Source organism: Mustela putorius, unplaced genomic scaffold (assembly GCF_011764305.1).
Source record: "Mustela putorius furo isolate JIRA1106 unplaced genomic scaffold, ASM1176430v1.1 tig00003863_pilon_pilon_pilon, whole genome shotgun sequence".
Taxonomy (NCBI): domain Eukaryota; kingdom Metazoa; phylum Chordata; class Mammalia; order Carnivora; family Mustelidae; genus Mustela; species Mustela putorius.
Genome location: NW_025422015.1, coordinates 3,829,843 through 3,974,021, shown reverse-complemented (window position 1 = coordinate 3,974,021; position 144,179 = coordinate 3,829,843). Strand labels below are relative to the sequence as shown.

The following is a 144,179-nucleotide window of genomic DNA, read 5'->3' as shown; positions in this document are numbered from 1 at the left end:
CGGAAGTGATAGATGAGAGGGTAAAGAAGATGTGGTCTGTATATAACGGAATATTACTCACTCATGAAAAGAAGGAAGTCTTGCCATGTGCAACAACCTGGATGGACCAGATGATATAATGCTAAGAGAAATAAGCGGTCAGAGAGAGACAGATACTGTATGGTTTCATTCATATGTGGAATTTAAGAGAAAAAAATCAATAAACAAAGAAAAAAGAGACAAAAAAAACCAGACTCTCAAATACAGAGAACAAACTGGTGGTTGCCAGAGGGGAAGTGGGTGAGGGGATGGGTGAAGGTGCAGGGAATTTCGAGTGCACTTACTTTGATGAGCACTGGAAATTGAGTAGAATTGGTGTATCGTCATATAATACACCTGAAACTATTATACCACTATTTACCAATTATATTTGAATAAAAAATAATATAAAATGACATTTTGTTTTACCTGTTTTTGAACTTCACATAAATGAAATCATATTGTAAGTACTCTTTTGTCACTTGCATCTTTCATTTTATATTATATTTTTGACATTAACCCTGTGGGTTAGTTACAGTTTATTTTTACTGTAGTACAGCATTCTTATGTATTATAAAAGTATCACAATATATTTGTCAATTTTGCTGTTGATAAGCTAGTTTTGGGCCATGATGGACAAAGCTATTTTACACACTTATATGCTTGTTTCCCAGTACACATTTGGAAGTGTTTCCCTAATTTCTAGGTGAAATGTAGGATATTCACATTCTCAGATTTTCTAGGGGATGCCAAACTGTTTTCCAACATGTTTGTTCCAATTTATTCATCCACAAGCAGTGGATGTGTTTTCTTTTAATCCATAAATTGGCCAACATACATGACATGATCTCATTTTTTTTAATAGCTGCCAGTCTGATGTATATTATTGTCTTTGTCAGCTCAGGCTGCCATAACAAAATACCAGAATAGATTGGATAGCTTTAACACAGAAATTTATTCTCTCACAGTTTTGGAGGCTCAAAGTTTGAGATCGGGTGCTGACATTGTCAAGTTCTGGTGAGAGCTCTATCCCTAGCTTGCAGCCAGCTACCTTCTTAGTATGACCTCACTTGGTAAGAGAAGGATCTCTCTCTCCTCTTATTCTTCTAAGACCACTCACTAATTCTATCATGAGGTCCTCACCCTCATAAATTAAGGAAACCTTAATTACCTTCCAAAGGCCTCATCTCCAAAGAGCATCCTATTAGTGTTCAGAGGTACAACATGTGAATTGTTGGGGGGCAAAAATTCAGTCCATTGTAACTGAGGTTTAATTATCAAATTACCTAACTATTACATAGGTTGAACATCTCTTTTAAGTGACTAAGGGCCTTTATTTGCCTTTGCTATAAAATCATATTTTTTGCTCATTTTTCTATTTGAGTGTTTTATTTTTCTTATTAATTGGTAAGTATTATACTGAATATATATATATATATATATTCTGAATTTATTCCTTTATTGGCTATCTGTGTTATAAATATTTTTTAGTTTGTGGCTTATATTTCACTCTCTTTATGACAATTTGATCAATAGAATATGTTAATTTTAATAATAGTTAAATAATAACTTTAATGACTTTTAAAATTTTGTGTGACTTCTTAAAGAGTTTCTTGTTCCCTAGGAAAATGTCATAAAAGTATTAGCCTCCATTATTTTTCACAAAGTTTATAAATTGCACTGAATCAATTGGGAATTAGAGATTTTTGTTTTTATTTATTTTTTTAAAGATGTTATTTACTTGTCAGAGATTGAGAGAGCACAACGGCAGGCAGAGGGAGAAGCAGGCTCCCTGGTGAGCAAGGAGGGACTTGCTCTGGACTGCATCCAGGACCCAAAGATCATGACCTGACCTGAAGGCAGATGCTTAACCAACTGAGCCACCCATGAGTCCCAGATTTTTGTTTTTTAAATTAATAACTGGTCAACATGCTCTCCGACAAACCATTATGATCATGGACACAGTAAATGTTGGGTGGTCTATTGGAAAAATGACAAGGTCCTTAACCCTTGATGATGTCATTGAATCTGTAAACAAACCCTGACACCGTCTAGTTCTAGTCTCCTTACTATGTAAGGTAGTAATGTTCTTACTGTCTGAGTCACTCCTGTCTGAATATTTTGTTACTTGAAGTTAAACTCTCACTATTTGATAAAAGGTGCCACAATTAATCATCTGGTCACTTATTCCTAAGTGTGACCTGGAAACAATAGAAAAGTCAGGACAAACTAGCACAACCCTGGTCCAACTGATTTTTTATCTTGTTCCTGGAGTTTGCATGATGCACTCATTATTACCTCATTGGCCCAGTTACCTTCTCTCTGCTGAGGACCTTTCTCTGGTTATCATTATGCCATCAGTGTCCAAAAGAGAAAAGAAAGCTGTAGGTGTTTATTGTAAAAGAAGACAGTTTCAGTACTGAATGCAGCCTTTACCCTTGGCTCCTTGTTATCAATATCGAGCATCAGCAATCTCTTCAAACAGCTCCCCTGGAACAGCCTTGATCCTGGGGGTCGGGAGGATCTGAGAGAGATTTAACACACTATTAGTAGTACACATGATGCCATTCTGAGCACTGCACTTGGCAGAACATGACTGCAGCCGAAGGGCTATATTAATGTCTTATGGAGCTGTAAACTTGTTGAAAATGCACCTGAATTCTCAGAGGTACGGAAATGAAGATGTAAGCAAGCCTGGGGTGAGTGTTTAGCTTTGCAGTTTATTTTCTGCTTAACAATAATGGGAGAAGAAGTAACAAACTACTATTACTTGTGATTCATGCAGCAGTCCTCTAATACCGCAGGTGAACAACTTTGGGAAGGTGAAGCTGTTTGCATCTTTACACCCAAGAGAGTGATCCTCCAGATCTGGACTGTGAAGATTTGACAGCGTGAGGCATCAGACCATTTAGAAAAGGCCATTATGTGCAATTTGTTCCAATTAATATGAAGGCCTAGCATTTCTCCAGAAGTACCTCCTAGTGTAAGCAGTGAATGGACTGATATTTTGCAGATTCTGTTGATTAGGTTAACCAGAGCATAAGGCATTATGACTATCAGTCGCCAATTATTATGCTTAATGGGTATAACAAAGTCTTTCATTTCTCCAGGAAAATAGCCTTTTTGGCTTGACCTTTAAAACCCCAAATCACTTTATTTCTGTTCAATTCCTTCTGTAGGATATGACCTCCAAATAGAGCTTACCAGTTAGCAATGATTGGTGATATAATAAGCCCGACGCAAAAAGAGAGGCAGAGCAGAGCACACACCAAAATATTGGGGGACCAGGGATGTAGGCCTGATGCTGCCTCAACGTACTATGGGAACTTAGGTAGATTATCTGTGCCTTTTTGTCCTCAACTGTTCCCTAATTGCAGAAGTTGAACTAAATTTCATCTGTGAAACCACATGTGCTCATTTCCTTCATTCTGAACTCCACAAACCCATAATATTATGCTGCCTTTGTCAGTGTTCATCCCCTTTAACAAATTCCATTCAACAACTAATAAAATCCCATCTGTCTTAGAAAAACTTCCTTGGCTTTTGAAGATACGTTGGAACTCAGAATCTTGTTACATCTGAAAGCCTCTCTAAATGTGTGATTTTGCTAGAAAACCAGGAAAAAGCCAGAGTATGAACTGACATTGAAAGTGAGCAAATTACTCATGAAGCATATGTGTATAATATTTCATAGCCATGGGTATAATATTGCATTGGAAGTTAACAGGGTAGGAAAGAAGTGTGAGGAAGGGTTCTGTGAAAATTCCACAGTAATCGAAGCAAAGGGCTATGGTCACTTTGTATGGCAGCCCACAAGAGAGCCACTCATGACCCCTGCCAGAGACAGCCAGTTGGGAGGAGTGAGCACACCTGGGGCACCAAACTGGGCCATTCATGCCCAACATTGGACTTCTTTAATGGAAAATCTTTGCTCTGGGACTTCCTACAGGCCTGCCAGAGACTGAGTTATACTGCAGTATGAAGTTCTTCCTACTCAATTCCTTCCTTTCTCAGATGACAGATCTGCATCAATCATAGTCTGAAAGTTTTCCCTATCAACTCCTAATCACCTTTCTTCTTCATGGACACCCCCCAGTTAAGCTTTTGCACAACTAATTCCGTCTTGATGTTTGCTTCTTAAAGGACCCAGCATAACACATATGACTACTTGGAATAATAAATATTCTAGACTCTCTGGCATCCAAGTGTGACCACTTCACTATGTGGCTTTAAGGACATATGTTGTGTGATAACCTTAACGTGACCTACCAGGAGGTAGGTCTCTTCTTCAGGGCCTCCGTTCTGCTAGCTAAAATGTGGGCATAGAGTTTAGGTTCACAGCAGCTAACTCAGATTATGATGTGGAAGCGATATATTTAGGATTAGGGCTATAGATCACTGATGGTAGAGAAACTGTCATATCAACCTAGATAATCCAAGTTTACACAAGAGAGAAAAATAGTCACTGATATTTTCACTTTTCTATCAAACAGCACAATGTAATTCTAACTTACATAGGTCCCTGCACTTCAGGGAGGTGGGGAAGAAGCAAATAAAACACTCATTGAACAGGAACCAATGCACGATGGCAGAGAATAGTTTGTCTCACACACACACACACACAAACACACACACTAAAACTCTCAGAAAAGGGGACATCGTTGCCATCTAGAATATTTGGGAAGGTCATAACCCGGATTTTGAAAGATAATTAGATATAGAAAGGAGGATAGTAGACTGGGAAAAGAAACCCGAGTATACCACTCTTTTAGGGTTAGAAAGAGACTACTCTCCATGCCATAGAGGTGGTTTGGTGACAAAAAGTTCAAATTAAAATTCGGTGGGGGAACCCTTGACAACTCTGCTTAGACAATATATCCTAAAGAAACCTGGCTGGTTAGCCTTTTGGCTGTGGTCTATCCCCTGCCCTTCTCTATTCTGCTGTGTATTTCAAGGGCCTGATTCCTGAATCCACACTTAACAGAAGTCTCTGACTAATATTTTCTCAGCTGGGTTTGGCCAATGGGAAGAATTGGGTGGACTCTGGAGGACAGAAAGATAGACAAAACTGGGGTATATCTTTATCTGACTCTTTTTCAATAAACATTTCCAGTGGTTGTTTTGTCTTTTCAGTGATTCAGTCTTCAGCCCTGGCTCCTGGCCCAAACACATTCTTTCCTCCCTCTGTTCCTCTTGCCCTAGGGGTCATATTGGCTTCCTGCAGTTGCTAATCTTGATATCACCTCACTTTTCCCCCTTTGTTCTTGTAGCACTTTTGACAACTTCTCAACCAATTTCCTGTGTTAAATTCCCTCCATGAAATCACCTGGTTTAGCAGATTGTGTTGCTACCTTGTGCATATGTCTACATTCATTTATATACATACAAGCCTGCTTAATGTAAATATCTGTGCTTATTGGTCTTAAGGTTTTATTTAGCCTCAAGAACACATAAGGTCATGCATAAGGAAAACTAAAAGTGACAAAGAGTTGGTGTCTGCAGAAGTAGACAATGATGGACAGGGAGCTGGTGAATAAAAACCAGATTCTTCAACCTGGAGCAGAGGATGGTAGATAACTACTGTGGTATACAACTATTTCTATTTCCCTAGAGGGATAGAGTTCCAGTTGTCCATGGTGGTAACTGGTTTGATCATGTACACTTTATTTTGGCATCTTTCTCCTCCCTGTTTTATTTCCCCACTTCTCTACCAGTTTACCAAATAAACGACTTGCATTTGAATCCTTGTCTCAGGGTCAACTTCTAGAGAACTCTAAACCAAGACAACTGGCTTGAGTTGTTATCTCAGGCAAGATGCTAAATCATGCAAAACCCTTTCTTGACCCTCCATGCTCATCCATCTTCCAGAGCTTACTGTATAAAACCTTTACCAAACTAGCACTTCCTTCTTAAAGTTGAAATTGTCCATTTACATTTCTCATGTTTTGAAGAAATTGTAAACTGTTATCTTCCATTTAGTGCTTTTCCTGGTACAAAATAGCAGTCTATTAAATATTTGTTGAATAAAAGAATGAATGAATAAACAAGATGAAAGAAAGACTGGGATGGGGAAAATTCTCACCATTGTTCTCAACACAGTGCTTAGCTTAGCCAGAAGATACTCGATAAATATCTATCAATGGAATTAATGACAGTGGATTTGGTGATAACTAACTTGAAGTTTAGAGTTGGAGATTTGGGGCTAGATGAATTCTTTGAAGAACTGCATAAACAGAGGAGAGGATATTGGTATTGGATATGGTAATCTTGTAGCAAGAGGACTATAATTGACAAGTTTGGGAAAATATGAAATATAAATTCTAATGATATAATTTGTATGATAGCCTTGAAAATTACATGACTCAAAACTCAATGAGACAGCCAACAAGTAATAATGAGAATTTCAAAATCAGACCAAAACAGAACATTTAGACAAAGGTGACTAGGTTCAGATACAATGTTTGAAAAATTAACTACAAATACCTTCATGAATGATACACTGAACTTAAAATTTATGTAAAAATTCATTTTCAAGTTAGCTTCACCATCAATGTGACTTACTAATCATTTTTTTTTTTCCTCAGAAAGTTGCTGGAAGTTTTTGAGAGGTCGTATTTTAGCAGTCTTAAACTCTTTGCTTAGTCTTTTAAAAAAGGATTTAGAAGAATTATCCCCCCACTCCCTTCATATTTAGCCCAAAATATAATACATGAAAAAACATTTGATTTCTAAAAGTTTCTACTGGAAATCCAAATATAAATCAGGTCCTTCAAAAACTTATACTCCAGATAAATAATTATGGACAGATACAACAAAATCCTGGTGCTACATTATAGACATCCTATAATACAAATACACTAAATACTGTCTGTTTTTTAAGATTTTATTTATTCATTTAGAGAGAGGGAGGGTGCACACAGGTGTATTCAGAGTTCAACATGGGCAAAGAGCAGGTGTTCAAGTGGAGGAAGGATAGAGGGGGAGGAAGGAGAGGGCCAGACTGGGTGCTGAGCGGGTTCCATGACCCTGAGATCACAACCTGAGCCAAAATCAAAAGTCTGATGCTTAACCGACTGAGACATTCAGGTGCCCTGTCTGTTTGTTTTTAACAAACAGATAAAAATTTTATGTCATGAATCCTGGAGAAAGCCAGACATCATTGACAGTGACTCTTGATGAAAGGGGGTAACAAAGTCAATCTGAAAAGATTGCTTATTGTTTAAAGCTACTTGTCTGTCTGTTTCAGGCTGCGTGGTAAATCTTTGTTTTTGTCCAAGAATTCTCATTTCTGATGAAAGACCCAGATAATTGTATATTTGGATAAATAGCCATGGCAACCTGTCCCAAGGCCATCCTCAATAATGTGATCTGTGTGTTATAGCATTTTACCTAAATGTTAACTCTCAAGAGGATTTGGCACAGAAAGTACATATCACTGATATTCATTTTATTGTATCAAATATTTGTTTTTTTAATTTATACAAATCTATGAGAAACTATTACGTTTTAAATACAAATAATAGATCTACTAAGACATATTACTATTAAAAATAATAAGAGATTTTATGCCTATGAAGCATGTGAAATTCTATGAGAAATTTTCCAGAAAAGAAAATTCATCTTCCTGGATCAGTCTACATCAATTCAACCTTCTTACTGCTATTCACCACTTAAATTCAAATACACTGTAAAAGACAGATAAAAATGCATCATCTTATTTTGTTCCCTACTTACTCATCCCCTAGCTAACTATTTTATTTTATATTCTGATAAAGCTTTATCTGCTAGAAAGAGTTTTTCCTTTAAGTTGATACTGTTGTTTCTATGATATTTGCCTACCCATCACCATTGTCATCGCTGTCTGAGACATTAATAAATTTAGAATATGAGAAAATGACGAGCAACTGATGGAAATAGTCTACAGAGCCAGTCAACTTAGGTTATATGTGACTCCCATCAGGGTGTTCGCTTCGGCAGCACATATACTAAAATGAGAACCATACAGAGAAGAGTAGCATGGCCCATGAGCGAGGATGACACAAAAATACATAACGCCCATCAGGTATCATTCCTTTTAAACAACCACATGGATTTAATACTGATGTACAAGAGAACGTAGAAATCTCTTTCAACATCTTCAATTCACAGATAAGAAAAGGGAGGTGCACAAAATTTAAAATGACCAGACAAAAGTCCTATTATTGCAAGTTAATGACAAAGCACCCAGAGCCCACATTCGCTGCCTCCCATTTCAGGAAATTCTTTCATTATAGAATCATCTTGAGGTTTTCAGCTTCTTTCACATTATGTGTTGCATGTTTTAGCTATCCTGGCTAATATTATCTTTCAAAACATAATTTTAAATAATATTTCATTGATAAAACTTTCATTTGATTCTAATATAAGGTTATTTATTCAACTGACTTGCTCAACAAATTTTTATTGAGAAAGTACTGTCCTGAGTTCTGAGACGATGGAAGAAAACCAGCCAAACAAAACTTCTTGCCTTTGTTGGAACACATCATCTAAATTACACATTACAATTTGTAATTGTCATATTCCAATAACAACTGTATTTTGGTTATGATTGTTTTAGACCAGGAGCTGATGCCATTTCTGAGGGGAAAAATCTAAGTGACGAGAGCAGAAGTAGTTAGTCCAGTTTCAAAACCAGAATTACAGTGTACAGATAAGGGAATAAGGCAAATAAAATATAGGAGAAAGATAGGGACAGCTTTCACAGTGTCAGGCTTGTGGGAAGTCAAGAGTCTGAATGATAAATACCACTGAATGCAACAAGCATTTATTCAGCTCCCATGTGACTGTTAGCCCCCTTATCTTGTTTGTTATTTAATTATAAGCACCTAGAACTGTGTGTGCCACATTATAGATGTTCAATAAATATCCTGGAAATGAAAGAATGGATAATGTAAACCAGATATTGTACTAGATTACAGAGATACAAAGATGAATAAAATATGGTCTCATCTTGTAAGAAGCTCATAATCTCATAAGGGATCATAAATATATTTATTAAATGTCTTCCATTAATAAAACACTATGCTAGCCACTGCATTAAGGAAAAATAAAAACAAATAAAACACAATCCTTCTTGGGCATCTGTGTGGCTTAGTCAGTTAAATGTCTGCCTTCAGTTCAGGTCATGGTCCCAGAGTCCTAAGATAGAGCCCAGCTTAGAGGGGACCCTGCATCTCCCCCTCCTTCATGCTCATGTTCTCTCTGTCTCTCTCTGTCTTGCAAATAAAATAATCTTAAAACTCTCTCTCTCTCTCTCTCTCACACACACACACAATCCTCTCAAGGATCTTACTTTAGAATACACATTTTGAAAAAATAAGACCATGGACAGATTCCATTTTTCACAGGTTGGAATCAGAACAGTTTTCTTGGAGCAGCAATGTTTGAGTCAGATCCATGACTTCAGTTGGACTATTACTACCTTTCTGTGCTCATTCTCAGTAAGAACCTTTGAAGAAGACTTGGTCAAATAAGAATTGAACTAACAGAAGCCCTTAAAAAGGGAAATAACCAAATATCTAGATAATGTTTAAGGTTCTCTTTGGCTCCTTGTGTAATTGTCCTCCCCATCTTAGCAGAATCATTCAAAATGAGGTTCAGTTCCCAAAATAGAATGTGTTTCCTTTTTTACAAGTGGTCCTTGTCTCTGACCACTATTGTTTTCTCTGCCAAAGTTGACCTTCCAAGAAATGTATCCTGTACTGTGTCTCTCCAAGACTACCCTGAGGCTGATTTGCTAGGAGGATTCATAGAAATAATCATACATCATATAGTTGTAATTTATTACAACTAAAGGATATAAATACATAGGAGCAAGGGAGAAGGTGGAGGACTAACATCTGGAGGAAACCAGGCACAAGTTTCCAGGATCCTCTTCCAGTGGAGTCACATAGGATGCATTGAATTCTCCCAGCAATAAGTTGTAACAACAAATGTGAAATGTCTAGCAGGGAAGCTCCTTAGAAACCAAGTGCCCAGAATTTTTAATGGGGCTTGGCTATGTAGGCACCCTCTGCCTAGCTCCCTAGCACATACCAAATTTCCAGACTCCCAGAAGGAAACCAAGTATGCAGCAACAGCTGTATTATTTATATAGATAGTTTAGATGTAATGAATCATTCTTATCAGAGCATGGCAGAAACACTCAAAATTTAAGTTTCCAGACCCCAGGCAAGGGACAAATTTGCAAGCAGGACCTTAGTCTTGCAAGCAAGTCTGTCTTGCTCTGTTGATTATTTCCTGTGCAATTTGTATTCCCAATTCTGAAATATGATACTCATGATCCTAGTCTCAACATAAACATCTTGTAGTAAATACTTCCTTAAAGACATTCATATAAAATTGATCACTCTCTTCCTTCTACCACTACTCTAATGGGTATATAACTCAAAGATAACTATGTGACATGATTGATGCATTAATTAACATGATTATAGTAATCATTTCACAAAGTACATGTGAAACTTCTTGAAACTTAAGCCATTAATCTTACCTGATTTTTTAAAGTTTGTGAGAATCTTACAAAGGTTATGGATAGTATTCTGATTACATTTTTAAAGATTATATTTATTTATTTTAGAAAGAGATAGAGAGTGTATGAGCAGGGGAAAGGGCAGAGGTGGAGGGAGAGAGAGAATTTCAAGAAGACTCCATGCTGAGCACAGAGCCTGATGAAGGGCCAAATCTCAGGACCCTGAGACCACGACCTGAGCTGAAATCAAGAGTCAGATGCTTAACTCACTAAGCCACCCATGCACCCTATTATTATTATTATTTTTATATCAATATAACAACCAAAAATCTTTAAATGACAGCAATAATTGAAAGGCAAATTTAAGACAAGTGACATAATTATTGAAAATTAAATTGTAATCTTTGTTGTCCTGACCAGTCTCAACAAAAAAATATGAATTTTCATGTTTTTTTTTTTAAGATTTTATTTATTTATTTGACAGAGAGAGATCACAAGTAGGCAAAGAGGCAGGTAGAGAGAGAGGAGGAAGCAGTCTCCCTGCTGAGCAGAGAGCCCAATGGGGGACTCAATCCCAGGACCCTGAGATCATGACCTGAGCTGAAGGCAGTGGCTTAACCCACTGAGCCACCCAGGCGCCCCTGAATTTTCATGTTTTTAAATAGTATAAGTATAGAAAACTGAATATTATACTTTTTCCTTTACACTATCTGAAATAAGAGAGCAAATAATCACAAAACCACTTACTGAATGTATTAAATTTATCTAAAATAGATCCCAAAATTTATAAAATACTGAAGAATGAAATATATAAACTTTGTGACTATTCATTTCCTGCCTAGAAATACAACTTAATATGTTACTTAGCCCTGGAGGAATTGAATAAAAGTTATGAAATCAATCTTAAATCAACCAATTGTGTTAACAACTTCTCCTTAATACTTGCTTTGCATAAGAATGTGGAAAAGTCTGGAAAAACTATAAGTGAACACTGCTGCTCTATAAAATCTTAGTCTCGTGAGGTTCGTATAAGTAAATTATAATTTCTTCAGAGCCTTCCTTAGAATGAAAAATACGAAGAACAGAATCAGAGCTTGAACTGAGACTGATCCTAGGCCCAGAATATGAGTAAAGGATGGCCATTCTCTTCTCACCTTGATTTTTCTCACATTTTTCATCCATACTTGGGAGATAAATCAACCCCAACAATGATGGACCACTTAAATTGTTTATTAAGTATGCTTTGCTTGTGCCTGACATGAGCCATGAAGATGTTTGAGAAATGAAGCCTCATTTTCTATGAGTACATAGAAAAGTTCACTTTGTTACAAGTAAGTGATTGTCAGTCTAAACTTGAAACAACCTTTAGAAAAGGGGCGGTGTCTCCTGAATTTTGGAATTTTATATATGGTTTAGACCTATGTTTGTTTTCAGCTGCATCTGAGAATAAAAACTCGAACTATATTCATAAGTCATATAGTTTAAATTTTTGGATAGCAAGGGGAAGTGCTGCCAAGCATGAATTTGTCTACAAGATACTAATCCCATAGTTGCTTCCTCAAGCAGGGGTGACTTCAAGATGATAAAAATTATCGGAAGTTTGGGAGAAACTTTTCTCATTTTACACATTTACTTTGTTTTTGTTTTTAAATATGATAGATGTCTATTTGATCAGAACTATTTAAATCCCATTTTATCTAGGAGCAAATTAAATAAGAGACATTCTTCTTTTTAGGATATTAGAATTTTAGAGTTCCAGAGATTGACAGAAATTATATGATCCAGGTCTCTCCTGGGAAAAATGAGGTCCCTCAAAGCTAAGTGTCTTGCTCAAGTCAAATAGTTGGTGGTAGTAGATTCAGACTAAAATATTTTGATCACATACAAGCTATTTATTTATCATATCAGCAACTTTCTTCTTTTTAAAATGTCACTAAGAATTAGGAGTATATGCTCAAGGTAATTACTTAGCTTCTCCCTCATTAAATATGCATATATGAAATAAAATCATTTTCAATTTTTAAATGATCTTATATTCAAATTTGATGTGTGTCAGAGTAACCACTAAAATTTGTGGACTTAGAACTATGTTACTTATAAAAATAATTATGCTAAGTGAAAAAGTCAGTCAGAGAAAGACAATTATTTTACGATCTCATTGATAGGATGAATTTGAGAAACAAGACAGAAGATCATAGGGGAAGGGAGGGAAAAAGAAACAAAACGAGAGGGAGATGAACCATAGAGACTATTAATCTCAGGAAACAAACTGGGGGCTGCTGGAGGGGAAGGAGGTGAGAGAGATGGGGTGGCTGGGTGATGGACATTGAGGAGGGTATGTGCTATGGGGAGTGCTGTAAATTGTGTAAGACTGAGGAATCACAGACCTGTACTCCTGAAACAAATAATACATTATATGCTAATAAAAAAATTAACCTCTGTAAAATGCCTCTTAAAATTTTGTATGGATAGCACATATGACACAAATATTTGGTTTTGTTTCTGAAGTCCCATGAAAATGCTGTTAAAATTTAATTATAAAATATTTCTAATTATTCTTCACACATAATGCAAAATAAAACAGGTTTGTGAGGGTAAATTAAGAAAAATGTTTTGTTATTTTAATTTTGTGGCTTATCTAGACTTTGTCTAGACTCGTAGAAGGGAGTCCCATAGAAAATCCCATGGTCTGGGAGGCTGAGGTTTGGATTATTAGATCTGCCCATTCTCTTCTCATTGTGATAGTCTCTACCAGTTTAAGGAGTGCTTTGGTATGTATGCGTGAGAGCTACCTAGACATATATGGCCTTGTAGAACAATGGGTTTCAACCTCAGAAAAAGAAAGAGAATGTTTATTTTAAAAATAGAACATGAAATTTTAAGACAGGCTAGCATGCAGCTGTAAGCAGCCAATGGTGTCTGTAAGTTCCATTTACTCAGCCTGCGGAAGAGAGATACAAGGCCTTAATCATTACATTATACAACTAGCCTGACACATTGACTTCCTACATGATTTTGTGTTCCTTTGTTTCCACCATCTTCCAGGGAATTCCTATTATTCTTCCAGATTACATGTGCAGAAGTGTTAACATTGGGTCTGGCAATTTGTAGGTGTCTAGGAAAATGAGAAATTCCTCTCATCACATTATAGAAGACATAGAGATAAGGATTATGTAACTTTTACCTAAACAGTACAAGAAACGATAAAAATACTCTCTTGGACTGTAAAACTAGAAGACATAATTCATATAATCTTGAAAGTGTCAGTTTTCAGGAAGCTCATATAACGTGCCTAACGTTCATTTCCATTACCGGAGTCCCAGTAATCAATGGAAAAGGTGAAATCCTTGTTTGACTCCATCTTACAAGTGTCCTGAATGAAATGGAAATTAGATCCTGTGGGAATTTCACTTTCATTCTTGTTTCTGAGCTGATCAATCTTGCTTTCTCTGACAATTCCCATCCATTCTACGAGGAGGTCTAGGTTTTCCCTCTCATCCTTTTTCTTTTTCTACTCTCTTCTCAACCCGTTTTGCAATCACCTGCTCCTTCTGAGCAGATGTGAAATGAACATTTCTGGTGCAGTGTGAAATGAATCTAGTGGCCACTGGTGACTTTCACTAGCCCTTCCCTGTTCGACCCCCCAGGACTCTTCAATCTTCCTTTGAGAACAGCCTCTTTCCCACACTTAGTCTATATTGCTTAGGTTGGTCTGATCCTATGTCCCATTCTTTCCTCAGTCCCCACTCCAGGAATGAACATGTGGCCCAGATTGAACAATCATCATATTCTATCTTTCCAGAAACAATGAATGGGTCAGAGATACATGTTTGACATGACTCTTCTGAAATTATTGAGAAAAGGAGGCTCTTACTTTGTCAGTGGGGTGAAGTTATGAGAATTTTGTCATGGAGTGGCTAGTAGACATGTCATTATAAGAGAAGAACTTTGCCAAGAGTGAAGTCACATGAAGGAAATCAAATTTAGGAGAGCAAGAGGAGACATGGCAACATGATTTGAACACCTGGAACCCTGGAAATCTTCAGTTATGTCAGCAAATTTCGGTTTTGCTTTAACTTGAGTTGGGTCTCTGTTATTTGCAAAAGAATACATTCTGAGAAATACATTTTCTTTCTCTGGACTCCACTGTAAGTGCAATTCAGTTCTAATAGTAAGAAATTCAGAAACATGTCACAGTTCCCCCTCCAACAAGAATGAGTTAGGGTTAAGTGCTTCTAGCTTGAAACATCTTTTAATATAAACAGCTTTTGAAGTCTACAGTCTAATGTGTCTATTCTGTGCCAATATATTCTTGAAAAGAATGTGTCTATTACTGAGTAGTTAATAACACATCGTTAATTATCATTATTAATATAATATTAATATTACTAATACTAAGTTATTACATTTCTTTAGTCACTGAACTTTGTTATTCATTATTTGGTCCATATGTGGATACCATTTGAAAGTGAAGCTACCAACATCAATTACTTAATAAAATTCCAGTTTAAATTCACAAAGACTTGAAATGAGAGTTGGTGTACAAAACATGTAAAATCTAGTTAAATATACTATGGCATGCAGGCTTTTTAATACAGGATTCCAGAATTTGTTGGAAGTAAAGAGCTTGAAGGGTATTATAAATCAGATATTGTATTATTTATTCATTGCCATATTTTGTACTAAGAGAAGATGTTGTGACTTGAAAATAACTGAGCAAAATTTCTACTCAAGACTATTGTGCTTAAGAAAATAAAGGACAAAAAGAGAATTTTGAACATGCTCAGAATGTAAATATACAGTTATTTTATGTTTGCTTTGAAGAAAGTCAAAACCAAAATCTTACTTATGCAAAAGAAATTAAATTTTTAATTTACAAGTTTTCCTTCTCTGAAAGCAGAAACAATTTTCTTATGATTTCTTTACACAAGAAATTTTATAGGAGATATATTTAAGAGTAATTTGATATATAGTACACCTTTTTTTTTTTTTTTTGTATGAGATGCTTGGTACTAGCTTTTTTGCTGTCTGTAATAGAGGCTGTATAATTCAGTATTCTCCATCAGTTTAAAAGAGGTTTTTAATTTTTCTTGGTAAAGCCAACAGGAGGGTTTGTTCATTGAATTTGTACTCTGGAATGAAAATTAAACATGCTCTGTATATATGGAAACTTATACAAACCAAATTATAAAAGATAGAGCTCTTTTATAATCTTTATCCCTCATGAATTAGGAAATGAATTGGGAAATTGTATCAATTGTATTTTTGTCTCTGTTGTACTATGTGATAGTTATTGATAACCGTAAGTCAAGTAGTTTCGATTTAATAACACATTCAGTTATTCGTGTAACAAGTATTTATAGAGTAACTAGTATGCATTCAGAGCAGTAAACAGACTAAGTTCTTATCCTAAAGGAGTTTACATGTTAGTAGAGGAAGATAGCAATAAACAAATAACAACTATATAAAATCAGATAATGATAAGTGCTATGGAGAAACATAAAGCAGAATAAGAAGTATGATGGTTAAACTTTATGGGTCAAGTTGGCTAGGCCATTGTTCCTGGTTTTTGGACAAACACCAGCCTAGATGTTTCTGTGCAGGTATTTTTTTAGATGTGATTAACATTTAAACAATAGACTGAGTAAAACAGAGTACCCTCCATAATGTGTATGGTCCTCATCTAATCAGTTGAAGGTCTTTAGAGAAAGAGCAAGGTTCCGTGAAGAAAAAGAGATTCTGCCTCTGGACTGCCTTTGAACTCAACATTGCAACAACTCTTCCCCAGGTTTCCAGCCTAATGGCCTGGCCTATAGATTTTGGACTTGCCTACCCCAACCATCACATGAGCCAGTTTTTAAAAATTAATCCTTCTCTCGCTTTCTCTATCTGTATATGCACACGCAAGCCAAACACCATATTGCAAGAGGAATGGGAAGGGCCATGGTGAGAAAGTGATTGCTATTTTATACAAGGTAATGAAGAAAGGTAGATGAGGTGATATAAAGGCCTAAAGGAAATAAAGAAGTTAGGCATGTCATCATCTGAAGGAGGAGTCTAAGAAGTGAGAATCCTGAGACAGGAATAGGATCAGCATGATCAAGGAACAGCAGAGTAGCCATCTGGTTAAAGAGGAATGAATTAAGTAGAGCAATCCTGGAGGCTTCTGAATACCCCTGAATTTTTAATAATTCTTAAATGTCTTCTAGAGTCAATTCCAATAAGGTTAACAATTTGTTTTCTGATATTTTCTGAATATCAGATGAGTTCAGAGAGTTGAAGAAAGAGGCTGATATCACAGATATTTCAAAAATACTGGTTTACTCTGAGGAAAATGGTAAGCTGCTTGAGAGTTTTGTCAGCATAGGAGTAAATATGATCTGATTCCTGTGATTAAAGAGTAAACCTGGGGCACCTGGGTGGCTCAGTGGGTTAAAGCCTCTGCCTTCGGCTCAGGTCATGATCCCAGGCTCCTGGGATCAAGCCCCGCATCAGGCTCTCTGCTCAGCAGGGAGCCTGCTTCCCCCTCTCTCTGCCTGCCTCTCTGACTATTTGTGATCTCTGTCAAATAAATAAATACAAATAAAGAGTAAACCTGAGTGCCACATTGAGAGTAGAATCAAAAGGATATGCAATAATCTGGATGAGTGATGATTGTGGATTGGACTAGATTGTATTACTTGGATACTGATAGACATCACTCTCTCAGTTTTTTTTAAAACATATATACAATGGAGTACTATTCAACATTATAAAGGAAAAAATCCAAAATATGCTACAACATAGATGAACCTTGAGGACATTATGCTAGGTAAAATGTCAGTCACAAAAGCCAAACATGGTATGATTATATTTATATGAGATACTTAAAATAGTCAAAATTATAGAGACAAGAAGTAGAATGGTAGTTTCTAGGTGCTGAGAGTAGGTGAGAATGGGGAGTCGGGCTTTTTGTTTTGTTTTATTTTATTTTATTTTTTTATTAAATAATTTATATGCCCAATGTGGGGCTCAGACTCACAACTCCAAGATCAAGAGCTGCATGCTCCACTGGCTGAACCAGTCAGGTGCCCTGGAAGTTATTGTTTAATGGGAATAGAGTTTCAGTCTTACAAGAGGAAAACAAGACTGAGAGTTGTCCATCTCCACAGTTCCATCTCCATAGCATGTGATGGTTGCACAATATTATAACTGTATTTAATACCACTGAACTGTGCACTTAAAAATGGTTAGTATTGGGGGCGCCTGGGTGGCTCAGTGGGTTAAAGCCTCTGCCTTCGGCTCGGGTCATGATCTGGTCCTGGGATCCAGCCCCGCATCGGGCTCTCTGCTCAGCAGGGAGTCTGCTTCTCCCTCTCTCTGCCTGTTGCTCTGCCTACTTGTGAACTCTGTCAAATAAATAAATAAAATCTTTAAAAAAATGGTTAGTATGGGTAAATTTTATATTTAGTCTATTTTACCATAATACAAAATTGAAAAATATTTATGTGTATGTTTGTGTGTGTAGAAAGAAAAAAATTGATAATGAAAAACTAAGAAAACATTAAAAATGAGCGAGTTTAAGTAAATGGTATACAAAATGCTATTTTTTCTTTTCTTTTCTTTCTTTCTTTTTTTTTTTTTTAAAGATTTGATTATTTATTGAGAGGGGGTGGGAGAGGGGCAGAAGGAGAGGGAGAGAGAATCCCAAGCTGACTCCTGACTGAGCACGGAGCCTCAGGCAAGGTTTGATCTGGGGTCTTGAAGGGTTACTTTCTTGATTATTTCTGGTCAGAGCAGAGAGTATCAGATTAGACGTGGAGTATGAGAGGAAAGAGTCAATATTTTTGACCTGAGCAACGTTAGAATAATGGAGTTGCTATTGATAAAGATGGGTCATGTTGAAGGAAAGAAAATAGGGATAGGTGGAGAGATCCACTGTTTTCTGCTTATGCTTAGATTTAAGTTGCTGGTGATTCATCCAAGTGGCAGTGTGGAGTTGGCAGCTGGAGGCAAGCCTGGCTCAGGATAGTAGTTTGTGAGTCATTTGCTTCAAGACCTTAGTTATTAACCTGGGTTTCACTACCTCTCATGGGGCATACTGGAAAACTATTGGGCTTTTCAGTTGTCCTAATGACTAGCGAGAGTAAACGGACATTGAGAGGGCAGTGGGCAAAGATTCTAGGATTTTCACAATGCATAGAGAGCAATCCTGGAGGCTTCTGAATACCCCTGAATTTTTAATAATTCTTAAATGTCTTCTAGAGTCAATTCCAATAAGGTTAACAATTTGTTTTCTGATATTTTCTGAATTTTTCCAGAATCTGACAGCTATGCAAATCAATAGAATATTGCACATTGTTTAGTTTTCGTATTCTCAAGAGTGTTTCATATCAGAATATGATGTGAACAGCAGTATCATCATTACTGATATTTGAGATAATAACAGATCTGTCCCTAAATACCAGTCTGCCTTTATAGCTGTCTGCCATATGCAAATGTATGGTGGCAGAGTTTTGAGACTCTTTTTAAAATATACTTAGAATCAAATACTATTAAATTAATGAAGATACATGAAATGGAAGGATCTTATAAAATATTATAAATAAATGTTATAAAATATTTAATATCACTGGTATTATTTCTGTATTAAAAATTTTATGGCACTATAATAAGATCTGTGCTGTGAAATTACTTATTGAAATTTTTACTGAGGAAGTGCTTCTTTTTCCAGTTCATCTTCTATTCCTTGTTGCTTATCAAAGAACACAGTCTTCATGATCTTGTTAAGAACTAGAAGCAATGAGTGGACTTCTAAGTAAAAAATCTATTTTATGTGATAACATTTATATACCATATAGAGTACTTTTGACACAATACTTAAATAAATATGGCTCAGTTTATTTATGAGAGTATCAGAGTATCATTTTTTTCTCATTTCTGTCATTTTAAAAGTCTATAGTTTGACCAAGAATGTCGTTCTTACTTTAAAGTTATTTACCTTTTATCGTAAAGCAACCTCAAGGGGTTTTTTTGTTTGTTTTTCTTTTTTTTCTGACTATAGTTTTTACTTTAGCATCTACCTAAAACCTTTGATTCCTCACTTACTGCTGCTTCTGGTACAGAATAGTTTCTGGTCTGTTTATTCATCTTTCAGTCCAACTTATTTATTACAAATAATTGCAAGCACTTGTCTACTTCATTATAGGTCTTTCAAGGTAGTCAAGCCTATGCATTTGTGTGATGAAATATATACCATTCTATTATAAGTGTATTTTATTATAGTTATTTTAATTTTGTATTACACTTATAGGTAGCATTATATTGACTACAATTAATCATTTGTTTTGGTAGGTTATATTTATTCACAAGTTAAGTTTTTGGATGGAAATATAGAGGTATTGTAAATAGCTATTATAAAACACATCATAGCATTTGATAGAGATTAAAACACCCATCCTAGGGAATAAGTTGCTGTATTAGTCAGAATTCTCTGGAAAAACAGAGGCGGTCAATCTTTTGTTCTATTCAGGTTTTCAACTGATTGAAGGAGGCCCACCCACATTATGGAGGGTAATCTGCTTTACACAGGCCCACTGATTTAAATATCAATCCTGTACAAAAATATACTCACAGAAACATCTAGAATGTTTACCCTGTTTTCCGCCATTACATCAATCATTAGACTTTATCTTAATATCTGTTTCTTCAGTAGACTGCACATTCCATGAGAAACAAGGATTATATCTGACTTTTTCTTCACCCTGCTCTTAGCATGTCACACAGTGCCTGGTATGGAGTGAGCACTCTATATGCCACTCTGAATTGCCATATTCCATAAAGCCCAAATCCTCTGATGCTGGTGTTTTCTTGAAGCTTTTTACATACCCAGGTAATGACTGCTAATTAGCTGAACATGATCATAAAATACCAGAATTATAAGATGAATCCCCATTTGAAAATGCTTAAACATTTTCAAATAGGCATCCTGGAATTGATAAAATGTGATAATTAATCACTCAAGCTCACAGATTCCAACTGTGTTAACTGTGTTATCTGATGTGGGGTATAGACCACAAAGATGTTAACTAATAATTATTTGAATATTTACTATTTTACCTTCTGACTTTTGAAATATTTGAAATTATAGCCTTACAACAAGGATTACATGTTACCTTCTTCAATTTCTCCTAAAAAGCAGAATGCCTTATTGTGAATTGCTCTTCGTCTTGTTGACTCCCCAAAAGGCAGCCCAGAGAGGGAAGTGCTCAGAAAAAGGAGGAAATAAGAGCAAGCACTAGAGGTTAAAGAGTGGCAGGGGGGCGGTGGGAGGTTGGGGTACCAGGTGGTGGGTATTATAGAGGGCACGGATTGCATGGAGCACTGGGAGTGGTGAAAAAATAATGAATACTGTTATGCTGGAAAAAAAAAAAAAAAAAACAAATTAAAAAGAAGAAGAAGAAGAAGAAGACAACAGACACTGTGGACTGGCCCGCTGTCACTTGGAACTTTCCTCACAACTTTGGACTCTGAATACTCAATCTTTCACCTGTATCCTATTGGGCAAACAGTTTATATTTCCTTTACAATTGTGGTAGCCTCATATTTGGAAAGAAGAGTGGAGTATATTCCAAATAATGTTTTGACGTTAAATATTGAGAAGAATATCAGAAGTCATCGCATCTTCATTTTTAAAAATCTCTTCAAGTTTAGCATGAGAAATATGGATAAAACCACTTTGAGTTGTGGAAGCTTTTATTCCCTTCTCATGCTAATCCTCCATAGCAAATTCTAATCCCCTTCCCACTTTTCTTCTCCCCATCTCAAAAGGATTCATAGGGATTCATAGACAGTGGGAGGTCATTACTCAGAAATGCAAAAAATGTTAAACTGTAGCATTGATTACACACACACACAAACACACATGCAAATTGGGATATTGTCTAGTGGAATAACTTGCCCCTGGGGTGGCCTCAGCCAGGGTCTATTTCCTCTTCCATCTCTATCTTCAGGCTTCATCCCTGCCACCTCATGCCAGAAGCTCTATTTAACATGAGGTAAAGTCAGTCACATGTTTTTTCATCCTCTTTTCATGGCTATAAGAATATTACCCAACTCTTTTGTTCAGGAAGCGAGACTGGCCTAAGTATTAGGATTTGCACAGCGAATTTTTTTGTTATTTAAATTTAGGTATAATATATAGTATGAAGTACACATAGGTAGACACCGTATTACTACCATCCAGATTAAAAAGCAGGTCACTTCCAGCCCCTAAAAGTTTCCTCAGTGCCTCTTCCCCCACAAAGGTGAGTATTATTCTCATTTTTGCAATGATAGATTAATTTTATATGAAGCTATTATTCATGTGGGTGAAATTCTATACAGTATGTATTCTTTGACTTCTTTAAATCAATGTTGTCTTAAATCTATTCATGCTGTTGCATTGTAATTGTGTTACATTACATTGTATGCATATACCACAATTTATCTATCTATTTGAATGTTGATAGGCATTTTGGTTGTTTCCAGTTTTGGACTAGGAACTCTTTTTGTGGCAAAATATACATAACATAAAATGTATCATTTTGACCATTTCAGTATATAATTCAGTGGCATTAAGTATACCCACATTGCAGTTCAATCATCCCCACCATCCATCACAGAAATTCTTCATCTTCCCAGACTAAAACTCTCTGCCTATTCAACAATAACTCCCTATTCCTCCATCCCCCCAGTCACTGGAAACCTCTATTCTATTTTCTGTCCTTTCAAATTTGATTACTCTAGGGACATCATATAAGTAGAATCATACAATATTTACCTGTTAGCAACTGTCTTATTTCACTTGGCATAATGTCTTCCAAATTCATTGAGGTTGTAGCATATGTAGTATTTCCTTCCTTTGTAAGCCTAATTAATATTCCATTGTATGTATATACCACATATCCATTCATCTGTTGATAGACCCTTGGTCTTCTTCCACCTTTAGATTATTGGAATAATGTTAATGAACACGAAAGTACTATTGTCTGATCAAGTCTCTGTTTTCAATTTTTGGGGGTATGTACTCACAAGAGAAATTGCTGGATCATATAGTAATTTTGTGTTTAATTTTCTTAGGGAACTTCCAAACTATTTTCCACAATGACCATACCATTTTGTGTTCTCTTCAGTAATGCACAAGTGTTCTAATTTCTCTACATCCTCGCCAACAGTTGTTCTTTTCTATTTTTATTTTTATAATAACCATCCTAATGGGTGTGAGATAGTATCTCATTACAATTTTAATTTGCACTTCCCCAATGATTAGTGATGATAAGTATCTTTTCATGTGCTTATTGGCCATTCATTGATCTTTGGAGAAATGTCTATTCAAGTCCTTTGCTCATTTTTTTCATACTTTTTTTTGTTTTCGTTTTTGTTTTTCTTGTTGGAGTTGAAGACTTTTAGATCCCTTTCTTTCTGCAAGGGTAGAATTTTTTCTTCACCTCTGCTATTTCTGTACTCATAAAAAGGTAACCCACTTACATTGGTATGTTTCCTTTCATTGCTAGTCTATGAAAGTATTAATCTTATTTAAACACAGTAATGCAAAAAAAATAAAAAAAATAAACACAATAATGCATTTTTTTTAAAGATTTTATTTATTTGTCAGAGAGAGAGAGGGAGAGAGAACGAGCACAGGCAGACAGAATGGCAGGCAGAGACAGAGGGAGAAGCAGGCTCCCTGCCGAGCAAGGAGCCTGATGTGGGACTCCATCCCAGGACGCTGGGATAATGACCTGAGCCGAAGGCAGCTGCCCAACCAACTGAGCCACCCAGGCGTCCCCAGTAATGCATTTTTAATGTTCTTTTTTTTTCAAAGTGTTATCCATTATTGTTATATGTTTGAATCAGAGGAAGAACTGTAGATTATAAACTGCAAAAAGTTAAATTGGAATTTTTTTCCCGCGTATAGTTTTTGAGGGGTTTCAAAAACATATTTATTATGGTCACTTTAAAAAATGTTTGTATAAATAAATACTAAATAAATAAACTTTCAATACATGAATATGAACACTTCTAAGTGAACATCATCTTATTGTTCCAGCGAGATCAGTATATGAGGAAAGATCAGTACATCTGGCAGTGATGTCCAGATCCAGGGAGTGGGGAGTAATAAGAGAGAAAGCACACCAGCTCCAGAAGTACTGAAAGTGTTGTTCTGTTTTACCAAAGTTCTAAAAGCTTCAGGGCAAAATTTCTCAATCTCAATCTTATTGATAGTTTAGATCAGATAATTCTTTATTAGAAGAATGTCCAGTGCCTTGCAGGATATTTAGCAACATCCCTGGTTTCTACCCACTAGACTGCAACAGTATCTTCCCAGACATGACAATCAAAAATGACTAAGGATGTTGCCAAATGTGCCCTGAGGATACATTTTCCCTGGTTGAGAACCACTGCTTTAGGGCTATCTGTGAGTGTTACTTTAGGGTGTGAAATATACTTAGAGTGATCCCTCAATAGAGAGAAACTGGGTTCCCATGGCTAACATCACATGTAAGGTATTTAAGCCACACAGATCTTTGCCTGAATGGTAGAGTCCACTACAAATGCACTCAATCATGTTGCCTTCCAGGTTTTTATCTTTAATTAATGCAAACAGGGATAGTGATGCTGTGTAACCACTCTATATACACATGCTGAAGTACACATCGAAAGATCTAAAGAAAATGTAGTGGAAATATCTAGAGAAAACATCTGGGCAAACTAAGTAGAATTTTCTAAACTAAAGGACATGCAAGGAAGTCAATATGGTGCCAATACCTGAGAGATAAACAAGGAAATAGGGAGATGCTTCTCCCTAAAGGTAGGTTGGGAGACAATGTGGTGGTGATGGAAATGGCAGGAAGATGCATATTTGGAGTTAATAATACAGAAAGGGAATGAAGTAACATCAGAACTTCAGAAGACTTCAGTGCTTTCTTATAGATGTAGCCTTACATATATAAGATTTACATATATAAGATTTAGCTTGCCTAAAAATACACTGGAAACTTTACCTGAGCCAGATACTTCTCATCAATCCCAGAATTATTTTATGCATGATATACAGTCAGGATTAAAAGAACTTCTCATTGTTTAATACCAGCCCCCCAAGCTAGCAGACCCTGGTCTATGTAGATTCAAGAATTCTGAGGTATGGAACTAGAATGATGACAATTTATCCAGAAGTCTATGGGAGTCATGCTAAAGGGTCTTTGACCTATAACTGAATCTCAGAGAGGTTTGCTTTGAGAATTAAATAGAATTAAATGAAAGTATAAGGAAAGTTTCCGGGTTCGTGAAAAGTGGCTCCATTATTATCATCATTACTGTTACAGTATTATTATTGTCTTTAAAGTAGTACAGTACAAATACTTGGCATTGAGATTACTGGTGGAAATGGGGCCCCAGCATTGACTTCTTCTGGCTTGTCTTTAGCAGTGGTCTTGTAGAAGATCAGAATGTAGGTCTTTGGTTGCCTCTAGAAGAGTACATTTAAAGGATTATTTCTGCTTAACAGTCTTTTAGCATGTATCCAGCAAAAAAGTAATTGGAGTATAAGAAAATCTGATAGATTTAAGGAACAGAGCAAGATTATAAAACTAAAAGAAATAGAAATATCATTCAGGTCTTTGCAAAAAATGGTTAGGAATGTGTCTACTCTGATAAAGTTTGTGATTTCTCTTTCAATGTATTCCTATGGTCATTAAATCTTTTAATGCAGATTTTTAAAAATCTTTTAAGTGGAACTAGTTTAAGAAAATGGGGGAAGATGATTCAAGATTTCTTTATTCAGAATTTTAGTTCAGCAGTTTGGGAAATTCAAAGGTTGAGAGGCTGTGTGGTCACACTTCATTTTAAACTATCACAGCTATAGTTAAAAGTACTATTTGTTTACTTCGTGTAAACCAGCTAATTAACAGGACATGATTTGTTCTATGGTTTAAAATACTATATGTTTACTTTGGGCTAATTAGCAGTAAATGATTTTTAAGGATTTCTCCAGAAGTTTCTGATAAATGTCAAGGCAAATTATTTAATTTAATCATCATGCATCACTTGCAAATTTTAAGATTATCTTTAGCACCTTCTTTCTCAACTGATCACAAACTAAAAATAATGAATTTTTTATACAACCAGGGGAAAACTAAGAAATTATGATGTTTCTGCATTTAATGTTAATGAGCTATCAGAATCATAAACTAATTTTGTTAAAGTATAGATATGATTGACCTGTCTTGGCAATCATAGTCCAAGAACATGGAAAAGGAGAAAATTAAGATTGCCATGTGGGAATTAATTATGAACCACCCAAAATGGAGTAAAGCAGAGGTGTGCAAAGTCACTCAGTGTCACATAGTGGGTCCCAGGCCTAAGTAAGTCTAAAAGAAAAAATGTGTCATCTGGAAAGAGGGCGAACCAACTAGGAGATATGAAAAAGTGGTGAGTGGAGAGCCTACCCTGGGTGTGCACATATATCATTGCTTCCCAAAGTTGGGGTGACCTGGTCCAATTCTTCTGGCTTCTCTGTCCTTATGGTAAGCACATACTTACTGTGAAGGCACCTATATATTCTATGTCATCCCTATATCTAATCTCTTTGCTCTAATTTCATGTTCATCAAGCCCTATTTGATTGTAATCTGCTATTATAAGCATGCCAGTGTGAACACATCTATTCTGGTGATAATTATAAATAACACATTGTGATGCTGTCTTACACATTATAGCTTGTGACCTTGAGAGGCATAGGTTTGCTCCTAGAAGAATTATGACCTCCAGAGGCTGGCAGATCCGAGTTCTGATACTGCATTGCAGCACCTTAGCCTCCAATCTGTGGTGGATTCACTAAGATTAAGGTCCCTTGGTAACGTCCCTTGACCCCTTCTGGATGGCTTCCCTGGGTGACAGCCACCTTTTCAACTTCCTGAAAATACCTACACAGTATGTTAGCAGTTTTCATCAGAGCGATTAAATAAACGGGCATATTGATATTACTCTGAATTCATGACTGCTAATTGCAGTCATGACTGCCTGAGAGTCTTCCATGCTTCTCTTTTCAGCTCAGTCTTCCAGTCTCTCAGGAAAATATTTCCCATCTTCTCCACTTCCCCCACAGACATCCCTTATCAGTCACTTCCCGTGGATGACCTGCCTTCACACTCTCCAACAAAAACAGAAGGCATCAGAAATGTACTCGTCTTCCCATCACGTCATCCACCAGTTCATCTTAACCTGCAGCTATTTCAGAGGAAGGGGTCTTCTCTTCAATCTCAGAGGTGCAAGTCTTTCTACCAAGGGTCACATTTATCATATGTTCTTGGATTTCATCCCAATCAGCATTCTTAGGATTTTTGTTTCATCAAGTAGCCTGCTTCCTGTATATCAATCTCTGATAGGCCCTTCCTATCAATATTCAAATATGCTTTCTTTTGAATTAAAAACCATAGAAAGAAAGAAATTAACACATCAAACAACAAATTTATTTTTGCAACCCATGTGTCCTACCAAGCCATCATCTGGTCTCTGTTCTTGCTTTCATAGCCAAGCTTCTCCAAACAATTGACCTTGGAATCCATCCCTCTCCATTTCTTGCCTTCCTTTTCTGCCTTGACCCATTATATCATAACATCTCCATTAAAAGCTCACCCTCTGTCATTGACACTGACTTCAGTGTTGTTCCATTTAGAGAAATGTTATGTTTCTCATAGCAAGGGATGTTGAATCATTTAAAAAAGTGAATAAATCTCTTCTTAAGACATTTTTCCCTTCACTCCTATGACTCTCCACTCTGCTACTTTTCTGGCCCTTGTTTTTAGGTTCCTCGGGTTGATTTTTTTTTTCCTTCCCCTACCAAGATTTAGAAAAAAACTAGAGGAAATGGAGTTGAAATCTGAACTAATGGGGATCTATTCTTAAAACCAGCAACTACATAGAAGTTAGGGCCATTCCTGAAATGGGAAACACTAATGGAAAAAAAAAAATCTTAGGAATGGAAGGTAGAGCCCCTTACAATGAATTTTGAACAGTGCTCATTTTGAGAAGCTTGTGAGACACCAAATGGAGATTTTTTTCAGGCATATGGAAAAAGGGATTGAAATTCAGAAAACAGAGTGGAGATGGATACCGTGTAAGAACTTTCTGCTGGGAGATAATGTTTGAAAGTCTGAGATTAATAGCATTATCCAGGGAATGAGTACATCATAGTAGGTAGTAAGATAGCCGGATACCCAGGCCCAAGATATCCCAAAATACAAAGTTTAAAAATGGTATTTAGAACCTGGAAATGGACAAGACCACCTAGGGAAAATGTAAGGATTCTAAAGACAAGATGCTGAGGATCAAGTCCTAGGCCCAGCAAATTTTAAAGGCAGAGCAAAAAAAAAAAAAAAAAAGACTCCTGCAAGAGAGTGAGCATGAGTAGCTAATGAGGTTTAAGTACATCTTGGAGACTGAAGCTTCAAGGCCAAGAGAAAGAATGTTTCATTTGTGGAAGGAAGGAGGGAAAGAGGGAGATGGGAAGGAGGAAAGAGAGGGAGGAAAAGAAGGAAAAAAAGGCAAAAGGGAAAGAGGGACAATACAGTTTGATTTGAGTCCCCAGAAAAGGTATGTTGAAGTCATAATCCCTGGGACCCAGGAATGTGACCTGTTTGAAAACAGAGTCTTTGCAGATGTACCAAGTCAAGATGAGGGTATACTGAATTAGAGTGGGTAGATTAGAAGGAGAAATTTTGGACACAGACACAGAGGGAAGAAAGCCATGTGAGGAAAGAGGCAGGAATTGCAGTGCTGATGCCACAAGCCTAAGATCTCCAAGGATTACTACAAAGATTGCTGACGACCACCAAAAACCAGGGAGAGGCAAGGAAGGATCCTTCTCACGAGCCTTAAGAAGGAGAGGAGAAGTGAGTTGGGGGAAATTGGAGTGGGGGACAAACCAGGAGAGACTGTGAACACTGAGAAACGAACTGAGGGTTTTGGAGGGGAGGGGGGTAGGAGTTGGGTGAACCGGGTGATGGGTATTAAGGAGGGCAAGTATTGCATGGAGCACTGGGTGTGATGCATAAACAGTGAATCTTGGAACACTGAAAGAAAAATAATAAAATAAAATAAAATTAATTAATTATAAGTGGGCGGGAGAGTGTGACCCTGCCTAGAACTTGATTTCAAATTCTCAGCCTCCGAACTGTGAGAGAATAAGTCTCTGTTGTTTTAAGCGACTAAGTATGTACTAATTTGTTAAGAAACTGAATAAGGGACAGGCAGAGCTGGGTAGGGAGAGACAGGTAAGGGGGAGAGTGAGTAGGATTTTGCAGAGGGCTGCATAATCAGGCTCACAGAAATCCCAGATGTGGAGAAAGGCTATACGCAAGATATTAGCCAGAGAGAAGGGAACATAACACATCCACCTTGTCTGTTCTAAATATAGATGAGATATTTTCATTATATTTACAAATCCACGTTGTTTGTCTTAAATATTATAGATAAGATATTTACCAAGTTTCCTGATCAGTTTTCTATAAACGACCAACCGTAAAAACACTCAATGGCAACCTCTATAGTACCCCATCACTCCAGAAAGCTGCTTTCCTTTCCTTTCTGTTCTTACCTTCCTTTAATAAACTTTCACTTCACTTCACCCCATTGTCCATGAGATTCATTCTGGACTCTGTGAGACAAGAGCCCAGCAACTCTGCAAAAGAACTAATACAGCAAAGGAGGAATGTCAGGTTGACATTCACAATGCAACATCATTGATATAAAATTTCTCTCTGTGTGCAGAGAGGAATACAAGCTTTTACTTAATTTCTTGCATATAATTATGTATTGTGTTTTGTAGTTATTGATTTTCTTCTAAAAATTTCAAAATTTCCTATATTTTATGTGAATCTTAAAATAGAAATTCCTGCCTTATGCCCTTGAAACAAAACTCGTATTGCATAGTAAACTATGTAAGTAACTCAGGGGAAGGAGAGCATGAACCCCATACTCTGTAGATAATGAAACACGTTTTGTTTTCCTTTTGTGCATCATTCATGCCATGTTTCAGACTTTACGAAGACCCACGCTTTTTGAAAGTGTTCAAGAAGCATTAAAGGATGAAATGATCTTATAGAAAATAACAATAATTATGACTTTCTTTGCTTTTGCCTCTCATTTTCTGCATTGAGGAGGAACTGAAATTATGTGTAGTTACAGGAATGGCTGGTCCTGAATATGAATACTAGCAAAGAAAAACTCTGATTCAGTTTTTGAAAGTTTAAATAAAGAGCAATGGCTATTTCTAAAGAGTAGTACATGTTTCTGATTATAAATAAAATGCATGCCAGTTAGATGCAATTTGGAAATCCAGATAAGTAGAGACAAAAATGATGAACATTCACAATTCCTACCACTTTAAACAAACTCTATTAACAATGGAGTGTTAATAGTGTTTATAATATTTTATCTATTGGTTTAGGTCATGCTGTACATATTTACTTTGAAGCTCTGGTTTTCACTGATAATAGTGAATTCTAAGAATTTTTCTATATCACAAAAAGATTTTAAAATCATTTTTCATGGTGGAATAATATTCTATGGCTTAAGGCTCTTATAACTTATTTAGCCATTCTATATTGTAACACATTTAGGGTTTTGTTTTTTTTTTTTACATTATTAACATGTTGTGATGAGCATACATAGACATTTCATTGCCCACATATTTTACTGTGTCTTTCAATGTGGAATTACTGCCTTGATAGTAATAATATGCTGACTGACAAGTATATTAACATCAAAAATGAAAATAAAAATTATTTTAGGATCGTTTTTGTTTTGAGAAACAAAAGAAACAGTTATGTCGTAACATTTTCTAAGAATCAATGCCAATTATTAGCTCTGAGTAAAGAAGAGTTTCTGTACAACAAGCTAAGATACGCCCCCACCCCCATCTCAGAATGACAAAAGAATACTCTGGAATCCACAGGTACTAACTGATGAAATATTGTCCTCTTCTATTAATTTAGGAAGTGCCATTACACATGGAATTTCTCCAGAACATGCCATTACAATTGAAACTGGCTCTCATTTCTCTTGCTACCAGAGTAAGCCACTCTGCTGAGATGACTAAATTATTTGTGGAAAAGGAATTGTGGATATGTGTATATAATTAAACTATGAACTTCCATAACTGTTGAAGAGTGTTTTTAATTATAATCTCTGGTGATTGCTTTGCAAACCACATAAATTATTCAACTTGAAAATGCATGAATGACCCTAGACAAATCATTTGACGCTTTAGTTTCCTGCATGTAAAACAAGTAAGACAATAATTTGTGGGGGGCAAAGGGAAAGCATGTGAAACAATGGACTCATTTTTAAAGTTATCATCATTACCATTATAAACAAGTAACTAATGATCATAATTTGAATATTTAGAATTACCAGTTCTTGCAAATATTATTGACTGTAACACTATTTCCAAACTGCGTTTTCGGCTCTTCCCCCATCCCCCACATTTTTACATTAGAATGAGAAAGTGCCAATAAAATATCAGTTTTACTTCAAAGTTCATAAAATCTTTATGTGAAAAAAAATCACTGAAGCAATACTACAGGGATATTACATTCTGGGCTGCTGTTAATAACTTGTGTGGAATATTGGAATATTCAACAAATATAGCATATCAAATCCATAATCATTGCCAGAGGGGTTGTCAGAGTGTTTTTTTCCCCCTATCAATCCAATAAAGTTGACCAAAAAAAGCTAAATTCATAAAGCACCACAGAATAAACTTTCCCGTCCCCTGTAAACATATTTTTTTAAACAATTGAGTAGTTTCCTTCCAATCTGAAATGATAGAATGTTTATCTGATTTTTGGAGATTTTATTTAAGATGACAAGATTTAACATAAATGGGAGTCCACAAATTGAGAAATATATCTTGAGGAAAACTCTGATAACTTCTGTGATTTGATTGACTTAAAGATAGAACCTGTTATATTGGCAAACAAGCAGCTATAATGTCTCTTTTTTTCAAAGAGAAGTACTCATGAACAAAGTTATTGTGTCTTAATGGTAACTATTTTGTTGACAGAAATATCTAAGACTGCTACATTCCTTGGGTGTTGTGCTGTTATGAAAAGGTCTTTAGTAGTAAATTTGGTTAAGAGTAATCTCAAACTCCTCTGATTTAGAATATTCTGATTTCAAGTGTGACATAGTTTCAAAGTTTTCCCCACTACCTTTGTCTTTTTTCCCTTTAATTTCTGTTGGTTTTGCCATCTCTACTATTTTTTTTTTCCCATTCTGTAATCTGGATGCTTACTTTGTGACAGCTAGTCTTCTAAACTAAAAGTTTTAAATAAAATCTTTTAAACCAAAACTTGTGATTTTCTCATCTGATTTACTTTAATCACAAGTGTACATGGCCCACATTAATTTTACCATTATAAGTCTGATTTCTTTCAGTTATCATGTGGAAAAACTTGCATGTTGTGTGTCTGACTGTCCCTAAATGGGGGGAAAAAAATTCTACTCAGTTCCTCTTCTCATCTTTCCCATCCATTATTGTTACTGCCTTCAAGCAAGCAAATCAGTGGAAAGCTTTGATCATTTTTCTTTCATCTTACTTAGCTAAATTTACTTTTCCCTTCAGGAAACTTCTGAAATTTATCCCTTTCTCCATAAAGCTATTGCTGGAAAAAACTCACATATATTTTAATGTTACCATTTTGGTTCTTGCAAATTTCTCCTTCGTGATATATATTCTATCAAACTTCAGGGTGGATAAAATACCTATGTAAAAGTAATTTTTTTCCATTAAAGTAATCATTTAATTCATTCTCTCAGTCTTTCAGACTGCATAACTATTGTATTTTTTCATTCTTAAATTGTTGGATTGTACTCTTGCCATTTGTTTTGTTCTAATCAATTTCTTTCTTGGTTTTGTTTTTCACTCAGTACTTATCTCATTACTTTCTTCATACCTAATTATTCCTGCTGTTAAAAAAAAAAATGAAGACAATTTGAGTGGTACAAACAAACTTTATTTAGCATTTCATGAAGTAGGACAGTCTTCCTTCAGAAAACTGCCAGATGGGGCCAAGGCAAGAAGCTTTTACAAGATGAAAAATAATGAATAAGGAAGAAGCAAGCAGAAAATATCTGATTGACTAGAGCCACAGTGTTAACCTTATTTGGGGTGAGAAGGAACAAGGACAAAAGTATAGATCCCAGAGTTGGCTTGAGGATTGGGGATTGGCTGACTGAGTAGGATACATTTCTGATCAGATAAAGACTTTACAGAAGTATAAAAGTTATCTAAGTGGCTAAAATGGCGCCCTGGGCAGCTCAATCTCAGGCCCCGAAATTTGTTTCAACACTACTGAGATACATTCTAAATTAAAGAAACCTGATAAAAATTTCCTCACTAATTTTTGTCACCAAATAATCAGTAATTCATCAGAATGTGATCAGTAACAGTCTAGAAGAAATTTCTTGAAGTCCAAGTATTTTAGCTGCTTTTATGAAAATTTGAATTTTTTTAGCTTAATGTTTGATTTTAGATCTCTGATGCCACACTTTATTCTCTGCTGTCTTTGTCCTAACACCCACCTATGAAAGCTCTCTTAATCTTTTATTTGCTTGTATATTCTAAATTTGCTTTTTTTTTTCAGTTTAGTCTTTTTGAACACAAGAATGTTCTCCCCCACAGAAATGTTTTTTTAAAAAAGATTTTATTATTTATCTGACAGGGAGAGAGCAAGCACAAGCAGGGGGAGTGGCAGAAGCAGGCTCACTGCTTAGGAAGCCTGATGCAGGGCTCCATCCCAGGACCCCAGGATCATGACCTGAGCTGAAGGCAGGCACTTAGCCAACTGAGCCATCCATGTGTCCCTCCACAGAAATGATATTTAGAAAGAATCCCTATAATCCCATCCTAAAATGGACCCCCCAGATTCTTATTTCATACACATTATAGCTAAGCAAGGTACCAGTACTACTGCTGTACCAAATGTTTTGACATTGATTTTCAGAGAAAGTGTATTTATTTTGTTTCAATTTATTTACATGCAAGAATCTGTCTTCACTTCCTGTGATTTTGGTGATGAGACCACACTTGTTTCATTACTCACTGGGTAATCTTGAACAAGTACTTCACTGCACAATGGCAATAAGAATAGTACCATTCTCATAAAATATTACCAAACCAATTCCAATAATATGTTAAAAAATCATTCACTGTGATTAGGTGGGACTTATTCCTGGGATGCAAAGGTGATTCAATATTCACAAGTCAATCAACATAATATATCACATCAACAGAAGAAAGGAGAAAAACCATATGATATTTGAAAAGATGCACAAAAAACATTTAACAAAGTACAATATCCATTTATGATAAAAACCCTCAACAAGTTGGTTTTGAGGAAACATACCTGAACATAATAAGGGCCATATATGAAAACCCCACAGCTAACATCTTACTCAATGATAAAAATTGAGAACCTGTCCCCTAAGATCAGGAACAATATAAAGATTTATACTCTCATTACCTGTATTCAACATAGGACTGGAAGTCCTAGTCACAGCAATAAAACAAGAAAAAAAAATATCCACATTGGTAAGGAAGAAGTATAACTTTCACTACTTGCAGATGACATGATAATATATGTAGAAAATCCTAAAGATGCCACCAAAAATTACAACTGATACATGAATTCACTATTTACAGGGTACAAACTCAATATATAGAAATTTGTTGCATTTCTATACACTAATAATGAAGATAAATTAAGAAAATAATCCCATTTACAATTACACACAAAAAATAGAATACCTAGGAATAAACTTAGCCGAGGCGATGAAAGACACGTACTCTGAAAACTATAGAACATGATGAAAGAAATTGAAGATGATAAAACCAAATATAAAGACATTCCATGTTCATGCATTAGATGAACAAATGTTAAAATGTCCATATTACCCAAATCAACATACAGATTCAATGCAACCCCTATCCAGATATCAACAGCATTTTCCTTTGATTTAGAAAAAATAATCCTAAACTTGTATGGAACCATGAAAGACCCTGAATAGCCAAAGCAACCCTGAAAAAGAACAAAGTTGGAGGCATCACAATCCCAGATTTAAAGTTATACTACAAAGCAGTAGTAATCAAAATAGTATGATACTGACACAAAAAATAGACATAGATCAACAGAACAGAACAGAGAGCCCAGAAATAAACCCATGAATATATGATCAGTTGACCGTCAATTAAGGAGGCAAGAATATACAGTGGGAAAAGGACAGTCTCTTCAACAAATGGTGCTGGGAAAGCTGGATAGCAACATGCAAAAAAAATAAAACTGGACAACTTTCTTACACCAAACATAAAAGAAACTCAAAATGGATTAAGAACATAATATGAGACCAGATACCATAAAAATACTAGTTTCTTCACTTCATTTCTCTGACATCAACCACAGCAACATTTTCTAGATATGTCTCTTGATGCAAGGGAAACAAGCAAAACTGAACTATTGGGACTACATCAAAATAAAAAGCTTCTGCACAGCAAAGAAAATAATCAACAAAATTAAAAGAGAATTTACTGAATGGAAGAAGGTATTTGCCAATGACATATCTGTTAAAGGGTTAGTATCCAAAATATGTAAAGAACTTACACAACACCCAAAAAACAAATAACATAATGAAAAATGGGCAGAAGATGTAAACAGACATTCCAAAGAACTGATACATGAATTCTAAAGAAGACATATAGATAGCCAACAGACAAATGTAAAGATGCTTAATGTCACTCATTATCATGGAAATAAATCAAAACCACAACAATGTATCACCTCATATCTATTAGAATGGCTAAAATCAACAATACAAGAAACAAATGTTGACAAGGTTGTGTATAAAAAGGAAACCTCATGTATTGATGGTGGGAATGCAAACTGGTATAGCCACTGTGGAAGACAGTATGGAGATTCCTCACATAATTAAAAATTATGTATATTAAAAAGATTCCTCACATAATTAAAAATAGAATTACCATATGATCCAGTAATTTCACTACTGGGTCTTTACCAAAAGAATATGAACACTAATTCAAAACGTATATGCACCTTTATGTTTGTTGCAGCATTATTTACAATAGTCAAATTATGGAAGCAGCCCTAGTTTCCATCAATATATGAATGAATAAAAAAGAAGTGGTATACATACACAATGGAATATTATTCAGTCATAAAAAAGAAGAAATCTTGGCATTTGCAACAATATGAATGGACTCAGAAGGCATAATGCTAAGTGATATAAGTCAGTTAGAGAAGGACAAATACCGTAGAATTTCACTCATATGTGGAATTTAAGAAACCAACAAAGAAAATAGAAAATAAACCTAAAAACAGACTCTTAACTAGAGTGAACAAACTGATGGTTATCTGAGAGGAGGTTGATAAGGGATGGGTGAAATAATAGTAAGAGATTAACAGTACACTTACTGAGGTGAGCATTGGGTAATCTATAGAATTGTTGAATCACTATATTGTACACTTGAAACTAATATAACATTGTATTTTAACTATATTGGATTTAAAATTTTAAAAAAGAAAAAAAAGAATAGTATCTATTTAATAAGACTGTGAAAATTAAATGAGAGAATTTATGCACAGAATTAACTGCAGGTGCCAGAAGAGGTTTCTGAAGGCATCTGGGAAAGTTCTTCCTTAATCTTACATGAAAAGAAGTCAACTTCTTCCTAGTCAGTCTTGAACAAGAAACTATGAAGCCCCAATTGTTTATGGGGCTGATAACCAGTTACTCTGGCTGAAGCTGACACTAGGGAGAGGTGAATGAAGAGATGGAAAGAATCTGGTTCCCTCAAGACATTCATTGCTCAGCTGCTGCATCAAACATTTCTAAAATCTATTCTAGTTATGAACCTCCTGTTAAGTGATTTGTTCTTATTTTTTTTTTAAGACAGTTTGAGTGGAGGTTGCTGTTTTTGTCAAATGAACACATTTTTAACTAAGCAAATTTGGTGAGTTAGAAAACTGGTGAGGAATAGAAGTGCCCCAGGCTTCAGGGTCATAGGTCAGAGAAAGTCCAAGTCAAAAGTGAGCCTCACAGATACCTGGATTACCCAAGTCTGGTGACCACTGGAGGTCCAGCTCTTGGAGCTAGCCCAGTGAGTCTCAGGAGGCATATTGAAGTGCTTCAAAAAATAAAATCAGAAAAACAGTAACAAGAATGTATTATTTTAGTAAAGTATTCTAAGCCTAACATATTCTATGGTTTTTAAGAGTTATTGGTGGGGACTAGGGAAGAATGGTGTGGGGGCTGGTTTTCCTTATTCTTATCATGAGAAATTTTTATTGCTAGGAGTTAGTAATGGACAAAAGAAATAAAGAGTTGAGGATTGGGGCACATATAACAGAAGGAAATTATTGTTATAAGTTTAGTGCATGAAGCTCTGTATTTATACGTCTATCAATAAGACAGGGGAATGAACATTAACTTCAAAGAATAAATGTTCCTTCATGTTAAAATAATTAGATATTGGTCTTTATGCTAGTGAGTGACAAGGTTATACTCTCTTTAATACATTTTTTGCACTGTCTTTATTAGCAAAATAAAATTTTGAAAATACACAGGGCTTAAAATCAATAGACCTTTAGAAAGGTATTAAATATTTATTAAGTAACATACTTTTTTGGAATATACACAGGGAAGAGTCATAATTGTATCATTGCTGGTGGCTTGAAGGTTTGTACCTCTTGAGCTTTGTAGCTTTTTAGAGTCTTTTCACCTCAAAACGTATTAGTTTGAATATTGGTGGCATGATTAAATAAGGTGGATTATCCTGAATAATGCCTAGAAATCTAAGCCATTACTGCACCATTTAAAAATTGATAGATTGGGCGCCTGGGTGACTCAGTGGGTTACGCCGCTGCCTTCGGCTCAGGTCATGATCTCAGGGTCCTGGGATCGAGTCCTGCATTGGGCTCTGCTCAGCAGGGAGCCTGCTTCCCTCTCTCTCTCTCTCTGCCTGCCTCTCGGCCTACTTGTGATCTCTGTCTGTCAAATAAATAAATAAAATCTTTAAAAAAAAATCCATAGATTTTTTTACATGTTGTGACAGGAAATACATGATTGTATAATTTTCTGTAAGATCATCCCTTTTATTACTGATGTCATTAATAGGGCCAGTATTCTCTTATCCTGAAGCTGTGGACCAAAAATATTCACCCTAGTGGTTTACCTTTAGGACAACCTATATCCCTTCTTAATGTCCATTCAAAACAAGAATTTTATGATTATGAACCCTGTTTATATCATACATTCAGACTATTAGAGGGTCCACAAGGGAGAGCATTAGTTATAATCAGCCGAGGGCAAAAATCTATACCTATCCTTCATTATTTAGCATAATTATTTCCAAAGTTTGGTTAAAAGCCTAAGTTCCTATAATGATTTTAATTCCTATTATCATTAATTTTGAAACAGCAGTTTTTTTTTTAATTGAGGGAAAATAAGCTTAAGCAATAGACTGGTAACAGATTAATAAGTGTGTATGATTATGTGCTATATACGGCTAAGAACTTGGTAGATATATTAATTATATGTCAAAACTCCAAAGAAATATACATTGGGTTGTATAGTTTGCCATTCTGCTGGTAGTCCCGAGATTGTAAGTAAGGAGTACTGATTGCTTTTGAGAGATTTTTTCCTTCACTAAATTAGGGTACCGTTAGGAGAAATCAATGAATTTCGATGCACTGACATGGTGTCTGAAAATACAGGGTAGAGTTACACATCAGATTAGTGCTAGGACTAGAAGAAACATGCGCTAGAGTTTGGTATTATACACCTGGAACCTTATTAGTTTGACTTGATTTATCTAAAGCAAAGTCAGATTAAAGGTTTGAGGTATTCAGAAATGAACTCTTTAAAGAAATGCACATTTTTTTCCTTCACTTTCTGTATCTAGCATAGATATGTTAAGCATATAGCTATTTGTTGAGGTAGTGAATAAAGAGAATTATGAAGTGAGGATCAAAAGAGCAAAATGACTTGTGAGGCAATAGAACTGGCAAAAACCAAAATACAAGCAACCAAGCAAGCCTTGTTTTCAGAGTTCAATTTAGCGTCATGTCTGTTAGAACACTATGAGCTGCTTACACCCAGGAGTGTCTTTGGTAAAAAGATAGTAGACATATGTGCTGATGTTATAAAAAATCGAATATATTTCTATTGTAAGGAGACAGTTAACACTTGCCACGAGAAAAATCATATGACCTAATTCAAAATTTTAATGTATTTCTTTTCACTTTCAAGTTTCTCTTTTCTGCTCCTGCTCAAAAGTAGTCAGACTCCCTACAAAGTATGTAGCATTTTTGGTAACTATATTCAAAGACTTTGCTAGATTGAGCAGATTTGATTCTCCTTCATTTTTCCTGGAGCTGAGCTAGTCATAATACTCTGAAAAGAAGAAAATAAATTAAAAAAATTGGATAAAATCATTATCCAAGCCATTTATTATTAAAAATTCAGGAACATTAAATTATCACAGCGATTTTGTTTATTTCTCCAAGAAAACACCTTCTAAGATTAATACTCTCCAAATGATTTTTCCCTTGTATCCTGGGCTTTTTTTTCTAAATGATATGAATCACTTTGTGTGAGTCTTTTCACTCTTACTGTAACAAGCTGCCAAATAGCCAAATAGAATCGATTCAAACAGAAATGCATTCTTTTGCTTACATTCCTATTTTGAAGAGAGAATATTGTGTGAAGAAAGTGCATTTTCTATAAAGCTTTTATTTATTTATTTATTTGGTGAGATTTCTTTTGATAAGCTAGTATGAACATATGTTGGGAATGGAAACTTATATAAAAAAGCAGCCTATCTGCTGCTTGTTTGTTAAATTTATTAGAATTTGTAACATGCTTATAACAATGCCTGATCACAGAACATGTGCTCTGTATGGATTTGAAAACAAACAATATAGACACAATAACAGAGTCATGGATGTAATGGTAATGAGAGACCTAAATTTTAGGAAAGAACCATACATTTTTAAATTTTTGATATACTAAATACATGAGTAAATGATTTTTTTTTTTTACTTTTGATTTGATGATTTGATTCTGGAGGGAATAAATGACAGTTTACTATATAATATTATTTATTTTTACCTCCTTTTATACTGGTATTTTTTTATTGATTATTTAATCTTTTAATTTCTAGCAAACATTTTGTCTCTGAAGCCTGTTCCATAAGAAAAGGATGCCTTGGCTCCCCTCACTAATGCTACCAGGAACTCCTTTTCTCAATCAGTCATTAATAGGGACTCTAAGGACTAGTGGTTCTCGAAGGTTAGTGTATGAAGGTTAGTTTGCCTAAGAACCACATGGGGCGGGAGCACTTCTTAAAATGTACATTCCCAGGTCCAGCCTCTGAGATTTTGATTCAGGAGGCCAAAGATGGGCCCTGGGATGTGCTTGTTCAACAAAGTCTGTCAGGTGTTCCCAATTCAGGGGGTTTTCAACAGCATAGAACATGATTGCCATTTTCCCTTTACAGAAGAAGCCAGACAGAAACCTGGTGAAGTTAAATTACATGACTGAAAGTAACACAGATAATTTTTTTTAAAAGCTAAAATAATGCATGCTCAGTGCAGCCGAATTTCTTTGCAAAATTAGAAATTGATTTAGAAGTTCATTGCTCTTGACAAGACTGGGGTTAATATGGATCTGGTTTTAAAACTTCCCCAAACAACCTCTCACCCTTAAATAAGACACCATCTTTACTCTTAACTATTCTTCAATCATCTCTAGTAATTGTGAACCTCATTCTGTGTATTTCAGTTTAGTTTAGCAAATATTTACTGTCTATAATGTATAAGACACTACCCTAAAGCATATTTATTTTTTCTTCTCTACACTATAATAGAAGTATTTTTCTTTTACTATTTACATTTTGTCTTAATTTATAGCTCAAAGCAAGTGAAAGAATTATAGCTTATCAAATTTGATGTTAAAACATGACTATTTGATCATATTTCATATATAACAATCTGTACTTTTAGATTGAGTCAGTAAATTAATTAACTACTTAGCCAATATAAAACCTTAATGTGTTATGAATTTTTAATATAGCAATTTTTCTGTTCATAGTTACAATATGCTTCTGGCAATAATTCTTGAAGTACAAAACACTTGTACCTAATTTTCTCTTCTGTTGTTCTATCCTAAATTTAGAAATAGTATTTCAAATCCAAAATTCCAAAATAAGTTAAGCTTATGGACATGGTAAACAAAAATCTCAATCCAATGTATTGCCCAGAAAAGTAAAGCTGAATATAGAATAATAGATGGTCTAAAATTAAGATAATACTATCTACTTTTCCCAATAATATGCATACATTCACCCTGACATTTTCATATACTACTGATGGCTTTAATAGACAAGTACCACAATCACTCTGTAGGAGTCTTGAGTGTAGTAGGAATATGAATATGTCTTATTTATCTGTTAATGGTAGTTAACATATTAGGCATTTTCTGTGTGCCAGACTCTTTGCTATATGCTTCAAGTGAATTATTGTTATAACTTTCACAATAACCCTATTAGCACTTCATTTTATAAATAGGAAAGGCCTTGGAGAGGTTAAGTTTTCCAGGATGGCATAGCCAGTGAGTGGCAAAGCTGGCATTTGTGTTGAAGCTGTCTGACTCTAGAATTTGCAGGAATACTACAATGCTGAAGGCTTCAGTACCTTTGAAACTTTTAATTCAGTTTGGGGTGGGCAATGAGAAATTAATTGGGTAGAAGATATATGTGCCTTGAGCTTAAAGCAGGATTGGATTTCAAAAAGGGCTTTCCATACTTCCCTTAATACTCTTACAAAGCATGTCTGTCTTATTATTCATACTCTAAAGACATCTGGACAAGATTTAACATAATTAACAAAATAGCTCTTAATATCACAGCTTACTAGCCTCTTCAGTCTCCACTGCTATTTCTTATTATTGTTTGTACAAAACCTGAGTGACTTTTACTTTTTATCAGGACTCACTACATTTACTTCATCAAAATATTTCAAATGGAAATTTGATGTTTTAAAAGAAAAGAACACTTATTTGGAGCAATAAATTAAAATATTAATACTTACACAGATTTGACTTTAAAAGTAATTCCAGAATATTCTTACTCCTCAAGTCTAAAACCCATGCATAAATATTTCAATGAACATTTTCCTGTTTCTTATTCCTCTCTTCTATAGAGGTGCTGAAGTAAAGCTGTGCACAGGGCTCACAGCCAAGGTCAGTACACCATGCCACTCAAAACTGGAAAAGATCATTGTGGATGTCAGAGCCTTCTTTTAATAATGCACGGAGACTTAGTAACTCTATGGAGCGTGAGGACAGGAACAATTTGTAAATGAAGTTTTAGCTCTTTCAAATACGTTTTCACATTGTTGCTGCATCTGTTCCATTAATATGCCCTATCAAACCGAAAAACAAACAAAAGGAGAGGATTTGCTTGAGGATGGATTTAAAAGCAAGAACAAGAAAAGGATGAAGACAATAAGCTCCTGATGAGTTTACCATGAAGGCAAACACTCACCTCCAGCTGGGATTTTAAAACTTGTTTATCTGGATGAGGCATTAGATAGCATAAAAAGCAATCCTCCATAGGGTAGCATTTCTAAAAGATAATCAAATAGTGAAATCATTGAGGACAAAGAGCTTTAGTTATCTCAAGATATAATATCATACCTGCAGTTTTAACTCTTAAAATGAATTATTATTTGTGAACAAAAGCTACTGATTTTCAGCCTAAGGAGAGCATCTTGAAAGGACAGGTAAGAATTAGAATAAATAAGAATACTATAATTTCTGATGAACATACAAGTGGCCAAAGATCTTTTCACAATAAATAATTGGAGACAACTTTTCTAGTAGGGAACTAGCTAGTAGGTTAGAAAATGATCCTTCAGGTATTATTAATCTACAAGTGTAGCTCAGTTTATTTGAATAACGTACATTAGGACTATGAATTGGGAAGTGCTGGGGCTTTTTGTATCAAAGAGAGGGCAATTTAAAATTACTGGTAAATACACTTTGACACAAAACCAGGTATACCAGACCCTGTGAGGCCTAGGATCTGGGACTGGGTACTTTCTCCCACTTTCTTTCCTATTTGTCTTCCCTTGGTATAACCTGTCTTACCAGAATTCATTTTTAACATTGTCACTTCTAAAAAGCCACTAAAAACTCCCTCCTTCCAAATGAGACTGGTATCCATTCCCATGCTTCCCACAGCACCTAGTGTTGGCCCCACTAAACACATGCTACACTGCGATGCTTGTTAACTGTGTTCACTAAGAGATTGTGAGTTCCTCAATGGCAATTCCTTCATTGTTTGTCCAGTGTTTTGCATGGCACCTCATAGGTGTTCAGTATTCCAGTATGGGTCATCAAGAACTGAATACAGGGTTTTCAGTCTCTCTGAGACCCCAAGGCACAAAATACCAGAGCACTTCAAGATCAGTAATAAATTAATTCTCAAAATCTATTCACATTTTACATTATCAATTTTTCTTATAATAAGGTCATATGTGACTAATTTTTTTAAAACAGAGAATGTGGAATTTTTTTTCCTAGAAAAATAGTGGAAAATGTAGAGGCTATGCAGAAGGATAAAGAGACAACTTCAGAAATTTGAAGCAGATTGAAAATTAGTACTAGGGTCTGAGGTGCAATTAAAATTTCAGGGCAGAGGGAAATTTCTGAGGTCATCTTACCCAAATCCTTCATTTTACAGATAGGTAAAATGATTTTCCCTGGGTCACAGTGAAATAAATGGCAAAATATAGATTGAATCCTGGTGCTCTGACTCTAAATCCAATGTCTTTTCCTGGATATCACAAACTCCACAGTGAAAATAGAAACTGCATGTTTCTGGCTCCAAGTTAGCAACCAGAGCAACATATGTTTATTGCTTTGTATAATGTAAATGAAGAAAACATCTGTTGCCATTTGTGATGCAAATTCCTTCCACTATAATAAAGCAATACCACTAGAATCAAATGAATAAGTCTTCACGTAAGATCATTTAGAAGAGGGTATATAAATAAATGTGGTCCAACTACTAGAATATATAGTTTTAGGGTATAGTTAGTTTCAAAAGTCACTAATCTCAGGGTATGAATGTGTGTGTGTGTGTTGAGGGTGGGTGAGGTCAGGGCGTTTGCTATCTCTGGAAGAAATAAACCGGAAGCCAGAAATTATCTACTCAGAGAAGTAAAAGGGTGTCAGAAATGGGTTGGACCCTTAGTTTTGTTACTTAAGAAGCCTAGATGACTTTGGGTATGTTACTTAAATTCTGTGATTTGTTAATGGAAGGCAAATAAAATAAGAATACCTATTTTATAGAGTTATTGAGAAGAGTTATGTGAGGTCCTTAGCACAGAGTAAGGCATCAATAAACAATAGTTATTGTTGTTACTTGTGATTATATTCATATTTCAAATTTGCAGCTTAAACAGCCTTGGTTGAAGTTTGTACCCAAATAAATACTTAACAAACAATGAAGCAGAAAATAATATGTATAATTTGTCTTCAACACATCATAACTATGTAGATTCTTTTCTTCCTCTTCTCTTGGGCTATATGTCATATAAAAAACTTGATACTGTTTGTTATCCAAACTTCTCTCTGAATAAAAATTGGATTTTGATAATCTTAACAGAGCTCTTTAAAATTTATATTCTGCGGACATAAGGATGAAGGTTATTTGGGGTGGTTGTAATATTTTTTCAATTTCTACTGTACCTTTCTATAATAAACCTTATTTGGAAGTGCTCAAAGGTAGCAGTTTTCTATGTGACTCTGAAAGCACAATGGATAGGCAAATAGTTGGGAAAAGTTTACTGGAAAAATTGTGTTTGGGAGATCCAAATTTACTTATGAATTCTTGTTACTAAAGATAAGAGGAATTGAGGATTTTCTTATGGATAGCAGTTATCTGCAGTCATTTGCTAATTAGCAGAGAAAACGTTGCAATATGAATTAAAGTCATCTATTTTTATATTCGGAGCTGCTAAAATAATCACCATGCAAGGAAAGTAGAAATTGAAATGATAATAATAGCTAATATTTATATAAAACAGTGTGTGCTAGTATGCTAGAAACTGAGATGCTGTGTATGAATTATATCATTTAATATAAGTATAATTATCATCATCTTCACTTTATAGATTAAGAAACTGATATCTTAAAAGCCAATCAAATTTACTCTGGGTGACTTGCTACTAAAAGACAAACTAATAAACCAAACTAGGCAGTCTCAGTTCAGAGCACCCATGCTCATAATCATTACATTGGACGCCTTCTATCAGTATTAAAAAAAAAAAAAAGACAAATTAATCTCAACTGAGGATAAAACAGATGTATTGCTTTATAAAACAATATAAGATATGGGCTTTTTCTCAATGGTTTTAATACCTATCTTCCTGAGTCCTTAGTTTATATATCTTACTGTAGCATCTATGTAGTCAGCTCTAATTCCTCTAGATTTGCCACTACATTGTCCCCACTCCCACCCCAGCGTATAAGTTTTTCTTTTCTTCAAATAATCTTAATGTTCCTTTCTTTAACACTTTATCTGAACTGTTTTATATAGATTAATATTTGTATTATTAAATAAAACCAAAATAGTGTCACTTTAAATTTTTCCCATTATTAAATCACTTGTGCATTTTTAATGGTTGGACGTACCAGCATTTATGTTTGAACGTTTCTGTCTAATTCTTATATTTTGTTTATTTAAAATTAAAGCTTTAAATGTGTATTTTTTCCATAGCACCTATTTTGCCTTAACTTTTTTTGCTAGTGTGTGTCATCCAGTCTTTCAGTAAGTCACAGTAAATCCAATGGTAACAGAGCAGTCTGCACTTCTGAAAACTTCTCTTTCATCTCCACAGAAGGCTTTCTTAGATGTGCCTCTAAAGCCCCTTTTCCAAATTGGTAACATGCCTCAGTGATTTCCAGGATTAGCCCAAGCTTCTTTCTTACCTCATATTTTCATAAAGTATAATTTTTTCCCTAATAGACTTAAAATACTTTCTGTGGTGTTTATAATTCTTGTAGATTAGTCTAATTTGTTCCTTATATCTTTCACCAATTCAGATGGTAAAACTGTGAACACTTTAGTTAAAAAAAACAACTCTGAAATTCACTAAAGTACTGCTCTGAGAAAACAAAAAAGCTAAAAACCGAGTTTATAATCACATAAATTAGGAATCAATATTCATATAAAAAAGAATTATTCATTTTACACATAGATTTTTGGGGGACATATTTCTTCTAAAAGCCTAACATTCTCTATAAATTCCAAACGTAAATTTCCTATAAAATACTTTTTAAAGTTCTTCTTGAATGCAAGTATTTAAGTAAAGTAACATATTTTAATTTGGGGGAATAATTATTTTTACCGTATGTGACTTTAGGTGTGTTAAAGAGATGTAATTCATAGGTGTAAAATTTCTTTCCTCAGCTGTATTTGTAATCTTTCCATTTTTCTATAATTTTAGACTATAAAATACAAAATCGAGTGCTTTAAAAACATACACCGCTTATTTTTTTTCAGGAATTTGATCTAGGTTAATGGTCTTAAACATTTGGAAACTTTTATGGATTATGCTCTTCCTTGAAGCAGATACCAACCATTCTGATAAAGGCTGGGAAATGTTATAAGATGTTATCTGTACTATGCTAATAATTATATAAATGACAGTATAAATTATTTTTTGTGTTAACAGTATTTGAATTATTGACGATAATGATAGGAAGGATTTTGTAGTATAATGTTAATTCTAATGACCATGAGATCAAAATCTGATGAAAATTATGTTAGGGTATTAGATGAATTTGAGAAAAATATAGGACATAGAATATTGAGTTGTAACAGCTATGGAAATGAAATTAAAGCAGTTGTTAAAGTTATCAGCTAGAAGTCTAACCAAGAGACGTGGCTCCAAAAAGTCTGATGAATGGTTAAACGACATGAAAGATTTGTAGAATTAGCTGTCCCAGATACCGCTAAGAATGTTAAGACATTAGTGGACAGAATGCTCTGACCAAGGACTAGAATTAAAGGCACCTGCTAAAGAGGGATCTGGCTGGCTTCCCAGTTGTGCTAGAGTGGAAGGATTAAGTTTACTCACTTTGGAGTAAGATGTGTAGGAGTCCTAGCTACTCATGCACAAGCCAAATGTCCTTGGATGAATAACCAATTTAAATTTCAGTTTTCTCATTTAAAATAAGGATTAAAAACAGTACGTGGCCTATATGGATTTTGTGAGGATTAATTCAGAGATAGCCCATGATTACCTGGCATAGCAGGGATGTTCACTTTGCTCTTTATATTGTCTTAGTGGTAAGATTCGGTTCCCTTACCACACAGCAAGATCATTGGGGAAAAGGGCTTTTTTATACTTTGTACCTAACATAAATGTTTCTTGAATTACTGAATTGAAACGCAGAGGTAATAATTTTCTCCTGTGTAACTAAATGGGTGTTGGCCTAGGGATTATTGATGTTTCTGTTTCTTAATAGAAAAGCTTACTACCATTTCCATAATTTTATATTAAAAAATAATGTAAATTACTTTAACAATAACATTTTCTAACAAAAAGCTTTTTAAAGATATACTTTACATTCTTATTTGAAATTTTTAGATATTCTGCTCTTTATGGTTAAGGTAGCTGTTTAAAATTAATATTTTCTTTGATTACATTTTTTAAAGATTTATTCATTTATTTTAGACAGAGAAAGAGATAGAGAGTATGAGCATGATGGGAGTGGCAGAGGGAGAGGGAGAGACACTTGAGCAGTATTCTGCATTGAGTGGGAGCCTGATGTGGGGCTTGATCTCAGGACCCTGAGATCACTACCTAAGCTGAAACCAAGGGTCCATAGCTCAACTGACTATGTCACCCAGGCACCCCTCTTGATTACATTGTTTGCTTTTACTTCATCCATTTTACTTATTTTAGGTTGATGTTGAATTAGCTAATAATAACTTAGTATTCTCCATCTAAGGTTTTATATTTTGCACAGAGGTAAACAATTTCCTTTTATGTTTTTATATGGATCCTAAACATTTCTACATAGTTACCATAGTACTTCCTCTGCTATATATGGATTGGCATTTAATGAATTTACTTTACTGAAAAAAAAAAAAAAACAAACAACCTGTTATGTGAGACTAACATAATTTTTTAAGATATTCTGTTCTGCCTGTTTACTCAAGCCTCCTTCAAATATTCTGCATTTACATGCAGTGAACAAAAGGAAGAGAAAAGAGAGCTTAGGTGTGTCTTTGCACATTTTCATCTTACTACCCTTCTTTATAAACTCTTTTAGAAAAGTTGTTTGGGCCATGGCACACATAGCTGAATCACAACATTTTTAGAAAAGTAGTTCCAAAAGGCACAAATTAAATGTTTTAAGATATTGGGAACCCATTAATTTTTTCATTCAACAAACATGTACTGATTATTTATTACATATTCCCACTAGGAATGAGTAATACAAAAACTAGCATGAAAACTTGTACAATTTTCACGAAAGTTATTTTCCATTATACACTTTTGTAAAATCTGTAACCATTCCATCTTCAGAAGATCAAAGAAAATTGTAAATATACTCAGGTTAATAAGTATCTATGTACAGGTTAATGAGAAAGGATACACTTTTGTTAAAACTGACTGCAGTTTTCATAGGATTTCAGTGATTGCCCTATATTTTGATGGTTTGTTTACCCATTTGTTTTAATTACCAGACTACACTTGTAAAGGGCAATCATCATGCCTCACTCAGTGTCTGGCACAAGATAGGAGTTCAGTCCAATTTGCGTAATGAGTGAATGAGTGAAATTGCAGAGCATTTCACATATGCGATACATAAGGCAACTTTGCAACATTTCCCCTATTTGACTCTTGATTATCTCTGTGATAGATGAACTATGACTGGATTTTACATTTCTCTAATAGGAACTGCAAATACAGTAAACCATTAAACTAGTGTTCATTAATTTGGAGTTCAAGATAATTCCGTCTGGGCTTACCTGAAATTTACCTCTGCAGGATTAATGAAGACTGACACCTTAAACAAATTACCGTAGACTCAAAATCACTGACTCTAAGGGGCAGATGGTTAGAACAGTGATGCTCTAAAGAAATGTACAATAACTGACTGCATGCAAATGGGTGTCTTAATCAAGAAAGTTCATCCATTTAGTAAAATAAACTGAGCAGACCTCCGCGTAGAAATGATCGATAATTGATTCTATAAATACATGTTGAAACTTCTACCTAATGGCAACCACGCACCGTGTGTAATACTAAAGAACACCCCAAGGCATGTATCCTCAGGCTGCTTAGAAGCCAGCTGGGAATGTAAAATGCCAACGAATTTTGGAACGAGGCAAGGTATACATGATTTAAGAACAGAGATTAAAACTACAACGTGAAAGGTAAAAAACACTGAGCAAATCCACTCTATAATAATCATAATTTCTTGTAAGACACCGAAATTTAATTTCCCCTCTGGACAAAGAACAATTGTTTTGGAGCCCCGCGTTTCCTCAGTTCTCCGAGTTCTCCCCTCCCCCACGGGAATCACGGCCTCTCTCTCTCTCTCCATGACGAGTCCTGGCGAGCATTCCTTCCTCAAGGCCTCCGTTTCTCTTTCCGGCTGGCCAACCCGAGGGGGCGCACTTCTTCGGAAAGCGTCGACGGCGCGTTTCCTTCCCTTGGCAAAGCCGTCCTGAAGAACTCGGCGACGCCAGGCCGAGCCCGCTCGGCGGCGTGAGTGCTCACCCACCCCCTCCGGGGGGTCCAGAGCCGCCTCTTGGGAACAAGCGGCTCACGGGGCGACGGAGCGACGGGCCGAGCGGGCCGCGGGGCCTTCTGGGGCTTGTGGTCTCTCGCCCCGCCCCTGCCCACTTGCCCCGAGGGTAGAAGGCAGGGCGAACCGGGCAGCGTTCCACGCTACCAGTCGGACGCCTGGCCGCGTGGGCAGGCACTCGGGCTTCCCGGGCTTCAGCCCTTGCGCTTCCTTGCCGGCCTGCACTGGCTCCTCACGGAGGGCGCCCTCCTTCCTCTGCAGGAGCCCCGAAGGTAGGTAGGTGAGGAAACACCCTGCTCGCTTGCCCTTGTCCAGCCACGAGGGGCTCACCCTACGCATAGGGTCTCCCGGCACCGCCCTGCCTTTGAATGGCCCGGCGGTCGGACCTAGGTTCATGCGACTCGCAGCGCGCTGTCCAGTCCCGCACACTGTTAGGGTTTCCCTTCACCTACTTAGGCGGATCGGGCCTGCCATGGAGCTTCCGGGGTCACCGGAGCACTGGCGCCGAAAGTGAAGGGTGTCTGTGGTGTGTTCCACGCCTCTGAGCGTGTTTAAGCCTAGCTTGACCACCAGAGTGGTTCCTCAGGTTCTGAGGAGGAGAAGGCAGACCTGTGTTTTTGAAACCCTTGCTGGGGTTGGCAAATCCATTCCCTGAGTAGATCTTTAAACGATCACCTGCTATATTGGAGGGACTGCATGAAGTGCTGTAGGTGTCAGAGATGGGACATACATGACTTCCTCATTCAAGGACCTCACGGACTTGTGCTAGGGATGGATATGTACGTGCCCAAGAAACATTCAAGAAAAGGGTGAACCTGCATTAGAAGGATCAGACAAAATGCTGTGGGACAGAGAAGCTTCATGGAGGTGGGATAAGTATCAGATATTTGGAGAATAGGGGAAGAAGTTGGGAATTCATTGCAGATGAAGGGGCTAGTAAGAGTAGAGGCAAGAAGCCAGGCATGCATGGAGAAAACAGAATGTTTCAGAGTGGTTAGAGTGTTTGAAGTGGCAGGAAATAAGACGGGAGAAGTAGCTGGGACTGAATTATGAAAGGCTTCAAGTAGCTTGGTAGTCTGGAACCGAGGAAACATGTTTTTGCACTTGAATTCCATCAGGATCCGTATATTATAAAGAAATGTACTGTTGCTTAATATTCATAAAATGCTTATGTTGAAAAAAATACATAATAACATGGACTCTGTTCATGAGCTGGACGTATTTTTCAATAGCGGAGTTTTTGTCAAATTAATTACACACACACGGATCACTTTCTTGGGTTTGTTCGTGTTGCCTTTTTCCTATTTAAAATCTAGAGAATTTACAGCGTATCATGAGGCTGCAATGAGATTCAGTTCCTTGGCAGAGATTTGTGATTTGTTATCCACTATTCTACTTGTTTTTATTTTGGAAGACTTACTGCTTTAGAAGGGTTTTAGATCAAGGGCGGTAAAAAGCATGTATAATTTGGAACATGTATAATCTGGATGACGTTTTTTCATGAATGATGGAGGGAATACCAGTATTTGGAACCAGCTTTCCCAAACCAGTATTTTGGAGGCTTTGTTAAAACTTAGAAAATGCTATCTTAAATATGTTTTAGTGTCTCTAAAGATGTTAGTAGTCTACTGGATATTGTGGTGAAGTTCAGAGAGAATATTCTAGTTATTTCATGGGACATGTTTATGTCACATATGCATTAAACTACTTGAAAAAGATCCTTGAAGTTGAACGTCATGAGTCACACTTTAATAGAGCCAGTTAAATTAGGCCTGGTCATTTTGGAGATTTACTGAGGGAAATGTATGACTGCACTGTGAGAAGTGTTGGAAGGAGTGAAGAGATCAGTCAGAAGGTTGATGCGGTAATAAAGATAAGAGGTATTAATGGTTTGAGGAAAACATAGACACATCTTTAGATTCGGTTATAGAATTGACAGCGAATTATATTGAAGGATAATTGGGAGAGTCGTGCCTTTAAGTCAGAGAGCAAAGTGTTTTAGGAATAGAGGAGTGGCCATTAGGGTCATATTAGTGATCTGATGCTGCAGAGAAATAGAATGAGGATTTGCAAATAATAAGGTTTGGCAATTATGATGTCATTTGTGACCTTGGTAAGAATAGCTAAGGTGAGTGGGGTGATTAGAGAAGGTTTTTTCTTTTCTTTTCTTTTTTTAAAGCTGGGAGCAACTTGAGTGTGGTTGTATGTTAAGAGATAAAAGTCAGTACAGAAGAAGAGATTGTAAGAGCAGAGAAATGGTTGGTACAGAAGATTAGGTGTTGGTATGCAATTAGTGCATATTCTTAGAATATTGAGTATGGTATATAAGCACAAGAAGATGTTGGCTTTTATTTATTTATTTATATATATATTTATTTTGAGGAACATAGCACAGAATAACCAGAGCTTTCTTGTATGCTTCCAGAGTACCTAGGATCCAGCTTGCTTACCTATCCATTCATTCGTTAGATCAGTCATCTAATATTTTTCAGCACTTACCATGTGTTAGCTATAGGGATTCCTGCTCTGAGCAGACAGATAATGAGCTCAGTGGAGCTTGTTTGTCATTGAGGGACACGGAAAGCAAACAACTAATTAAAGAAGGAATTATCCAGTTGCAGTTGTGGTAACTGATGTGAAACAAGAGTATGGCATGTTAAAAGCATATGTATTCATATTAGTAAATATTAGTAAATATTTAGTAAATATTTACAAATATTAGTAAATATTTGGCTAAGCTGGTATTAAGAGATCTCTTTGGTTTCTGAGTCAGCCTTCCTTTCCCCATGCTGCCTCTCTGTTACCATCTCATTCTTGGTGCTCTGTTCACTAGGTTGGGCTCAGTCTCCCCTCTCATGAACACTTGATGTGTATTTCATCAGTGGGTCGGTGGGGTGGCAAAGCTTTCAGGAACCAAGACTTTGCGAGGTTCTTTCTCAATCCAGTTACTGCTGCATTGTAGTGACGAAATATGCCCCAAATGTCCATTTAATTTTTTTTATGCTATGTTGATCACCATCAGAGAAAGGAAAGGGTTTTGGGAATGGCAAATCGATGGTCAGCCACAGCCACCACGGACTTAGCCTCTTAACATCCTTTGGAGGAACCAGAGCCAGCACAGATCCTGTCACTTCTTATTAGGAATTTTTGGTAACAGCCAATGAAAGTTGGGTTTTGTTTTCTTTCATTTAAAATTTTAATGTTCTCTGGGACAAGTGATGAGGGAAAAGCATCCACTCATGTTTCTGTCTGTAGGGAAGTGAAAGTACTGTTGCTGCTCTGATTTTGCATTTATATAGCATTTGAACGTTAGCTAAGTGCTTTTACCATCAATTTTTTTGTTCAATTTACAAGAAAGCCTAAAGTCACCCCTGTCAAAATTTGTTCAGTGTTATTCAGAGAAAAGGATTGTTTGTAAAAATGGGCCTTCTTGTGATGTGGAAAAACTCTGATCCATCAAAAGACTAGATATAATGTAAGGCAATGTGTCGGTAGAAGACATTAGCCACTTGTTACCTTTCTTCACAATGAAAGATGAAAAATAAACAACAAAAACAAAACATAGAAATACAGCCCTGCAGGGAGCGAACGCTCTCATGATTTGGTTTGTACAGTATTCAGAGATGTTTTATGAGCGACAATATGTGTCTTTATATTTACGTCCTTAAAGAATTAGGTTTTATTTAGAGCAACTGTTGGCAAACTTTTCCTGTATTGGGCCAGATAGTAAATATTTCAGACTTTTCAAGGCCATGCTGTTTCTGTGGCAACGACACAATTCTGAAGCTATAGAACTCAAGAAGCAGTAGACAATACATAAGAGAATGGCCGTGTCTATTTCAATAAAATGTTGTTTATACAAGCAACAACCCCCCCACCCAGTTTTGCCCGTGGGCCATTATTTGCCAACCTCTGATCTATGGCACTTCTGAGATTCTTTACTGATGAGGGGTGTTATAGATTAGAGTGACTGATATTCAGCTCAATGTTCTGTGAAGGCAGCAATGGACTTGTCTTGTTGACTATTGTATCCCTATGTCTAGCACAGTGCCTGACAGAAAGGAGATAATTAAACTTACCTGGAACGAGTAGCAAGGCTATCTGATGGAAAATTGCCTAAGTGTGGGTCGATGATTCTGTACTCAGATTTTCAGCCTATATATGTATTCTATGGTACTACAATTTTGGGTACAGCATATATGTTGCAGTTGAGTGCTTAGTTCAGAGAACTAATCCAAGGGGATACACAAAGAATGAAAAAAGAGCTGGTGATACAAAATGATATTAAAAAACAATAGGTCTATGAGGCTCCACCAATAAAAATTCATACTACACCCTTTGGAAGAGACCTGAGAAAGAGAATATATTCCAACCTCTTACCCAGGCTACTGCTTTTCTTGTTTTTCCCGTTTTGTGTGCCTTGCTAGCATGTGCTAGATGTTCTCCTTTGGTCCTCCACATTTCTCCACTCCTCCATCCTTCAGGTCCATACCAGCCCCTACTCCCTCCACAGTCTTAACAGTGATGCTGTAGGATGAAAAGTCAGAGTCCTTGTCAGGTTGTGCTCTCTCTCCCAGTTCTGGTGACTGCTTCCTCCTCTCATACTTTTAAGGTCTAAAGGAAATGAAGGATGGCCTTTCCCTTTTCTGTTGTCGCTGGCCCCAGGATATTGTTACCCCCTTAAGTTGCCCACACTTTTAGAAATAGAAATAGAAATAGTCTTTTTATTAAACTGTCCTCATACTACCCAAATTGTGGTACCCTTAGCTTTCTGCCTGGACCCTGATGGCTATAGTATTCCCACCAGTTTTTTTAAAAGCACCTATTGTATATCTGGAGCTCCTAGAGCTCATTTGGGATAGTTTTGTGATTACTTGCTTTCCTGTGAGTCCTATCCCTGCATTTCTTGCCAGCACTGAGATGAGCTTTCTGCCTGGACCCTGATGGGTATAGTATTCCCATCACTTTTTCAAAGGCACCTATTGTATGTCACTTAAGTCCCCCAAAGTCAGTGACTGTGGCTTCTATTTCTTATGGTTAGAGAATCTCAAGGTGAAAGTGGCCCAGGAAGGTGATCCATTTAACTTTTCTGTTCAGAGTTTGGATCCAGTCTGCCCCATCCATATCAGAGCTTATTTGTGCCCGAACACCTTCCACATAAGGGAATTCATTACTTCTAATGTTCTCTCACACATCTTTAGACACATTGGACTGATAGAATATGTATACACAACTTCCATCCACTGACCTTGTCTTCTTCCTTGAGGTTTCATGGAATACATCCAACTTAACGTTTCATTCCTTTCTTCTTTAGACAGCAGGTTTTTGAGTTCCTTTACTATCTCCGTTTACAAGCAGAGTGCCTAGAACAGAAGCTCTTTTTCCATGTGTTGTCTGATCAAGCTCAGTTAAGCATGAGGATGATAACTTTCCTTGGAAGGTTTGCTACCTCCAATGAATAGAAGGATCAATATGTCCTCTTTCTTTGCTTTGCAGCTGTAAGAGGGAACGTGATTTGACTCCACTCCACACTTTCCTCCTCTGCCGATTTCAGTGTTACATGCCATAGGCACAGCTGTCTTTGACAACGGCTTAGTTTTCTCCCGTTACCAAGTTTATCTATATTTAAAGGCTGTCTATCAAGGGAGTGAAGTAATTTACAAATTGTAGATCTCTAGAGGGCTATGTCTACTATCCAATTTTCTTTTACTCTTCTTCAAATGTCAAAAATACACTGATCATCCTTTAATTATTTTAGGGGGCATGGTTAAAAGTATTTTGCTGAACTTATTGTTTAGGTTTCAAATCTGAAAAGCATATATCAGTAGACTCACAGATTCTTTCACATTTTGTTCCTTTTTTTTTTTTTTTTTCTGGACAGTCACTCTCTCTTATGCCCATTACTATCTCTCTTGCTCTCGCTTTTGGGCAATATAACAAAATATATTGAAATGCAATAGTTTTTGGTTAATAATCAAACTAACTTTAAGGAAACTTTAACTTTAACCTTCTGAAGTAGGTTTTTAAGTATATTCTACATGTAAGAAAATTTTTATAATGAAAGTTCTATTTATTTTTTAACAAGCCTCTAAAATATCGGTCAGCTTCTTTAATTCTTCCTTCTGATTTATTCAGTGAGCTCATTCCCCATTTCATTTTTGATTAGATTGGTTTCACCATGGCAGAACTCAGGAAAATAAATCTGCTTGTATTTAATGTGTGCTTTAGTTTAATCTGGATGAATAGAAAAATGAAAACAACCCATTAGAAAGGACTGTTGATTGTTAGCAAGATACGACTTTCTTAATCTTTAATATAATTGTTTGGAAATATATTGCAAAGGCTGTTTACTGATTGCTTCTTTTCCCATGCCTTTCTTCTGTTTTCATGACTGTTTCTTAAGAGGTTAAAAAACAAAACATATTTGTGATTCTTTTCAAATTCCTCAAATGGGTTTTACAATAGTAGATTGTTTATGATCCATTTCTTTTTATCTCTTGGAACAATGGTAGGAGAAAGCTACTTTCTCTTCTGATCTGTTTGTGTACTTTGTCTAAAGTTCTATTATTCATGCATTAGCTTGTATTTTATTTATTTTCTTATTTGTCTGCCTCCTCCAGTAGAAGAAAGGCTCCTGAGGGAAGGGGCATACTTATCTTGAATGCCTGGCACAACCAGTAAATGGTGGTGAACGTTTGTTGTCAGAATATAAATTGATCCTGACCAGTCTGCCATTTTACAACAGGGAAAAAAACACTTATGTGGTTCTCAAGAAGTTGCTGCTTCCTAAAAAATTATTTCTCTTATAAACATGACTCTTAAATAGTCAATTTTTATAAAGATTGTTTTGTCTTTTAATTAAAAAAATCACCCACTGTCCACCATCCATTTATTTGATAATTATTAAGCATTATTTCAGATATATAATGAATAGATTTTAAAAAGTTTCATGTATTTCCAATAAGCTGTCTTCATAAAATCAATTTCCCAGAACCAAAATTGTGTACTTCAAATGCTGCATTCATGCAAGTAACTATAGGATAACTGAGGATTGGAAATGAGGGAACCGTTACAGTTCAAAAGACCCTGCAGTACATTTCATACTAGATTACTGCTGGTAAATAATAGACAAATTCCCAGTTTCCCAGTATATTCCAAAAATACGACTCGTGTGTAAAATCACTGAGAAAGGCACTGATTCAAAGTACATAGCAGGAAGCTGGCTTCTTTAATTATTAGTGTGCTTACTTCATTTCAATCACTCATTGATAAAAAGCTGAGAATCAGTATAGTATTAAAGACACCACTTCAGAGGTCTTGTGGTCTGAGTAAATGTGTCATCAGCACTGTTTTGTACATTTTGTACTTTCCAAGTCATTTGTGACTGGGCTCCATTCTTCACTGACCTAATATTGGAATCGTATTGGAGTCTTCCTTCATTCCCTCTCCCTCTCCAGTCTGGCAGCAAGCTGTACCATTCCACAAACATCTTTCAGAGCCTCTCATCTTCTGTGTGCTTACTTTCAGTGTCCTGGCCTCGTTCACCTTCCAGCCCTTCTTTAGTGTGTGGTGCAAATAGTTCTGAACTCCTTCCTACCCAGGACAGTCTTCCTCCTAAGACCCCCACCGGGATCATTTCACTCATCCACCCAGAAGACCACAGCTATTTCTGTCTGGCCAGTCAGCACTTCTGGCTGACTCTCAAGACCTCAACTTCCCAATGTTACATTATCTCCCTTTATTTCCTAAAATAACTTATTCTTCAGTCGAGGAGTTCTGGTCTTCTCCCACAAATTCATTTGTCATTTTCTGCTGTCTGCTCGTACTGTTCACTCCATCTGAGGTGCTCTTGTGCCCCCTTTGCCTCTCTGAATTCTAGGCATCCTTCAGATCTTCCTGGCCTGTTCCGGGGGTCCTTCCTCCTCCTGTTCATGTTGGCCCATCTGTGTCTCTTCTCTGAGCTTTTAATAGATTGACAGACCCGTGGAATTACAGGCTTGGGAAACAGTGGGTCTGGGATCAAATCATGGCCACATACAGTCTCAAGTAGATCAAGCATTGCATTGAGTGTTTATTGTGTACCTGATAGAGTTCATAGGGGTCACGTGCCTTAACTAATTTCATCTCTTCAGTAACCTTACTTATTAAGTACTACCTTGATTCCCATTTTGCAGATGAGCAAACTGAGACACAGAAAGGTTGAGCAATCTGTCTAAAGTCACTCAGCTAGTAAGGGACAGAGGTAGGATTCTTGGCTCCTGAACCTGCTGTCCTAGCCTCTATACTATTCTTGCCTTGTCAAGATATTTTTGAAATCAGTTTTGATAGGGATTTTCAGGTTGACTGATATCCATATTACTCTTTCCTGTCTCCCTGGGCAGTCTTTGGAGGAAAAAATTGCTTATCTAACAGTGCTTTTGGAGTCGGTATGCCAGCATGTGTATTTTGTGTGTGCGTGTCTTGCTGTGGTGACAAGCTGAGATGGGCATCTAGATAGACCCAAAGTGATCACAGGGCAGTTCAAGAGGCCTTCCTCTATCCAGGTTATACTTAAGTCCTATACCCAAGCCCAGAAAACATGTTGTAGAAAGAAGATGTGCAGCAAGATAAATATTAAAAAAATACGGTTTTACCACTTGTGGGTTGGATATCTTTTAGAAAGCTGCCCTCTCTGAACTTTAATTTCGCTAGCTCTGACCACTGATACTAAATTGTACATTGCAGGATTATTAAATGAGATAAAACTATTGGGAATTTAATGAGGTACTGGAAATAAAGTGAATGCGTGGTGTCCAGTATGCAGAGGTGTCCAAGAGATATTTATGTTTTCCTTTGAGGTTCCATACTCTAGCCAGACTTAGGCTTTCCTCATCCCTGCTGCTGTTCTTCCCTTTGCCTGTATAACCAAGCAGGCCCTCATTTCCACATTGCTGTATCTCCTTCACTTCTCCTATCTTCCATTAGACTGTCTTCTTCATGAAGCTCCCTGTGATCCCTTAGCTGGCATTAATTTCTCCTTTCTGTGAAGTCTTTCACTTCCAGCCCTTTATTGTAGTCATTCGTGTACAGTGTGGTTTAATCTTTCCCACTGAGCCCGGTGCTAGCAATAATAAAAGATGAAGGCACAGTCCATGTCGCTGATGAGCTCACTTCCCGTCCAGTAGGAGAGAGAGATCCCCACCCCCTCACAGGACTGCTGATAGGATTTTGTGATGAGAACATTTCCAGAATGCTGCGGAAATGCAGATGAGGGTGAAGTTAACAGATCCAGGATGAGGAAGGAAGGAGCAGGTAGTCTCAAAGATTTCGGACAGGGGCATTGGATTGGGCCTTGAAGGGTGAATAGAGAGTCTGCAGGCAGGGGATGGGCAAAGGTGTTTCTATCAGAGAGTGAAGTTCACAGACAAAGGGCCAACATCATGATAGTATGTACTTTGTTTGGGAAGCCATGAGAATCCTCTGTGGTTAGATTTGCCACCGGCAGAGGAGAAAAGTAAAGCTCGAGGATAACACTGTTTTTGGTTCTCAATAAATCAGTTGTATGACTAGAGATCTAGCTTAAAAGCAGTTTTGAAAAAGAACAGATTTTTAATTGTTTCTTATTATGTCCATTTGAACCATCACGGAGACTGACTGTTCAACAACTTGCACTAGTTTTGCTTGTTAAGAGAAAGGTTCAAATGTGATGACTGATTATGTTCATCGCCAAATTGGAGTTTAAGTGCTAGATGTCACTGAAGAGAGACTTTGACCAGACAGAGAATAATCAGAGGAAGCTATCAGAATGAAAAGAGGCTCAATATTATGATGTTATAGGGGCGCCTGGGTGGCTCAGTGGGTTAAGCCGCTGCCTTCGGCTCAGGTCGTGATCTCAGGGTCCTGGGATCGAGTCCCGCGTCGGGCTCTCTGCTCAGCGGGGAGCCTGTTTCCTTCTCTCTCTCTGCCTGCCTCTCTGACTACTTGTGATCTCTCTCTGTCAAGTAAATAAATAAAATATTTAAAAAAAAATTATGATGTTATAATGGGTATAGGAGACTTTATAACCCTTTGCTTGCTTCAGATCCTTGGAGGGTGAATCAGGAAAGTGGACTTTATACTGTTTTGCTTTCAAAGGTGGACCTGGAATTCATAAGCAGAAGTTATAGAGTATCTGGATGGAATTTCTAAGAACTGATCATTAGGTATTCCAATTTCTAATACTATAATGTCCTTGCAGACTGGGTCAGATTCCTGATTCTCTTATTGGGTGACAGACTAGATCATTTCTTCTGATACCAAGCTCTTGGGATTCTGTGACACACATTCAACACAGTTTTGGAATTAAATAAATGTTACTGTTGAGTCATGCAAATACTGTTATTTAAAGTATTTTTTCCTTTTGTCTATGTGTCTTACTAGGATTTTCTAACAGCACTCAGTACACAGATATAAAATATAGTGACATCACCCAAGTTTTTTTCTAAAGTGGAGGCTTCATTTTATCATTGAGGTCCATTCTTGGATGTTTTCTCAATGAATAATATATGTCAGTTTATCCAGAAGGACAGAAGAGTGGTGGCAAATTAATCTAAAATCATAACTCACTCTCTACCATCTAGAAGCATCTCCAGATTCCAGCATACAGATATAATTTTCTGTGGTTATTTTTCCTTCATTTTCTATTAATACAGACATATATGCATAAAATACTTGGCCCAGATAAGAAATATCTGGAATACTTTTGCTCATTAAGAAGTAATTTAAGAGTAATTATGAGATTTCTAGTTTAACTCCTTAATTTTTACGTAGAAAGCATATGTAAATATGTGTGTGTGTGTGTGTACACAATTGAGTACTTGCATATACACACACATTGAGTGCAGGTGCAGATTATTAGCTATTCTTTCTCATGCTGAAAGACTCTAAATTTTTAATAACTGTCTCGATTAAGAAAATGTTGATTTTTCTTTCAGTAGTTTTAAATTTATATATCAGATGTTTAAAAGATGAACTTTTATGTATATTTCCTGTTAGTAGAGACATAATATGAAATTATTAGTCTAAGAAGCTGACTATTTAAGTGTTTGTTATTACTATTATTGTTAGTATCATCATGTTGTAATTTACTATGCTGTTCCCATTCAGCTTTGGACATTGAACTCTTCTTGCCACGGAGTAAGAATAAAGGCAGAGATGGAGAAATGTGCACACATCTTCTATATATACATTTTCTATGCAGGCTCTCCAGTATATGTACCTGCATAAGCTAAATGTTATTGAGCTTTTACTCTGTGCCAGGCACGGTGTTCAGTACTTTACATGGATTATCTCATTGAATTCTCTCAATAACCCCTACGAAGCAGCTCCTATTATTTGCCTCCCCTTAGATAAGCAAATTGAGGCTTGCTAGAGGTTAAGTGCACAAAGCTTCCAAGTGGTGGAGACTGGATTTTAGCGAAGCTATCTGATTTCGCAGCTGGAACTTTTCCTTGCACGCTGCACTGCCTGTTGCGTGTGTAATCTTAGACTCAGAACTGGGTATGGCCAGTCAATCCACGTAGCTTTCACATCAGTTTTGAAATCTGTCTTCATCTCAGAAAGATGGCCGTTAAGCCTCTGCTTGAGTAACTCCAGTAATTGGAGTTTCATAACTTCACAGGACAGCCCATTCCTTTGTTGGACAGCTCCCGCACTGGGTATCTTATTCATCTATTTACTGGAAACTTGTTTCCCTGTAATTTCCATATATTAGTCCTGGTTCTGCCTTCTGGAGGATTATTGAACCCCTCCCTCCCTCCCTTCTTTGGTCCAGCAGCCTTTCAGATGCTGCGTGCCTGGAGTCTCGGCTTCTCCAGCAGTTTGGTGGGCAGTCTCCAGAGCCCTTGCCCTCAAAATCACACTTTCTGACAGTCCTGTTTAATCAGTTGCTGCTGGCAAGTTGTGGTACACAGAAATGGACTCCGCAATGTGGCAATCAGTATGCTAGCAAGACTTCTGGACTGAGGTGTAACACCTAGGTTAAGGTATCGGAGCTACTGCTGACCATGTGACATTGGGCAAGGGGCAATGAGATGAGCTTCAGACCCTCATCTGTAACACAGGAATAATAATTACCCCACTGTACAGCATTAATATGGGGGTGAAGGAAGATGGTGCTGGGAAGGTGCTCTGTACACAGCCCTTGCCTCAAGCCTGTCAGCTGCCCTCTCTTCAGACTGCTCTTCTGGGCTCTTCCATGTCAGCATAACTTGTTCCCTCACCTCCTTTGGCAGCTTTGTTTCAAAGTCAGTTGCTAATTGAGGCCCTTCTTAACTACTGTATTTAAAATTGCATCCAACCGCTTACTGTCTCTCTCCATCTTGCCTGCATTCGTTCTCTCAGCTGTGTTTATTACAATTTGACATACGTGCATTTTACTTATTTATGTTGTGAGTCTTCCCACTAGAATATAAGCAGTGGGAGCTCAAGAACTCATCTGTTTCTGTCACTGCTATATTCTCTGGACATAGCAGGTCATCAAAAAAATACTTACTGAATAAATGAATGTATTACGATCATGTTTATGTCTCTGATGTGGTTTGACCCTCAAAAAGCACAATGAGATGGTTCCCAGTTTTTATTTTTTTTAATAGAAGAAAAGTATAGCTGGTACATTTATGAATAGTTTTTTTAGTGTTTTAATTTCGTAAATTAATTTGTCAGTTCATTTCCATGTGCAACAAGGGTATTTTCTGGCGGAACAGTTATCTGAACTGGACTCCTGGAGTGAAATACTAGAATCTTAATTTCAAATTAAGAAGTACTACTGAAAATGAAAAAAATATATATATAGTTTATCACTGTCTTCTATTTCTAATGACTCAGGGTCAGAGTTTGGTGGGTAAATGTATATACCTTTTTATTTTAAAGTAACAACAACTCACTGAATTTCCTGTTTCTTTGCTCACTGTAGCTATTCACCATCCTGACTTCTAATTGATAGTTTTTCTTATAACCACAAGACCTCTGTCTCATAGTATTCACAGTCTTACTTAGTTGGCTATTTATGTGTTAATATGGGTTTTTGAGTTAGTGGATGAAGGGGAATCAATAGGACAAAGTAGGCAGAAATGCTGATGTATTTAGGTTTTATAAATAGAGAGTAAGTAGGGCCAAAAGGGTGCTGAGATCTCAGCTTAACTCCCAGTTTGAACAGAGTCTAGGAAACCTGCTACCTGCACAGGCAAGAAGAGTTCTCAGGGTTGGGTTAGGAAAATCTCATTCATCTATTTGAAGTAGATTGTGGGGTTAAGATTACTGGGGTTGCAAGGAGTGCTGAATTTCCAGACTGACTGCCATTTTCTGTGGTTTAGTGACTTGCACATGGAGCTCACTGTTTGCCTGGTCGTAATGGACTGAAGGAACTGAAGTCAACAAAATGTCTGATTGTGACAGGTGATGTGTCTCCTGGCAGGTTGAAGAGGGAAGAATTTCCTCACAGAAGAATAGTGCCTTGGGATGGGGTGGGGGGGAAGGACACTCTTTCCTTACCCAAGGGAGTTGACTCTAGATCTATGAATTATTGACATGCTTCCTTGTGGTTGAACATTTGCACATCCACTTAGATCAAATAATGCTGTCAGCAGTTAGTGCTTTGTCAGACTGTTCTGAATTTAAACTTGCAGAATCATGTTTGGTAAGATTGCCTGAAAAATCCCACAGCTTCTTATTTAAACTTATTTTCAATTTGCTCTAAAGTGTATTTTAATCACAAAGGAGCTTTCAACAGCATGCTATAAATCTATCATTGCTAAATACCGAAGCATTGCAAGTATACTTGGCATGGGAGAATAATGTCCAAATGAATGAATTTTTTATTTATATCCCATGTTTTAAATGGAAAGGAGAATATGTTTTAGAAGAATCTGTATTTGTGGTGGAGGTATGAAGATGTCTATATGATTTTACAATATATATGGGAATTAAACAAAATAATTCCACTAGAAACATCACAGGTACAAGGCCAATGTAAACTTTTAATTAATAAGAGAAATCATGATAAAAGCTTTTGTTAAGTAAACAATTACCCTTGTCTAGGAAAGTGAACATTTTGGGCACAGAATTAACTAATTGCTTTTCTAGTTATACCAGAACTGCATTTGGATTCAAGCTTACTAATTGGGTGTCAAGGAGGACATTGATCAATGGAATGGTTAGACTAATAACATTGGGTGGGAGAGAACAAAATAAGGAATTATGTGATATCAAGACTCGTTTCTCCCTTCCAAATAAACGGTAGTGGGATGGCATAGCTGTAATATTAGCATCAGTACTAGTGGTGATAAAAATAACAATCTTTGAGTGCCAGGAACTTTCTTATATGCTTTACAACTGTGTTTTACTTCAGTCTTTAGAACAGTCTTATGAAAATGTTACATATTTTTCATTTTATGGATAAAGTGAGATGCAGAAATTACTTTGTCATTCAACTGGCAAAGGACAGAGCTGGATGTGGCTTGCAGTCCCTCCCTTCTGAAGTCTAGACCCTAGATCCTCTGCTTCCCAGTCTGACTGACGCTATACCTATTTTGTCAGACCCTCTTGTGAGAGGGTATTGGTGGAGGAGTAGATGGGGGAAGAAAGCATAGTCCCTGAGCCCCAAGGAACCTGATCCTACCAGAAAGGAAAGACAAAAGCAGCTGGTTAATGATTAAGAGCCAGCATCATTGGCTCAGGTGACACGATTTTCTCAATAGTTGTTGAGAAAAGGGAGAATCAGCTATGGGCTGAAATGGTTTTTAGGGAAGGCTCTCTGGAAGAAGTGGACTTTGGTTAATGCCTTAAGTGAGGTATAAACTCTTCGCCACAACACATTGGATCCTTCAGTGTTCAGGTTCTGTTAAGAATTTTATGAATGTCTTCTTCATGGATCTCTAGCCTTGTTTACCTTTAAACAAGTAGTTCTAGGGCACCTGGGTGGCTCAGTTGGTTAGGTGACTGCCTTCAGTTCAGGTCATGATCCCAGAGTCCTGGGATTGAGTCCCGCATCAGGCTCTCTGCTTTATGGGGAGTCTGCTTCTCCCTCTGATCTTCTCCTCTCTCGTGCTCTCTCTCACTGTCTCTTTCTCAACTAAATAAATAAAATCTTTAAAAAAACCAAAACAAATAGTTCTAATATGTGTATATGACCCTTGAACAACGTGGGAGTTGGGAGCACTGATCTTGCCACACAGTTGAACGTTTGAGTATAACTTTTGACTTCCCCAAAACTTAACTACTAATAGCCTACTGTTGACTAGAAGCCTTACTGATAACATAGTTAATTAACAAGTATTTTATATGTTCTATATATTACATGCTGTATTCTTAAAGTAAGCTAGAGGGAAGAAAATGTTAATTAAGAAAATCATAAGGAAGAGAAAATGCACTCCCAGGCCTGTGCTGTAAAAAATCCGTGTGTGAGTGAACTCGTGCAGCTCAAACCCATGGCGTTCAGCAGTCAGCTGTGCTTTTTTTTTTTTTTAAGATTTTATTTATATATTTATTTGACAGACAGAGATCACAAGTAGGCAGAGAAGCAGGCAGAGAGAGAGAGAGAGGAGGAAGCAGGCTCCCCACTGAGCAGAGAGCCCGATTCGGGGCTAGATCCCAGGACTCTGGGATCATGACCTGAGCCGAAGGCAGAGGCTTTTACCCACTGAGCCACCCAGGCGCCCCTCAGCTGTGCTTTTGATATTGCAGTTCACTTCCAGAAACGGGCTTCATTTATTGCATATCCCTCCTAAAATGTGCAAGCCGATAATAAGTTAATGTTATCTTAGTATTAGTGATGTCTTAATATCAGCTCATTCATGCTGTCTTCTGTATAGATGTGGGGGCCATAGAGTTCAGAGAGGTGTTTAGGAAGAATTGGAAGTGTTCTGCTGGAGAGAGAGCAAGGCTGTACAAAGACAGCTTTCCACATTTCAGGGTCACACCCACAGTAAGTACTTTCTTTAGCAGTTGTGTTGACCTGACTGTATTAACTATATAAATTCTTTATTCAAATCTCATCTTTGGGCCCTTGTTTTAAAATCACTATAAGATCATTCAGTCATCCCAACAGAAAATAAAATATAAAATGCATATATGCTATAGCATCTTAAAATACATAAAAAGGAATAAGGAGTAATATAGCAAATATCAGTATATTCAACGTCCAGCTTAAAAAACTGGATTTTTGCAAGGCAGAAAAAAATCATCCTCTTTTTTATTTTACCCCCTTCTTCCGCTGCAGAAGTAATTATAATGCTAAATGTGAAACATATCTCCCAATGCATTTCTTTGTACTTTTTCTACATAGTTATACTTCTCAGCAATATATATTATTGTTTATATGCATTTTTAATTCTTCCTTTTTTCTTTTACTTATGAAATTCATCCATTTTGATGTGTATAGCTTTGGTTCATTCATTTTTTATTGCCCAGAAGTATTTGATGGCACAAATATACCACAACTTATTTAGCTATTCTTTTAGCAACAGATACTTAGATTATTTGTAATTTTTATTATAATGAAGTTGTGAAGAGTTTTGAACATATCTCTTGGTGAATATATGTGACAATCTTTCATATGTTTGCAGACCATTTTATTAACTTTTCTGTGACTTGACCATTTATCTCTTTTGCTCATTTTTTCTTTATTGATTCATGGACAAGCTTTAGATGTTATGATTCCTCACCCTTTATTGACTATATGTGTTGAAATTTCTTTTCTTAGGCAGTGGCTTATCTTTTTATTCTTTTGCTATTTTTTTGATGAACAGACTTTTAAAATTTTAATGTAGTAAAATTTGTCATTTTTTTCCTCATTATCATTTATGTGTCTCTAGTTAAAGAAACCTTCCATATTGAGGGAGTAAAATTTAGTTTAAAAGTTCTCCTTAAAGCTAAAGATGAAAATATCAAGAATGACCTTTTTTTAAAAAAATGAGAGTCAAAGTTGGGTTACCTGTAGTTAACATATCTTTTATCAATACCAGTTTACTTAAAACAGAGCCCACTGTTTTATGATATCTACTATGATAAATTTTCTGTTCAGACTTAATATTTTTTTTGTAAAATGAGAGTTAAGGGGGGGAGAAGAAACCATGGATAAAATATCAGTGTTCACAGAATTCTGATTATTAGTGTATATATTAATAAAAACCTTTCCCCTGCAGTAAAGTGATCATTCATACGTGTGCACGCTCCTTCTTGTGCAGAAAGTTCATGGTAGCCATGAGTAATTCAGATGGGCTTTTACTAACTGTAATGGAGGAGGAAGCAGAGACTTTGGATACAATTTCAGTAGAGTGATCCTGAGGTATTCATTCTTATGGCTGTCTTCATGGCCTTTTCAAGCTTCTCTACTTAGTCATATCATCTTTTTTTTTTTTTTTAAGATTTCATTTATTTATGAGAGAGAGAGAGAGAGAGAGAGAGAGCATGAGAGTGCGGTGATGGTTCAGATGGAGAAGCAGACTTTCTGATGAGCAGGGAGACTGATGTGGGTCTTGATCCCAGGACCCTGGGATCATGACCTGAGCCGAAGCAGATGCTTAACTGTCTGAGCCACCCAGGTGCACCACTCATCATCATCTTTCTGATCTTAGTTGTACAGTGAATTAATGGCCTGAGTTACACAGTCGTGGTCTTGCCAGGCCAAAGAGAGCTTATCAACAATGCAACTTGGGTTGTCAGTATCCAGAATTCTTAAAATCTTGTTGTCTTTCCTGTAACCACTCACAAATATAAGGACTTATAAGAAGAGAGCTTCATAAAAACCATTGTTTTATCTCTTGATGTCTCTTAATTTACCTGTCATCAGGATCTCAATGATTTATCTTCATTTTTATCATTACCAGTCATAAATTGTAGCTTCACTTCACTATAAAATGATTGTAACTTTTATAATGATTTACTGTTAATAACAATTGCTATTGATTTCAGAAAAGGATAAAAAACCCAGTGATGCCCTCAGTAAGATTCCTGAGTGGTATCTGCATGCTCTGTAGTAAAGCAGTGATGTCATTGGATGTTGGCTTGGAGTATTCCAGGCATTCTCTTTCTTAGAGACCCACTGAGTATGTTTAAGAGCTTTTGGGTAGGGGCCATTGAGGCGTGGATGACCCCATGGGTGTCATCCTTCATACTATGATTTTATGATTTAAAAAAAAATATTTTATTTATTTATTTAATGGGGGGGTAGCAGAGGGAGAGGGACAAGCAGACTCTGTACTGACTGTGGATCCTGACATGGGGCTCAGTCCCACAACCCTGAAATCATGATCTGAGCTGAAATCAAGAGTTGGATGCTTAACTGACTGAGCAACCCAGGGACCCCTATACTGATTTTGATTAAATCGCTTATAAGATTGAAATAAGCTGAATTTTTAACTATCTTCTGCCCCTTATCCCCTCTTCCATTATTATGAACTTTAAATAAAGCAAGGAATATATCTAATTCATCTTTGATCAGATTCTAACACAGTTTTGGCCTCTAGTCTTATATATACTCAATATGTTTGTGGAACTGAATTGCTGTTACTGACTTGCCATATACCAAACAGAATGGTTATTAAAAGTCTGACCACATGTTTAGTCTTTGAGGTAAAAATAGAAGTTAGTGGTCTATAGAATGACGGCTGTCAGGCTTATGATCAAGACCTTTGCATCTCTTTGATCTGCTTACCCAAGAAAATTCTACAAGAAATATTAAGAGGTTTATCTGAAGTTAATTGATTCTTGGGATATAATGTACATCAAATATACTACATAGTATATTTGAAAGTTGCTAACAGACACTTAGGAAACACTTATTAAATGTTGGGTATTATCGGTTCTTAGGATTGGAGGACTGAAGCTCAGCTCTGGTTAAAGCAGGTTTTTATGAAGTTGGGCTTCATGGGATATGACAGAATATCCTTTTGTCAGTAGTCTAGTCACATATGTATTGTTCAGATTCAAAATGGAATTTAGACTCTTTCATTTAGCACCATATAGGGTGCAGCCTCAGTGTGGGTGGGTATCAACAGCTAATCCCCAATTACATGGGGATTTTGTAGGGTTGGCTGCACAGTACACAGGAAAGAGCATGTGCCCTGATATCAGACCTGGGCTGTAGGATTAAGGACGAGTGTATAAAAATGTCTTGGAATTTCAGTTTCCTAATATGTTAAAATAGAAAAAAAATATGATATGGTATGGAGGAGTGGAAGTTAAGAAATACTTCACAAGATTATGGTGTAATGAGCGATGAGCCTAAAATATGAATGATCTATTGTTTGTTTTAGGGCTGATGGTCATAGCAATTTGGGAATAGACCATTGCTTAGAGATAGTAATTAGTCTTTTGAAAGTGTTTTTCCCAGGAATAGAGTATGGCAGTGGGTCTTTAAGTGTAGTCCTCAGACTAGCAGCATCAATATGACCTGGGAACATGTAAAAAGTGCAATTACAGACCTGCTAATCCAGAAATTCTAGGGGTGGATCCTGAGAATCTGTGTTTAATGAGCCCTCTCTGTGAGTGTGAGGCAGGTTCAAGTGTGAGACCCACTGAAATAGAATAGAGGAGGAGGAAATACCAATTCTGTTTTTGGACTGCTTTTTATTCTCTGCATTCATGAAGAGCCACATTTCCATGGACTGCCTTTCTCCCCGTTGCTCTTTGTTGGCCTTCCATTCTCTGAAATGTAGCAGCAGCAGCAGGTGGTCAAAGTGGAGTGCAAGTGGTTAGGTTTTTTTGCTTAACCTTTTGTCATGTCCTTCCTTTAAAGGATTTGTTCCTGTCATTTACTGTTAGGTAGTGGAAAAACAGTAGAGCCACTGAACATTGGATACTTTGCTTTCACATGCACAGATCACTAGCCAAAATTCTGAGGGAACCCCTCTGCAGATTTCCAGAGCTCTTTTGCTATTTAATACTCTACTCAGACCAATTCTTGTATGTCTGACCTCTCTAAATTCCCATCTCAGTTTTCTCAGTTCACTAAGATATACAGGCTCTGTCTGGGTTCTACCTCCTTCAACTGTGGCCTACAAACTGCCTTCAGCCAATAGACTGTGGTGTGGGGCTCACTTTGTTTGTATGCCTTCTGTAGGGAATTATTGCCCTGCACTGCTTTCTGTCCAATGTTTGAGAACTGTTGATGTATATTTTTTGTTTTGTTTTCTAGTTGTTTTAAGGTGGAGTTTAAAATCTGGCCCCTTTAAACTCCATCCCTGCTAGGAATCCCTTGTTTTATCAAGGCACAATTTACATGCAATGGGCTGGAAAATATTACCTGTACCATTGATGGCTCTGACAACTTAACACACCTTTGTATCCCACCCAGCCTCATATCAAGATATAGAACTTTACCTGAGCTCTGAAAATCCCTTCAGTCTTCTTTCCTGCTAATCCCTTTGCCATTCTTCTTCTCGCCATAATGAAACATTATTCTTATTTTGTCTGCCATTGATTAGTTTGTTTTAGAGCTTCGTTTAAGTGGAAACTTAGAGTATGTAAACTTTTGTGTAAGTCATTATTCCTACAGTATAATGTTATGAAATTTATCTACAGTGTTGAATCTATCAGAAGTTCATTCCTTTTTATTGCTGAGTAGTATTTCATTGTATGGATATACCAAAATTTGTTTGATGAACACATGGGCTATTTCCAGTTTTTAGCTATTATGGATAAACCTGCTATGAACATTCTTATATAAGTCTTTATGACATATATTTTTCTATCTTTTGGGTAAAAATGGATTTTCTGGGCTATAGGGACATGTATGTTCAACCTTCCAAGAAACCTTAGAGTGAAAGGTGAAACCTTTTCCAGAAATGGTTATGCCAATTTGTGTTTACACCAGCTACACATGAAAGTCCCTGTAGTTTCACACACTTGTTATTTTTTCAGCTCCTCTTGTGTATATAAAGTGGTGTCTTGCTGTGATTTTGATTTCTGTTTTTCTTATTGGATAAGAAAAATAGTGTTGAATACCTTTCCTTATGATTATTGACTATTTTTGCAGCTTCTTTTATGATATATATATGTCTTTTGGCCATTTTTAGTTGGATTATTTGTCTTTTTTCCTTAATGAAAAAAATAGCCATATAGTCATTTCCAAGTTTTTTGTAAGATATATAGTGAATATTTCTTCCCAGTTTGTGGTTTTGCATTTTGTTTTCTTAATGATGTTTTTTGATGACTAGCAGACTTAATTTTGATAAAGTCTGTCAGTGTTTCTGTACTGATTAGTGCTTTTTATAACTTCTCCAAATCATCATTCCCATGATTTCTTTATTTAAATTTATTTATTTATTTTTATGAACATATCATTTTTATTAACCCCAGGGGTACAGGTCTGTGAATTGCCAGGTTTACACACTTCACAACACTCACCATAGCACATACACTCCCCAATGTCCATAACCCCACCACCCTCTCTCTACCCCCTTCCCCCTGCAACCCTCAGTTTGTTTTGTGAGATTGAGAGTCTCTTATGTTTTGTCTCCCTCCCTTCCTACCCCCAAAACCCTCCACGTTGCATCTCCACTTTCTCATATCAGGGAGATCATATGATAGTTGCCTTTCTCCGACTGACTTATTTCGCTAAGCATAAGACCTTCTAGTTCCCCATATTTTTTTTTACCATGTTTTTGTGTTTTTAGTTTTTGTTTCAGTTTTTACATTTAGGGCTATGATTCAGCTAAAATGTGTGTGTGTGTGTGTGTGTGTAAGATATGAAGAGATGGCAGTGTTCATTTTCTCCATGTATTTAACTGTTTCAACATTATATGTTAAAAATACCTTACTTTCCCAATTGCCAAGGTGCCCTTATTGAAAATGAATTGACTGTGAAAGTGTGGCTCTGGTTCTAAATTTGTTGTTTTATTCCATTGATCTATTTGTCTGTCTTTATTCTGATACCACCTGGTCCTGATTGCTTTGTATATTAAGTGTTGCGATCAAGCAATTTCATTTTTTTTAGCTTTGTTCTTTTTTCAGGCTATTCTAGTATAAAATTTAGAAATAATTTGTCAAGTTCTACTAGGAAGTTGATTGGAATTTTGATTAGGATGGTGTATAGAGGTCAATTTGAGGAGAATTAAGATCTTAGTAATATTATCTCGTCTAGTCCATGAACACAGTATATGTCTTAATTTATTTAGAGCTTTAAACTTATTCAACAGTGTTTTATAGATTTCAAGGTAGAAGTCTTTCACATCTACTGTAAAACTTATTTCTAATTATTATTATTTTAAAAATTCTAACTTTTGTGTAAAAATATAATAGATTTTTGCATGCTGACCTTGTGTACTGAGATCCAGCTAATGTCACTCAATTCTGGTAGTTGCTTGTTTTAAGATTCCTTAGGGTTTTCTGTAGACATTCATTCTTTATTTTAGTAAGTAGAATTTTACTTCTTTCTTTCCAAACTATATATTTTTATTTCTTTTTATATTCCACTCTCTGTTATTTCTAGTCAGGTATTTAATAGAAATGAGAAGAGTGGATATCTTTGTTGTGTTTTCAGTTTTAGAGGTAAAACATACATTGTTTCATCATTCAGGGTAATGTTCCCTGTGGATTTTATCACAGTGAGTAAAAACTCTTTTATTTTTATTTGTTTTCTTTATAGAGAGTTTTTTTTTAAATCATGAACCAGTTTGAACTTTTCAGATATTTCTTAAGAAACTATTAAGATGAACATATGTTGCTTTTTAAATAGTTTGTTATCTTATTATGTTGAATTACAGTGATTGATTTTTGAATGTTAAACCAATCTTGCATTCTTCAAAAAACTCTCTTCAGTGATGATGTTTTTAAATATATTGCTGGGTTTGGTTTGTTAGCATTGTGTAAAGGATTTTTGAGTCTGTGTTTATTACACATATTGTTTTGTAGTGTATTTTTTTTACTCTTTGTAATATTTTTATAAATTTTGGTATCAAGGTTGTATCAATATACATATCAAATTATAAAACAAGTTATGATATTTCCTTTTTCTCTGTTTTTCACAAAAAGAGTTTGTGGGGTTTATTCTATCCTTTATTTTTTGAAAGATTTTGTACAAACTTGATGCAAAATTTGGTACAATTTCTTGGCACAATTTCTTCTTTCATTGTTTACTAGAATTTTATAGCGAAACCACATGGGAATTGATTTTTTTTTTTTTTGAGTGTAGTGAGGTGTTTTTGTTTGTTTGTTTGTTTGTTTTTTAATTTGAAAGAGAGAGAGAGAGAGCACAAGAGGAGAGAGGGTCAGAGAGAGAAGCAGACTCCCAGCTGATCAGGGAGCCTGATGGTGGGACTCGGTCCTGGGACTCCAGGACCATAACCTGAGCCTAAGGCAGTCGCACAATCAACTGAGTGACCCAGGCATCCTGAGTGTTGTGAGGTTTTTAATAAATGTTAATTTCTTTAATACATAGAAGACTACTCAGAATTCTTTGACTTCTTTTGTCAATGTTGGTTAGTATATTTTTTCAAGGAATGTATTCATTTCACTGTAAGTTATCAAATTTATTAGAGTAGATTATGCATAATATTGCATTAGTTTTTTTTTTTTAATTTTAATTCCAGTGCATAGTTAACATACAGTGTTAAGTATGTTAAGTAGTATTTCACTCATTCCCCCTTCCACCTTTAGTCTGGGAGCCATCTATTTGTTCTCTAGTGGTGAAGAATCTGTTTTTTGGTTTGTCTCTCTTTCTTTTTCTTTTTCTTTTGTTCATCTGCTCTGTTTCTTAAATTCCACATCTGAGTGAGATTATATATATATATATCTTTCTTTGACTTATTTTGCTCAGCATTATACTCTCTACATCCATCCATGTTGTTGCAAATGGCAAGTTTTCCTTTTTTTAGATTTTATTTCATTTATTTTATAAAAAATTCTTCTCTTTTTATTTTTCAAGACTTTATTTACTTGTTTGACAGAGATCACAAGTAGGTGGAGAGGCAGGTAGAGAGAGGGAGAAGCAGGCTCCCTGCTGAGCAGAGAGCCCAATGCCGAGCTTAATCCCAGGACCCTGAGAGCATGACATGAGCCAAAGCCTAAGGCTTAACCTTTGAGCCACTCAGGCACTCCTCATTTATTTATTTTAGGGAGAAAGAGAGAGAGAGAGAGAGAGAGACAGAGATTGGGAGCACAAGGTGGGGAGGGGCAGAGGGAGAGAGAATCTTAAGCATATACCCCACCGAGTGTGGAGCCCTATGCCATGCTCTGTCTCAAGACCCTGAGATCATGACCTGAGCCAAATCCAAGAGTCAGATAGATGCTCAACCAGCTGAGCCACCCATATGTCTTAAGATTTAATTCATTTTTAAAAATATTTTATTTATTTATTTGTGAGAGAGAGTGAGAGCGAGCATGAGTGTGGAGAGGGGCAGAGGCAGAGGAAGAAGTAGACACTCTGTTGAGGAGGGAGCCCAATATGGGGCTTGATACCAGGACCCTGGGATCACAACCTGAGCCGAAGTCAGACACTTAACGGACTGAGCCACCCAGGTGCCCCTCATTCTTTTTTATGGCTGAATAATATTCCCTATGTATGTATGCATGCATTTTTTGTGTGTATGTATCTATATATCTATCCATCTGTCTGTCTATATATATCACTTCTTTATTCATTCATCTGTCAATGGACACTTGGGCTGCTTCCATAACTTGGCTACTGTAATAATGCTGCAATAAACATAGGGGTGCATATATCCTTTCAAATTACTGTTTTCATATTCTTTGGGTAAATACCTGTAGTGTGATTAGTAGGTTGTAGGGTAGTTTTATTTTTAATTTTTTGAATAACTTCTACATTGCTTTCCACAATGGCTGCACCAGTTTGCATCCCTACCAACACTGCATGGAGATTGATTTTTCTCCATATCCTCAACACTTGTTTCTTATGTTTTTTATTTTAGCCATTCTGTCAAGTGTGAAGTGATATCTCATTATGATTTTGATCTGCATTTCTCTGATGAGAGATATTGAGCCTTTTTACATGTGTCTGTTGTACATCTGTGTATTTTCTTTGGGGAAGTATCATTTCATATCTTTTGCCCATTTTTAAATTAGATTATTTGGTTTTCTCATGTTGTATAAGTTCTTCTTTATTTTATTTATTTAAAAAGATTTTATTTATTTATTTGACAGAGAGAGACACAGCAAGAGAGGGAACACAAGCAGGGGGAGTGGGAGGGGAAGAAGCAGGCTTCCTGCCAAGCCGGGAGACTGACATGGAGCTCGATCCCGTGAGCCAGGATCATGACCTGGCGGAAGGCAGGCACTTAACAACCGAGCCATTCCGCATCCCTATTAATCTTTTCTTTTTAAATTAACTTTGCCTTGTTAAATTTTTTGATTATTTATTTCCTATTTACTAGTGTTCTGATAATATATTTATGATATCCTTCCTTTCACTTCCTCTGTTTTTTGCTCTTCTTTCTCTCATTTTCTAATGTGGAAATGTGGGTCATTGAATTTAAGTCATTCTTCTTTTATATTATCAATATTTGAAGCTATTATTTTTTTTACAAGTAGTTTAGCTTCCTCTCTAAAAATTTAACAAGTTGCGTTTTCACATTCAGTTTGAAATAACACTCTAATTATATTGAAATTTTTTGTCTCCTATATTATTTAGAAGTGTGTGGCTTGTTTTCCAAATAATTTGAGAGATTTTCCAGACATTTCTCTTTGTTTTTCTTGTGGTTAGGGAACATATTGTACAAGATGTCAGTCTTTCGGAATTTAATGGGAATTGTTTTGTTGACACATACAATCTAGATCTACCTTGTTGAATGTCCCAAGGGAACTTTAACAGAATATGTATGCATCGGCATTTATAAGATGTAAAGTCCTATAAATGTCAATTGGTTCAAGATGGTTGGTATTATTTTTCAAATCCTTTTTATCATCATCATTATTATTCAAGGTTTAGGTATTCTATCAATTACTGAAAGAAGTGTGTTAAAATCTTCACATATGATTGTGGATTTGTCTCCCTTATGTGTTTTCAGTTTTTCTTCTTGTATTTGGAAATTCTATTATTGCTATTATGTTCATACACATTTAGGATTGTTAATCTTCCTGATTAATTGAACTTTTAAAAATCATATGAAATGTTCCTCTACGTCTCTCATATTTTCTTGTCATGAAGTCTCTTTTGTCTGATATTAATAGAGCCATTCCAAATTTTTTTGTAAAGATTTTATTTATTCATTTGACACAGAGGGAGAGTGAGAGAGGCGGATCACAAGTAGGCAGAGTGAGAGGCAGAAGAAGAGGGAGAAGGATAAGCAGGCTCCCTGCTGAGCAGAGAGCCTGAGGCTGTACTCAGTGGAACAGGAGACTCCATCCCAGGACCCTGGGATCATGACCAGAGCTGAAGGTAGACACTTAACTGATTGAGCCACCCATGTGCTCCCATTCCAGATTTCTTTTGTTTACTGTTTGCATTTTAGTTACTTTCAATATATCTTTTTTGAGAATAGTTAATTACCTTAACCTACGTATTTGTAATTTAGTCCTTCAGACACAAATCAAATAACTTAGGTAGAGCATCTAAGTAGAAGTTTTCTTTTGAGCTAAATTGCCAAGTATATGTGTAAATTAATGAATTTTCTTTATTTTCTCTATTTCAGTAAAATCTGTAAGGGGATAAAACCCAACTCTTACAAATGTCTGTGGTCACTGAAAGGACAAATAGATTTAGACATAGAAGCACGATGAGTTCAAGATCTAAATTTCTTCTATGGTATGAGCTACTTTGAGAAATTACTATGGCTTTAAACAAATCACTTTAATTGATAACCCCAGAATAAAACTGAACACTGATACAGCTAAGGCTAGTTACTGTCATTTGAGTATCCCATTTACAAGATGAAATAGATTGATATTCTTGCCAATAAAAGACCTCTTTCATGATTAGAACATAGCTCATTTAAAAAGATTCTAAAAATTCTTAATACAAATAGCATTCCCTAAAAGGGGAAAAAAAAAAAAGACACCTAATGCAGTTCTGTTCTGCCTATACTTGCATGGGCACCAAGGTTCAGGCCTGGCAATGGTGTCGTTATGAGGCTGTTTCTTGGCTAACATGAGATTGAGTTGATAATCTCAGGTTGGCTAGATCTAAGTCTTAAGGAAGATAGAAAGTTTGGGTGGGTAGAAGAAATAGGGAATTTGGGAAGTTTGATGTGGTTTCCTGGGAAAAGTAGACAAGAATTGTTATACCACAGGATTGCTGACACTTTTGACTTGAATGGTTCCTATTACATAGGTAGAGCTAAGTATTGGTTATAGTGGTGGAGGGAAAGCTAGGACCACTTCCTGCTTCAGATGCCATCCTCTGGTATCAGGAACATGGCCCTTGTGGTGTTTTTTGTGCCCTGGAGGGTACTATGCTGATTTCTAGAATGGCCTGCAACTTCTTCTGGTACTCTTTAGTTGGTTAGGGATGGTTGTAGTGGTACTCAGTGGAACAGGAGATAAGTAACATGGATCCAGTGAATTCCCAGGTTCTTGATGGAGGAGAGCATTGTATTGATACAGGATACACATTCTATGGTGTGTATGTCTGATTTTGGAGCATATAATGCCATAGAACTGGGTTGGGAGCCTGGGCAGGAGCAGGTGGGAGTGGACAGTTCGGAGATGAGAGCTTGAGGATCAGTGCTGAGTGATGGCTTACATACAACAAAAGCTATATTGGCTCTGTATGTTTGTTGTCTGGAGCAAGTTGAGGGGCTGAGTTTAAAGGGACAAAAATTCAGAGGACATCATGTGCTAGAAGATGCCGAAAATCAAAGTACTCAGTGGGACGCCTGGGTGGCTCAGTTGGTTGAGCAGCTGCCTTCGGCTCAGGTCATGATCCCAGCGTCCTGGGATCGAGTCCCACATCGGGCTCCTTGCTTAGCGGGGAGCCTGCTTCTCCCTCTGCCTCTGCCTGCCATTCTGTCTGCCTGTGCTTGCTCTCTCCCCCTCTCTCTCTGATAAATAAATAAAATCTTAAAAAAAAAAATAAAAAAAAAAAATCAAAGTACTCGGTATGTGTGAAGCTGCCCCTCTCTTTTAGTAGTCTGTTTTAGGCTAGTAAAAGTAGAATTCTAATTTGTTAAAGGCAAATCTAAGTGAATGTAAACAATGTATTAGACTTATTTATTTATTTATTTGACAGAAAGAGAGAGAGAGAGAGCGAGAGAGGGGACACAGACAAGGGCAGTGGGAGAGGGAAAGCAGGGAGGATGCGGGGCTCGAACTAAGGACCTTGGGAACATGACCAGAGCTGAAGGCAGACGCTTAATCACTGATCCACCCAGGTGCCCCTAGACTTATTTATAAATGAAGGCCTATGAGAATCCATGAAGCATTTCAGTTGCTCTCTGAAATTCACCGTGGTCAGCTTGGTGAGATTTAAATGAGAGAGATAGATGAGGGCAACTTTTCAGCCTTAAAGAAAATGTTTTGTGGGGCTGCTCGTGCTTTTTTGAGTTGATGTCTTAGGTGTACACAGAAGGGAAGTATAAGAAGGTATTATGTAATAGGAGTTAGAAAGCAAATCTTATTTCCCAATGTGTCCTTTAAAAAATGGGACTTCTTCGGATAGGGCCTTTTACTCTTTCCAGGGTCTCTGCCTTACCACCGCCCTCTTCCCCAGCCTTCTGTGCTCCTTGCAGAAGCCGGCTGCTTCTCTCTCCTGCAATTGGCTGAACATCTCTCAGTTGCCTGTTCTGGTTGTTTCTTTGGTTTCTGGTTTCATCCTCTATTCTTCCTCATTTTATGACATGTAGCTTTTTCCATTTCCAGAGTGTAACCTTATAAAAATCCCAAATTTGTGGAGTTTGTGGATTTGAGCTCTGTAGGTCATCAGACTTTCTCATATACCCTGTGAGAACAAGATGTTTGTTTTTGTCATAAGAATTATGTCCATATCAGTGTGTGAAATACCAGTATAATTAGGAAACACCTACAGTTCTTCTGAATTACATTGTTAAATATGTGTTAATAGTAGGTATCCAGTTCCTTTCCCTTCTGTGGATTTACACAGTGGAGGAAGATGGTTGAGGATTGTGCTATATGTACATGACTTTGCATTCCTGAATCAGTGTACTTTTTTGTTGATCTATAAAATGTGACGCATTTTCCCCACATGAAGTTCTGCAGCATTTCTTTAGAATCCAGAGAAAACCTTTCCTATGACGGAAAAGAAGCATTGAGGAGTCAAAAGGGGGTGAGGATTTGCATAAAAAGAAAACAGTTGTTGAGGAACTCTGTAGACAATTAAAATCTATGATTAACTTTTTCAATGTGAGAAAAATGATAGTTGGCCTGTTTTGATGAAATTGAAAAGAAAAAAAAAAAGCAAGCAGCCTTTTATCTTTACTAGTCTCTTGTCATGAACAGATTTTCTGCTGGGCAGGCTTTTAAAGGCCCCTTAATAATTAAGTGGAAAGATATGAAATCTAAAGGAATTCCTTATTCTTTTATGTAAAATTGCACATGATGTTATTCTGCTGAGCACTTCATAGTACAGTGTGTGCTGAAACTATAACAATAATTAGAGAATTTTTCAGCTGGACCTAACCCAACTATCAGGTGTCAGACCTCGTCCAAACTTTACCAAAACTAATTATCCAAAAAGTCTTATAGTAGCTTACTGTTCTGGAATTGCCTGAACTCTGCTGTGCCCCAGACTGAAGTTTGATAAATATCAAATAGGGATTTCCTCCTGTACTCACTTTGTCCTATGATGTTCATTTCAGTAATTTAGGGAATGTTCTTCAGTTCCTTGCTTTACGGGTAAGACAAGTATTTATTGTATTCACATGAGATAAAATCTAGATTTTTCCCTTATAGCTTACTCTCTCCTATAAACCTGTTTATGAACTAGATTTTGTCTTTCTTGTATTTTCTTTGCTCAGGAATTATTTGGTGAAAGTTTATGGGTATGCTGTAGAAAGACATAGGTTTAGAAGGAGTAGATTCACTGGAAGTAGTCAAGAAAGGATGTGTTACAGAGTCAAGAGAGACCAATGTGACCTTTAGTAAACTAATTAAATTCCCATCCTAATCCATTTCTCCTCTAGTGCCATGCTCCGTGGTATGAATTGACATAGACCTAATGATGAGAGCCGTGATTAAAAGCTGGCTGAGCAGCCTTCTGTGACTGCCTGACTTATACTGATTATATTCATTCATTCATTCACTTATTTAGTCATTCAAGTATTTAGTTGCCAGTCCACATTGCTGGCATTGAGAATCCGGTGACTAGAAGCTTCCTGGTTGCACATGTTAGAAAGGTTTTTTTTTTGTTTGTTTTTATATTTTTTAATTTTTTAAAAAGATTTTTAAAAAATTTATGAGAAAGAGAGAGAAAGAGAGAGAATATGGGTGGGGGGAAATATCAGTGGGGAGTCTGCTTCTCCCCACTGAGCAGGGAACCAGATGTGGGACTTGATCCAAAACCCCAGGATCTCAACCTGAGCCAAAGGCAGACCCTTAATCAACTGAGCCACCCAGGTGCCCTCTTACTGGAACACTTTTAAAGTTTTTCTGCCCTACCTCCAAAATCCACTGTGTCCTTTGGATTAGTGGAAGGAACACCAGATTCATCTGAATGAAGGAGCATCTATCTACATGTGGACATAAAAAGGCCAGAAGTCCACAAGCTTAGTAGAATTTGGGGAAAGCTGATCAAGGATGGAGGTCAGGGAATTTAAAGGACAGAATTCCCATTCCATTGACTGTGTTTCCTCAATTCTGCAGGCACTCTGACAGCTTCAGATTTTTGAGTTTGTTTCACCTGATATTATTTCATTGTTACCCCTCCTCTACTCCCAAGCTGTAGGTGAACTGGTGGTGTGTTTTACACTTGAAGATCTCTTAGAACTGAGGAGGTAAGAGTTACAGCCTGGAGCTTCTCATCAGGGGTGTAGACTTGAGGCTTCATTCAAAACTCATCTTCATTTCCCCTATAATTTGTAATTTGAAAAATATTGAATAGGGAATTTTCTGTAGGATTAGTATTAAGACTTTTTTTTCTGTCATATATAACACATTTTATAATGTTTATGTGGAAAGCATGGAAACTATAGAAAAGCATAAACAAGAAAATGAAATCAGACTTCCTTAACTCATACTCAGTGTTTTGTTTGTATTTTGGTGAATAATCCTGGCCTGTCTCCCTGCCTCTTCCTTCCCTCTTTCTTTTCTTTTCCTCTTTACTTCCCTCCCCCCTTTCTGTCTCTAAATCTATCAATAAATCAGTCTCATGTCTATGGATTCCCCCTTCCCCAATTTTCCAGCTTTATTGTATTTACTATTTTATGTTTATCCTGCAGTTAACATTGTGTGGGAAATACTCTCCCATAGTTTTAAATATTTTAAAAAACATTTTAAATTTAATTATATGTTACAATTTAATGCGTCTGTTAGATATTCAAGCTGGTGACAGTTGTTTTGTTTTAGTAATTATAAATAATCCTTTAAGATCATCTTTGGGTCTAACACTTTTTTGTGACTCTGGTCATGTTTTTAAGATCTTAGAACTTGTATTGCTGGTCCAAAGGGGGATAAGTATTTTGAAGGTGTTTGATGCACATTACAGAAAGATCCTCCTGAATAGTTACCTAATTTAAACTTTCACTTCTTATATAGGAATGATTGGGGGCTCTTTAGTTCATGAAATTTTCATCAGTGATCTTGGAGATGAACAGAATTTAGAATTCAGGATTATAATTCAAAACAGTTTTGACAGTTTAGAGAATTAATTAGTTGATACATATTAAAGTTCAGTAGGTAAAAGTGAGGTTAGGAGAAATAGGGCAGGTAAAAATTGCCAAAATACTGTTTGCAGAGTAGCCATTTCCGCATATATTGGTTGAAGGAGAATACAGGGACCATAAGAAATGTGACTAGATTTCTTTGTAGCCCTGTGGGGACTTTGCTATGGTAAGGTCTATTCCCAAATGTAAAGAAAAAGAAAGCTCATTTGAGAGAATGCTGTATTCTAAAAAGACTGTTAAAATTTTGTGTTTTCTGCTGTTAAGAATTCAAAGACACTAAATACCTTCTTGGGGAACATTTAATGTTCATTTTAATTATTCACGATAATTATTTGAGCATAAATTGAATTTTAAAAAGGCTTTCTGAAAGTTACTATGGGTCTTTCCTCATTTAAGTAGAGAATATGTTTAGGAAGCTCATATTTTTTTCCATGAAATTTCAGGGGAAATAGAATTTACCTTGCAAATGGAACTTTGAGGATAGGAATGTTATTCTTAGATAAAAATGGCATATGTTTATACACACACACACACACATATGAGGAAGCAGTTTAAAAGGCCTGCTTCTGTTTGGTTGTTTTTATAACTATGTGTGTTTTGAGTGTAATTTGTATGGTAGAAGGCTGTACCAGTATATCTATTAGCAATCACTTCTGTTCGCTTGTGGTACAATTCTAATTAATGTTCAGACAAGTGACCCTGGGATAGTTAGAATCCAGAAGGACTTTATAATTTGTTCTTTTTTTGTTGACTGACATTCAGCATGGTTTTAAGACTGTTAGCAAATCATATATGATGACTTAAATATCAGAGCATTTAATTAATCAGCTTACTTAAATCAATTAATTAAAAATCTTTGCAAGATGACAGGGAGTTTTCTGTGATACTGTTATCCAGAGAATTTTGTCCTCTTATGCTAATAAACACGTTTTTTTTTCTTCTTAGTTTTTAGCCATGATTCATAATTGAATATCAGCTCATTTTCTACCCGAAACACTTTAAATAGGTCATTATTTTCCATTATTGTTATTATTGTTATCTTTAGTCTGTACTGTTATATCTGATGGTGGGCTTACTTCTTTAGGGAGGGTCATCCCTGCTTTCTGCATTCTGCCCACAGGCGCTCTCCAGAAGTACTGAGAGGCAGGGAGTCTGGCCCCCATTGCTGACAAAGCAGATGAGGGATGAACCAGCTGAGTGACATGGTTTCTGTGAAACTAAAATAGGTGCAGCTGTAATTCTAATTAGTTGGTCTATCTTCACAGCATCGAGTCTTGGGTATATTATGTAGCTTCACTATGGTAACTATACTTTGCTTTTGGAAATCTGTTCTTCATAATTTTTTTTCTAATTATAATTCCATACATGTTCATAGCCAAAAATTAGGAAAATTTAGAGAACTGTTGGTAAGAAAATAATAATCACTAATAATTATATAGTAGAGATAAATCCCGTTTACATTTTTTATATTTCCCATATTTTACACAATTGGGATTGTACTATACATATAATTTTAGGTCCTCACTGTTTTTCCACTCAGCATATCATTAGTAGTTTCTCATGGTAATAAAAAATATCTCTGAAAAACCCTATCTTAAGAGATGATATTCATTTGAATTGTCCTATTGTTATTAACTATTTGGTTGTTGGTCCTAGTTTTCAATGATACATTATTCTGTTATGAACATATCAGACATACATTTTTATGTTGATCTCTGATTATAATAAAGCGGTATTATGCTTCCTCTTAGATTGTGTATTTTCAGTGCTAAGCTATAGAATACCAAATAGGTACACAGTTTTGTAGGTTGTGATAAAACCTCTGAAAAGGTTTTATATGATGGTATATGAATTGTTCTTTGAAGGATATATACTCAGGGCTTTGGCAGCTATGAGAGTCAGGGAATCACAACCAGGGAAAATTCAGGAGAGAGATGTGAATGGGAATGAGTTTAGGCTGAGTGCATCTGTTTGGATGATATGATTGAACCACAGTGGAAGGATAGGCTCGAGAAACTGGACAACATAAAGTTTGAAATGTGGAGTAAAGAATTTTGAATTTGTTAGACTGGATCTGGCAACCAAAGGTCCTAAATTCTCTGGAACCATTGTACTATTCATTACGAATCTTTACATAGCACATTTTATGGGCAAAGCTCCTCCTTGTGGAGGCCCACAAGGGGTTTATACTTCAATGAGGGTCATAGTATTTGTCCAATGAACGCAGTGGTCTGTCATGTCCTTACAATTACAGACCTTGATACAGTTCTGATTTGGAAAATTTGCTTATGGTGGCAATTGGAAATCTTTGGAGGTGCAGAATCAGAGCACAGCTACAACTTAAATGATGCCAATATTTTAAAGATTGTTCTCAGTATAGATTGGAGGAGCCTTGTTGAAGGCAGGAATAATAACAAGTAGGTCATGGTTCATGAAGGAATGCAGCAGTGCTGGGAAGCAAGGACTCTAAGACTTAGAAGAATGGGTCTGAGGAGAAAGGTTTGCATTTAAATGTGGTTCAGATTACAGAGTTGTCTCCTTTCAAAATGTAAAAGCCTGAGTGCCCTTCCCAGATTTGCTGAATCTGAATTTTGGGGAGAATTTTGGGACTAGATATATGTATATGTACATATTTTTAAAGCTCCCTTAGAGACTCTGATGTGTGCTTCTGGTTAGAAAACACTAAATGAATTAATGTGTGTTTTTTCCACCCCAAGAATTTGTCAAATTGTCTGAACCTACCTTTTTAAATTTTAATACACTTAATATGCATGTGTATGCATTTTTCTTTTGCATATTTTTTCATACTCTCTTCAGTTCCTGAGAAAATTTTTTCTGTTACTTGGTGTCAAGTTGTATTACAAACATATTAATTAACGTTACTCTGCAAAATCAATTTTGAGCAAATGAAATGCACTGCAAAAGTTAAACGAAATTTCTGAATTTTTTTTCTTATGAAATGATAGAGACAAAAGTCAGGATGGATGCTCAAACATGGTATTTGAGAACGTCAAAGCTGGCTCTGGCCTTGGCAATTATCCGCTCGACACCAGCTGACACAAGCAGCAAAGAGTACACAGAGCACCTTGCAAAGGTGGTGTCCGAGCAGGAGTCAATGTGGAGATCTAAAGTCCAAGCCTTGGAAGCTGAAGTTCTGCAATTACGCCACAAACTTCTTCTGAGCAGGATGCGTGCAGGAGTATTTAAGAGTGGTGAGTATATGAAAATGTCTTCTGCAAGTATATCATTCTGGGTTTTTATTGTTTACTTTTTTAAAAAGATGTATTTAACCATTTTTGAGAGAGAGAGAGCAAGCGGGGAGGGAAGGGGGAGAGGGAGAGGGAGAGAATCTCAAGCGGACTCAGTGCTGAATGCCCAGCCCGATGTGTGGCTTCATCTCATGAACCTGAGATCATAAGCTGAACTGAAACTAAGAATCAGTTGCCCAACTGATCGAACCACCCATGCAGCTCTTTTTGTTTACTTTTAACTTAATTTTTTTAAAGATTTTATTTATTTACTTGACAGAGAAAGAGATCACAAGTAGGCAGAGAGGCAGGCAGAGAGGGGGAAGAAGGGGCTAAGCAGAGAGCCCAATGTGGGACTCCATCCCAGGCCCTGATCATGACCTGAGCCAAAGGCAGAGGCTTAACCCACTGAGCCACCCAGGCACCCCAACTTTTAATATAATTTTTAAAAAATTGAGTATAACTGACACACAATGTTACATTAGTTTTAGGGTACAGTTTAGTGATTGGATAACTCTGCGTATAATGCTGTATTCACCAAAAGTGTGGCTACCATCTGTCCCATTACATTGCTATTACAGGATCATTGACTGTGCTCTTTATGCTGTGCCTTTTATTCCCAGGGCTTACTCATGCCATTACTGGAGGGCTGTATCTCCCTCTCTCCTTCACCCATTTTGCCCAGTCTCCCAGCCCCTTCTCCTCTGACAACCATCAGTTTGTTGTCTGTATTTATGGGTCTGATTCTGCTTTTTGTTTGTTTATTCTTTTTTTTTTTTTAAGATTCTATTTATGAGTGGAATCCTATGGTATTTATCTTTCTCCATCTGACTTATTTCACTTAGTATAATACCGTCTAGGTTCTTCCTTGTTGCCTCAAATAGCACCATCTCATCCTTTCTTATGGCTGTGTAGTATTCCATTGTGTGTGTGTCTGTGTGTCTGTGTGGTTATGTGTATGTATAATATTTTCCTTAACCATTCATCTATTGATGGACACTTAGGTTACTTCTATCTTTTCATCTATTGATGGATACTTAGGTTACTTCTATCTTAACTATTGTAAATAATGCTGCAATAACATAGGGATACTTATATTTTTTCTTGTTAGGGTTTTAGCTTTCTCTGAGTAAATATACAATACTGGAATTATTAAATAATTTGATATTTCTATTTTTAATTTTTTGAGGAGCCTCTATACTGTTTTCCACAGTGGTTATACCAATTCTATTTCATCTTCAAAATTATTTGAAAATTATTTGGGTTCCTAAAACTATACTTCTTCTTTGCCCTGTAAAGATTTTTTACTTGTAGTCTTCATTAAGAGTTTATTGTTACTTCCTAATGAATGAGGCTACATTAGATATTGGGATGAAGTTGGAGAATGAAATATCTAGATGTGAAGGCAATAATGTTTTAAGCTTACTGGATAGAATTTAAAGTCTCATTTTGTAACCTTATTATTTTACTATGTATGTTATATTGAATTTAGATTAAATAATTCATCTAGCAGTCTTGTATCAAGTACCAGGTGTGGACCAGGTATGCAGTGGGTGGTGAGGATCCAAAAAACACATAAGAGGAACTGCTGTCCTTGCCATTAAGTACCTACCATTCTAGCAGAAAAGATAGACCTATAAATAATTAACCCAGTGTGATAAATGCTTTAATAAAGATACTGGCAAAGCACAGAGGAAGAAGCCATTCATTCTGCCTGGTTTTGAAAAGACTTCTTGTGTCAGACACTCAAGGTTCTGTCTACTAGTCATGGTCATAGAGCATGCAGCAAGAGGCAGGGACATGACCAAAAGCAGAGAAGTAAAGTGCCATTTATACTGTCAGCATTACATTTCTGAAGTGCCCAGAACACCATGAGGGAGAAAGGAAGAGAAGTGGATTGGTGAATTGGGACCAGATTCAGAAGGGCCTTGAATGTTAACCTGAGGACTGTTTTAGTTTATTTCCTATCAGGAAGTTGACCATAGAATTTACTGTCTCCCTAGGGCCCTGTGAGAGTGAAAGTGGGGAACCATTAATGATTATACTAGGACAACAGGTAGAAACCAAGACTCACTAGAGCATGCTGGACCCTGTGGTCACTCCATTCATCAGGAACCATACAATTTTTCTGATGCAAAGGTTTGACCCTCACATTGGGATTGGGAAAAAATTCTGGTGATTTTTAAAGAATGTAAAAATCCTTTGCCTAAAACCCCTCCCCAGCTCCCAGTTATGCTTCACATTAGATTCAGACTTGTGATCATGGCCTGTGACACTGTGAGTGTTTTCACTTCTGTTTCCATCTCCCAACTTGTCTCATACAACTTCCCCATTGTAAACTCGGCTCCAGCCAACTCTGGGTTTCCTTCCAGCCTTGGACCTTTGTTGTGTTCTTCTCTTTTAATCTCTTTGTGTCTGGCTTCTTCCCTTCCTAGAAGTCTTATTTTAATTGATACCCCTCAGTGATCACTCTATATACATAGCACTCCCCACTAGTTTTTCTTTAACCAAACATCCCCTGTGGATTATTTGTTTGTTCATGTAATTGCTACCTTCTCTCCTGAGCTAGAGTTCAGGTTCACTGAGGAGTGGGTTTTGATTTGCTCAGCACTCTCTATTCAATGCCCACTCCAAAGCCTGACACGCATCAGGTGCTCAATAAATATTTGTCACGTGGAGGAGGTGCAGAGAGGATTTTCTGGCTGTGGCAGTGATTGGAGCAAGGGCGCCAGTTTTAAACATATTTGCCAAAACCCGTATGAAGAATGATGCGTTGAAATCAATCTGTGCTAGTGAAAACTGAATGGAGGTCAGACATATAAGCACAATTTTAGAGTAGACACGATATTTGTGAATGATTTCAGAGACTGATTGAGGGACATAGAGGCATTTGGGATAATGAGGTCTTCAATCCCAGCTTATTGAATTTATTGCAATGCTTTGAATATGGATAGTGAACACTGAAATTTATTTATAGGATAATAAATGGAGTCCAGGTTTGTCTGAGTATAGGCTAATCCCTGAATATACAGAGATTAAGTAGAAGGAATATACAGGGATTAAGTAGAAGAAAGATGGAGGGATGTGCCTTAAAGTCAAAGGGGAGGGGCAGGCTGGAAATAGAGGCATACACTTAGGCTCCACTGACATTGAAATCATAGTTGACGTTCTAGCCATAGATGAGACTCACAGGGAGAATGGAGCGGAGGATGAGGAGTGCTGGGGATCCTAACATCCCAGAGGTGGGCAGAAGGAAAGGAGTCATGGAAAGACTATGACTGTCATGTTAGGAGTGTCAGGTAGAGTGCACACATGCCTGCTGTGGATAATAGGGTACTCACTAACTTTAGTTTTGGGGATTATCAGGAAAACTCGCTAATCTAATACCCAGATGTTACTCAAATCTCATTATTATGTGAGTGAAAATGGTGTTATACAATTTATAGCCACGGTTTAGTCTCTCTAGAGTCTTTCTAGGTAATGGGCTCTTTCTATTCTATGAATGCTAATGCCATCAATAATCTTAATTATTTTATGTGCAGCTATATGATTAATATAATGCCACGCACATAACAATTTCTGGTAATCTTAAACAGACTCTTACAAATATCTGTGATATCCGAACTGTTGTTTACAGTCAAGTGTCTGTTTATTCCACTGCTCTAGTGGTGTGGGTGACTGGTTCAGAACATGAATGTGCCTGACAGTGAGATCCTAGGTGAGAACTTGTTCTCACACCAAAAACTTGCACTTACAATGCCTGTGAGGGAAAATTTCAATAACCCTACAATTAAAATCCATTTTACTCACAGCAGGAACTATAGGTAAAGTATTTCTACGCAGATGTTTGTAAGTAACTTGTTTTTCCATCTGTTAGATTAACATGAAAAATGAGGAATAAGCAGAAAGATTCAGATAAACAGAGTCACTCTTTTTTTTTTTTTTTTTGAAGATCTTATTTATTTATTTGACACAGACAGAGATCACAAGTAGCAGAGAGGCAGGCAGAGAGAGAGAGGGAAGCAGGCTCCCTGCTGAGCAGAGAGCTCAATGCAGAGCTCCATCCCAGAACCCTGAGACCATGACGGAAGCTAAAGGCAGAAGCTTAACCCACTGAGCCACCCAGGCGCCCCAGTAGAGTTTCTCTCTTAAAGGAGAAAGAACAGAGTCCAACAAAAGGGGGATATTAGATTGATAGGGAAATAAAGAAGGAACACAGCCATTATTTAAATATGTCTAATTTAAAAGACTGACACAGCTTACTCTGAGAGAACTCCATACTTGAGAATCAAAACTATATTATAGATATGTTTATATAATTAAATGTTTTTGTCGGAATTTTCAAGGTTGCTTTACATATGCAACTGTTCTCAAGTGGATAGAGACAGCAGGCCCTCAGTAAATGTTGAAAGGAATGCTTCTTGACAGATTGAGAGGCTGGGGAACTTAATTTACAGCATCAACTGTCCATTGAGCAACGGAGCAACCCAGAATTCAATAAAGCAGAGCTGAAATGGCAAAGTAAACAAATAAAAAAGCATGATGGAGTTTAAAGATTTTATTTCTTTATTTGACAGAGAGAGATCACAAGTAGGCAGAGAGGCAGGCAGAGCGAGAGAGGGGGAAGCAGGCTCCCTGCTGAGCAGAGAGCCCAATGTGGGGCTTGATCCCAGGACCCTGGGATCATGACCTGAGCCGAAAGCAGAGACTTTAACCCACTGGGCCACCCAGGCACCCCGCATGATGGAGTTTATACAGCATTTCAGTAACTCAGCTATTTCTTTATTCTTATTTATTTTCTACATCTTCTTAGAGAGAGAGAGATACTTCTTTATTATATTTATTAAAAGAATAGACTATATACAGAAGGGATAAATAGAACTTGCTCTTAGAATTATGCCACATTATAATTTTACTTAAATGCTCCTTAGTAGTGGGAGGAAGGAAAGTGGGGAAGGATCAGAGAAGCCAGTGACCCATTTCTCCAAATCAGTCTGGGTAATGGCTCGTAGGCATGGTTAGGTGTCTACTCAATATCTAGCTTCCTTTCTAAAGCACTTTCTACTTCCTCTCTAAAGCACTCTAATTTTGTTTTGGCAGAGATGGGCTTATTCCCAGTGGGCTAATCCATGAAAGGCTTAGATTTGTTTTGCCCATATTGTTCTAAAGTTGGGCAGGGGCCAATGAAAGGTAAAAAAACAATCTTCAGAGCTTTTGATAAAGATTTGCCTCTCTGTATAAAGAGATTGAAGCTCATGAAAGAGAGCAATTAAATTTCTTTTTCTTTTTCTTTTTCTTTTTTTTTAAACCTCAGCCACTTGTTTCCAGCATGCAGCACTGCCGATTGAAGATACAGTGCCTGGATCTGTGGTAGCCAATTTGCAACTGTGAAGCAATATTGAAAAATTAATGCCAGCACGGGAAGGACCGTGAAATAGTTGGAGGAACAGAACCTAGGCCCCTCTTGACATTGCTGAGCAATCACAGCTTTATTAGGAATGTTTAAAAAAACAAGGAATGTTTAAAAATGTTTAAAAAGACAAGCAAGGATTTAAGCTGTCGTCGTCCATCTGTCCACAAATAACTGACCTATAGTCACAGCTTTGGAGCTCAGCATTTGTATGTTGGGGCCTTCACTGTTGTATAGGATGTATCTGAGCACATCCTAATTTATAGAGTGGGGAAGGAAAGAAAGGAAAAGTAAGGAAAGGAAAGAAAAGAAAAGAAAGAAAAAGTAGTTCTCTTCTAAATTATTCAAATAATTGAGAAATTCTAAATAATATTAAACATTGTTTATATAAACATTATAAAACATTTCTTGTTCTAAAATTTTTAGGAATAGGAAAGAAATTATTCAGGAAAGGAAAGAAAAAAGAAAAGAAAGAAAGAGTAGTGCTGTTCTAAATTATTCAAATAACTTAGAAATTATTCTAAACATTATTAAGCATATATAAAAACAAATAACAAATTCTTTGTTATTTTCATTTATAAAAACAAATAACAAATTTAGAACAAATTCTTGTTCTAAATTATTCAAATGACATTATTTGAATTGCATTCAAATTAACATTTTTTGTTCTAAATTATTCAAATAATTTAGAACAACACTACTTTTTCTTTCCTTATATCAGGAGTTGTCTTGATCTATAGGGGAGAAATGAATGAGAAAAACTATGTTTAGTCTAGAACAGCTTCCTGTTAAGGATGGCTTCATGATGTTGGCAAGAAGTTCATCTCTGTCTGTGTAGGTTGGTGAGTGAGACTCAGAGCCTAGAGACTGGCCTGGAAGGTGTCGGTGGCTGTTCTTAAATGTTGACTAGGGATTAAAGGGGACATGGTGACAGGAGCAGGGCTTTGTTAGTGCGAATAATGGCACAGAATTTCAGTGAGCAGATTTAGGATTAAAACGAGTGTGTGTGTGAGTGTGTGTGTGGGTATGAGTGAGAGAGCGCATGAGAAAGTGGGGTGGGCAAGGGGAATCTGGAGAATTGCAATTATACAGCAATTTGGCATTCCCAAGAGGGAAGTAGTTAGATGAAGTGTTGGGTGCCTGCTTTTCCCCCTACAGTTTTACGTATTCGGTGTCTTCATAAATGAAAGTGAGGCTATTGGATGAGCAGCTGACTAGAGTGAAAAGAAAGTGAGAGAAAATCACACCAAAACAGTTCACTGATTTCCATGTTTATTTAGTAAATGTCCGTTGAATACAGAGCTAATGTGTAGAGTGCTTGGGGGTGGGTGGCGGTGACGTGCCCAGCAGCACATGCATTTTCAGAATTGGATTTAACTCTTCTGTGTTTTAGGTCCTGGGAAACAGCTGACTCACCTGATGGCTTTAGGAGCTTCCCTCCACACCAGCTGTCAAGGTTTCAGTTTACCCACCTCCTTGCCTGTTGTCTTCTTTACTGTTTTATACTCAGGATCAAATCCTCAGCACTCCCGTGCCTGCCTCAGTTTGGATTCAGGAAAAGGCTTGTAGATACATCAGTATTGATGGAGGTCAGAAAGGGGCTGGATAGCCTGGTTGCCCTTTGCACCTGTCCAGACCCAGCGTGGAGCCTGTCTTTGTGTCGTGACTGCTGCTTTTCTGGCCCAGGCCCACTCAGCCTCTGTCCCATCCTGCCCTGTCCCAAAGCACCGACTGAGGAGACATCACAAATAACTGACCTACAGTCCCGGCTTTGGAGCTCAGCATTTGTATGTTGGGGCCTTCACTGTTCCACAGGAGCTGAAAGGGCATAGAAAATGAATATATAAGCATTTCCCTTCTTAGTGTTGACATAAGCTTTTATAATGTAGATTTCCTTAAAATTGCAGTTGATTTAAAACATACATGCCTAATGTACATAAACATCAGTAGATGTGCCGTTAATTTAATATGGGTTCTAATGAAAGGCTCCAAAATAATTTAAAGTACATTGATAATTACATATTAGAGATGCTTTACTCATTATATAAAAATTGAATTAATCTCTTGATAATAGAGACATGCAAAGAATTTAAAGTTAAGGCTACAAATGGTCCAAATCTTAAATGGATTTGCTAGTGACAAGGCACCTGTTTAGAAATATAAATATGTCAGCTGTAAGAAGAGCTGGTTCTGGGGCACCTGGGTGGCTCAGTGGGTTAAAGCCTCTGCCTTTGGCTCAGGCTATGATCCCGGGGTCCGGGGATCAAGCCCCGCATCGGGCTCTCTGCTCAGCAGGGAGCCTGCTTCCTTTCCTCTCTCTCTGCCTCTCTGCCTCCCTGTGATTTCTGTCTGTCAAAATAAATAAAATCTTAAAAAAAAAAAAAAAAAAAAAAAAAAAGAAGAGCTTGTTCTGGTAGGAACGGTGGGTGAGACGGAGGAGGAAGGGCCGAACACGTGCCGGTGCCGTCCTGGGCCAGGAAGAGGCCAGGCACTTCAGAGGCTGGGCTCAGGTGAGGGCATCTGAAGAGTCCCGCAGTGTGTGATGTTCCAGATGGACATCGTCAACCCTGCCACTCCTCTTCGCAGTGCAGGGCTCTGAGTCTCACTGTGTGATGCACCTTTTTTACCTGAGCTGGGTTCCCCAGAGGTATCTTGAATATCCAGGCAGTCCCCTAATTAGGGTGCCTCTACTTTCTGTGCATCTCTGCATTCTTTCCACTTCCTCCCTTCCAGTGTCACTTCCTTGGCCCTCTTGGCCTGATTTATCTCAATTAGACTCCATGTTTACGGTTGCAGCCTTGCCACTCTCAAATCTAGGCTACAGCTCAGACTCAAGTCTTCTCATTTACTGCAGGATAAACACAACCCTTAAAATAAGCTACCGGCTTCTCCTCCGTTTGGCACGTACTTCCTTCTCTAGCCCATCCTGTTCACTCTGTCCTCCACATTCTGCACTGCAACACATGAAATGTCTTTCACTTACTCGAATTCAACTTGTTATCTCTCAGCTCAAAGCTTTTAAACCTGATGTTTTTCTCTGTAGGATATATTCTCCCAATCTTTTTTTGTCTGGTTGCGCACTATTCTTTTTTTTTTCTGATACAGTTTTAATACCCTTTCTGCCTTTGCTGACTGCCTCCTTAGACTAGATTAGATTACCCTGCTGGGGAACCATACTATTCTGTACTTTTCACAGCATTTGTGAGCCAAGTTATAATTGTTTAAGCAGGCTGTCTTCCCTGTAAGACCTAAACTCCATGCTTGAAGGAGTGTGCTTTTTCTCATCACTGCTCTATTTCTGGGATTAGCACAGTGCCTGGCATGCGGGGGCGGGGTGTTCGGGATATTTGTTGAATGAGTAAGTTTAGACATGGTTTATGTGAATGTGAATACCTGGAACAAGGTGGCTGGGCTGATCTGTCATTTCTGGGGATCTACAAAACCTCTCCAGTGCTGGGAGGAGGGTCAGGAGGCAAGACCAAAGCATCTTAGGGAAGGAGACACTCTCTAAAGTAGGAGGAGTATGAGGGCGCCTACCTTTGAGCGAGCCATCTATTCATATAGTAGTTTGATCAGACTAGAATAAGTGAATAAGGATTTTGGATTCTCACCTATGGAAAAGAGCTAAAATTATTCAAAGTACCTTTCTTTGAACTCCAGGCTCTTTTCTCAATGTAATTTTTCTTTTTAATAGTTTAACCTGTAGTAAAGTTTAATCTGGTACTTATCCTTAAGATTATATTTATTTTTTGCAGGTTTTGACTGCATTTTTAAATGCCCTGCTGTTTGTCTGTATTTGATTTTTTTAGATTCTTTTAGAAATCTGAAGGTACCATTGACGATTTTGAATTTGGTATTTGGGTCCTAGACATCTTGAAAAAAAAATTTTTTTTTTTAAGAATAAATTCAATGTGGAGTGAGTAAAATCCAGTTAGATAGCTGTGGACTGTAGTTTAGACAGGGAAAATTAATGGAGTAATATCTATTGCATTAACAAAGTAAGAAGGAAATCAGGCAAATAGGGTCAATGGAAGTAGGCTGGAGATCCTGCAGTTCGGGTAATCTCCCAGGTCATGCTGACAGGACTGGTCTGAGGACCACAGTTTAAGTAGCAAAGGACTGTGGACTATTTTGGGGGTGGAGTTTGTGAAGGGAAGGAGAAGAGATAGGTTGGTAGTTGGAGAGGGGGCAAGGTGGAAAGTTTTTTTTGTTGTTAAGATAGACAAGATGACAGCACACTGATTCTCGAGTAGGAAGAAAATAGCAGAAAGAGGAAAGTGAAAGCTTTGAACAGAAGAGGAAAATAAATAAATCACAGAGGCTTGGGGCCTGAAACCCAAAAGAAATACAGAGCAGGAGTGGTTAGCCTGGCCCTGGACCTCAAGCAGGGGCTGACATTTCTTCTTCTGAGACTCTTTTGAAGGTAGGAGTAGGTGCCCCTTTATTTGTGTTTTTTGCTGAGTCCATTCCTGACAGCTGTCCTTTAAAGTTCGTTTTTGTTCCCTTTTCCACTTCCAGTGTCTCTTCTTAAACCTGTCCTATTGTTTTGTTATTGTTGTTGTTTCAAACTGCTTTTGGATTTTCATTCTTGCATTTCTTTGCCTGCTGCTATAATTCTTGTCTAAGTCATCCCCACCTCCTGCCTTGGTTGTAGAAAAAGAAATAAGGAAAGCAGAGTTAACTAACTTGCCAGAAGTTAACTGGGTAATACACGGAGAAGTTCTTGTAAAATCCTAGAACAGTGCCTATCTAGTACTTTAAGGAGCTTTCTTAAACCAGTGGTTCTCAAAGTGTGGTTCCCAGACCAGCTGCGTCAGCATCAGTGGGACCTTGTTAAAAATCCAGATTCTCTGAGCCCAGTTCCTTACATAATCAGAAACTTGGGGTTAAAGCCCAGCAGCTTGTGGCTTAACAAACTGTCTAGGTGATTTCGATGAAAACTGAAGTTTGAGAACCACTGGTTTAAACAAATAAAAGTGAAACATATATTCAGGGAACATAGTAAGACTTCTCCAGAAAAGGGGTCGGTAGAGACCTGTTCATCCCCTGCCCCAGCCATCTGAGTGACAAATCAAGAGGGGTTTGTGGGCCAGCCTCTGAAAGATTTCATAATCCCAATCGATAATATGTAACCTTGTCACCAAAGAATTGAGAAAGTGTTCATTTAGAGCCTGAGAGAGCTGAGGCAGATAGTAGAAATGAGCAAAAATGAACAAACACTAGTAACATTAACATCACCCTAACAACTATGTTTCATACTGTTCAATGAAGTGTATATATAAATGTAATAGGAATCCGAGGAGTGGGTACTGTAGATTTTTGTTCTAGAACTTCTCTCCTCCCTCTTTCCCCTCCTTCCCTTCTCTCCCTCCCTCCATCCTTACTTCCCACATCCCTTCCTAAGAAGCACTGATACGGTCTGTCATTGAGGAGTCTGAATACATGTTTTCTAGCTTAGAAAATGTGCAGTTGTGGAAGACAGCTCCTCCCCTTTTTTCAGGGGAAACATCCTTTTAAATATCTATTTTAAGTAATTTCAAAGACATCTTGTAGGGGTAAAGTTGGGGATTAGAAATGCAAGATACTGTATCCTAAAAATCAGTAGAAAACCTTCAGTTGTGATTAAACTAGACTATTTTACCAATCCTTAAAAAGTACGTAATGTAACATAGCTAAAAAGAAATACATTGCTGGAAATGAATGCTAGCATGTTGCAGGCAATAAGACAAAATACATTTATTCATAAATAAAGTTTTGTATCATGCTCCTGGAACACACATACTTGCATTATGTTCTGGGCCCTACTGAGAACTAAATAGCTGTAACTTCAGCACAGAATTCCTAAATTGAATGTGAAGACAAAGCAAATGTCTCTGTGAAAGCAGCAGAAAACCAGCAGCAAGGTGCAGTGCTGGGGAGTGAGTATCTGTAGGGGAGGGGCCCTGCTTGGGGATCCCCTTGCCTCCTGTATGATTTGTGTAGTAGCACTCCTTTCAAGGAGGGGCAGCATTTCTCTTCTTATACCGCAGGGGAATGGTGGTCTTTTCACGCAAAGTCTCCAGTTTTGGAAACATCATTTACGTGAATTTTACAATTTAAGTTGCTTGTAAGGACCTCTTAGAGTGAATGTGAGGAAGTGCATTAGAGAGTGCTCAGCTGTAGGGTATGTGTGCGGGGAGGAGGCCACAGGTTGTGAGTTGTTCTCAGCTTTCAGTTGTTTCACCTCACCCATTATTCTGTAATAAGCATGTGATAATTTTTCTTGTTGTCCATCTCTCCCGTTTCTCTTGGAGTCAGAGAGAAATATTGCCTGTGTGCCTTTAATACATTCAGACCATGTCTGCCAAGTTTTATGCTTTGAAATAAACAAGGGAAAGATTTTGTCCAGAGAAAGCGGGTTCTTAATGCTTGCACAAGCCTAGCTATAAAAATTCCTCATTACTCTTTTAATTAATAAGTCACATGAAGAACAAAGTCTACATTACTTTTGTGCCCTCCCTTGGTGCTTGATTCAGCAAGATCTCTCACACAGTAGTTTTTCAAAGATGTTTCTGGGCTTGATATTTGAATTATCACTTCTGATGGGGCTTATAAATATTTGTAGCAGAAATAATTTTCATGAGGTAAAGCAGACTTTTCTATGTAAAATCCAATGTAAGACATACAAAATGTCACCATTTATATCCGTTTGACAAATAACCACGTGGTGAAGAAGTAATTGATAAAAAATTTGAACAATACTTCTGGTCTTTCTATGTACTTTTTAATTGTATTTGAATTATTCTAATTCATCGATAGAGCAGAATATGTAGAATTTATCCTCCCTCCCATTATTTCAAAAGTAATATTTTTGAAAAAAAAATGACCTTATTCTTCAACCCAGGTCATACAAAATAGATGGTAATTCTCATATTTTAATACCTGGTTTTGCTAATCAAAATTGTGCCTTTAATGACTCCGAAGTTATTTCCACCCGTGTATTTTATGAAGTGTTTATCCTCATCTGATTACTTTTTATCCTGTGAACCGCAAGGCATCTCATCATATCTGTAATTTCCAAGCAGGAGTCAGTCCAAAGTAGGCCAAGTCCATGCTGGTGGGCTGCTTTGTGTGGCTCTGCAGCTCTCTGATGTCTGGTGGGGCAAGCAGTACAGCGGGAGCTGGGCTTGGAGAACTGTATGCCTCAGTGAGCTGTACTTTTCCAGTTCTCTGAAATTTTTCTTTAAAGAAGTGCCTTGTCTGTGCACAGGCATTTGTGATGGTGAGCAGAGTGATAACAAACTTACCTGCTCACTTACCATTTTAATAGCAAATGCCATATGAATCTAGGCCTTTGGTACCTATAGGTCGGTGTGAAATAGAAGAGTACACAATTAATCAGATTTTCAACTTTAAATTTAAAATTTTATTATTTATTAATTTTAGGGTTTTTTTTTTAAGATTTTATTTATTTGACAGACAGAGATCACAAGTAGGCAGAGATGCAGGCAGAGAGAGAGGGAAGCAGGCTCCCTGCTGAGCAGAGAGCCCGATGCAGGGCTCGATCCCAGGACCCTGGGACCATGACCTGAGCTGAAAGCAGAGGCTTTAACCCACTGAGACACCCAGGTGCCACGAAAATTTTATTTTTGTTTTTAAAGTGTCTTTCTGAAAGGCTTTTCCTCCTTTTTGTTGGTAGCTCTAAGGCTAGAGTTCCAGGCTGTGGCCCTGAACCCTGCCCGTGCATTAGAATCACCTGGGGAGGGGGAGCTCTTAAAAAATCCTGATGCTCAGGTTGCCCCCCAGTCTATTTATATCAGAATCTCTGGGGGTTGGACTGAAGCATCTGTATTCTTTGACAATCTCTAGGTTATTCTAAAGTATGGCCAAGATTGAAAACCACTGGTTTAAGGCAAGCATTCATATTCTGTATTTAACTCAAATTCTCTTATTATCAGTTTCTTTTGTTGATCCCCTCCTAGTTCTAATTTCCTTATTTTACTAGGGTTTTCTCTGTAGTGTGCTGCAGTTCTTTATTAGAAAAAGTAGAAGACATTGGTGTTGGCTCTTAGCAGGGAACATCTGACTAATGTCCTTTAATGTGATTTGAGAACATGGAGGCAACTGGGGAGAGGGGATGGCAGGTCTGTAGGCAGCTGGGAGAAAGACCATTCAGTTGTCTTTGTACACGTTTGCGTGTGTGAGTGGCATGGATAGGTTTGGAGTTGGGTGCTTGGTGGGGGATCTTAAGCTCTTCTGTGTGAATAGTGAGGAGCTATAAAACGAAGACTGGCATTTATGCCAATCTACTTTTTTTTTTCTTCTGTAAGGTTAAATAGTAATGGATAGCTTATTTTATCCTGTGAAAGCAATATCATAAGGCATATGCATTTAAAAATTAGGGGATAGTTGTATTTCTGTGCTTCCTTCAATATTATTGATTATGTATAGTAGGTAGCTTATTGAGCAGTTATACACTTTAAAACGAATCTCTTTATGTGATTGCCATAATTTCTGTAGTGTTCAGGGTCCTTGAGTTAGTAGTAATACTGAGCAGCCAATGATGAGTCAAAAAGCCTCTAGAGAAAAGGACAAGTATCATTCCTTCTATCAAATCATGTGTAATAGGTGACTTTCCATATAAGTTGGCTATGAAATCTTATTGGCAATACTTTGAGATATTCCTGAGAAACCTATATCTGTCAATGCGGGTTTTTTCTACTGTATGATTTGTAAGTAAATATTTAGTTAAGAGGGCACATAGTTATACCATAAACCTTGTGGCAATGTGGTCGGAATTTATGATTCTGATTTTAATACTGTTAACAACTTTATCAAGAATTCTCAGCTATTAAAATTACTTAAATAATTAAGAAAATATTTTCTAGATAGTTCTGTAGTAAATACTTTATCCAACTACTTAAAATATTCTACATTTATTGGAAAGTAGCAGACACTCAAGTTTTTATGGCATGAATATCATGGAATTACTGGTTTACCAGAAGCATCTTGGAAGTAAATAGAAATGATGTGATGGTAACATCCATTCTGATATGCCTTTATTTTTATTTATTTTTTATTAACATATAGTGTTTTTTTTTTTTTAGGGGTACAGGTCTCTGATTCATCAGTTTTACAAAATTCACAGCACTCACCATAGCACATACCTTTCCTAATGTCCATCACCCAACCACCCCATCCCTCCCATGCCCTTTCCTCCAGCAACTCTAAGTTTGTTTTGTGAGATTAAGAGTCTCTTATGGGGTGCCTGGGTGGTTCAGTGGGTTAGGCTGCTGCCTTTGGCTCAGATTGTGATCCTAGGGTCCTGGGACTGAGTCCCGCGTGGGGCTCCTTGCTCAGTGAGGAGCCTGCTTCTCTCTCTGCCTCTGCCTGCAGCTCTGCCTGTTTGTGTTCTCTCTCTGATAAATAAAAAATAAAATCTTTAGGGAAAAAAAAGAGTCTCTTATGGTTCGTCTCCCTCTCTGGTTTCATCTTGTTTAATTTTTCTCTCCCTTTCCTGTCTTGTTTCTCAAATTCCTCATAAGGAGGAATCATATCATATGACATCATATGATAATTGTCTTTTTCTGATTGACATTTCGCTTAGCATAATACCCTCTAGTTCCATCCACGTTGTTGCAAATGTCAAGATTTCATTTTTAATGGCTGCATAATATTCCTTTGTATATACACACCACATCTTCTTTATCCATTCATCTGTTGATGGACATCTAGGCCCTTTCCATAGTTTGACTGTTGTGGACATTGCTGCTATAAACATTCAGGTGCACGTACCCCTTCAGATCACTACATTTGTATCTTTGGGGAAAATACCCAGTAATGCAATTGCTGGGTCATTGGGTAGTTCTATTTTTAACTTTTTGAGGAAATTCCTTACTGTTTTGCAGAGTGGCTACTCCAGCTTGCATTTCTGCCAACAGAAATGCCCCTTTCTCTGCATCCTCACCAACACCTGTCATTTACCGACTTGTTAATTTTAGCCATTCTGACTGGTGTGAGATGGTATCTCACTGTCGTTTTGATTTGTATTTCCCTGATGCTGAGTGATGTTGAACACTTTTCATGCTGACACACCTTTATATGAGGGAAGGGCAATGCCCAGAGCCCCCTGCTTAATATAAAACAATTCAATGCACCAATGACTGATCCTCATCAAGGTCAAACACATAGGAGGTGCTCAATGATTAATTTAAGAATGCGCATTCATACATGAGGGAAGAAAGATCCAACAAAGGGAGAGTAGGTGTTATTGATGATGGGAAAGGTTGCTAAAGACAGATTCAGGAGGTAGATTGCTCATTGGGAGGAGCAAAAGGTTGGAGTTAGATGAATCTTGGTTGAATCTCAACTCTACCAACATTGGCTAAGTTCTTTAAGGCAGAGGTAAATGAAGATGATGATGATAAGAACAATGACAAGCAATCGAGGTTAATGGGGAATGTTTGGCACTGAGCTTCCTGACACATGGACAAAAAATAAATACCAGTTTTCTTCCTTCTTGGACTTGACAGTCAGATGGCAATTGTCATTGATTGCTTAGCAACAGAAAAACCCAATTTTTTTTTTTTTTTTTTTTGGACATGAGGATTTTGTTGTTTAATTCTGTTTCTGTCTTGCAAAGACCTGGATCTGTCTGGCTTAGCAGATTATACCAGTGGGAAAGAAAAGAAAAGAGGTTTAAGGGTGTGCAAGAGTTTTTCCTCCCAGTAGTAAACTCATTCTCAGTTCCAGTCCAGTAGCAGAAGTGGAAGATTCTCAGGCCTGGCAGTCTGATTTCTTGTAGGAGTAAACTGCTTAGAAAATTTTGTATGAATTCAGCTGCTATCCTATTTAATTATTTTGAGAGATAAATTAATAGAACTTGATTTTCATTCTCTGTATTGTAACAAAAAGTTCTCATCTGACTTCTGTCCTGTTTTGATTTCTCCATCATGTAATTTTCAGTGCTCTCCTTCCACATGGACCCTACAATTTCTCGTGAGGAAAACATCATCACTCCTTGACTGTTTCAAGAGCTTTCTCTGGGTTAGGTTATCTGTCACCTTTGTTGTTGTTGTGTTGTTGTTGTTTTGCCTCTCCAGTTTTTCTTAAGATATGGTTAAGATCGTGTTTTAAGCAGTGATAGTTTTCCGTTGTCTTGGTGCAGGTTACATTCAAATTCTTTCCCATGGCAAACCCCAAATCTTTTGTCAGCCTTGTCCCCTACTCTCCTACACCTCTGCTTTCCCTCTGCTCTAGCTGTACTTTCCTGAGCTATTGCTGGGCCCCTGCTTCTGTACCCTTGTTCATGCACCTATAATCCCATCGACACTTGTACTGTACGAAATCTTTCTGGCTTGTCGCCAGTTTGAACTAACTCCTCTGTGTTCCTCACCAGATCACCTGTACCTCGATATCTCTCCTTAATACTAATGCCTTTTTCTGTGTAGTAGAGTTAGTTGTTGGCCTGCCTTTTTCTTAGTTCTTTAGGTAGGAGGCCTGCCAACTAGGTATATGACTTTCGGCCATATCCATATGTTCTTACTTACCATCTGGGTCCTCCCAGCCCTTATTGCAATGCCTTTACATTGTAGTGCTGAAAGTATCTGTTTTGTGAAATCATCTATTCTGACAAGGCAGGATATATTAAGTTTGTTTTACTTTCTCCCTGAAAAACATGTCTTAATTTCATTTTTAATGGGGAGATTATGTTGTTCTTTTGGTCAAGTTTATTTAATTTCCTAGGCCACTGATTTTTACAATGAGTGATGGATGAATGAACCATAATCCTAAAGCTATGCTGTACTGCTTTATAACCTTGGCCTCACAAAGTTATGAAAACCAGAACCCCTGAGAATGGACTAAATTTTCAGGATTATCACAATAGTAAAAATCAGTGGAAATGAGTTCTGCTTGGTTAGCAATAAGATGTCTGCAAAAAATTGACTTTGAGCTCTCCTTTTTACTACTCACAAGACTGTATTTTAATTGTAATTGAAAGTATAATAATTGACTACCAAGCTGTCTCTTAATGTGCCTCTTTTTCAGAATTAAGAATATTTTTACTTTGTATCCTTATGTTAGAGAACACACTCTGTGGTATTAAGTATAGACTGTTGACCACATCCATATGTTCTTACAACGTTGTCATTTGCGGCTTTACTGGCAGACAGACTCTACTTCAGAAAAGGAGGTCAGCTGTGGAAATGCCTATGTTTCCAGAATATCACATGTGAATGATTCTTGATCTTCATAGCAAGCCTGTAATTAGTTAATATACATAAAGCATATGATGAGCTATTATGTCATCTATCAAATGTTGTATTCCATTGTGAAATGAAAGACACCTGAGTCCTAGACTCAAAATTGGTCAATTATAGTCTTTCTCTATTTCTGGACTGTCAGTCTAAGGTTATCAGTATTCTCAGGTTTTGTAAGATTTAAAGAAAAGGGTCATTTATGTGATTCTACAATGAAATAATCTTTTTATCTCTGAGCCTTCTTGATGCTTTTCTTGTAATGCTTTTACAAAATTCATTTAGCAGAAATGGCTGATTATGAGGTCAAAAAGTATTTTGCAATTTGGGAACCAAATTTCATGAGCCAACATTTTATAATTTCTTTTTGGTACCTGCAAGATCCATTATCAGATTCCTCTTGGAGTGATATCTCTGTATGAAAAGGAGTGGTAATTTCTGATCCCTTCAAGGGTCAGTGAGGGTCATGGAGCAGGGTCTCCTCACCTGGATCTACAGACTTGATGGGGATTGTTAGCTCCCTGGGGAGGTAGACATCAAGGCTTTGAAAGACATCCTTTGAAAGGATGATGGGTGTGTATTACGGCTTGTATTATAATATTCAACATTTGGAAGAAACATTATCTTTTGTCACCAAAATTGAAGATTAAAAGGGATTACATGAATGTTTTGTGTATCCTAAGACTTTGGGAAGCCTAAGTTATTTGAAGATATATGTTTAGCATTTACCTGGGAACAGAATGAAGTGTTAATGATTCTGAACTAAATAAGAAGGTGCTATTGGAAGGTGGTATTGCCCTGCATGGGTATAAATAAAATGGTAATTTCGATGATACTAGGAAAATAACAGTGATTGTCTTAATTTTGTGTTTTCTTGTTTCATAGAAAGCGATCTCCTTAGCGTCTGTGATTGTCAGTGAAGTTTTAGAAGAAATATTGGTTTTAGTTGTAAATAGTAACTATTTGATAGTTGGGGGTTTTTTGTTTTTGTTTTTGTTTTTTAAGTTTTATTTACTTGAGAGAGCATATGCATGCACTGGGGTGGGGAGCGGCAGAGAGAGAAAATCCAAGGGTGGACTCCCTCCTGAGCACAGAGCTCAACACTGGGCTCAGTCTCAAGACCCATAAGATCATAACCTGAGCCAAAACCAAGAGTCAGACTCAACTGACTGAGCCACCCAAGTGTCCCACTATTTGACAGCTTTTTAACAAAGCCTAGTTTTCATGGACTGGTTTCAATATAATAATAAAATTTTGAAACCAGAACCCATAACCATAAGCTTATACAAGGCAGGCTTTAAAAAAATGTTCAAGTCAGAGGGAGGACTTATTTCCAGAGATGCAGCTGAGGCTTAGACCATCCCTGTAGCAGTTATCTGGTTGAGATCTCTCTCTGCTTGATCTGAACAAATGCACATCAATTAGAGAAAAATGTGCTTGAATCCATATCAGGCAGGTCAGTGGTCATGCACGGGCCACGCCTGCAAACATAGGTTTTCAAGTTGCATGGTACTTTATAAGATGGGTGTAATTTAGAGAATGGAATTGAAACGTGAAAAATTTGGAAGGTGAATTAAAATGAGAGACTTCTTATGCTTGTTCAGGTGTGATATAGTAAACATTATAATTAGGTGTGGATGTTCATGGGTTGGAAAATTACAGGTAGCTGAAAGTCAGTTTAAAAAACCAACTTATCTTTTTCAATACAATATTGAGGATCTTCTAAAATAGCCCAAATAATTAACAGGTAAGTATTTACATGTATGATATTTGCTTAGTACTGTGCTCGACTTCCAAGGTTGGAAAGAAGAAGTTTTCTTGCTGTATCTTTTGAGTTTATTATTTGGTTGGAGAGGCAAGATCTCCTGAGATGGACACATAGGGGGACACTACATATGATGTATATAGTTTCATCTGGGGTTATATTTATTCATATTCATTCATTCATTAGTTGATTCATTTCTTCAATAAAAACTGATTTCTGGAGGCTGTGGTGGGAAAAAAAAAGAAGAAGAAGAACTAGAATCAATATTCACATGGAGGAGACAGACAAATAACAAGTAAACTATTAATTGGGAAAAATTCTGAGAGAGTTAAAAGCTGTGAAAAAAATAAACAAGGTTGAAGTGATGGAATGACTGGATGGGGCAGAGCTATTAACAGACTGGGTGGTCAGACTGACCTCAGTGAAAGGGAGGTGTTTGAACAGGGTCATCCAAGTGGCCCCTGAGGCAGGAACTAGCTTGCATGCTCAGTGAGCGGACACAGAGCAGAGGGAGTGAGATGAGACCCGAGAGAGGCCAGGAGTGCAGGCGATGCAGGGCTTGTTCCAGTGGGTAGGACTGGCAGCACAGTGGAAATCGTTTGGTGAGCATGAAGCGGGAGCTTTGAACTTTTTGCTGTGGTTGCTGTCTGAAGAATGTAAGTGGGAGGAGAAGCAGACTGCTGAGTAGGAGCCCAAGGCTATGGTCCTTTCGGGACATGATGCTGGCTTAGATAAGGTGGCAAGAGACAGCTAGAATATATAAGGCTCTACTATGGTAAAATAGAAAATAGAGTGGCAAAGATGACCCGGAGAAGAATTGCAGCTGAACTCTGAAAGATTAAATGTGAATTCAACATGAACAGATAAAGAGGAAATAGATATTTCTGGGATATTTGAAGATGGGATTGGGAATGGCATGAGTGGACCACAATCCATTTTTGTGCTATCCAAAGAAAGCAGAGTAACTATAAATTAATCTAAGATAGTGGTTCTTGCACTAGAATCACCTAGGGATCTCTAAAAAATACTGACATTTGGGTTCTACCCCTAAGATTCTGGCATGGTACTTAGCATGGAATGTGGTCTGGCACTGGAATTTTGAAATGTTCCAAAGGCACTTAAATGTGTAGGTAAGGTTGAAAACCACCACTGTATAGTCTTGTAAGTAGACCTGTAGCCCAGCAAGAAATCCACGAAGCAGGCTGAGTGCATAAGTTTGGGAGTAGTGCAAAGTAGTGCTTTTGAGATTTAACCTGAGATGTTTATTTAAAAAAAAAAAAAAAGTTCCTGGAGCCCTTTCCTGGAAATACTGATTAATTGTACCTATGAATACTTAATTTTAATATGTTCCCCTTATGGTGATATAGGTTGGGAAAAACTGCACTGGGTAAAAGATCTCATTGCTTCTGATTTTTGATAAAGAGAGTGAAGTGGACACATCAGTGGAAATGAATGCCAACCTCAGTTGTCCAGGAGGGTGGGCTTGGAGGACAAATGTGGCTTGAAGGTAGCATCTTAACGATACAGATGTAAGCTGTTGGAACACTGGTCAAGAGCTGAAGTCAAAACAGTGGCATCGAGGGCTCGGTGGAAAACAAATTCGGGTAAACTCTCTTGGAAAGATATTTGGTCAAGGAGAGATTAGAGATGTGTAGGATCTCAGCAGGAAGACTAACTGGGGCTAGATTGTGGAGAGCTGTGTCATAGGCCATTCACAGCATTGGGAGGCCAGTGAATGTGGTGTGTTGCTGATGTCCATGATTATATCATTTTTACCAATTCTGCGTAGTGTTCATAACATCCACACACTGATGTAGTTATGCAGGTGGATTCATTGGTTCACTTGATGGAGGCTTCTATGTTCATGGGTTTGTTGTTATTCTGTAGGGCTGTAATATATGTGCTCACTATCTCTCAACATGGTATTTCCTGTTTGTTAGGAAATGAAATCAGCTCTATGCTTTTTATCTATACTGGATATCTTTGCCCCCAGATGACTGAGAAATTGCTTTTTCTTACCAACTTCTAATTTTGTCCTAAAACTCTTTCCCGTTAGAGAAATTCTGTTGTTCATTTATTCAGCCCCTTTTTATTCAATAGCTGTTCAGTACAAACAATGTGAAGAATGTAAAGAGAGATGGGTCTATGCCCTGTCCATTGAATCACACAATCTTTTGGGAGCAAGATCACATCACTAATTATACCAGAGACTATGAATCTATGGTCTAGAGGAAGATACTGATGTTTAGAGGAGAGAGTGATTATTTTGTTTTAGAGAATAGGACTTTAAAATTCTTTTTGAAGATTGGTGCTGAGTTTACAGGATGGGTAGGATTTAGAAAGCTATGGATAGTAGGGGTATTTCAGGCAAGAGGGAACAGTGTAAAGCACAGGCACAAGAATCTGGTGGCAAATGATCTAATTTGACTGTGGCATACAGAGCATGAGGAGGTATTCTGGAAAATAAGATGAAAAACTAGGTTGGAGACTATTAGGAAGAGGTGTGACAGCCAGTGGAAAACATGCTTTATTCTGTAGGCAGCAAGGAGCCTTTGGAGATTTTCCAGCAAGAAAATAGAAGGAAATAGAAGGAAAACTAGTGCTATGCGTGTGTCAAACAGTATGCTTTCTGAAAGTGGTTCCTTTAGGTAATCTGAGGTTTAGATTATTTGGGCGCAGTAACTAGGCATCGTGTTTAGGGCTGTTTGGAAAAGGGAGGAGCTAGAGACAGGAACAGCCCGGTCATTGCCCATATCTTATGTGTAATTATTTTGACATGGGAAAAAACATATGATATAAGAAAGGTTTCTATTGATTGATTTAATTTCTCTTGAGCTCTCCCACTCAATATTCCAGGCTCTGGGCTATGATGGTAAACCAGCAGTCCAAGACTATCACGGAGTATATATTTTGGGGGTGGGACAGATCATACTGGCAGAAAATAATCAGGTAGTGACAAGTGAGATTTAGAGAATGAAAATAGGGAGTCGTGACTGAGAACGATCTGGTGGCTTCTTTAGACTGAGGTCTTAGTCACATAAGGTCTCTTTGAAGAAGTGATATTTTAATAGACATTTGAGTGATAATGAGGAGCCAGCCTTGAGAAAATTGGGGTTGAGGGTGAAGGGAGCATCCCAGGCAGAGGGAATGGCCCTAAATGGGAACAACCTTAGTGAATCTAAGGAACAGAACGGTGAGGTAGGATCAACATTATTTGTCAATGGAGTATATGTGGGTATTAAGGAAGAAGTCAGAGTTGGCCCTTAGGTTTCAGATGTTGGAAACAGAGAATGATAGCAGTGTTATTGGGGAATTGGGCCAAGTGCAAGTGAAGGATGCTGTTTCTTTTGGACTTGTGTGGTTTAAAATGCCAAAAGCTGGGACTTGAGCTTGGGAGAGGAGATAGGATGGGACATGGAACTTGGAGAATCATCTACCTAACAGAGTTCGTTGAGGCCACAGGAAAGCTGGGCACATCCGGGAAGTTGGAACAGGAAGAGATAGACAAAAACAACAATGAGGAAGGTTTAAATTGGCAAACTCAGAGATGAGAGAGATGGGGACAAGCAGGAAATTCAGGGTCTGACCACTGAGCATGGGAGGAATTGCACCATCAAGTGGTCCTGGAGCACCCTGACACCAAATGCACTATTTTGTTTTGTGAACCTAATGCAGTGAAGACAATTCTGTTAAGATGAATCATTCCATTAGCTTATGATTTCATGCATTTGACATTGCTTTCTCTCTTGGTGTATTCAAAACTAGAATTAGGATGCCAGTTACTAGAGTGGAGTTAAACAAAACTGTAAGCTTTTCTTTGTCAGCATTTCTCAAGTATGCTTTGCAATGTGCCAAAACATATCCTTTCAGAGACAGAAGACAAATAATTGTTTTAAAGTGAAACACTGTCATTTCAGAACTGTGTGTACTTGAAAATAGCAATTTCTGTTTGACCACCAGGTGGCGAAAACACTACTTTTAAATAGCTCAATTCATCAGTACATGTGAGTGACCATTACTACTAACAAATCATAGTTGGTAGTGACCAGTATATATGCCCATGATGACATTTCGGTGCATTTGAAGAAATGCAATTTGATTTCAGTCTTTGTTAATAGGTATATTCAACAAGTATTCACACCACCAACTATGTAGGAGGTGCACATCAGAAAACAGAAATTCCCAGATTAGTAAACTCTGTGTCTGTCCTCAAGAATCTCCCCCTTTCAAGAGAGAGTCACTCATACACTCAGACCACGTTGATGAGAGCAGTAATAGACGTATGTATAAGGTACATGATAGCCCAGATGGGGCATGGTTTCCTCTGCTCTGGGGCAGAGCAGGGAAGGTTTCAGAGAGGATTTGAATCAGGGTTTGAGGCATCAGTCCATCTCTGGGTTATAGCGTAAGAACACACCACATTGTGGGAACAACTTGTGGAAATCCATAGTTGTATGAATCAGCATGGTGTGTTTTGGTACACTGTAAGGGGTTAATATTACTTATATATAAGTAAGAGTGAGGATGGAGGCATGGCTGGAGAAATAAGCAAGGGCCACACAGTGAAAGACTCTGTGGGCCAAGCTGAAGATCTTGGAGGACTCTCAGCCAGTAAAGGAAGCCATTGGAAGGTTTTAAGGATTGTAATCCTGTGATCAAACTAGTATTTCAGCAGGGTCAGTTCAGAATGTGGCCTAGAAGAGGACAGAACCAAAGGCAGGTAGATCAGTTGGGCAAGGGTACTATAGTCATCAGTGTAAGAGATGATGATGGTGTGAACTAGAGCAGGGGTAGGGGACTAGGGAAGGACAGGTTCATATGTGAAATGATGGTTGATTTTATGTATCAACTTGACTGTGTCACCTAATGCCCAGATATTTGGTCAAGCATTACTATAGATATGTCTGTAACAGTGTTTTGGACAAGATTAACATTTGAGTAGACCGAGTAAAGCAGACCACCTACCCTAGTGTGGATGGACTTCATCCAATCAGTTGAACTCAAGAGAACAAAAAGGCTGAGTAAGAGTGAAGAGTGAATTCCTTTTTCCTGACTGCCTTTGAGCCGGGGCATTGGTCTTTTCCTGCCTTTGAACTCGACCTGAAACATTGGCTCTTCTTGGGGCTCAAGCCTGCTGGCTTTCAGACTGGAACTAACACTGTCAGCTTTCCTTTGTAGGCCTTTGTAGTTGCACTGGAACTATGTAACACCATTGCTCTCCTAGGTCTCCAGCTGGCTGACTGTAGATCTTGGGATTTCTTAGCCTCCTAATTACATGAGCCATTGCCTTAGGGTAAAACTCTTTTCACCCACTCTCTCGTCTATAAATCCTAGTGGTTCCATTTCTCTGGAGAGTCCTGACTAATGCAGCTCTGGAAGGTGGAATCAGCATAACATGGCGTTTTGCTGTATGTGGAAGGTGAAGCAAGTTGCCAAGGCGATCCCTCCCCTGGACCGGGTGACTTGAGAATAGTCTTGATATGGGCTGAAGTTGGTGGTATGCAGTACAAACAAGAATTGTATGTTTATGTGTGCAGTGAATGAAGATGATTTGTACACTTTATAAACAGAAAGTTCATGGGATTTTCCAGGTATACAGAAAAAGATGCCTTTTAGACAGTTGGTTCTCTAGGTCTACTTACATAAGTAATGTAAAGACTGTAGAAATAGATGACAAAAGGCATTAAGATTTGATGTGGATGTGGGGCGCCTGGGTGGCTCAGTGGGTTAAAGTCTCTGCCTTTGGCTCAGGTCATGATTCCAGGGTCCTGGGATCGAGCCCCCCCATTGGGCTCTCTGCTAAGCAGGGAGACTGCTTCCTCCTCCCTCTCTCTCTGCCTGCCTCTCTGCCTATTTGTGATCTCTGTCAAGAAAATAAATTATATCTTTAAAAAAAAAAAGATTTGATGTGGATATGAAAATCTGGGGGTGGAGGCAGCAGAAAATACATTTGATTCAGGGGTGGGCCTTTCTAGGGTAGGATGTGTAGTAGGTGGGCACAGCTCTATTTTGTTGAGCATGCTTGAGATCCACTCTTAAATGGAAGTGGGATGGAGATGGAATTTAACAACTTAAAGAAGATGAAAGAGACAAGGGCTTAGTAAAATGGAACTGAAAGTCTATAAGATCCAGAGTATGAGAGGGACTGTAGAATAGTTTGGACAGGTTATGTAGTCCTAACTGGTATCTTATTCTATGCACTTTTATATGTGATGTCATACTTTAGCATAATTTAGATTCTTGGTATCTTTTATCATTTAATAACAATAGCTATTATCTCTGAGCACTTAAAATGTGCTGGACTCTGCTTGATCAGGACGTGTGTGTATTTACTTCACTGTCTCTTTACATCTAAGGACAAATGTGTTGGTTAGATCCTATCAAATGATTTAGAGAGAAATTACAGTCCTCAATCCCTTTAGCCTATAAACAAATTAAGAGAGAAGTGTCATTTGACTTCTGCTTCACCTTCATCCCTCCTGGAAAAACAGGAGTTACAGAAAGTTTCAGTAGCATGGCTTCCTTTTCTCTTCTCTCCTTTGGGTACAATGCTTTATTAGTCAAGCTTCGAGGATTATTTTGAGAAAAGTCTTTCAGGCAAATGAGTAGACTCTCAGTAGAATGAGTTCTGTAAGACTCATTTAAAGAGGCAGAGGGGTATGTACAGAACCTGGCAGAGGAACACACAGGCCTCTTTGCTATGGTTAGAAGATGATTGGACTTGGAACTGAGTAATTGGTTTTGCTTTTCTCTCTGTGGCTTTTCTTAGACCTCTTAATCAAGGGGAGCCTGCACTTCCTTATCAGTAAATTAAGAATAATAATAACGCATGGTCAAGGGTTGTTGGGAACAACAATTGAATTATTTGATGAAACTGCTTTGTAAAGTGAAATGTGAATATAAGATCGTTCTATTCATTTTGACAAAGTGCTTTTAATGCTGAAGCCATGTTGCATAAAAGCTCACTGTGGTTCTCGCTGGTAGAATTTATGCACTCCTTTAGGGCACTGAAAGGACATTCCTCTCTGTGTGTGGTTTCCCACATTGGCGTCTCCAACATATGCCCTCATCATTCTTTTCTGCGGGTGCAGAAATGAAGCATCCAGAAAGAATGATGGTTAGTTTGTGTATTCCTATGCCCAGAGCACATGCATGGGTAGAACTATTCCCTGCAAATAGGTACCAATCAGCACATGAAGGAGATGAGATGGAGTGGTTGTGACTTGCCAGAAGGTACATCAGTGAGCGGTGAAAAGCAGAAACAAGAAAACAGCTTTTTGCTTCCCAGTTCAGTTGTTTGTAGAATTCATTTTAGGTCTTCCTGAAATCATCACCCATGAAGTTCAGCTTACCTTGATGGGAAGTTGAGGTGGTTCATGAAATATTGAGACTTGTGTTCACTTTCTTAGTGAAGAACCATTTTGAATTCCATGAAAGAAAAACATAATCTACCTAAATAATTAACATAATCCCCCACCCTTTCCTTTTGTGAAGAGTGAGAAGTCATTTCAAACATTTATTCTTGCTCATAAGAAAAAGAAATTGTTGGCTTAAAATGAGCAGGCTGTGTGTGCCTTGTTTAGTGTAGAAATGGCCATATGGTTAAAAGCTTTGCGGATAGTTCACTGTTTGGGTTACCACCACGTTTTTGAACTTACTGTGTTATCCCCTTAACATGGAGTACAGATACTGTTGTGATAATTAGCAAGCACATAATTGCCCATTTCTAGTGGTTATGGCAGATACTTCTTAATTGAATGAACTCTAAATTAAAGTCTGATCTTCTCATTTTGCCTCATCATTGCCTTCTATTTGTATAGAGCAACAAAAGAGCAATAAATTAGATTTACAAATGTAAGATGTTCCTTTCTTCATTCTTCCCGTGCTTTGATCAACTAGTACCCCCCCATCTCTAACTTTAAAAAATGACTATAAGGTGAGATCTCTTTTAACTTCCTATATGCTAAGGGTATATTTTTTTCTTTTTTTCTCTTTTTCTTTTTTTGACATCCCATACATTCTCATTCTCTTTCCTTCAGCCTTAAAGGAAGCAAATTATTCTGCATCACTAAGCACAACCCATCCACTGGGGTCCTCGTCCCAGTCTTCCCCTGCCTTCTCCAGAGCTTTTTACATTTTTTCTCATTTCTCCAACTTTTGCTTCTGTGTTATTTTTTTCTTCCTAGTCTATAATTGCTCAAATTTCTCCCAATTTGACATGCCACATTTGCCTGCAGTTACTCTCTCATTTTATACTCTCCTGATCCAACTCCTCAGAAGCCTCAGCCAGGCCTTTTTGACTTTCTGCCCATTCACCCCCATTGATCTCTGGCCTCTGTCTCCCCCCTCTCCACCCCCTGGCCAAACCCTGACTGAGCAAAGCTTCTGTGGATACAATCACTGGTGATTTTCTAATGAGTAATGTCAATGTATTTTTCTCAGCTTTTTATTTTATGGATTTCTCTATTGTGTGTAAGTCTCCTTGAAACTTTTTCCTTGACTTTCATAATACAGTCATTTTTATTCCTTTTGTACCTCTTTAATTGTTTCTTCTCTGTCTCCTTAATCATTTTTCACCCCTCTACTCAGCCCTCAAATACTGATACTCCTCAGAACAGAAGATCAAAGTGTGACCCTGAGGAGTATCAATATACAAAGATATAAGATATCTTGTGGTTTCCTCTCTATCTTTCAAGCTTGACACAGAGCTGAATGAGAGATAAGTGACCTGAAAATACATGGGGGAGTCACCTCTGCTTTCTACCAGAGATAGTCAGCTTAAGCAATTTCTTTTTGATTTTTTATACTACTCGTTTTTAAGTGTTTAGTATGTTTTTGCATGCTTCATTTAGTATTTTAAGTTAGAAAAATCTATCTAGTTGTTTTGGTTTTCTATTTTTATTTTTTATTTTTTGAGAGATAGGGAGAATAAGCATGAGCAGGGTGGGAGGGGCAAAGGGAGATGGAAAGAATCCTAAGAAGGCTGCAGGCTCAGTGTGGCTCCCAACACAGGGCTTGATCTCATAATCCTGAGATCATGACCTGAGCTGAAATCAAGAGTTGGATGCTTATTCAACTGAGCCACCCAGGTGCCCCTGTCTAGTTTTTATATGAAAAAATGTTAGCTACAGGAAGATAACACTTCTCTTCCTTTGTTTCAGGAGACCCATCTTCCCAGCTGCAGGCTCAGGATCCTGGAAGTTCTGAAAATACATTAAGTCTGCTGGAAGATTCTGGGTGTGAGTTAACCAATGAGCAGAGAAGTGAACCTTCAGAGATGGCCCAGCATTTTGTGGAGAGCTGCAGCCCCACGTCCTTTCTACCTCTGCCCATTGTGAAAAGACATTGTGCCACTGTGGAAAATCCTCTGTCTTCCCACATGCATTTCTTGCAACATCTACTCGAACTGAAGAACTTGACAGAATCAAGGAGTCTGAAAACAGACTTAAGCCACTTTGAAAATGACTTTTCCACAGTATCTGACTCTGTTTTTCAGTTGTTGGATGGTCTGATCACTTTTTACCGTAACCCCAGATTTCCTTCTTCAAGCTTTTGGGAAGAAGCTGTTAATACTTTAGCTGGACTGATCAGTGATAGTAACTTATCTAATCATATTCTTAAAAAATGCTCCAAGAAGTTGGAAGAATTTGAGAAAACCCTACTACAAGTTATTTTAAGGAGCAACCATATAAATCGGGTAAGTACTAAATCTGTTTATGAAATAATATGTCAGTGGTTTTGGTGAACATTCTCTTTGGATAATGTTAATTGATATGCCTTAGACTCCTGGTTCAGAGCCTCCAGTTAAACTTCCTTTTTGGAGCCATCTGGGCTCTCACGCATTGTCATGTCCCCTCTTCTGGACTCTGATCGTTATAGCACGCACTGGTCTCTACACAGCTACCTGTGCTTCCAGCTTGTACTTCTCTGCTTTGCCTTGTTATTGTCCTGCTTTTTATTATTATCCTTGATTTCTTATCTTCTTTTGTTTTCCCCTGCCTATGTTTATGTCCCATTGATCAAAAAGTCTCAATATTTTTCCAAAAACCACTAGCATTTAATGGTTTCCCAATCTATAACTTCAGTGGGTGTTAAATTCCTTATGATGGATTACCTGTACTGTACTGAATTTGTTCTTTTTCTGGCATTGACTAGCAGATGCCTGGAGGTCAAAGAATATTTCTCTCTTCTTTTAGAATTTCCAGTGTAAGTGGCATAATACCCCACGGACCCTCTAAATGAGTAAATTGGCTGAGGAACCCATAACATATGGCTTTATTATGTTTTGTTTTGGTTTGGTTTCCTTCCTTATTTAACGTGGCTTAGTAAGGTTGACTCAGGGATTCTTTTTTAACAAGTGACATTGAGGTAACCTGACAGTTGCTTTTTTGTTTGGCTCTTGAGACATAAGGGATTTTTTAATTTAATTTAATTTAATTTAATTTTTTTTTTGGTATTACTTCCTATCTTTCTTAGGCTCCAACCCCTTCTTTGGGAAATTCCAAATGCATTCACATTTTAATCCTTCTAACTGACTACTTAAAATATCACAGAGGAGACTAAAAGGTCTAACTGACTTACCAGCTGTACTTCACTATAGGCAAAAAGTTGTTCGATCTTGTTTCTTTTGATACATCATGGGCTGGTGTTTGTCCTCAGTGCCATTATCTGAATTTTGTCCAATGGAGGCTTTTCCTGAATTATTAAAACTCTAACAAAATTTGAACTAATAGCCTTACTTATTGCACATGCATCTGTTCTCTGTTAACATGTAGAAAACTTAACAATTAAGCTTTTGGCATTCATGAAAGGTGACTTTTCTGTCTGGCAAACTGAAATTTTTTTTCTACCTGATATGGTCAGTCAGGAATTAAATATCAGATTTTTCATAGTAGTATCTGAGGTATCCAATCTGTTTCTTCACCATTAATAAATGTCATATTTAATATTTCTTAATTTTTTTGCATATTTTTGCTTTATCTTAAAACTACTTTAAACAGGTTTTATATTGACTTAGAACTTTCCAGATACTGGCATTTATATTCTTTATCAGTTAACACATGATGCATGCATTTTTTCCAGTCTAGTCTTTCACTTAAGGATTAGAATACTCACAAGAAGCCAGGGGACATGTATGGGACATGCAGTATATTTTCTGTACCATTTGTCGGGGTGCAAGCTGTTGTTAGATAGTTGGGTCAGGAGTGGGGGAATAAGTGAATGAATGGCTTTGGTCTTTTTTGGAAATATAATTGCTACAGGTAGAGAAAGTAGAATCCTAAAATTGCTCACTGTGTTTACAATTAGGATGATGACTCATAAATAAGTTTTAATAACATTCTCTCTTGTTTTTTCTTTTTCTTGCCAGTAGAAGCTTCTTAGATTAAATCATTTCAGCTTTTGTCATTATTACTGTCATCATCGTCTTCCAGATATGTTCATAAAAGTTCTTTATTAGAAAAAAATGACTGATTGCTCCTTATAAATGCTTTTTTGTCTTTCTTTATTTAGTTTCAAAAAAGAGTATATTCTGATGTGAAATATAGGCTAGCTTCTATTGCATTTTTTATTGATACTATTTTTGATTGATTAATACAAAATGCCAAGGTTTAGAAAAAATTGCTCTTTGGAAAAACCTTATTTCCACAATTGGAAGTGTTTAATTTATATTGCTTAGAAACTCGAGCCCTGCTATTGATTTTGTTAAAGGAAAGTTATGTTTGTGCAATGTGATAGGAAAAGTTGTGGTATGAATACTTTGATAGTCTGATGGAGGGATTTCATGTGTTTTTAGTTGATCTATAGCCAGGTTTTAAATAAAAAATATATCTTTTATGTGTTCTCAATACATTTAGTAGTAAATTTATTCAGCTATAGCTTTGTTTTTCTTTAATAATCAATGAGAAGTTGGCATCTTTCAAAATCTTGAGGTTATTCTTGTGAATGCCAGTTATGTCAGGGTTGTATATATTCAGGAGATAAGAGGTTGAAATGAAACACTGTGAAAATTGTTTTTGAAATATTCTCTAATTGTAGCTTGGTTGAAATGATTAAGTTCGGGGGAAACATTAAGTTTGTGGAAAACATATGTATGATTTGTGATTTTTCAGATTTGGATAAATTCTATTTATTTTTGTGCTGTTTTGTGCTATAATATATGCTATTTTTATTCAGTAACAGATCTTTAGGAATTGTTATCTTAGTGTTATATCTACATCATATTTTTAGGATAGTCATTAGTGTGGGACTAGAAGGTATAATCCACAAAGACACATTGGACAGGGAGAGAAGATACATGTCTTGAAACCAGATGGCTTACAGATGTCTGCACTAGGCTTGCTCTAAGGTGTCCTGGGAAGCAGTCTTGACTTGACTTGTCCTCTACTTATGGGCCCTGGTGTGGCATGCTTCCTCTTTCACCTTTGTACTTGCCTTGGGGTCAGGAGTGTTTGCCTTTGAGGTATTTAATGCCTTGATGCCTAAAAATACTTTCAGGTATTTATTCTAGTGAGTTAGAAAAATTTCTCTTCAATTTCTTATTTTTTTTAACCATAAAATAACTTTTTTATTATGTTATATTATTCACCATACTACATCATTAGTTTTTGATGTAACAACTCTTGGACATATTAGTTATGAAACTGAAAAAAAAATTGACTGCCAAGTAAATATTAACTTAGAATCTTTTGTATGTATGTTAGGCCAAATGATTGTCTCTGGTAAAGATGTCCACATCCTAACCCTTGGAATTTGTGAATATTTTATGTTACATGATGAGATGGGGTGGAGAATTAAGGTTGCTGAACTTGGTATGAGGAGATTAGCCTGGATATCCCCATGGGCCGCATACTCACAAGGGTAAGGGAAAGCGGGAGGCAGGAGAGTCAGTGTCGAAAAATTGGAAGATCCTGGCATTAAAGATGGAGAAAGGGACCAAGAGCCAACACATGCAGATTGGAAAAGACATGGAAATCGATTCTTCTCAAGAGGCTCCATGGGGAATGGAGGCCTGGCAATACCTTTATTTCGGCCCAGTAAGACCCACTTCAGACTTCTGATGTCTAAAAATGTGACTGAAAAAGATTGTATTGCATTAAGCCACTAAGACTGTGGTAGTTTGATATAGCAGCAGTAGGAAATGAAACACTATGTTTAATATTTTTTAGTGTTTTCACATCCATTATATCATTATATACCTATACAACAACTCTGTGAGGTAGTCATGGTTGCCATTTGTTAGATAAGAAAAATGAGGATCAGAGGGATTTGCCCAAGGCCACCAAGCTAATTAGCAGTGGGAACACTAGCACCTCATATTAGAGTTGAATGTGGCACTGCTTTCCCTCTTTATTCTCTCTTCTCAAAACCCTCAAATTTGGTAAAACTGAGCCAGATTCTAGGATATAGGCAGGTATTGCTTGTATAATCCCCCCTGCTATGGTCTATATGTTCATCCCTTCCTGTCTGGATTTCTGTAGTAACTTCTTTTTAGATTCCTGACTCATCTGATCTTCCTCTAACCCATCTTCCTCACCATTGTCAGAGTGATACTTAAAAAATGACAAAGATTGGGGCGCCTGGGTGGCTTAGTGGGTTAAAGCCTCTGCCTTTCCCTCAAGTCATGATCCCAGGGTCCTGGGATCAAGCCCTGCATCTCATTCTCTGCTCAGCAGGGTGTCTGCTTCCTCATCTCTCTCTGCCTGCCTCTCTGCCTACTTGTGATCTCTGTCTGTCAAATAAATAAATAAAATCTTTAAAAAAAATGACAAAGATAGCACAAAATCAGAGATTATCTTAAAAAAAAATAACCCTTAAAAAAAAATGCCAAAGATCCTTCAGGGGCTCCTCAGGGACTGATAAAAAAGCACACCTTCTCTTGGTGGACATTGAGAATGTATGGAATTGTCAAATTACTATATTGTGCACCTGAAATTAATGTGACACTGTCAGCTACACTAGAATTAAAAAAGAAAGAAAAAGAGTGTGAGAGAGAAGCATAAAGAATGGAGAGGGGCAGGGAGGGAGGCAGGCTGGCCGGCAGGATTGCACACATGCTTAACCACTCTTCACTCCAGTCAGACAGAATTATTTGTAGTTTCAAGTACTTTCTATTCTCTTCCTACTACCTGTCAGTCCCTTAGCCCAGGACACCCTTCTTCCATGGGGCTTGTTCTACCTATCCTTGCAAACTAGCTCTAGGATTAGCTCCTCAAAGAAGCCTTCCCTCCCACGCTGCTTCCATTTTCTCTTCCTTTTAGCGATTAAATATCCCTCACATAAATTCACCGCAGTGCACATATCACTGTATAGTCGCTACTGACTTGTTTTTCTCCTCCACTAGAATCTGTATTTGTGGCTATATGCCATGCCTTACGCAGTTTAGATCCTCAGGGCTCAACATGGTGCCTAGCAGTGTCTCCTTATAGCCTGGTGAGGGTGGGCTCCCACTTGGCCTTTGCTTATGTGGGTGGGGGAGGCACAGTTTTTTTCTGTGGTGTTTGGCTCTTTGTTTGGAGGTTATCTCTGAAGGCTTTCCACCTTTCTAGGCTGCCTCTTTTCTTTCCTTTGGTTTATATTGTTATTTTTTGTTCTGTCCATCCCCATTGGCACTTCTAGGTTTTTGGCTTTTTAAACTCCAAATCTGGGATATATGAGGCAAAAGGAAAATGAGGGAACTAACCACTTTGTCCTTTCTTTGTCTTCAGGTCCATAGCTGGTCTGCCTGTCAGTCTTCTTAGGTTTGATTTATAGATAATGCCGGGGATTTTTAGTTGTACTTAATGAGAGTACTAGAGATCAGTTAAGTTCACTTCCCAGAAGTTTAAGCCTGTGCATGTATTCTTAAAAGTCAAATAATACTCCTACTTACAACAACAAAGAGCTAACTCTGCTGCACACCAGCTCCTTAGTACCACCCCTCAGAGAACAGCACTACCAGACCTTGACTCCGTTCTGCCATCATTTACACCTGTGTTTTTAAATAAAATGCTTATACTGCTATTTCTCAGAGTCCATGCTTTCTTTATTTTTTATTTATTTAAATTTTTATTTTCAGTAGACTCTATACCAATGTGGGGCTCAGACTCAACCCTGAGATCAAGTGTTGGACTCTGCAGTTGAGCCAGCCAGGCATCCGATTATTTTCCTTTTTACTTGTTCACTTTGTATCATGGGAGATAAAAATTGATGTCTTATGTAGCTGCCCTCCTCTACCTACTCTCCAAACATAGGTTTTACCGTAAGTTTTAGTTAAATAAATGTTATATATTTATACTACTGTAACTAATTTTCTTATCATGGAAACCTGTAACACACAGTGATTTCATTTCCTTCTTGTACAACATTTTTTTCTAAAGATAATTTTTCAGAATTACTTTTTTTTTCCCCTATCTGCTTAGTTTTCTATGTACCCATAATTGATTCTTCTTATAATCACTGTGATGGTTGTAAACATTCTCTCAGGGTGGCCAGACAAATTAAACCATTTATCAGTTCCATCCTTTTTCAAAGAGACCCCTCCTGAAGCCCTCTGTCTTCCTGCTGTAGTCTGGGCTCCTGCTCCCTGTGTCTGTTACTCTGCGTTCCTCCAGGGACCTGTCATCACCACCTTGGAATTCCCTCGGATGTTTTCTTGTGTCCTATCTCATAGTCCGTGGATTTCATATATTCCTTTTCTTGGTTTATGACTTCATTTGGTGATGCATATTCTTTATGAGCTAACTTAGAATGGGTTTTTGGGTTATAAACTTTTAAAATATTTATTTACTTAAAATGCTCCATCTCTAAACTTTATTGATGGATTAGGATAGATTTCCAGGTTGGAAATCATTTTTCCATTTTATCTTAAGACTTTTTTTTACTAACTTCTAGATTCCAGTGTAATTGTGGTTTTAATTCCTTGAATGTGATTTAGTCTCCACCTTCCTGTACCTCCAGAAGCATTTAGCGTCTCTCTTACTCCCATTTTTTTGTAGCTACAGGATGGTGTACCTGGATGTGGGGATTTTAAAATTCCTTTTCTTGAATGCTTGGTAGGTTCTGGAGTCTGGGATTTCATCCTTTGGTTCTGAATTTTTTATTTTGTTTATCTTGCATATTTGTATCTTCTCTCTTTCCTTTTTCTAGAATACCTCTTAGTCTGATCTCCCAATTTTTTTTTCCTCTTTTCTGGTAACATTTATTCTTTTTATTTATTTATTTATTTTCTGGAAGATTCCCTTACCTTTTCTTCTATTTAAGTAAACAACAATTACAGTTCATTTGTGCCTATATCTTTAAATACCATCTTCTGACTTTTGGTCAAATTTTTGTGCATAGAACCTTCCTTAGCAGCAGCTCTTACTGGCAATCTAGTAGCATTCCTGCAGCACTTCTGTGTACCAGGGAGCTGCTATCATCTTGGAATGTCACTAACTATCCATCCACACTCACAGCTTCCCACTGACTGATTTGCTGAGTAGGCATCCTGGACGTTTTTTCTTTCCGTGTTAATTATAGAACATTCAAATGTTAACTACTTGAGTGTCATGGTTTCACCTACCCTTTGCACTAGTCCCTTCCGGTAGAGCTGCGTTGGCTTGCATCTCTCATCTTGCCATTGATTTTTGTAGGATTTTGTAGTTGACACATGCTTCTTAGACTGCCATTTTCCTCAGCTCACCAGTGATGTGGCCTCCAGGAAGCATAGCAGTAAATCTGAAAATACAGTTCATGGAATCAAACGTCTTGTTTCACCAGTGTGTACCTTTTAGTTGTATTTTAAAGCTCATTCATGCCATAATTATATCAACCAGTAGAACATATTAACTTTTAATTTAATTCTGTTTAGGTAGCAACATTTGTTATCGATTTCTCTGCTGTGAGTTAGGACATCATTTTAGTACTGACATTGGCTTTTGCTCCTATGCTGACTTTTCCAAAGATCCTTATGTTCTGCTGCTTTTGTTTTTGTCATAAGTGCTTATCAGTTTCTTGCAGTTTGCCTCAAGGATTTTTAAGGCTACTCACAGTGTGTTTTGTTTTAGGATAGTCCTGGGGAAATAAAAGTGAAATTGAAGGTTAAAGCTCCATGCTCCATTTAATCTTTGTGCAGTGCTGTATTTAAACTAAAAAAAAAAAAAAAAATAGGCTAGTAATCCTGCAGTTGTACTTTAATTTAATGACCATTTACTGAAACAAGTTGTATCATAAACTCAGATCTTAATAGTTATTTTGGTCACTGTATCAGTGTATAAATCAAACATTCTTTGGATTTTGAGAACAGTGTTTGACTTTCAGGGAATATACAGAGGAAGGAGGAATAGGCAGAGCTGAACCCGGTTCAGCTTACTTTCAAGGTATACTCAACATTCCAAAATCTCTCCTGAGATCATCAACAGCGGTCTACCTTCATATTATACTTTATAGTTTGTAAAGCACTTTCACCCAGAGTTTATTACTGGTTCTGACAACAACTCTATGTCATAGTTGTTATTGCTACCTTTAGTTTATAGATGAAAAAATTGAGGGCAGGCAGGTTAAAGGACTCACTGAAAGTACTTAATTAACCAGCCATTGGAAGACCAGGGTCACAAACCTATGTGCATGACTGCAAATTCTTCCCTCATTCTACTACATTTCATTTCCATCTTAACCAAAAGAATTTCCATATACTTTTGTCCCAAATGCAAAAGAATAACTTGACTTCCATTTATGGGTTAAAAAAATATAAAGATCAAAGGCCTTACCAATATTTCTCATGATTTTATGAGACTATTTAGAGTTTGCTTGGGTAAGTTACTGCATTTTATTTTGTGCAGAGATTTATGTTTACGGAAAGCATAAAAGGAAAAGAAAGTACTGCTGTGTATGACATTATAGGATCACCTGTTCCTTGTTTTCTTTATTGGCTATAAATAACAAATCTCTTGAAAACTTTATAATTGCAAATAGAATCTAGTTTCTAATTGAATATAAACTATGGTTTTACTTGTGTCTACATAAAAATAAAAATGTTTTCCTCTCTGCTTTAACAATATTTTGAAAGACATTTTAAATTTTCTAGAAGCTTTATAAATGGGATTTTGAAGCTATCATTTTTTAGTTCAATTTTTCCATTGAGTTCAGAATCTGCTTAGAATAACCCCCTCCCCTCTCTGCCCATAGTTATCAATAGTTATAAGAGTTGGGAAAACTTAAATCATAGCTATCAGATGTGAGACCTGGAAAAATCAAACATTTCTGAGAACATGAAATTGCCTTTTATTTATAGATATAATGGTTTTAAAGCAGAACATTTTGAGCATACAAAGATTAACCATTAACCCACTTACTTGTTTTTTCCATGGTACTTTTCCAGGGCTAGGTCTCTAAAAGGAAACATGGGACTCCTCTCATGTGCTGGGTACTGTCATAGACGCTGTATATAGTCTGGTAGATGAATAAGATGAGTCCCTACCAATGGGAACTAACAATCTAGATGGCCATTGAATAAATGAGCAGGTAATGTAAACTGACATAACAGGTACAAACATAGAAATGACCAAGGTACAATAGGGGAGAATAAAAGAGACCTAATGTAGATTGGTGAGAGTTGGAAGTTTTCATGGAGGACGTGGCTTTAAAATAGAAAGAGTGGGAGTTTAGAGTAAGGACTTTCAAGAAAGTGACCATCGTGTATTGCTGAGACAGGATGTATCTGAGCAATTTCTTGGAGGAAGGCAATGTGCTCAGGTTGAGAGAGTGAAGGACAGAGAACTGCATAATACATAGAAAAATACAGAGTGCAGTGGATCTGTAGGTTGCCTGCTGTATTAATTTCAGAGGGCTGCTGAAACAAAGTACCACAAATTTGATTGCTTTTAAAACAACAGAAACTTATGCTCTAGTGGCCACCTTCACAGTCAAGATGTTGACTTGGCCACACTCCTCTAGAGATGCTAGGGGAGAAGGTTCCTTGTCTCTTACAGCTTCTGGTGGCCACATCTGTTTCTTCCTCCCACTCCCTTTCCTACTTGTGTCTCATCTCCCTCTGGCTCTGTCTTCTAAGGATATAGAAGAGGGCACTTAGAGACTATGTAAACAACCCAGGACTAGGTCTTGATTTCAAGATCCTTATCCTAATGACCTCTGCAGAGACCCTTTTTCTAAGAAAGATGGTGACATTCATAGGTTCCCCAGGATTTGATGTGGATGTCTTCTGGGGACCATTTTTTCAGCCTACCACATTTACACAGCATTGATTTTTTCCACTCTTACCCTTTGATTTTATTAAAATAGCTATCCCTTTTGGAAAAAAAAAATAAAATGCCTATCACTTTCTCCACACAGGTCACGCATCTACCCCCATAACCCCTGGGTCTAAGGATAATTCGAATCTCATCACCCATGCCAGGAATAGCCTCCTAAGCATTTCAGACCAATGGCACCAGGAGAGGCTTCCTCTGGGCTTCTGGAAAAGTTTTCCCTCATTTTCTGGGAGATTCCCTAAAGGCAATTCTCCATCTTTTCCTCTGGCTATGGTCTTGTAAAGGTGTAAAGCTAGAACTTGCTGCCATCTGAAGGACAAATATGAAGGAGAATAAAGCCTAGAGAATTACAGCAAATCTGAGCCAGAACCAGGTTAAATCAACCCAGCAGCCCACTCAGTCTCTGCATTTTTAATCAGAGGAGTCAGTGCATTTTGTGTACACACACACACACACACACACACACACATATGTATATATATGAATATTTACACACATATAAATATTCTCGAGAAGATAAGAGCATATTTTGCAACTGTGACAAAATAAAATAGTGCTTTAAAATAAAACATTTGGGGCACCTGGGTAGCTCAGTGGGTTTAGGTCATGATCTCAGGGTCCTGGTATCAAGCCCTGCATGGGGCTTTCTGCTCAGCAGGGAGCCTGCTTCCCCTCCTTCTCTCTCTGCCTGCCTCTGCCCACTTGTGATCTCTGTCTATCAAATAAATAAATAAAATCTTTAAAATAAATAAAATAAAACATTTGGGGAATAAAAAATACTATTCTAAAATTTCAAATATGAAAATGAAAACATAAATGAAGGTTTAGAAGCTTAGGCAGGAAAATCTTCCAGAAAGTAGAGAAAACAGAAAATGTGACAGCAAAGAAAGAAAACTAGATGGCCAATTTGGGGAACCAACGTATTGAATAATATGCAAGTTACCAAAAGAGAGAACCAGAGAAATTAAGAGGAAATTATTGAAAACACAACTTAAGGAATTTCCTAAAAGTGTTTTTAGATTGAAAGCCTACTAAATACCCTGGACTTGGATGAAAGTAGACTTATATTAAGGCTATTGCTGTGAAATTTCAGAACAGTGGGATAAAGAAAAGATTTTATATGCTTCCAGAGAGAAGAAGGAAAAAAAGTACAGTTCACAAGGAAAATATCAGAAATACAGGTATTTCAGATTTTTAAAAAGCAAAACAGTGGAAGAATTGAAGACGATGGAAATTTTTCAGGAAATTTATTTACAACTCAGAATTTAGTACATAATTAAACTATTAATCAAGTGTAAAGTTAAGTGAAGATACTTTTAGGTATATTAGGTCTCAAAATGTACACCACCCCTGTACCCTCTTTCAGGACACTACTAGATTATATTCTGCAACCAAATGAGCTAGCAAACCAAGAAAGAGGTCATGAGATACCGGGAACAGAAGAGCAACACATGAGAGATGATGCGGGAAGGGAATTTCAGGATACCTGCTATTCACTAATTCTGGAGAGGAACCATTCTATATTGGAGTAGGTTAGAAGATTCTAGGAGAGATGCTTAAGGGACATGAAGCTAAGAGAATACAGAGTATGTATGGACATCTTCAGAGAAGATTAAGACACCTGATGATGAGTTTGGAGGTGAATTTTTATTAAGTGCTTAAAAAAATTAAGCCAGTGTATAAAATAACAATTATTAGTTACAGAAAAAAGTATGTGGGAAAGGAACAAATATATAGTAATCTACGTGGCTTGGCTCTGCATAGTATTTATGTAGTTATGATAATATAAACACTGAGTAATGATCTACCCAAAATTAGGGGTGGGAAGTGTGTGTGTGTGTGTGTGAGAAAGAGAGAGAGAGTGAGTGTGAAAGTAAGCAAGCAGATGAGTACAGGGCAAAGACGGATGTCAAATCAAAATTTCCATAGTGGAAAATCAATATATTTTTTTAAAGTGCATTATTTAGAATAATTCAGGTAAATACTCAAAGAAAGAATCTACTAGAAGCTTCAAATAGAAATGATGTTGGAGGGGCCCCTGGGTGGCCCAGTGGGTTAAAGCCTCCACTCAGGTCATGATCCCAGGGTCCTGGGATTGAGCCCCACATCTGGCTCTCTGCTCAGCGGGGAGCCTGCTTTCTCCTCTCTCTCTGCCTGCCTCTCTACCTACTTGTGATCTCTCTCTTTCTCTGTCAAATAAATAAATAAAATCTTAAAAAAAAAAAAAAAAGAAATGATGTTGGAAGGGAGTAGGGTACCACCAACTTAAGGATAAATGCCGTAAAGCTGACAGTATGTATCTGAAAGACTTTAATAAAAATAAAAACTGGAAAAAACATGTTAGAAGGAGAAGCCATAAGATTTAGGTATGGATTCAGTGTGAGGGATGAGGGAAAAGTAGACATTTAATAGTGTTCTAGGTTTCTGGTCATTAACAACTAACCAGGTGAATTAGAAGTGCCATTTACAGATTCAGGGAAGACTGGATGGGGGACAGACTGAAGGAAAGGTGGGGGAGAGGTATACATTTCAGGGATATGGAGTTCTATGATGATTGCAAGATGATTATAAGATGCAAAGCAAGGCAGTTGGTTTTATCGTCTGAATCTCAAAGGAGAGAACCCGCTTGCAGATAAATTTAGCCCTTATCAGCATATAGAGGTTTATTAAAAACTATGCAAAAGCAAGTCTCAGGTAGGAAGACAGGAAGACCCAGGACTGAGGCCCAAAGGGCATCCACATAGGCTGAAGCAGAGCACATAAAGAATTAGAAGACTGAGAGGTAGGAGAAAAATTAGAAAGTACTGTCCTGAGAGTGAAGAGGGTATTTCAAAAAGAAGGGAACTGTCATTCTTGCTGTGTGTTACTCATGGCCTGATAAGGGGAGAACTGAAAAGTGCCCCGAGTCATAAGCTTTTCATATTGTCAGTATGTGACTGTGGTACAAGATAATTTGGTACTATTGTTGTAAATTTGCTGAAGACACTCTCAAATCTTAATGGTGCCTGGTGGTAAATAGTATTGCTTGACCACAAACAGCTTGGTTTTTGGAGTTAATGCTGTGCAACAATATAGATAACCTAAAATAATTTAAAGTTGTATCTTTTAAAATATTTTATTAATGTGTTTGTCTATAATTTTGGGTGGCTTTACTTAAGGCAGATGAGTCTTTCGATTGTTCTTTCCCTAGTGAGTATGGAAGGATGTACTTCATTTTTACCACAATTGTCTTTTTTTTTAAGATTTTATTTATTTATTTGACAAAGAGAGAGAGAGATCACAAGTAGGCAAAGCATCAGGCAAAGAGAAGGGGAAGCAGGCTCCCTGCTGAGCAGAGAGCCCTGATGCGGGGCTCGATCCCAGGACCCTGAGAACATGACCTGAGCTAAAGGCAGAGGCTTAATCCACTGAGCCACCCAAGCGCCCCTACAGGAAAACCTCATTTGTGAAGTTGAACAAGTATAAGAATTTATACTGATGATTTTATAATTTTTCTACTGTAAATCAATATACAGGTTTTAATTATTGGTAGTTATATAAATTAGTTAAAAAAACTAAGAAAAATTCTTGTAGCTCATTGAGATTTCTTAAAACAGCTAATTTGAATTCTTTATCAGGTAAGTTATTGATCTTCATTTCTTTGTAGTTGATTCCTGGAAAATTATTGTGTTCTTTTGGTGTTGTCATATTTTTGTTGATTTTTTATATGTTCCTTGAAGTCTTGCATTGCTAACTTCACAGTTGAGGAAGAAGTCACCCCCTGTAGTCCTCACTAACTAGCTGAGAGAAATGCTTTGCCAGCCCTGCTAGAGATTCTGAGGCTTTTCTTATAGATATACCTGCTGAATACTTTTTGCTACCTTGGGTGACAGAATTCTTAAAGGTCACGTGTCTTCCCTCAGTCCTCTAATAAAGCTATTTCTCAATACCACAAAGTCAGACCTGTGGTGGACGGTGTTCATTTTGCTTGCCCTAGAATGGTGGCCATCCTCAAGACTGTGGTGCTCTTGCAGGCCCACAGATTTGGTCTAGGTTCATGAGCCCACTTACCGGCCCTCGTTGAAACTCTTGCTGCTGCTGGGAGTGCCAGTGAACCCTTTGGGATCTGCATTCTAGGTGTCTCCTCTGACTCACTGGGGGCTTCCTGATGGTGTCTGTCACATGTTTAGTAGAATCTGCTTCCATCTAGTACACCCACCATGCCCTAACTATCCTTTTCTTAACCTAACTTCACTGCTATTGAGTCATGAAGTTCAGTACTCAGTATTCTGGATAGGGCAAAAGAGAAATGAGACTCCTAAATAATGTTTTGCCCTGATGGAGAAGCTGTGTATTATTCACACACTCTTACTTTTCTCCATGGAAGAAATAATGGATTGAAAAATTTCTCTTAGCATTGAGCTATGCTGGTTTAGGAAATGGGTGATGGGGGGAAAATGAACCGTTACCGGTTTCCATGCCTCCATCTTGTATTTTTTTTGCTTCTACCAATGTGCTGAAACTTCCCATGCTATTTTCTGGACTTCCAGAAAGTCTTCCTTGTCTATAGGTGATTGTCTCAATCAGTGTTCTTTCAGTAGACAGGCTGGCTGGCAGTCAGGAAGTTATGCTGTAAGACATCTCTGGCACCACACAACTTGGTTCAGCACTGGCTCTCAGCACCTGCTGGGTGCATCACATTCAGGTTATTTAATGTCATTGTGACCCAATTTCCTTATCTCTTTTACACTCCTTTATAAGGGGGATTGCTTGAAGTTGTGCTCTGGCAAATTCAAAAGGTGAGCCAAGAAATAACAAGCAAACAGTGGATCCAACCTGAGACATGGGTGGGGGATCTGGAGTGGGAGGTGTGACGTCCGGGGTGCTCTTCTCGCTCCCTGATGTAAAGAGACAACTGTCTTTTTATTGTTCATTTGCCCCTTTCTGGGGTTTCCATCCCTCAGTTCTCTGTCAAAATGCTATTTTCATTCTCCCCTACTTCTATACTTGAATTCTTTAGATCTGCCCTTTAGTTCAGAAACTTTTAGAAATAGACAGCATAAGAATAAGGCATTGAGATGGCTACAGGGAAGTCTTTTTTTTTTTTTTTTAAGATTTGCTTATTTATTTTATTTACTTATTTATTTACTTTATTTATTTGAGAGAGAGAGAGAGTGTATGCACAAGTGGGAGGGCCTGAGGGAAAGGGAGAGAGAAACCCCAGCACACTCCACACTGAGCCCAATGCAGGGCTTGATCCCAGGACCCTGAGATCATGACCTGAGCCAAAACCAAGAGTTGGACGCTTAACTGACTGTAGCACTTCTCATACAGTAAAGGCTTAACACTTTAAAACAAACACTTTTTTCCCCTAATGAAGAGACACCTGTGACTGTTTTGAGATGACATAATAACTATTTGAAATTATTTGGGGTGTCTGGGTTTCAGAATTTTAGGTAGCAGTAACCCAGTGGGGATGTTGCCTGGAACATAATAGGGATTCTTTGGAGGTTGCAAGGAATGGAGACTCCTTTAGATGAACCTAAGAGAAAGGTTATCATGAGAACCAATGCAGATGGACTTGGCAAGATGACCATATATGGGTGTTAATCCACTGATCAGCTTCTCTAGCTTCCTTGTAATTTTGGCTTACTGTTTATCTCTTTTCTCTGTCATGACCTTTCAATCCCCTAACGCTAACAACTAAATTAGAGGACTAGCGTAGTCTCTAGTATATCATAGTCTAATGAATTAAATAATTCTAATTCTAATATAGTCTTATTGGATTCAATAAGTGAATTAATGAGTGAGTAGCTAATGTTGTTTCTGTTAAAAGTGAATGTTAAGTTTTCCACATATAGTATCATATCATCTGCAAAGAGTGATAATTTGACTTCTTCTTTGCCGATTTGGATGCCTTTAATTTCCTTTTGTTGTCTGATTGCTGAGGCTAGGACCTCTAGTACTATGTTGAATAGCAGTGGTGATAATGGACATCCCTGCTGTGTTCCTGACCTTAGCGGAAAAGCTTTCAGTTTTTCTCCATTGAGAATGATATTTGCGGTGGGTTTTTCATAGATGGCTTTGATGATATTGAGGTATGTGCCCTCTATCCCTACACTTTGAAGAGTTTTGATCAGGAAGGGATGTTGTACTTTGTCAAATGCTTTTTCAGCATCTATTGAGAGTATCATATGGTTCTTGTTCTTACTTTTATTGATGTGTTGTATCACATTGACTGATTTGCGGATGTTGAACCAACCTTGCAGCCCTGGAATAAATCCCACTTGGTCGTGGTGAATAATCCTTTTAATGTACTGTTGAATCCTATTGGCTAGTATTTTGTTGAGTATTTTCGCATCTGTGTTCATCAAGGATATTGGTCTATAGCTCTCTTTTTTGGTGGGATCCTTGTCTGGTTTTGGGACCCCACTCCAAAACTGCTAGAACTTATACAGGAATTCAGTAAAGTGTCAGGATATAAAATCAATGCACAGAAATCAGTTGCATTTCTCTACACCAACAGCAACACAGAAGAAAGGGAAATTAAGGAGTCAATCCCATTTACAATTGCACCCAAAACCATAAGATACCTAGGAATAAACCTAACCAAAGAGACACAGAATCTATACTCAGAAAACTATAAAGTACTCATGAAAGAAATTGAGGAAGACACAAAGAAATGGAAAAATGTTCCATGCTCCTGGATTGGAAGAATAAATATTGTGAAAATGTCTATGCTACCTAAAGCAATCTACACATTTAATGCAATTCCTATCAAAGTACCATCCATCTTTTTCAAAGAAATGGAACAAATAATGCTAAAATTTATATGGAACCAGAAAAGACCTCGAATAGCTAAAGGGATATTGAAAAAGAAAGCCAACGTTGGTGGCATCACAATCCCGGACTTCAAGCTCTATTACAAAGCTGTCATCATCAAGACAGCATGGTACTGGCACAAAAACACAGACCATAGATCAATGGAACAGAATAGAGAGCCCAGAAATAGACTCTCAACTCTATGGTCAACTAATCTTCGACAAAGCAGGAAAGAATGTCCAATGAAAAAAAGACAGCCTCTTCAATAAATGGTGCTGGGAAAATTGGACAGCCACATGCAGAAAAATGAAATTGGACCATTTCCTTACACCACACACGAAAATAGACTCAAAATGGATGAAGGACCTCAATGTGCGAAAGGAATCCATCAAAATCCTTGAGGAGAACACAGGCAGCAACCTCTTCGACCTCAGCCGCAGCAACATCTTCCTAGGAACAACGCCAAAGGCAAGGGAAGCAAGGGCAAAAATGAACTATTGGGATTTCATCAAGATCAAAAGCTTTTGCACAGCAAAGGAAACAGTTAACAAAATCAAAAGACAACTGACAGAATGGGAGAAGATATTTGCAAACGACATATCAGATAAAGGACTAGTGTCCAGAATCTATAAAGAACTTAGCAAACTCAACACCCAAAGAACAAATAATCCAATCGAGAAATGGGCAGAGGACATGAACAGACATTTCTGCAAAGAAGACATCCAGATGGCCAACAGACACATGAAAAAGTGCTCCATATCACTCGGCATCAGGGGAATACAAATCAAAACCACAATGCGATATCACCTCACACCAGTCAGAATGGCTAAAATCAACAAGTCAGGAAATGATAGATGCTGGCGAGGATGTGGAGAAAGGGGAACCCTCCTACACTGTTGGTGGGAATGCAAGCTGGTGCAACCTCTCTGGAAAACAGCATGGAGGTTCCTCAAAATGTTGAAAATAGAACTGCCCTATGACCCAGCAATTGCACTATTGGGTATTTACCCTAAAGATACAAACGTAGTGATCCAAAGGGGCACATGTACTCGAATGTTTATAGCAGCAATGTCCACAATAGCCAAACTATGGAAAGAATCGAGATGTCCTTCAACAGATGAATGGATCAAGAAGATGTGGTATATATACACAATGGAATACTATGCAGCCATCAAAAGAAATGAAATCTTGCCATTTGCGACAACATGGATGGAACTAGAGCGTATCATGCTTAGCGAAATAAGTCAAGCGGAGAAAGACAACTATCATATGATCTCCCTGATATGAGGAAGTGGTGATGCAACATGGGGGCTTAAGTGGGTAGGAGAAGAATAAATGAAAGAAGATGGGATTGGGAGGGAGACAAACCATAAGTGACTCTTAATCTCACAAAACAAACTGAGGGTTGCTGGGGGGAGGGGGTTTGGGAGAAGGGGGTGGTATTATGGACATTGGGGAGGGTATGTGTTTTGGTGAGTGCTGTGAAGTGTGTAAACCTGGTGATTCACAGACCTGTACCCCCGGGGATAAAAATATATGTTTATAAAAAATAAAAAAAATTATTAAAAAAAAAAGTGAATGTTAAGATCATCACGCCAGAATCACCAAACATGTTCAAATAAGTCTCATATATGAAGATTAGTATTTTTACATAAAATTTACTTTTAAAATAACATAAATCCTGGCGAAGTTAATCTGATAGTAAAATGCAAGTATTGAAATTGTATCATATGATAATTCTGGATTGCTTTTATAAAGCTAAACAGAAATTGCCTTCCCTTTGCTTTTCTTTTTTTCAAATGCCTATGATCTGTCCATATCAGTGTAGCTAGACTTCCCAAATATTGTGTGCTACTCTCTCTCCTACAGCACATGAGTGCTTACTCCTATATATATTAAAACCTTACTACTTGAAATGTGGTCCAGGGACAGGCCATGTTGACATCATATGGGAGCTTGTTCGAAATGCAAAATCTCAGACCCTATCCCCGTTCTACAGAGTCTGATGTTGCGTTTTAACAAGATCCCCAGGTAATTCAGATATACATTAAAATTTGAGGAACACTGCATTGAAAGACAAATTTTGATTCTGACTCCCCACTTATTATGGCCTACATTTATGGAGTTCTTGCTGACTGCTTTGCCTAGATCAGTTCACTTTATCCTTATACCAACCCCGAAAAGTACTTCTTATCATCCTTCCTTTAAAGACAGAGAAATTGACACATAAAGAGGTGACATCATTTTTTCATGAGCACAGCTAGGCAGGCCCTGGATCTAACCCAGGCAGCACTACTCCGGAGACTCCCTTCTCAAAGCCATGGTGTCCTTACCACCAGCTCCTTGGGAGTCCAGCGCTTTGTGTTCCACTGTTGTGGGTATCTGTCTTTTAAGCTCAGAGAATCTCTTTCTTCCCTAAACCCCAAGTGCAGAAACCTTTTGAGAAGAATAGTCCCCTTCTCTCTTCCCTGGTTACTGGAAGGTTTAGAGCCACAGACATGGACTGTGTGCCTTTTGCTTGTCAGCCCTAAGGAGGCACGGGCCGTGGGGGAAGACTCAGAATGCGGGAAGAGAGAGAGAGGGATGTGAGGAGTGCAGTCTGGAGTCTGAGATTTGGAATTCCCTTGGGAAGTAAAAGTTAAACTGTCGATTGGGATTAAGGGAAAGATGAGAGAGGAGGAGAGACATCATAAACAATGAAAATAGATGAATCTTTAGTATCAGCTTAGGACATCATATGAGTTTAGATACAAGGAAATGACCTCCATCTCAGAAAAAAAATATTTTCTTCTTTTACTTGGGTTTTAATTTATTTTTTCATTTACTTAGGTTTTTAAAGCAGTTTTATTGTGTGATAAAAGACACTGCCTGTATGTAAAATACACAACTTGATCAATTTTCATCTCAGTTTTGTCTCAAAGATTTTTCATGGGAGGCAAACACCCTTGTCCTACAGAATGCAAAGATGAAACTGTGTGGGAGAGTTTATACCACTATGATTAAGATTTTGGCCAAATGATAATTTAAAATTAAATTATATAAATTATATAAATTAAAGTATAACTGGCACATAATAATTTATTAGTTTCAGGTGTACAATATAGTAATTTGATACCGTTGCAAGGTGGGAATTTTCCCCCCAAAACTAAGAAGGCACTTTAAGACTGAAAAAAGCAGCAACTCCAGACAGTAGTTTAATTCATGTTAACTTACTGACAGGGAAGATCGGACAGAGCATGACCTGGCCAGCCGCAACAGCTGTTCTCCGCAAAGTCCAGACCTTATTGTACAGACTTGATAGAGCGAGGCCTTGTGCAGGAGGGCACTGTAGTGAGATCAAAGCATTCACATGCACTTCAGAGGTCTGCGTGCACCTGACAGCTAACATTGAATACAGCCGGTGGTGCTCTCTGTACATCAGGAGGAAGAAAGACTGTGTTGTCTCTAAGATTCTTGGGAGACCAAAGCAAACCTCCCCCTGTCTTCTGATCTTGGCAGGCATTTCTAAGGCATGTGTATTAATCTCCAAAGGGCTGGAACATGTAGCCCCAAGAGGGGTCATCAAGTGGTCATGAACAAGGCGAAGGCCAACTATGGAGTTGGTATAATCAGCATTCCTACAGTTACTTACATTCATTACAAAATGATCACCATGATAAGTCTCGTCATCATCTGTCACCATATATAGTTTTCACAGTACCACATCACTGTATCTTAATTAATTTTAAAACCAGAGGATTATACCTTCTAATCCTTTTACCTATATCATCCATCCCCTCCATCTCTATCCCTTCTGGCAACGATTCGTTTGTTCTCGGTGTCTGAGTCTGATTCTGTTTTGGTTTGTCTCTTTGTTTTGCATTTTAGATTCTACATCAGTGCAAGTGAAAGCATACAGTATTTGCCTTTCTCTGACTGACTCACTTCACTTTTCATGATATCCTTAGGTCTGCCATGTTGGAAATGGCAAGATTTCATTCTTTTTTAAGGCTGAGTAATATTCCATATATTTGCCACATTTTTATTCATCTCTCAGTGGACACTTAGGTTGCTTCCATATCTTGGCTATTGTAAATAATGCTGCAGTAAACATAATGGTGCATATATCTTTCAACATTATTATTTTCGTTTTCTTTGAATAAATACCCAGGAGTGGTATTGCTGGATTATGTGGCAGCTCTATTTCTAATTTTTTAAGGAAACCTCATAATGTTTTCCATAATGGTTGCATCAGTTTACATTCCTACCAGTTGTGCAAGAGTATTGCCTTTTCTCCATATCCTTGCCAGCATTTTTACTTCTTTTTTTTTTTTTTTGATAATTTTATTCTGACAAATTTGAGGAGATATCTCATGGTGGTTTTAATTTGCATTTTACCAATGATTAGTGCTGTTGCGCATCTGTTTATATGCCTGTTGGCCACATATATGCCATATTGTTAAATTGACCCCTTGTCATTATATAATATAGCCTGATTTGTCCTTTGTTACAGTTTTTGTTTTAAAGTACCATTTTGTTTTATATAAGTATTGCTACCCCAAATTTCTTTTGGCTTCTTTCTTTTGGCATGGAATATCTGTTTTCATCTTTTTATTTTCAGTCTCTATCTTTAGATCTGAAGTGAGTTTCTTATAGGAGGTATATAAATGGATCTTGTCATTTAATTCATTCAGCCATCCTATATTTTGAGTAGAGAATTTGTTCAGTGTACATTAAAATAATTATTGGGAGGTGTGTTCTTTGCCATTTTGTTAATTGTTTTCTGGTTGTTTTTGTTCTCTACTCCTTTCCTTTCTTCTTATCTTGCTCTCTTCCTTGTGGTTTGGTACCCTTCTTTGATGTTATATTTGGATTCCTTTTGCTTTGTTTTTGTGTACCTATTATAGGTTTCTGTTTGTGGTTACTATGAATTTCATATATTATTGAATATATTATTAAAATGCATTCATGCTTAAGTGAATATAGTTATACAGTTATATATAGTATATATATGTACTATATATAGTACATATACTATACAAATATGTACTATACATACTATATTCACTGTATAACTGTATAACTATATTCACTTAAGCATGAATGCATTTTAAAAGCACTTTCCCCACACACTCCCTTTAGTTTTATGTTTTTGATATCATATTTCACACTTTCTTACTTTGTGTACCCCTTAAGCAATTATTGTAGTTATAGTTGATATTACTACTTTTGTCTTCTAACCTTTGTATTAGTTTTATAAGTGGTTGATCCATTACCTTTATTATATAATTGCCTTTACTGGTGAAATTTTTTCTTTGATGTATTTTCTTTTTCCTACTTATGGCCTTTTCTTTTATACTTAAAAAAGTTCTTGGGGCGCCTGGGTGGCTCAGTGGGTTAAGCCTCTGCCTTCGGCTCAGGTCATGATCCCAGGGTGCTGGGATCGAGCCCCGTATCAGGCTCTCTGCTTAGCGGGGAGCCTGCTTCCTCCTCTCTCTCTGCCTGCCTCTCTGCCTACTTGTGATCTCTGTCTGCCAAATAAATAAATAAAATCTTTAAAAAAAAAAAAGTTCTTTTAACATTTACTGTAAGGCCAGTTTACTGGTGATGAACTCCTTTAGCTTTTGCTTGCCTGAGAAACTCTCTCTCTCCTTAAATACTGAATTATAACCTTTGATAAGTAGAGTGTTCTTGTCCGTAAGGTTTTTCCTTTAGTATTTTGAATATATCACGCCACTCACTTTTGGCCTGCAACATTTCTGCTGAAAAATCAACTGAAACCTATAGGTGTTCCCTGTAGGAATTTAAAAAAACTAGTTGTTTTTCTCTCTCTTGCTTATTTAAAATTCTCTTTTTATCTTTAACTTTTAACATTTAATTATAATATGTCTTATAATGGATCTTTTTAGGTTCCTTTTGTTTGGGATTCTCTGCCTTCTGGACATGGATGTCTGTTTCCTTTTCCAAGCTAGGGAATTTTTCAGCCATCATTTGTTCAAATAAATTTTGTGTCTTTCTCTCTCTCTCTCCTCTTTCTGAGACCCCTATAATGGGAATATTAATACACTTGATATGTCTAGAGGTCCTCATTATTTAAAATTCTATTCTCATTGTTTAAAATTCTTTTTTTTTTTTTTTTTTTGCTGTTGTAATTAGTTTATTTCCACTACATTGTCTTCCAGGTTGCCAATCTATTCTTCTACATCCTCTAATCTGCTCTTGATTCATTTTGGCATATTTTTCATTCCATTTATTGTATTCTTCAGCTCTGATTTTTTTTTTTCCTGTATTTTCTCTTTGTTGAAATTTTCTGTCTTCATTTATTCTCTCCCAAGTTTTCTAAGCATCTTTATGACTGTTACTCTGAACTCTTGGTCAGTTAGATTGCTTATTTCCATTTCTTTAAGGTTTTTTCCTGAGGCTTTGTCTTGCTCTTTTGGATATATTTCTCTGTGTCAGAAGAATATATTTTGGCTGTCTCTGTGGTTTTTTTTTCTGTGATTTAAGCCAATCAACCACCATTCCTTCTTAAACATGTAGCTTTGTGTAGGTGATAGCCTCTGGAGCCCCAAAGCACAATACCCCCTGGTCACCACAGCCATGTGCTTAAGGATTGTCCTCTGTGTGAGCTATTGCATGGTGGGAAGTGGGGCTCTTTCCTCAGCTCAATTCTCTGGGATGCTATGGCTGCGCTGTGATTGTAGTGGTGGACAGGGCTTTCTCTGCTGCCTGGCTGCACAGAGTGCCATGTTTACCCCAGCAGCTGTGACAATGGTCAGAGCTCTCCCTGCTGCCTGGCTGGCTAGGGTTGTGGCTTTGGATGGGCCTCTCAGTGGGGACATTCCTGCCAGTATTAGCAGATTAGAATGAGAGTTTTTCCAGCTTCAGCATTAGCACTGTAGAATGTTTTTACGAAATTGGCACCCAACAGTGTCTTTGTTACCAGAGAGTGTCTTCAGCAGGTCCTTGCCTCTCCCACAGATGCCCCAGGATTATTTAGTAGGTCTCCATTTATTACTTTTTCCCAGGGTGAATGAAACCTTGTGCAAACACTTTAATGCAAAGTTCTCCATCCCCTAAAGCTCTGTGCTTTTCCTGAATGTAATCACTATTAGTTTTCAAACCCTGACATTTTGAGGCTTTGTCTTCCCTATGCAGGATCTAAAAGTTGGAGTGTGCTATGGAGTTCCAGGCCCTTCCTCCTCAGGGGGAAGTTCTATTTTTTGAGAACCAATTATGAATGGACAACCTTTGACAGGGCTTTTGTTTTTTGGTGAGACCTTGTCTCTGAAACTCCTACCTATCTCAATGATAACCTTTTATCCTTTGTTGTGGAGACTCTGTTCATCCAATTTTCAGGGCTTTTTCTGAGGAAATTATTCCATATGTACATGTATATTTTTTATGTATGCAGGATGAGTTAAGCTCAGGATCCTCTTATAACTACAATCTTATTTATTTATTTAATATATAATGTATTATTTGCTTCAGGGGTACAGGTCTATAAATCATCAGTCTTACACAATTCACAGCCCTCACCATAGCACATACCCTCCCCAATGTCCATCACTCAGTCACCCTATCCCCCCCCCCCACCCCAACCACAGCATCCTCCCCAGCAGCTCTCAGTTTGTGTCCTGAGAGTAAGGGTCGCTTACGGTGTGTCTCCCTCCCAATCCCATCTTGTTTCATTTTTTCCCTTGTTTCCCCTCACAACCTCCGTCCCTGCCTCTCAAATTCCTCATATCAGAGAGATCATATAAGTGTCTTTCTCTGATTGACTTATTTCACTTATGTATATGTGTACCAACATCTTCTTTATCCATTCCTCTGTTGTTGGACATCTAGGTTCTTTCCATAATTTGACTGTTGGACATTGCTGCTATAAACATTCAGGAGAATGTGCCCTTTCGGATCACTACATTTTTATCTTTGGGGTAAGTACCCAGTAGTGCGATTGCTGGGTCGTAGGGTGGCTCTATTTTCAACTTTTTGAGGAACCTCTGTACTGTTTTCCAGAGTGGCTGTATCAACTTGAATTCCTACAAACAATATAGGAGGATTTCCCTTTCTTTGCATCCTCACCAACACCTGTCATTTCCTGACTTGTTAATTCTGGTGTGAGGTGGTATCTCACTGTGGTTTTGATTTGTATTTCCCTGATGCTGAGTGATATTGAACACTTTTCCATATGTCTGTTGGCCATTTGGATGTCTTCTTTGCAGAAATGTCTGTGGTACTACTACCATCTCGAACCCTCCTACCTGAAAACCAGTTCCTTGTTTTGTTTTGATAAGGGAAGAGGTCTAAAGGAGAGAAGTCACAGGCTTTTTTCAAGGGGAAAGGAAAACATGCTACTGATGTTTGAATAAAGAAAGATTGGGGCAACTTCTCTAATTTTACTATTTTAGGGGCACCTGGGTGACTCAGTGGATTAAGCTTCTGCTTTCAGCTCAGGTCATCATCTTGGGGTCCTGGGATCAAGCCTTGCATCGGGCTCTCTGCTCAGTAGGGAGCCTGCTTCCCCCCCTTTCTCTGCCTGCCTCTCTGCCTACTTGTGAACTCTCTGTCAAATAAATGAATGGAATCTTAAAAAAACAAACAAACAAACAAACAAAAACTAGAAAGCTACATGCCAAAATATAATAGATTGGATTTTTTAAAAAATGTTTTTACTGTTTTAGATTCTTTATTATTGTCTATAAACAAAATGGTTGTTCTATGTAGCTATGGTTGAATGGATGTATTGATCATTGCTCATATATGCTCTTCCCAGAAAAGTAACAAATTGAATATGAGTTTTGAATAAATAACTCCGTGAAGATATGTAAAATTGCTTACTATTTTTAATTAAAGGCCTAGAAACTTCATATTTATAGCACTCTGTGGCTGAGTAAGTATAGCACATCTAGTGCTATATTAAGCTACAATTTAGGTTGAGTTAATATGCCTTACGGGATTTACATGAAATTCAGAAGGGGCCATTAAATTGCTTTGTAAATCTGTCCCCCCACCACTTGTGTTGTAGACAATTACACCTTTGTTTAGCCTTCTGGTATGCATTTGTCTGGGAAACAGAAAAATTGAGCTTTTCTATAGATTCCCATGATCACTGTCTAAAAAATGGGGGCTTTTTCTTTTCCTGACTTACTAGCAGTCACAAAGCACAATAAATTTAGGCTTATCTAAGGGGAGGAATTCAGTTGTATGAATTGGGGTGTAGGTGAGCACATATATGGTTATATATGCTTAGTCTGTGACAGGTGTATACCTAAGGGCATAAAAGGGACAAATGGCAAAATAATTTTTAAAAACATACCTTCATTATAAGTAGCTTGCTTTATTTTTCAGATGTGTTCATTTTCATTCCAAATCTTAATAAAAACCATGCAGAATCTGATGAAGCCCTTCTCTCTACATGACTATAATAGCTTCAGATGCTAAGGAATATAGTAAATATAACAATAATATATATTCCAGTTTTGGCCCTATAAGTAATTGAAATCAGAATAAGCTTAAAAAGTTCTCTTAATTTCCTTCACTGGGAGTTTTACCTTGTACTGTGGAAGCCAGTTATTCTGAAATATGAGATCAATTTTTGTCCAAAGTAAAAGGTTTCTTTTATTTTAGCCATTTTCATGAATATTTCTGTTATTTTATGATAAGCACTTTTTCTTGAGATTCCTCAGGTTGAACAAAATACTAGGAAGTAAATGTTACCAGTCTAATCTTTTTATTGCTTCTGAGTACATTCAAATAATAAAATCAGAATACTTAAACACTGACACATGCTACATTTAAACCAAGATTTATATGTAGTAAGTTGCAAATACATGTTTACCAATGTTTACTTGGCTTCAGTCCTCTTCCAGGAAATAAATTTCCTAGAAAACAGTGCTGAAACTTCCCTTTATAGTAAACTAATCTTAAATAATTAAGAAAAACCAAGCTGGACAGAGTTAAAGAGAAATTCGGGGTAGAATTTCTCTTCAAATAAAATCTACTAAGGGACATGAAATTAGCAGTAGTCCTTAGCCTATTTTTTTTTGTTTTTGTTTTCCAAATACTGGTGCTTGAATCCTCTGCCAGACCTACTGAAATGGAATCTTTGGGTGTCTGATGGTTTTATAAGTTTCATAGGTGATTCCAATGCTTAATATGGTGGAGAACCACTGAGGTGCGGTGGGCGGGGGGGGGGAGGTGGGGGGGTGGCGGCAGCAGTATATTTCAAAACGCGCATACGCACACACACACACACACCCCTCTTAGTAACTGAAACAACAAAATATCTATTTTTTTAGATAATTTAATGTGAGTCCTGAGGTTTTCAAGTACAGGAGTGGGGACTGATCTTTCAGTGTGATGTTTATGTCTGGTTTAAGCTGTTACTTCAAAGGAAAAGCTGTGAGCTGAGCAGCCATCTCATGCTCATGCTGGTTGTTTTAGCAACTTGTGTTGACAAAACCTGACTCAGCAACCAGGAGAGATTTTCTGTTTATGGACAAATGCTATTTAAAAATAGATTAATGTATCTCCTTGATGCATTTCTAATCTATGAATATGAAGTTTTATTCTCCAGGAATTAATTAAATTAAATTAATTAAATTAATTAATTTAATTAATTAATACTGAAGAATACTGCACATTCTTAGGTGCAAGAGTGTCAGTTAAAGCTGGAAGAACAACAATTCAATCACAGGGGTTATTAAGAAGCTCTTTTAAAATCTGCTGTCTGGTAAGTAACAGCAAATGACTAGATGCTGATCACTGTTAAATGTAAATGTCAAATTAAATTGACTTGCCCTAGGTGGTTTCTCAGACTATCATATTTACCTGCATAATTTCTCCTTTTATATACCTTGATAAATAAAGAAGAGAATATAATCAACCATCTGGGTTCTGTTCAGTTGCCATCCTAGGCAACCCTTATTAATACTATTTCTCCTTCTTTCTAATGAGCTCCTTGTCCAGAGTTTCCAAGAAATCGGCAGCAAGGCACATTGCTTACTCGGGGATTAAGGCTTATTAGAAGTTGTCCATATTTCTTCCTCACATCCCAGGTACTTTTATGAATAACACACTGATACTAAAGTGTCTCAGATAAACATTTAAGTCAAGATAATATAGAATACAAAAAATCACTAGGGATTTGGAGTGGAAGTAAGAGTGTTTCACTTACTAGGCAAGCCACATAATCTCTGTGCAATTGCATTTTGCCATTTGAAATGGATTAGGGAGGACAAAATGATGTTTATGGAGACATTGTAAATTTTTGAAGCTGTTGGCAAATGCTATTATTTTATTATTAAACTCAGCTGTCTCTGAAGAGAAGTGATATATAAAAGCCATATTCTTCATTAAAATATGAACTACAGGTCATAGCTTGGCAATAACAGGCCTAAGTTGGTATCCAGAGATACCATATTTTACATACTTGCAGTTAACACTAGGGCATGAGAGAAGGCATAGTAGAAGAGTAAGAGGTCACTGAAAAGGAAAATGGTAGGACACAGACTAGAAATTTCTCATCTTTCACTATTCCTTCATTTTTCTATGACTCTGCTGCATGATTCTGTAAAGAAGTTAGCTAGAATGAACAAAAACAAGACATTAGTTAGGGGGTCGTATATGTATGTGCCACTGGAAATTTGCTGTTTTATATATATGAGAATGGGAGAACTTACGAGCATTATATTTTGGGGGCGGGAGAGGTAAGTAGACCTTTCAGTTTACTTTTCTTTCTAAGGAAAGCCTTTGTCCCAGGTTAAGAAGAACATAGCACATACAGCTTGGAAAAAGAGGATTAGGAAAACATGGAGAAAGAAGCAGCTAGACAGGAATGGGGAACTGAGCAAGGAGCTGTCATTCTCCCCACTGTAGTTTTTGTATGTAAGTAGTCATCAGCTTTGTTGGTTTGTTCAGAGATCCTTAGTTCTCACTATACACCAGAAGTACCCATATAGCTCCCATTGGGTGTACAGTGTTAGAATCTTAGATGGCACCTGTGGCACATTTTACTTTAAATGAGTAGCATAAAAACATCTGAGGCATAGCCAGTGTTTAATCTTATTTTTGCCTTTGAAAAATCTCTTAGTATGCCCAATTGCCTTTTCAAGTATCCACTATTTCTGTTTCAAAGTAAAAAGAATTTTTAAAAAAAGAAATCACATGGAAATTATTTGGTTAAATTGTTTCCTAATTTTTTTTTTTGTTGTTGTTGTTGTTGAAGTTTTGGCAGGGAGGGAGAAGAGAATTCACTGATGTGGAAAAAAAGAGTGGAGTGAAAAAGTTTTTATTAGGAATATATAAAGTAAAAAAAAATTTTTTTTTAATTAAAAAATTTTTGAGCGACTGTCATAGTGATAGCTGACAGTGAGTTTATGCATAGTTACTTAAGTATTAATGAAGTCTCATAAAGAGAAAATCATAAGCATAGAAAACTTGGTTGTAGAATACGCAGAATAACGTATGTTGAATAAATTATCAGTGCCATTCTTTGAGAACTCTAAGTAGGGACCAGCTATGTTAATAAACACTCCAGCATTGCTACAAGTAGAGATGTTGGGTAATCACTTTCAAACATTCCTATTTAAAGTTGGAGTTTCTCCGCGGAATACATACAGATGGCTAAAAGACACATGAAAAGATGCTCAGCATCATTCATTGTCAAAGAAATGTAAATCGAAATGACAATATCAGCTGACATCTGTCAGAATGGTAACATCAACAACATAAGAAATAAAAAGTGTTGGCGAGGATGTGGAGAAAAAGGATTTATTGTGCACTGTTAGTGGGAATGCAAACTGGTGCAGCCACTCTGGAAAACAGTATGGAGGTTCTGCAAAAAAATGAAAATTAGAATTACCATATGATGTATTAATTCCACTACTGGGCATTTACCCAAAAAATATGAAAATGCTAATTCAAAGATATATGTATTGCTATGTTTATTACAGCATTATTTAGCCAAATAATAGAGAAATTATGGAAGTACCCGAGTGTTGATTGATATATGAATGGATAAAGATGATACACACACACAGATACACACACACACACCATAACATGGATGGTCCTAAAGGATATAATGCTAAGTGAAGTAAGTTAGAGAGAGATACTACCATATGATGTAACTCATATACAGAATTTAAGAAACAAAACAAATGAACAAATTAAAAAAGAGACAGACAAAAACAGACTGTTAACCGTAGAGAATTGATGGTTACTATCAGTTGGGTGGGGGAGATGGGTGGAATGAGAGAAGGGGATTACGAGTATATTTACTGGGGCACCTGGGTGGCTCAGTCATTAAGTGTCTGCCTTTGACTCAGGTCATGATCCCAGGGTCCTGAGATTGAGCTCCACTTGAGCTCCTACTCAGCAGGAAGCTTGCTTCTCTCTCCCACCCCCCCCCCCCGCTTATGTTCTCTCTCTTGCTCTCTGTCAAATAAATAAATATTTTTTTAAAAAATGAGTACACTTCTGAGCACTTAGTAATAAAATAAGGAAAATAAGAAATAAGGATTAGCAAGAAGTGCGTAAAACTGTCCATATTTGTGGTTAATATGATTATATAGTTAAGTCCAAATCTAAAATTTAAAAAATAACAGAATTTAACAAGTTTCTTACATAAATTTTTCACATTCAAAGCTTTGAATTGAGAACATTAACAAAGGACATAAAGTGAGTAAATGGGGGAGAAGGGGGTGGGATTATGGACATTGGGGAGGGTATGTGCTTTGGTGAGTGCTGTGAAGTGTGTAAAGCTGGTGATTCACAGACCTGTACCCCTGTGGATAAAAATATATGTTTATAAAAAATAAAAAATTATAAAATAAAAAAAAGTGAGTAAATGGACAGCTATACCATGTTCATGAAAAGGAAAAGAAAACAATAGGGTAAAGATGTCAATTCTCTCCAAACTGATCTATAAATATATATATTTATGATGTATATATAGTTTGTGTGTGTGTGTGTGTGTGTGTATACATATACGGTGCAAATTTATGTTCTGTGAACTACAGTAATTTATAAAAGATTTCAGTCATAGTGTTGGGGGGTACTTCCTACTTGTGGTAATGGAGCTTTTCTGTCCTCTGCATAAACTATCTAAATTAAGAAAACCCAAAACATTAACTTATACATTGAAGAAGATAAGTGAACTTTAAGTAGGATAAATTCAAGCAGAGACACACCTAGAGACCAGATTGTAAAACTACTGAGATCTAAATCAAAGAGAAAAATATTTAAAGCAGTAAGAGAAGAAAAACACTATGATAAGGTGAACATCTAGCTTTTCATCAAAACAAGGCAA

General features: G+C 37.2%; 1 protein-coding gene and 1 non-coding gene across 2 annotated transcripts; both read left to right on the top strand.

Moving 5' to 3' along the window:
- The first annotated feature begins 7,979 nt into the window (after positions 1–7,979).
- On the top strand, positions 7,980–8,086 carry LOC123387877. Its single transcript, XR_006602375.1, has one exon. It is a non-coding gene; the product is annotated as a U6 spliceosomal RNA (small nuclear RNA).
- A 41,176-nt stretch (positions 8,087–49,262) lies between these two features.
- MEI4 (meiotic double-stranded break formation protein 4) lies at positions 49,263–120,610 on the top strand. Its single transcript, XM_045066215.1, has 5 exons — positions 49,263–49,727; positions 84,167–84,412; positions 113,021–113,556; positions 119,834–119,890; positions 120,470–120,610. Exons 2-5 carry the CDS (start codon positions 84,181–84,183, stop codon positions 120,608–120,610), a joined length of 966 nt encoding a protein of 321 aa, XP_044922150.1. The 5' UTR covers positions 49,263–49,727; positions 84,167–84,180.
- Positions 120,611–144,179: the final 23,569 nt, after the last annotated feature.

Bases quoted from the DNA above. Each gene is read 5' to 3' on its own strand.
- MEI4 (XM_045066215.1), top strand. From the start codon at position 84,181: ATGGATGCTCAAACATGGTATTTGAGAACGTCAAAGCTGGCTCTGGCC. The intron at 113,557-119,833 runs GTAAGTACTAAA...ATTTTTTTGTAG, and splicing joins GGAGCAACCATATAAATCGG to CTACAGGATGGTGTACCTGG. The intron at 119,891-120,469 runs GTAGGTTCTGGA...TGATTTTTGTAG, and splicing joins TTCCTTTTCTTGAATGCTTG to GATTTTGTAGTTGACACATG.